Below are 144,179 nucleotides of genomic sequence, written 5' to 3' on the forward strand. Positions count from 1 at the left end.
AGCAAAGAGATGCCACTGTCAACAGGAGACACCTGTGTTGTGTTGTTTTTGGTGTTGGCAGAATCATGTGCAGCCCAGTAGCTCACGCTCATCAAGCTTGTCCCGTGTGAGACACCTAACTGTCCCAGTGACTCTGGACTCCTTTGTTAGTGACAGGACAGCACACGTCACATGAAGATCAAACTTCTCATCACAAAAAAGAAAAGCCATATTCATGGTCACACTGGTTTGGAGACACAGAAACATCGCAGAGCTACTGAAAATATCCCCTGGATTTTGTGATTGACATGTGGTCTTATAGCAATGGCTCCGTCCTCAGGGCCAGGAAAGGGAATAAATAAGAATCAAAAAGTATGGCGCAACAAACTGTTTTCATTCCTGGCATTATCAGTGGAGCATCAGCATGAAAGTTCAGATAAAGAATTTCACACACGGGGCTGGTGCTGTGGTACAGCGGGTAAAGCCGCTGTCTGCAGTGCCGGCATCCCATATGGGCGCTGGTTGGAGTCCCTGCTGCTCCACTTCCGATCCAGCTCTCTGCTGTGGCCTGGTAAAGCAGTAGAAGATGGCCCAAGTCCTTGGACCCCTGCACCTGCATGGGAGACCCGGAAGAAGCTCCTGGCTCCTGGCTTTGGATCAGTGCAGCTCCAGCTGCTGCGGCCAACTGGGGAGTGAACCAGCGGGTGGAAGACCTCTCTTTCTCTCTGCTTCTCCTTCTCTGTGTAACTCTTTCAAATAAATAAATCTTAAAAAAAAAAAAAAAAGAATTTCACATACACACACCCCCCATTTAGAACATGGTAAGACACAGCCAGGCTGGACACAGCAGGCAGGACAGCCTGCACTTGACAGGAGAATGAGCCCAGAAGAGGGACTGACCAAGGTCACCGAAGTCAGTGGGAGAAGTCTTGCCTGGTTCTCACTCCCAAGGTGCATCCTGCTGTTTCCGGGACTCGTATCCGGTTGGTGTCTGGCCTTGTTATTTCAGAGTCTGAGGTTGACAGAACTGGTGCAACAGCCTGGGCAGGTCCTGGCTGGCCTCATGAGGCAAGATGGCCACGCTGGCTGGCAGGCCGCTGGACCTGGGGTTTAAGGCTGTGTTCAAGGTGGCCGTGCTCCAGGCTGACCCTGTTGCTGGCACAGGAAACTGAGCTCTTCCAAGAGCTGGGGCTTGGACCCCTTGGTTTTGTTGCTTCCCGACTCCTCCAAGCCTCCCAGATGGCTGTCTTCTTGCACCTCTAGGCTCCGCAATTCGAGTCGACAAAACACTGCCTTGTGGGCCCCCAGTTGTCCTGAGTGGAAATGGCAGTTGGGTTTTACCACAGGGGTAACACCAGCTGCTCATACCAGCTGCGCTGAGGATTCTGCGTCTGGATCCAGCTGAAGGAGAGCCCTGTGGTTGATGTGTGCTGTCTGGCTCAGCTGCAGGTGTGGCAGGAACTACTGCAGCCAGGCGAGGTCCAAAGCAGCTGCACAAGTGGGCCAGTTCCAGCCTGGACCTCCCTTCGACACACTCATCCCTGCTATGACACAGTGGGTCCAGCTTCCCCGTGCAGCGCCAGCATCCCCTATGGACGCCGGTTCGAGTCCTGGCTGCTTCACTTCCAGTCCAGCTCCCTGCTAAAGGCCTGGGAAAGCAGTGGAAGATGGCCCAAGTACTAGGGCCCTGCACCCACCTGGGAGACCCAGCAGAACTGGCTTCAAATCAGCCCAGCTCCAGCCGTTGCAGCCATTTGGGGAGTGAGCCAGCGCATGGAAGACCTGTCTATTCCTCTGTAACTCTCCCATTCTGTAAAAAAAAATAAAAATGAACACAGCACAGCGTGCATCACGGGGACTATGTAAGTGCTCAGAGACCACATCGGTCCCCAGCTGCTGGTTAACTCCAGGAGACTAATCAGGCAGAACCTAACACCTGCCCAACTACTTCTGCCCCAGGGTCCACCCGGGTCCCAGCCTTTCCCATGTCCAGATGTGCAGTGGCCCCAGCTGCTGGTTAACTCCAGGAGACTAATCATCAGGCAGAACCTAACACTGCCCAACTACTTCTGCCTCAGGGTCCACCCGGGTCCCAGCCTCTCCCATGTCCAGATGTGGCCAATCATCTTTTCCAGAAAAAAACAGAGCCCTCCTTGCTCCACTGCACCCTCCTGACAAAAGCCGTAGACGGTCAGGTTCGAACCTGGCTTCCTTCAACCAGCAAGGGCTTTTTAGCTCCTGAACTTCGTTCCTGGGGAGCATGGCTTTGCTAGGACTTACGGACTGCTGGGAGGCTGGGGCAAAACCGCCAAGGGCCTCCCTCTGCTCCTCTTCCCCAGAGGGAATGAGGCTGGCTGGTTCATCTCATGCCACCGGACCGTGACAGCGGCACAGCAGCCTAGGCACTCCCCAGCCAAAAAACATCATTCCATACTTCATCCAAACCAACACAGCGAGGGGCTGGCATCGTGGCACAGCGGGCTAAGCTGCTGCTTCTGACATCGCAGCCCATACTGGACTGCCAGTTGAGTCTCAGCTGCTCTGTTTCCACTCCAGCTCCCTGCTGATGCGCCTGGGGAAGCAGAGGAAGATGGCTGGAGTCCTTGGGGTCCTGGCTTCAGCCAGGCCTGGTTCTGGCCATTGTGGTCATTTGGAGAGTGAACCAGTGGATAGATCTCTTGTCATTCTGCCTTTCAAATAAATCAGTCTAAAAAAAAAAACCTAGACGACACATGGAGTCACAGCCTGACCACGGTACCCTGCTCTAGGAGTGTCACTGCTGGCACTGAGCTGAGGACCAGAGAAAACCTCCGCCTTCCTTCCTGCACACACAACCGGAACCATGTTACAAGACTTCCTGAGCTTCCGCCGCAGGGGCCCAGCACTCACTGCACGCCCACACCTAGTGAGAGAAGCTCCTGGCATCCCCTGAAGGATGTCACCAGCAGCGGGCACCCTCACAAAGGACCCCTCAGGTGCCCTCTGAAACAGAAGGCTGAGGGTAAGATTACCTGTTGGTACGCAAAGCGTGGCCTGTGGCCCATCCTCCCCTCCCCTTCAAGCCCTCCTCGCACTTGTGAAGGGCGTGAAGAGCTTGCACTAGGTTTCCCCAGGACACGCTGTTGCACAATTCACCCTGTCTTCCTCGCAGCACCAGTTCAAGTGCAGACCCAGGGCAAAGAGTACCCAGGGACGGATCTAAGTGGTTCCCTGATTCCCAGGTAGGTTCCAGGCCACGGGGTGGGCTGAGTCAGCCTGCTGTTCACGGCTCGCCACCTGCATGTGACTGCCCACGAACCCTGGACGAGTTAGCTGCCACCCCCGTTTCTCTACAGCACCACGCCCCATCTGTGGGACGCACGCCCTTCCTCAGCCGTGTCTTTCGTGGCATCCCTGAAACACACACACATTAAGACACCCAAAGCAACTTTAGCTTCTGATTGGACACCTCAAGTTCTAAAATACTGGAGTAGGCGTCCCGGTCACACTGGAAATATTCCAAGTTAGAATTTTTGGGCACAAGGAGCTGTTTTTTCTTGCTAAGGGCTAACATCCACACATGTGAAAACAATAAAGATTGCCAAGGTAAATTTTACTATTTTATTTGTGAAAAAACTACAAGCAGAATTCATAAATAGACATTTCTATTTAAAGCAGGAAAATGATAAAGTGGCTTCTAATAACATGGTCGTGCACATGCCAGTAACAGGAATATATTAACATCTTTTATTTGCTAGACAAAGAGCAGTGTCCAATATAAATCTCCCCCAAACCTTTAAGACCTGTGAATTTCTGACCAGTTCACAAAACCACCAACTGACACTTTAGCATGAAGGAAAACCAAACCCAACAGACCGCCCGCTCTAAAGACGCTGCAGAGCAGAAGCTTCCAGAAGCACTATACAAGCTGTCTTTCTGGGCAAAGGAAAAATAGAGCTCGTATAATACATTGACAAAAATTCACAAGATAAGATTATGTTTTGACATACTTAACAAGCATTCTCTATTTGTCTCCAACAAACAAAGCTAAGGAAATAATGTAACCATCTTTACACAGTAAATTAAGGTTACAAGTCATACACAAGAACAGAACGGCTTGCGCATTAAAAACTGTTCAGCTCCATTGTCATACTCTAAATGTTGGCTCTTAAACCATTTCCGGTTACATACAAGCAAAGGTTATTATATACTCAGCAATTAATAAACTTTCAATAATTTAAGATATGGTAGCTTAAAAAAGTAGACTGAGAATGGTCTTGGTAAGGCAGGTGAAACATCTTAGTGGAACTAAACTCACAGAAGCTTCGCCAATGTTGTTTAAATAACCAGACTGAAACGGAAAGGTTCAGATTAACATATTTTGTGGGTGTCAAGATGTCTTTTTAAGCTGCATGACTAAAGCAGAGCAAGTCAGGTAAGCTATGTGTGTGCACATGCACGCACAAACGTGAACGATCGTGTGGTAATAAAACAACTGGGGAACTGCAAGCGTTAACACTGTGCTTTTTGTTGTGTTTTGTAACCTGCTTTCTGTGCCACTGAATACCAAGTATTTCTGGTCCTCTTTTAATGTATCTCCTCATCATCTACACTAGTGTTTTTACGCACTGCCTACTAATTGTAGGGCAAACAGCAAATGCGGGAAGTCTACAGGAATTCCATTTCCAGAATGCACGCCTGAGGGATGTCATCAATCTCAGGAATCCCAAGTCCGAGGTCCCTACCCCTCGCGATGCCAACAGGACGCACAGCAGCAGCAGAGGGGTACTCCACACTCCCCACCGAGTGCTTCTGACACCGACCACCGGCTGCCGCTCCTACCACTTGTTCTAGAGCTACTCCTCTCCCTTCACCCCGCCCCATTCTTTAATTTATCACGGAGGCAAAACTGAAGAACCAAGACATTGGCAATGAATTAATTAGCAGCCTATGAGTAGCTGGTTAATCAGCTTTTTCCACTAATCTAGGGGGTCCAATCACTTTACATGAAACTAATTTTGAAAAAGTACACAGTATTTCTGAACAAAGTGCATACCAACACTTAATTGGTTCAAAAAGCAGTGCAACCCACATATGAGTTTGGTGGTATTTAAGTTTTTTTCTTTTAAAAAGTTAATTAAAAAACTTAGCAATCCCTTACACCTCTGGAAAATAAATATGGCTGACTAATTTACCCTCCCTGAGACCCTTAATAAAAGGACTATTAAAATTTTAGAAGGAATGTCTTTGCAATATCCCACTAATATTAAAATGTGGATTTAAAATTCATAGTCAAATCACTATGTATTATATATTCTGATGCTTACGGGAAGCATCTAATTTCCTTTGGTTCATTAATAAATACTTTAAAAATGTATTTAAAAAGATAAGCATAGCTTGCATCCCAGACACAAGCGTTACTTTTAAAAAGAAGGGAACATTGTCCATGCATCTGAGAGTAGGATCACAGCAACAAATGGCACTGCTTCGTTACCTAGACCTTCCAGAACAGAATCTAAAATATGGAACATCAGTGACTGCACAATAGTTTTAATGTAAATGTGAAAGGAACCTTTCCTGTTGGCTACTCAATTCAAGCTGTTAATTTTTTTTAACTTGTTGCCTCCAGACAGAAATTAATTCTGATTAATAGCAAACCAGGCTTTTCACACCAAAACCTGGTGCTTCATTACATTACCTGCCCTCCCGTGAGCCCTTAAAGGTATGACCAAATAAAGGAAGGTGACATCAGTCCTCATGCTTGCAATGACTCGGAAGTACTACAAACTCCGTCGGTATGAATGCAAGTCAGAGAGACTCCAATCAAACAGAAGCGAAGCGAAAGAATTTGTTGTTTGAATGAGGAGAAGTGGAATCATCCTAGTGGTCTTTGATTTTTGCAAGACAGTAAAGAAAAAAAAAAAGTGAAAACCTTGAAAATTTTGCTCTAGCTATCTTTACGTCGAGGAAGAAAAAGATCACAGGCGCTCACAGTTCAGTGTGAGCTCTCCCGGCACCTCTGGCAGCCACAGCTCAAGCCATTCGCTACTTGAGTTCTTCCCACAGCAGGGAATTGAGAAATGTCTCTGAACACTGCAAAGCTCCACGTCAGGACCGGATGTGCGGTAGATAACCTTTGCTCCATAAAACCAACCACAGTAGGCTTCAAGAAAGACAGACAAAGCATTCTCACAACAGAACTGGGGAAGGTGGAAGTTTGAAAAGTGAGGGGACATGGAGGCACACACATTTCAATCAGAGCAACTGCCACTGCAATGTCATGTGCAGCGTGGGAACAAGGGGCTGCTTCCTATGGGCCAAAAACACAGCTCAGACGCTTTCAATCCTAAACTAAGAGACAATTTCTAGGTTTACCTTCAGACATGAGTAGAGGTCTGGAAAACGGATGGAATTCGAGTTACAGAATACCATATTTTCATGAGTGCTAATGTAAGACAGCAATGTTAACATGTAACCGTAATGTACACGAATACTTGGCATTCTGGAGCTAGTTTAGTTACTTTTGAGTGATCAAAGCCCTCCCCAACTAAACCACTTGTGATTTGTCAGTTATTCCATCGCAAATGCAGGCTATCTGGAGCAGTCTTTAAATTTGAGATCACATTGTTTGAAAAAATATATATTTTTATATCGTCCAGTACTCTTTAGACAGATGAGAGTCCAGTTCCCACATGGGTTGGAACACACTTCATGTAAGACTGACTTTAATTTAATTTCAGCACTTTCTGTGACTGTTCAATGCTGTATTCACTTCACAGTGTATCAAGCACCAGCGCTGCCATGGATTGGTTTCAAATAACCCTTTAGATATAATTTTATATTTATATATATATAGTTATATCAAAACTGATAGTACATAGTATAACTTGAAGAAAGAACTAAACTTAAAAGGATATGCTGAAAGGATGGAGTTTGTGAACACAATAAATAAAAGTTCCCTCCCCCTCCCAACCCTCCCTCCAACAAAACAAAAACAAAAAACCAGTTGTAATGTACATGGAAAATTGTGCACAGCAGATTTTTTTTTTTTTATAAAAAGTAGATTCAGGAGCACATCCAATTATAAATGATTGTTAGGAAAATCATATAAAACAATGGAATACATAAAAGTGTCAAGAGTAATCGTCAGGGTGCGAAATTCCTTGGTAGCCAGATGCCCATGGCAAGCAGAAATTATCCTGGCAGCATCACTAAGAGGTCGATGTCCACAGAAGATTCTCCAGGGGTGCAAGCAGCATGGGCAGGTGGAGGATTTGAATTTCATACCCTGATTCATAGTTTTCACAACTCCATGTGCAACTTCAGAAAGATTCATCATTTACTGCCGACATGTCGCCCTTTGGCGTGGAAGAACGGGAGGAGCCCTTGTCTGTGCTCTCTGAGCCCGAGCTGCTCTGGTTCTGCTGTTCTGACCCTGCACTGGAGGTCACTGTGGATGAGGATGTCGAGGAGGAGCGAGTCTTTTCCTTAAAGTCTGTGATAATGACGGTGACATTGCCCACAGTCACTGCCAACTGCTGCGCCGTGCTCCTGTCCACGTTTTTCAGCCGGGGCCTGAAAGCAACACCATGAAAGAACAGTCAATTAAGTAAGTCATGCTGGCAAAACATGAGCAACACACCTACAGTCATCACGACACCACGGCAGTGAATCCAAACTTCCTAACAACCATGGCAAAGCTGGCTGCAGAGTGTGCGCGTCAACTCTGGCGAGCACGGAAATGACTGCTGGCTTGCAGCACTTCGGATCCACTGCAAAATTCTTATTAATTTACCCCTCTCTTACTTGCACCACCCTCACGGAGAAGCAGTTTAAAGTAATAAAGAGGTCAACAAACACCTTGCCCCGCAGCCCGTATCTCTTAGCCTAGAGATCCACAAGTACAAAACCACCCTGCAGTTCCGGATGACGACGAATCCACCAGAACCACAACTTCTTCTATTAGTTTCAAAGTACCTTGAGGTGTGATTCGTTTCACTGGTCTTTGTTGTCGCGTTTGCCGACTGTATACTGTTTGCTTCACTAGGAGGGTCTTTCAGAATGTCAGACTTTGGTCTGAAAGAGAGGATACAAAAAAGCAGCATTTAAAAGATACTTGTGGTTCACCTGCCAAGTAATATACTGTACTCTGCTCCCCAGGAACTTACTTTGTTTTCTTATTGGTGTTTTTCTTGGTAACACTAGGACTAATTTCCTTGTCTTTCTCAGGTTTCTCTTTGTCTGGCTTTTCCACTTTCTCCTTCTTCTCCTTTTTAGGGGGCGGCGGGGTGGCATACTGTTGTGCCACTTGCTGTGCCACCAGCTGAGAATTGATTCGAGGTTTCCTAAAATAACCAAGAAAAGATGTATCATTATTTGCTTTATAAATAGGATCATTATTTGCTTTTAAGTATTTCTTTGAATTTTTCGTTTGATCTCCTAACTTCTGAGGTATTTCATGATTGATAGCCAGCAACAGAAAATGCATTATATGGTTTTATTTCTACATTATTATTTTGAGATAGTATGGTTTCTTTTTCAACGGAAATGAAACACTGATGTGTGCTAACACAAACACATGTAGCCCCGTACGGTAAAATAGTCTTTTGGCCAATAAGCATGACAGTGTTTCTAAGAGTGCTGAGAACACTACTTCTTTTGAGCTGTCAAGATAATACTGACTGACAGCTTTCAAATAACTCTGTTGTAGAGGGCTAATCTCATTTTATTAAATGAACACTGATAATCCCCCCGAAAAGAGAATGAAATCAGAAGTGTGACGTTCACTGCTCAATCTAATTATTCTGACTTGGTCTGCTCTCCTGCAGCTCTGTGATTGGCACAGACAACACATCCAGAGCAATAAAAGGTAACACTGGTCCACACCAGCTCCCAAAGGGCTGTGACGGTTCAAAGTCACCATGAAGAACTCTCAAGACAAACGACACATTCACTGTGGCATCAACCATCATATCGTGCCAATCTCCAACTGACACTGGCTCTCAGCACTATTGTTCACAAATGCTAAGCGGTGCCAAACACTGTTCACAGGGCCTAGCCATTCATACACCCAAAAGAGAAAAGGAGAAAAGAATACCTAGGGATTCTTTCTATATACTATAGCCCTCTCCCCTACCCCCACTAGTAGATGCCTGAAAGCCTGTGTGTGTGTGTGTGTCTGTATAAACACTATTGTTCTGACTGTTGATCTAAGAGATGGCTACTAAGTGACCAACAGCTGAGAAGCAGATACAGAGTGGACACAGAGGACAAAGAGGCAATCAGTATCCTGGTCAGGGTGGCACAGGAGGACCTGGCACTTCATTGTGATACTTAGTGCAGTGCACAATTGAAAAGGGAGTCTTAGATTGGAGGGGAGGGGCTGCCGTAATGTTAGTTTTCAGACATTCCCATCTATACAGACATCTCTACTGATACTTCCCAAACACAAAACCCAAGTGAGTCCTTAACAAGGCGAAACCACCGTCTGCCACAACATAATGGTCACCTTCAGATCCTACGGTTCTCTCCACCCCCAGAGGAAAATAATGCAGAGCAGCAGATCTAGCTCAGGCATGGCGGGGAGCCTGTGTTGGAGGATCAGAAAACACCCATCTAGGAAAACAGAGTAAGGTTGCCTTTTTACACAGTTCTGCTGTTCTAGGTACATGGCATGATTCCCTAGATGAAGCAGGGTTACTCCTGGAGCATCTCTTGGAAGGGAGTCTAAGGTGGCTGGCAACAGACACATGCTTACTCCACAACTGCATTAAAAGGTTGACCTATGTGCTGGCTGGGTGGCAGTACAGATTGCAAGGATACATATCTGAAGTTAAGTGCAATCTCAGAGCAAACTTCCTATCAGCCTCCAACAACACAGGCCTTGGTCATAGGTTAGCACACCATGAAACCACTAGCCTCAAAGCACACTTCTGCCTAGATCACAAGTGGCCTCACTCACCACTGAGCAAGAGACTCAAACACACAGGAAGTAGAAACATCCTTCCTCTGAGCCCCTGCCCCTCAAACACAGGGAGGACGCTTGTATGTAACAGATAAGTTTCCCTCTGCAGTCTCTTATATCGCTGAGAAGAAAAGTCTTCTGGCCGGCACCGTGGCTTAACAGGCTAATCCTCCGCCTTGCGGCGCCGGCACACCGGGTTCTAGTCCACGTTGGGGCACCGGATTCTATCCTGGTTGCCCCTCTTCCAGGCCAGCTCTCTGCTATGGCCCGGGAAGGCAGTGGAGGATGGCCCAAGTGCTTGGGCCCTGCACCCCATGGGAGACCAGGAGAAGCACCTGGCTCCTGGCTTCGGATCAGTGAGATGCGCTGGCTGCGGCGGCCATTGGAGTGTGAACTAACGGCAAAAAGGAAGACCTTTCTCTCTCTCACTATCCACTCTGCCTGTCCAAAAAAAAAAAAAAAAAAAAAAAAAGTCTTCTAATACTTGTAAGCACTCAGGAGAGACATAACACATCAGCTAAGGGGCTAACCAAGCCAGGTGAATTAGAGTGAAGGTGCCATACACTTATCAACACTCAGGGCTGCAAATAAAATGAAATGGGTTAATAATATGAATAAACCATCCAAAAGCTACACTCTGGAGGGAGAATTTCAATTGGGCCAGTATGTGTACTGTACTCCAGAGCAGTATGACTCAGGAACAAGGGAAGGTACCTGGATATCAATTTAAGAGGACCCTAAAAAGAGGGAGACTCAAAGCTAAGCCAGATGCCTGGCCCCAGAGAACCCGCAGCCTAATTAGCACTCACGCCGAGTCTGAAAGCTGTGTCTCACTTCAGGATACCTATGATGCTCTAGGATGTCACTTTCCACATTGCCCCATAACTGCCAATCAGCCACATACTCCTCAATGGTAAAGATCTCATTCTTCCCACCTCTGTCACCAAGATAGCCAGCTCAGGGCCAGGTCAATAAAAGTCTTCCATTGGTGGTTCACTCCCTAAATGGCCACGATGGCCAGAGCTGGGCTGATCTGAAGCCAGAAGCCTGGAGCTTCTTCCAGTTCTCCTGCAAGGGTGCAGGGGCCCAAGTGCTTGGCCACCTTCTACTGCTTTCCCAGGCCATAGCAGAGAGCTAGCTTGTAAGAGGAGCAGCTAGCACCCATATGGGATGCCGGTGCCACAGGCGGAGGATTAACCTGCTGCGCCACAGTGCCAGGCCCTCCAGGGAAGATTTCTAAAGCAAAGAGGTCTTGAATCATGCAGTACACTGAAGGAGGGAGGACTGGGTGCAAGCAAGAGAAAGGGGCAAAGGACAGAGAACCATCCAGAAAAACCGAGGAAAGGAACAGAAGCACTTTCTACTGAGGCAAGAGAGGAATGCTAAGTAAACTGTCTTCCTAAACAGGTCAATTTTGGGACCAGTGCTGTGGTGCAGCAGTTAAGCCATGGCCTATAGAGCCGGCATCCCATGTGTGCTGGTTCAAGTCCCAGCTGCTGCATTTTCATTCCAGCTCCCTAATACGCCTGGGAAAGCAGCAGAAGATGGCCCAAGTGTTTGGGCCCCTGCACCCACATAGAAGACCTGGTTGAAACTCTTGGTTCTGTTCTGGCCCAGCCCCGGCTGCTGCAACCATTTGGGGAATAAACCAGCAGATGGAAGTCTCTCTGTGACTCTGCTTTTCAAAGAAACAAACAAGTAAACAAATAAATTTAATAATAAAAAAAAGTCAACTTGGGGAGGCTGTCTCAGTTGGATACTACAGGGCTTGCTGGGAGCGAACTTGAAGATTGGATGTGTAAAACTGTAGTAGGAAAGAGAGTTAGTGATGAACAGACAGAAAAGGAAGTTACTAATACCTCATGAATTACTCTCAATGGCATGAATGTGGCATGTTTACAAGAAGTAGTTTTTGGCTACCCAGGAAGCGTGCTTATCCAGAATGGATCGTTCCCTTAAAGTTAGCTTGCCAAGGCTACTGTTCGCAACAGTATACTAGTACACAGAAGTAAGGTGTTCATCTAAATGCTTCTGCTGCTGGCAAATAAACCCTTGGAATTCTTCAGTGCCTGCAACACAGCACAGTACCTGTAGGACAAAGTCTACATGAACAATAAGCTCAACTCCAGCTCCAACTCTGGACTGGCACAAATACACACTTTCTCACTGGCTCCTAAGAAAATGTTTGACTTAAAGTAGTGAAATTAACATTCCTCCCTTTTACACAACAAAAGGCAATTTCACAAGAGAAAAGGGCCCAAGGCTATTTGGGATTAGATTACTACCAAGAAAAAGTGGGACATCTGCTAAGCCACCTGTGTCGCCTGAAAGCTACTGCTGTGTTCTAAATGCTGCACTGCACACACCCTGTTCCCCAGTGACAACCCAACGCTGAAGCCATCATTTGTCCCTTCCTCAGCAAAACCTTTTCTTCAGCAACAGGATTTATTAATCAGTAGTCATTTTCCACTACTAGTTCTTCAGCAAGTGCAACATTACTTCCAGGTTTGGGAGGAGGGATGAGGTGAGGAAATTCACCTTTGGAAGGGGAAGGGAAGGTGCCATCCTCTCCAACTGCTTCAGCAGCTCGTGCCACCTGCCTCTCAGCAATGCTCTCCTGACTGGCCAGTGTCCACAGTGGAGGCTGCACCAGGTTCTCCAGACTGGCTATTACAGATTGGGTCTGCAGCATAAAAGGCAGGGCCATTCTGTAGCCATCATGGCACAGGCACATCAGGAAGCTACAGCCCCCCAGGAGTAACTGCCATCTCCACTTCGCAAATTAAGACGACTGAGGAACCAAGGCTTGCAGTTAAGTGGCTGAACCGAGATCTGAACCTGGCTCCACTTGGACTCTCCTATGAAGGTATCTTCAAACTAATCTCCCCGCTTTGAAGAGCTCTGACTTGTTTTTTCCTGTTCGTGAGTGGGGGTGGGAGACTGTGATGTGACTTGGCACGATACCAGGGATGAGATCTCGGGTCAACTCAGGTTCCAGTTTAGCCAGGGATCTCCCCAAGAATCCACTGCCTTTATTATCACTACGCTTTGCTTTATCAAGAATAGGACTACTTGGTAGTCCTGTGGCAGACAAAAAGGGAAGGGGATCTGGAAAACCTGCTGTCTTTGTTTTCACTATCCTTGGAATACCGTGGGTAAGGAATGAACCCTTACCTTTACATTTAACACAGTTCATCAGTGAGAAATAGTGACCTTCCACAAATTTTCACTGTCAATGATACCATCTAAGTATCATATAAAATAGTGTTCACAGCTCTTGGTCAATGGGCAGAACTTTCAACAAGTGGTAGAAACTCAATCCCTCAACATGGAGCTGAACATCTCAATCTCTAGGATCATCCCAAGTTTCCCACCTAATAAACCTTAAAAAGAAGCAGTTAACAGTCTTCACCATATGCTGGACATATTAGATCAAAACATGTCCACTTGTGCTTCTGACATCTAAGCTTCAATTTGAAACCAACACCCCCCCCCCGCCCAAACACACACCTCCACAAAGGAAAACTACTTACCAGATATACAAGATAGTAAAACAGTGCTGTCTCCCTTACAAGTCTGGCAGATCTTTGTGGAAACATTTTACAGGTTTATCATTGCTATTTCAATAGCTTACAAATGAAAATGTGCTATAAAATGTCAACCATACACATCAAGAAAACGTGTCTAATTGTTTACATTTAAAAAGTTTTATTTCACACGAGCCTGAGCTATTAAAAAAATAAGTAAATCTTTATCTGGGAACATCTTTAATTTTTGCAAAGGAGAAGTGTTCACGAACATAAAAACACAAGGCAAAATCCTTTTGCTTTCATAGGCATATTCATACCACTTTGGGGTCATACAGGCGAAATCTTATCTTTTTAAGAGAGATTTCTTCCATAAACAACTTCTCTTTTCTTTTTCCTTTTGTGTACTCAAGGGAACCCGAGATCAACCTACAAAATGTCTTCATCAAATCAGCTCACACTGTCCTTCAGGGCTCACTGTGCACTTCCTTTTCTTTCTTTTTTTTTTCTTTTCTTTTTTTTTTTTTTTGACAGGCAGAGTGGATAGTGAGAGAGACAGAGAGAAAGGTCTTCCTTTTTGCCGTTGGTTCACCCTCCAATGGCCGCCGCGGCCAGTGCATCTCTCTGATCCGAAGCCAGGAGCCAGGTGCTTATCCTGGTCTCCCATGAGGGTGCAGGGCCCAAGCACTTGGGCCATCCTCCACTGCCTTCCCGGGCCATAGCAGAGAGCTGGCCTGGAAGAGGGGCAACCGGGATAGAATCCGGCGCCCCAACGTGGACTAGAACCCGGTGTGCCGGCGCCGCAAGGCGGAGGATTAGCCTGTTAAGCCACGGCACCGGCCCACTGTGCACTTCCTTTACATGCCCCTAAACCTTTCTTTGCCTTGGCAATCTGTCAGCTGAGAAGGAGCAATTTTGACAACTTAACCAATCTAAGCCAGCCTCTACTAAACACACTCTATTAGGATTCTTTATGATAGGTCTTCAACACAGTGCTGCAATTAAAAGAAACCTTGTCCACGTGACCTGCTTTTCTGTCCCGAGACTCTACACGTACAAGGTCAGTTTGGATGGATTGTACCTTCTTTCAGCAATGACTGGAGCTCTGTATCGCTCCCCAAAATGTACCTATCCCAGCTGGAACACACCAAAGTGTTCTGTGCACAGTCATTATTCAGCAGTACTTGCTGATCAAATCCAGCTTCAGGAATCTGGATAGGCCAGATGTGTGAAAATGCTCTGTGATCTGTACTTTTTTTTTCTTTGCAAAGTGTATGTTAAAGTTACACTATGGCTAAAAGAAATCTTATCTTTTGGCCCAACTGCTTGGGCCCCTGCACCCACATGGGTGACCCAGTAAAAGCTCCTGGCTTTGGATGGGCCCAGCTCCGGCCATTGAGGTCACTTGGGGAGTGAACCAGCGGATGAAAGACCCTTCGCCATCTCTCCCTCTGTCTGTAACTCTACCCCTCAAATAACTACATAAATCTTTAAAAAAAAAAAAAATCTCATCTTTGCTTAACTACTCTGTATAAGAAAATGTATTCCAAGTTATAAATACATTTTTGGATTTAGAATTCATTTTTAAAATGGGTAATGTCTGTATCAGAGTTTTCTATCTCAACAGCATGGTCCAACACTGATGGCCTCTGGCTATGATAACTAGTGTAACTTGTTTTCTGTTCACTGAACCCGGCTGCTTCTGACCCATGATGGATTTCAAATACCAAAGGACCTATATGACCTTATGATATCATTGAAACCAATCATCATTATAACATGGACAACTAAAAACTTCAACTGTTGCACATATTCACTAGGATCATAAGCTACAGGTATTATGAATCCCCATTTCCCAAACAGTATCTCTTCTTATACAGTTCTTTTCCCTCCTCAACAGTACTTTCCTCTCTCACAGAAACACTTGTCTTCACCTTCTCAAGTTGTTTGGCTCACCTTTTAGGAAAAGCCAGTGAGGGGTCTTGGTCTCAATTCTAGGACACTTTCCCACCAGTATACCTCCTTGACTCAAGAGAATCACTCTGCTGTTAGGGGGGAAAAAAAAAAAAAAAAAAAAAACCTACGATTTTCCTTCGAGTCTGATTCCAACTATTCAACTATACAACCTAGGCTCTCCCCCTTTCCCCAAACATCCTCCCTTCTCTCTTCTTCAGAGGTAATGGGGAAACAATGTAGTATAAAGGAAAGAATGTGGACTTTGGAGTTAAGAACAGGCCTTGGACTTTCTCCAGGCGCTGTTTCTGAGCTTGGGTAAATTATTTGAAATGGAATAGAGCCACACCTAATTTAACAGGGCTAAAATGAAGATGAAATGAGGTAAAGTTCACTTAGCTTCTGTCACAGCGCATGCAGATATTCTCTTCAGTGAAATAATTCTCCACAAAACCACATATACTACAAAGCAATACTTTCCTAGCTGTAGACATGACTACCACCTCAGACACTGGAGGGAAACATTTACAAGTGAAAGAGGTGGGCCAGAATGAGGAGTTGTTACAGCTATAGATTTTTCACACAGGTTAAAAATCCTAAAGGTAATAATGCTGTCTATAAGCCAAGGGAGCCTCAACAACATGGCTGCCAATTTTCCTGCACACCTTGCCCAAAGGAGAGGCCACCGGACTTTAACTGTACAATATGCATGGCAAGACGCAAATTCATCAGACAGTTTGGCAGGGACAATGGGCTCCAACAGAACCAACATGTATACTTAACCAGCAGATTATGAAATGTTCTACGAGATTCAAAACTCTTGTTCTGAATATTCAGTTGCCTTTTATGCCCTGAAAATACACTCAGGACTTAAGCATCAGCAGGTTAAAGCACTGTCACTTTTCTGCAACTCAGGAGCAAATATTCAATAAATACAAAGGGATACAAGAGGTTTAGATTCTAGGAAACAAAAGCACCTATTTCATTTTCATGAACGTATAGGGCAAAAATGGACAGATTATCTTGGCCAAGTGCTGGTCCAGAGACTCCTAGGGGTCCCCAAGGCCCTTTCAGGAGAGTCTCAGGTCAAAACTATTTCCACAGTAATTTGAAAACAGCACTTGTCTTTTCACCTTCATTTTTTACAATGGAGCTTTCAAAAAAAACTTTATGTGTTATATCATTGCTCTGACAGCCTGCATACTTACACAGGCCTTGAATACTTCTCAGTTTTAATTTCCGGTATTTAAACTACCTACAGATATAACCACAATGAAGACCAGTACCTGGGGTCTTTAACCATTAAACTAACTTTTTCTCCTGGTCCCCTGAGCGTGAAACTTCTGTGTATTGCCTGAGCCAGAAACAGGGCGACAACACCCACTTGAGAATACAACTTCTAAAATATCTCAGGCTTAAATTCTTCCTTAGCAAAACTTCAAAAGAAAACTGAAAAGGTACATCAGCTCCAATTGCAAGTTAAGAAAACACCTTGAAAATAAGAAAAACATCTGCACTTACAAAACACCAAAACAACCTTTCAAAAGTGGGCTTGAAGTATTTCAACCACAGACTATAAATCTGGCTTCCTGGGGCCTGTGCTGTGGCGCAGCGGGTTAAAGCCCTGACCTGAAGCACCAGCATCACATATGGGTGCAGGTTCTGGTTCCCGCTATTCCTCTTCTGATCCAACTCTCTATATGGCCTGGGATAGCAGTAGAAGATGCCCCAAGTCCCCGGGTCCCTGCACCCATGTGGGAGACCCAGAGAAGCTCCTGGCTTCGTCTCGAGGCAGCTACAGCCGTTGCGGCCATCTGAGGAGTGAACCATCGGATGGAAGATCTCTCTCTCTCTCTGCCTCTCCTCTGTGTAACTCTGACTTTCAATAAATAAATAAATAAATCTTAAAAAAAAAATCTGGCGTCCTTCCATTTTCACTCCCTGGGAGTAACCACAGTAACAGAATTTTCTCTGTGGTCACTTAAGTATTTTAAGTACATGTTCCCAAATAAATATGCCCTGAAGGTATAAAGATCTCCCAAAGCACTTCAGTAGCTTCAACATAAATTTTACTCTGCATTCTAACACCAGAGTGTTAGGCTCTTTTGCTGGGAAGATTGGGTCTGAAACACTTCAGTGATCACTGTCACACATGAAGCAGTGTTCAGTCCCACAGCCACTGCCAGTCTTGTAACCATAGGCATGGCACAAAATTCTTTTCTTCTGCCTTGCTCAGAAGAGGAACGCCTAGGTGAACACCCAACCCTACTCCCAGGTCAGCGCCCACTGCTTCTCAGGTGCAGTTTGGGTAAAGGGACAAAGATGACCCAGTGCCATATCTCTGCTAGCTCAGTTTCACCTTTGTATTCTGGCTTATGGTTTTCCAATTCATTAAACTAACTTTTCTCCTGGTGGCTGCTACAAGTAGGGAAAGGGGGGCTGTGTATTCTGGATGTGTGTTGGATATATCCTCATTTTCCAAGGTGTGCATTAGATTTCAATGGCCAAAACCTCTGGTGAGGGTGCTTTGTATTTTAAGGAGTTTGTCCTGTTACAGAAGCTAGGACATTGGACCTTTTTTTTTTTTTTTTTCTTTTTAAAGCTTTATTTATTTATTTGAAAGAGTTACAGAGAGGCAGAGATATCCATCCTCCATTCACTGAACCCAGTTGGCTGCAAAGGCCAGAGCTGACACGATCCAAAGCCAGGAGCTTCTTCAGGTCTCCCATATGGGTGCAGGAGCCCCAGGACTTGGACCATCCTCTGCTGCTTTTCCAGGTGCATTAGCAGGGAGCTGGATAGGAAATGGAGCAGCTGGGACACCAACCAGCACCCATCTGGGATGCCAGCCAGCACTGCAGGTGGCAGCTTTACAGGCCTCAGAACATTAGATGTTAATAGGTGAGCTGCCAAAGCTCTCCCTTCTTTGCTTTGTGTTTATTTTGGATCACTAATTCTGACTTTGGATGGTTACACAATCTTTGCAAACTTCAGTTTCCTCATTGATTAAAAAAAAAGATTAGGAGCAAGGAATCTCTTTGCTCAGACACTTGTACTCCATATTAAAAAAGACAACTATGCATTTATTTATTCTTGAGGTGCAGGCAGGCTCACCATTTATGCAGTCATCAGCTTGTTTTCAACAATCATAAATAAGCATCACATTTTACTGACATTCTACAAACTATAAACTGAAGGTTTAGTGACTTGGACCCTCTTCTTCTCCCCTAAAGACATACCAAATTACCTTACAAACCATGCTTAATGATTAACAGGAATCCCAGAAACGAGAAACTCTAAGCTCATTGTATTTTCAGATACAAATAAACTTGATAAATCAAGTCTTTCTCTAAAAAATACTAAACCATAAAAATAATCCAATCTGCCCAGCAAATTACTTATGGCTGTCAAAGATCTCATTTAACATGCAAAAAGCTGGGCGAGTGCCACGGTACAGTGGGTTAAAGCCCTGGCCTGAAGTGCGGGCATCCCACACGGGTGCTGGTTCGAGTCCCAGCTGCTCCTCTTATAATCCAGCTCTCTGCTATGGCCTGGGAAAGCAGTAAAAGATCCCCAAGTTCTCGGGCCTCTGCACCCACATGGGAGACCCGGAAGAAGCTTGTGGCTGCTGGCTTCAGATCAGTGCAGCTCTGGCCTTTCTCTATCTCCTTCTCTGTCTCTACCTCTCTCTGTAACTCTTTCAAAGAATAATAATAATAATAATAATAAAGCATAAAGCTAGCATTGTGTAATAGTGCTAAGGCTGCCTGATTGTGATGCCAGCATCCTATACAGGCACCAGTTTCTGTTCCAGCTGCTCCACTTCTGATCCAGCTCCCTGATGATGTACCTGGGAAAGCAGCAGAAGATAGACTAAGTCCTTGGGTTTCATGTGGGTACCAGGTCACTACTGCCATTTTGGGGGGTGACCCAGTGAATGGAAGATCTCTCCTCCTAACTCCAATTTTCCAAAAAACAAAACAACTCTCTTCTGTAACTCTGCCTTTCAAATTAAAAAAAAATAAATAAATGAATAAAAAAAATTTTTTTTTGCTCTTGAGCTAAGACCATACCATCTGAAGGTCTTTAAACAATTACAAAGCAAACACCTTCTGAGCAAAGGAAGGGAAACTTTAGGTTATCTTCATTATTTCAAATGGTTGAAAAATTAGATAAGAATCAAAGTGAAGACCTGTAAGTTACTAGTATCCAACAGAGACTCTGTTAAGTTTGAGAATTCCTTCAACTCAAATAAAAATGGTTTTGTTTTGCCAGGGTGGTAGAGAATAGTGTGTCAAAAGTAGATGGAAATTCATATGCCAATGCTTAAACAGTAATCCTGGAATTAAATGTTGGTCCTATTTATTACACTTGGACACAAATTGTCTCAGAACCACCAGAAAGTAATGTAAGAACAGAAACTTGACTAAAAATAAGAATTTTTTTAAGATTTATTTATTTATTTGAAAGTCAAGAGTTAACAGAGAGCAGCCAGGTCTCTAACTGCCGCCCATGTGGGATGCTGGAATCGCAGGTGGGGGCTTAACCTGCTCTGGCACAGCCACAGCACTGGCCCCCATATGCACTTCTAAAAGTGCATGAAGTCTTTATCTCTTTTTGTTCCAATATTCCTCACCAGCTGGCCTTTCCTCCATAGTGTATCCCCAGCCTGGGTTGCTCACCCATACTAGTCTAGACTTTAATGACTTTCTCAGAAGACACCTTTGAGCACTTGCTGTTTTTGCTTATCTGCTATCCCTTAGCTGAAACACCCTTCCTGATACCTTCTCTGCAAAACCCAAGTCTACTTCAAGACCCAGCTTACTTCTGTGGTGTAGCAGGTAAAGCCACTGCCTTCAGTACTGGCATCTCATATGGGCGCTGGTTCAAGTCCCGGCTGCTCCACTTCTGATCCAGCTTTCTGCTATGGCCTGGGAAAGCAGTAGAAGATGGCCCAAGTCCTTGGGCCCCTGCACCTGCGTGGGAGACCCAGAAGAAGCTCCTGGCTTCAGATTTGCCCAGCTCCAGCTGTTGCGGCCAATTGGGGAGTGAACCAGTGGATGGAAGACCTCTCTGTCTCTCTCCCTCTCTTTCATTCTGTTTAACTTTCAAATAAATAAATCCTTTTTTTTTTTTTTAAAGTATGCCACTTCTTCCCAGCATCTCCTGGCAAGTAATAATCTGTGGCCATGTTTTAGAGCTCCCAAACTACCCTAACATACACGTAATGGTCTACATCATAATTTTTTACCCATGTGTGCCACTCCCTTTATGAGCATGTCTGGGATAGTACTGACCTTCTTTTTTTTTTTTTTTTTTTTTAAATAAAGATTTTGTTTATTTATTTGAGAGGTGGAGTTACAGACAGTGAGAGGAAGAGACAGAGAGAAAGGTCTTCCTTCCATTGGTTCACTCTCCAAATGGCTTTAACAGCCGGAGCTGCGCTGATCGGAAGCCAGGAGCCAGGATCTTCTTCCGGGTCTCCCACGCGGGTGCAGGGGCCCAAGGACTTGGGCCATCTTCTACTGCTTTCCTAGGCCATAGCAGAGAGCTGGACTGGAAGAGGAGCAGCCGGGACTAGAACCCAGCACCCATATGGGATGCCAGCGCCACAGGCAGAGGATTAACTGGTGCCACGGCACCGGCCCCAGTACTGACCTTTTCTTTTTCTTTCTTTTTGGACAGGCAGAGTGGACAGTGAGAGAGACAGACAAAGAGAAAGGTCTTCCTTTACCGTTGGTTTACCCTCCAATGGCCGCTGTGGCTGGCACATCATGCTGATCCGAAGCCAGGAGCCAGGTGCTTCCTCCTGGTCTCCCATGCGGGTGCAGGGCCCAAGCACTTGGGCCACAGCAGAGAGCTGGCCTGGAAGAGGAGCAACCGGGACAGAATCTGGCGCCCCAACCGGGACTAGAACCCGGGGTGCCGGCACCACAGGCGGAGGATTAGCCTATTGAGCCGCGGCGCCGGCCCTGACCTTTTCAATGTTATGCTATGCTCTCCAAACTTGCTTTAAAATAATTGTTTCCTGACAGCTCAGTTGATGCTGGCTACAAGAATATATGATCTCTGTATAATGTGCTGCAGACAGCAGATGCTGTATCAGCATGTAGCTGAACACTGTATTATCACACTGTACTTAACTGTGCCTCAGAACAGGGCTCTTTTAGAGAAGGTGTGTGTGTGTACCCTTTATGCTGACACTCCCTAGCAGAAAAGCCTGGGACATAGTAGATTCTCAATGAATATAAATATCCACTCCCCAGAGATAAACCAGCTCCCAGTTTAAAAGAGAAAGAAGTACAAAGTTAACAGGTAATGAATGCTTCCTATGAAGAGGCACTGTGCTGAGTGTTTTACATACGTTATCTCTTACAAAACTTACAGCTTTCTAAGGCTATTAAAGAAATCAAAGGCTGAAAGTCCAACAGTAAATGTAGCACAAGTAAAGCTTAATCCAAGTTTATGTTCTTTTCACTAATGACCCTTATCTTGGGAAAAAGGAAGACAGATGAACAGAAGCCAGTGAAAGGTAGGGTGAAATAAAGGGGAACAGGATATAATTTTAAATGTAAAAAAATTTTAGTTATTTATTTGAAAGGCAGAATGACAAATTCATCTGCTGCCTCACTCCCCAAATGGCCACAGTAGCCAGCATGGACCAGGCCAAAGCCAGGCATTAGGAATTCCATCTGACACTCCAACATGTATTTACTATTTAGGCCATGGGATCCTCCCTCTTTTTTAAAAAAAAAAAAAAAATTATTTACTTATCTGAAAGGCAGAGCAACAGAGGGAGGAAGGGACAAGAGACAGAGAGGTCTTCTACTCACTGCTTCACTCTCTAAATGGTTGCACACCTGGAGTGGGCCAGGCTGAAGCCAGGAGCCTGGAACTCCAACCAGATCTCCCACTTGGGTGGCGGTGGCCCAAGCACTTGGGTCATCTTCCATCGTCTTCCCAGGTGCATTAGCAGAAAGCTAGTGCATAAGCAGAGCAGCTGTGACTGCTGGCAGTGCAAGCGTGCAGGTGGGATGAGTGATATTTAACCTGCTGTGCAACATTACTCTCAGGCAACCATTATTAGAAGGGACAGAAAAAAATTCCAGGAAAAATGGATCATAATATTACAAGTCACAGCAAATGAGAACTGAGAATATGCTTCTGAATCTAGCATAGATTCCTTCCATTTCCAGTTCCTTCACTATACCACATGTAAGTCCCTTAACTTCCTTTCCCCATATCTCAAATACCTCAAGTACTGAAACATATCCCATCTAAATTCCCAACAATACAGGTGTGTATGTCCAGGGAGTGAGGGGGGAGGGACCACACTCTCACCATGTTTTACAGTACCTGTGATTTTTAAATATCTGAGGCCAATAAACTAGGACAAAATTTTTAGGCAGTAAAGAATTCTAATGCTCTTGGTTTCTTCTGTTTCTCTACCAAAGTAAAGAGTATGGATGGTAAAAACTGAGTCCCCAAACATGGAACAATTAATAAACCTGCTTGCTTTAACTTCAGAGGAATCAATTATTTTATGAGTAAATACTATACATCAAGATCTCCAATTATAGATTTATTCAATCTTTAGCTTATCTGGATGAACTGGGATAATCTTATACAGCATACATGAAAGCATCTGCATGGGTATAATCATTTTAAGAACTTCTCAATTTGGGGTTCTACTCCAAATAGGTATTTGCCTATTCCTTGTAAAGTTTCTAACAAGGTCAGGAGTGTGCATGATCCATAAATAACTCTGGAAAATCTTTTTTTTTTTTTTTTAAAGGAATCCTCTCCTCCCTTTGAAATAAGTTGCAAGAACACTTGCTAAAGATTTACTGAAAACTTATTATTGGAAAGACAAAAATAGATTTTTTTCAAATGTAAAACAAAGTAGAAAACTTAAATGTTTTATTTTTAACTAATTTTAGACTTACAGAAAGGTTATAAAAATAATTTAGGGTTTGCACATACCCTTTACCCAAAGAGTACAATGATCAGAACCAGAACATCAATACCTGCAAAATCCTGTCAAGGACAGACCTTTTCTGAATCTCAGTGTTCCCACTATGGTTTTTTCCTGTCTCAGGATCCTACCTAGGCCTTCACATTGCATGGTGTTATTTTTCAAATCTCTTACATGAAAGCTAGCTACTAGGTCTGTCTCTTATCTTGATACTTCTTAGAGAGCTGGTCAGTTTTTCTGTTATAGACCCTCAATTTAGGACTATCTGATGTTTGCTCATTTCAAAATGAGGCCACGCTTCTTGACAATAGCAAGCAATGACGGTGCACCCTTCCGCAGTATATCCTATCAGGGGCCCATGTCTTGTTTCTCTATCTTAAAGTTAAGTATCTTTCAAGTAAGTCTCTTAGCAAAGATAATTTCAAGACTACAGAAGTAAGCTGCTTCTCCTCAAACTTTCTTTCAGCCACTAATTTTAGCATTCAAATGTAGGTTCTGCACAAATTATTCCTGAATTTAGCCCTCTCCACAGCTCTTAATAAAACTAAAGACTAGTGATATCTTCAACATTACTCTCGGCTTGTTTGTAGGTACATCCAAACACCCGTAGCCCAGAGAAAAACCACCAAAAAGTGGGCTAAGATTGATGAACAGGTGCTGCAGTTTGCTGATGTGGCTGATTTTTGCCTAGAGCAAACTATAATAAAGCACAATTCACATAAAATAAAATGCAAGCACAGTCTTAAGTGTACTTTAAGTAAGCTTTTTTTTTTAGAAGTGCTATCTATGTTTAGCAGGAAGCTGGATCAGAAGCACAGGAGCTGGGACTAGAACAAGGCACTCTGATATGGGATGTGGGCATCCCAAGCTGTGTCCTTTTTTTTTTTTTTTTGGACAGGCAGAGTTAGAGACAGAGAAAGGTCTTCCTTTCGTTGGTTCACTCCCCTAATGGCCGCCACAGCCGGCGCTGCACCGATCCAAAGCCAGGAGCCAGGTGCTTCCTCCCAGTCTCCCATGCAGGTGCAGGGACCCAAGCACCTGGGCCATCCTCCACTGCCTTCCCGGGCCATAGCAGAGAGCTGGACTGGAAGAGGAGCAGCCGGGACAGAATCCGGTGCCCCAACCGGGACTAGAACCCAGGGTGCCAGCACCACAAGCGGAGGATTAGCCAAGTGAGCCACGGCGCCGGCCCAAGCTGTGTCTTAACCACTGTGCCAAATGCCGGCCCCCACTTAAGAAATTTTGACAAATGCTCAATCCTTTGCAGACAATTCTCACTCTCAGCACTATGCAGCCACTAATATACTTTGTCACGATGGATTAGATTTGTCTTTCCTCACATTTCACAAGGATGGAATACACTCAGTATGTACTCTGGTTATTTTCAGTGATCATAATGTTTCTGAGACTCATTCATATTATGTGTGTTCTGTTATCTAGTCTCCTTTGATGGTCACTGGACTCTGCTTAGTTTCTACCACCATGAATTGAGATGAACACTCATGTACAAATCTTTGCATGAACATATGTTTTCCTTTCTCTTGGAAATGCACAGTCAACTTTATAATAAACTTCAACTCCTTTTTCAAAGTAATTATACAGGGGAGTGCATTTGGCCTAGTGGATGGGCTGCCAGTTGGGACTCCCACATCTCACAATGGAGAGCCTAGGGGTCAGTCCTTCACACTGGGAAGCAGCATGAAGCTCAAGCAATTGGATTCCCACCACCCATGTCAGAGATTTGCATTGGGTTCCTAGCTGCCAGCGGGGGCCTGGCTCACTCTCAGTTGTTGTGGGCATCTGAGTAGTGAAACAGTGGTTGGAGTTTTCTCTTACAAGCAAACAAAAAACAAGTAAGAGATGTTTAACTTCTTTTGGGGAAAAGAGGTACTTTTTTTAATGTTAACTCCAGCAGATGAGCATTCTAAGTGCTCTACATTCTCAATTACACTTGATACTGTTAAGTGTCGGAAATTTGAGCCATTCAAATACAGTACATCTCAATGTGATTTTAATTTGCAATTCCCTGATGACTAAAGATGTTCAGCCATTTTCTTTTTGGCTAGGACATACTTTTATACAAGTGCCAATGATTGCTTAACAGAAACAATATGCTTATACAATATTTACGGAGATCAGAAAGTCTGCTGATATGGCTTAAAAAAAAAAAAAGCCCAATTTGGGTGGTAGTGCTTTTTGTGTTCTGATTATATTTATTAAAACAAGTTTAAAATAATCTAGAAGACTATTGAGTTGCATGCCCAGAGAATGTCTTAACCTCTTAACTGAGGAACAAAGACTCAGAAAGAAAGGAAGTAAAAAGTCAAGTTACTTGTCTCATTTGGATAGAGTAATACTCGGAGCTAAACATTTTTGTAAGAATCTGTATCAATCACCTCTTAAAAATTAGCCAATTAACCCAGATGAGGAAGAGTGTACTTAAGATATAAAGTCTGTACAATCAGTGATCTGGATGTAGACACAGCAGACAGCTGACAAGACTGGAAAGACAGCACTATTGATGAGACAATCAAAATCCGAAGGAGTTCAATGAACTAGAATAATAGATTTGATATTGAATAGTAAGATTTCATTGGATAGCAATATTCATAGAGATAATCTGCTTGCTGGTTTTTTTTTTTTTTAAAAGATTATTTTATTTATTTGAAAGGGAGAGTTAGAGAGAGAGACCTTCCATCTGCTGGTTCACTTCCCAAATGGCTGCAACAGCTGAAGCCAGTCCAGGCTGAATGAAGCCAGGAGCATCTGCTCGGCCTCCCACATGGGTGCAGGAGCCTAAGCATCTGGGCCATCTTCTGCTCTTTCTCATGCACATTAGCAGGGAGCTGAATGGGAAGTGGAACAGCCAGGACTTGAACCTGTGCCCATATGGAATGCTGGCATCCCAGGTGGTGGCTTAACCCCTTATGCCCTAACGCCAGTCCTGCAAACAAGTTTTAAAAGCTCTGGTGAAATAGAAGAATATCAATATCAAATATATCCTGTAAGGGCTGATGCTACATAGATTTTCCAGCAGGGGGAAAAAGAAAGGTAAGCCTTAATTGCCTTACTACAGTTATTGATTGTAGTTTTTAACAAACCGTGTTCCATATTCCTTATTTTATTAAACACAACACAGAAAACATTTGTCCATCTGACTGCTTTAGGCTGCTATTACGGTGAGGCTGCCTGAAGAAGTATGCAGAGCTGCCTGACTCTGGACAACCATGTCACTGTTTTCATGGTACACAGGACAGCACCTTGCAGGGTTTGCCTTCGCCCCAGCACACTAGCAGCTATCCATGGTTCCTGTTATTCTAAGTTTTCCACATCAGCATCCAGCCCTCTTTCTGGGAAACTAGAGTGCATTTAAAAATTTTTTAAAAGATTTATTTATTTTAGTTGAAAGTCAGAGTTACAGAGAGAGAGGAGAGGCAGAGAGAGAGAGTGAGAGAGAGAGAGAGGGAGGAGAGAGAGGAGAGAGAGTCTTCCATCTGATGGTTCATTCCCTAATTGGCTGCAACGGCCGGAGCTGTGCTGATCCGAAGCCAGGAGCCAGGAGCTTCTTCCAGGTCTCCCATGTGGGTGCAGGGGCCCAAGGACCTGGGCCATCTTCTACTGCTATCCCAGGCCATAGCAGAGAGCTGGATGGGAAGTGGAACAGCCGGGTCTTGAACCAGTGCCCATATGGGATGGCGGCGCTTCAGGCCTGGGCATTAACCCGGCCCCTAGAGTGTATTTAAATTAAAATGCCAGAGTTGAGAAAACATGTTTCAGAAGCAGACCACAATTCAGAGTTCTGTTTTTGGCCACTAATTCACGTATCTTCTCCACCTGTCTTTCAAAAAGAATTATCTTCTTAAATGAGGCATTACTACATTAAAACTAGCAGTCAGGGGTCAGCAGCACCATGGCACAGAGGGTAACGCCACTACCCACAATATTGGTGTCCAGTACAGGTGCTGGTTTGAGTCCTGGCTGCTTCACTTCTGATCCAGCTTTCTGCTAATGGCTTGGGAAAAACAGCCAAACATGACCCAAATGTTTTGCCCCTTGCTGCCCATGTGGAAGACCTGGAAGAAGCTCTTGGCTCCTGGCTTCAGCCTGGCCAAGCCCTGGCTCTTGAGGCCACATAGGAGAGTGAACCAGTGGATGTAAGGTCTGTGTAACTTTGACTTTCAAATAAATAACTATTCTTCATAAACAAACTATAGGTGTGTTATTTCAATATGCCTCTACATCCCAAACTTAAAATCTATAAAGAAAAAATTCAAGAAGATTCTAACATTAATCAATTATCATTTTTAACTACTGCAAGAACATTAAATACAGTTAGCAGGCCAAAACTCCTCCCTTCAAACAAGAGCTCAGAAATATATTGTTTTTTATTGGTAGCGATATGGGTAAGGACATATCAGGGCTAGCCATTAAAATCTTAAATTGTGAAAGTGGTGTGGCCTATCTAACAAATCACCTGTTACCCTCAAAGATCAGCAAATTCAATTCCTAGTTTGTACAAAGGCGCAAAATTCAAAATAAGCCTAAACACCAAGTATCAATGTAACTTATTTGATTGCACATTAACTTCATCCAGCCTTCTCAACTACTAAATATGATATATTCTGTTAACAAGGTTTTGACCAAAAAAAAAAAAAAAAAATCAAATTGTCCCCCAGAGTTAAGAAAAATATAGACATGTTTAAAATACAAGCGATGATGAGACTAACTGAGCTGTTTGTGAGGGGAGCTTGCAGCAGATCTTCCTCTCCTGTCATTTTCTGAGTTATGATCCACAAGCTTCGGGGACTAGGGGGCTGATAGACAAACTCTTCATGTGTATCCAGCTCCTGAAAACCCCTTATCTTAATCAACTAGACCCTGATGGAAGCCCCAATTCTGCTTGTGCAAGCTGCATAGCTAAGGGAAGAAATCAAAGTGTATAGAAGACAGGGGCTGGGGTCCGATGCTTTGGCACAGCAGGTAAAGCAGCCGCCTGCATGCCAGCATCCCATCCCACTTCCGATCCAGCTCTCTGCTATGGCTTGGGAAAGCAGTGGAAGATGGGTCCTTGGGCCCCTGTACCCACATAGGAGACCTGGAAACAGCTCCTTGGCTCCAGATCAGTGCAGCTCCGGCCATTGCAGCCAACTGGGGAATGAACCATCAGATGGAAGACACTCTCTCTCAATGAACCAGCGGATGGAAGACACCTCTCTCTCTCTCTTCTCTCTCTCTCTCTCTCTCTCTCTCTCTCTCTCTGCCTGTGTAACTCTTTCAAATAAATAAGTAAATTTTTTTTTAAAAAAGCAGCAGCAGCCACCAGGGGCCATAATATGTGGTACAGTATGGTACACATAAAAACCATAAAAACAACCAAAGAGAAGGGTGCAAACATAACACAGTAAACATCAAAGACTGAAGAGTTCTATATTAATTCTGTTTTTACCCACTGAGTCTATATTTATTTGCTCACAGAACCTTCTTTGGTTTTGTTTTTTCTGCATATATGCACTGAAATTCTCCCATAAGGTTATCTTTCTTTGCTACATTAGTGGAAAAAAGTAGTAAGTGCTTTAGTGGGGGGGAGGGGGGGGACAGGAGTAGTGTTAGGAGGAGGTGGTATTCTCTTATTCTAAATGAAATTGTGGCTTATTGTTTCCCCTTTTTCTAGCAAGAAAAGTTTTCTCCATAATACCAAGTATCTTTGATAAATGTTTGGGTTAGTAACCACCAGGGTAGTGAGTTTATACACATGACACATCACAAGGCTCAGGATAATCTAACTGCAACATCATTAGAAGCAGCATTATGGAATGCTAACAATACAGAGGGGCAGGAGAATATCTGCAATGCTCTCCCTCTTTTGATTTGCCTCAAAGTAATTGTTAATGAAAAATTAACTCCTTTTTACTAATGAATGAATAACCTTAGAGACCTAGGAATTTTCTCAAGAATCGGAGTCTTAATGCCATTAACAAACATACCAAGGCTCCTAAAATCTCTTCTCCGTCTATAAGGAAGGGTTAGAGCCTAACTAATTTAGGAGTAGGTCATCTACTCTTAAGCCCCAACTGAGGTTGTATTTTTTAATTTTATCAGGTGTCAGGAATTTGCATACAAGTATTCCACATTTCTACTTAGTAATTTTAATGTGTCACAATTTCAGGAAAATGAAATGTGGAAAACCTTTGTTAGACAGCCAACGAGACAGAGTATGATCTGATTTACTCCTATGGGTCACTTAACATTTGTCTAAAGTAGCTAGCACTGCAACATACAAAGTGCTTAAACATAAACCAAATTAATTGTGAACTACTTAGTAATAGCAATTTCAGCTACCCAAAGTGAACCATGGTCCACAAATGTTACATGGAAAATCCCAGAATAAACAATTCATAACTTTTAAACACTTTTTACTATATTTTTGTTTTATTATTGCTACTAATCTTTTACTATGCCTCACTTGTTTATTAGATTTTATCAGAGGTATGGAAAAAGCACAGTAAAGATACACAGGGTTTGGTACCTACCTGTGCATCCACTGGAAGTCTTGAAAGTTGTAAGCCAGATTTAATTTTGTCCCTCAATTACATTATAATACTTAACATTTATTAATACTTAACATAAAGCTTCAGGGAGGTGGCCAAATTACCATGTCTATCAATTGTCTTTAAAAAGGACCTTCACTGCTTATAAAACAAAGCATTTTTACATGATTCAGGTCTGGGGCTGTGCTATAGTACAGTGGATTAAGCTGCCTCCTGCAACAGTGGTACTGGCTCAAGTCCCAGCTGTTCAGCTTCTAATCCAGCTTCCTGCTAATGCACCTGGGATGGCAGCAGAGGATGGCCCAAGTGTGTGGGCCCTAACACCCATGTGAGATCAGGATGGAATTCCTGGCTCATGTGGCCATTTGGGGAGTGAATCAGCAGATGGAAGATCTCTCTCTCTCTTCCTGTCACCCCACCTTATAAGCATAAACAGTGGCCGGCACTGTGGTGTGGCAAGTGAGGCCACTGCCTCCATTGCAGGCATCCCACATGGGCGCCAGTTCCAGTCCCGGCGGCTCCACTTCCAATTCAACTCTCTGCTATGGCCTGGGAAAGCAGTAGAAGATGGCCCAAGTCCTTGGGCCCCTGCACCTACATGGGAGAACTGGAAGAAGCTCCTGGCTTCGGATCAGCACAGCTCTGGCCACTGTGGTCATCTGGGGAGTGAACCAGCAGATGGAAGACCTCTCTTTCTCTCTGCCTCTCTTCTCTGTGTAACTCTTTCAAATAAATAATAAAATAAATCTTTAATAGAACAGAACTTTCCAGCTCCACTATAATTTTTTTAAAAAGATTTACTTTATTTGTTTGAAAGAGTTACAGAGAGGCCGGCGCTGTGGCTTAACAGGCTAGTCCTCCGCCTTGCGGTGCCGGCACACCAGGTTCTAGTCCCGGTTGGGGCGCCGGATTCTATCCTGGTTGCCCCTCTTCCAGGCCAGCTCTCTGCTATGGCCCGGGAAGGCAGTGGAGGATGGCCCAAGTCCTTGGGCCCTGCACCCCATGGGAGACCAGGAGAAGCACCTGGCTCCTGGCTTCGGATCAGCGAGATGCGCCAGCCGCAGCGGCCATTGGAGGGTGAACCAACGGCAAAAAGGAAGACCTTTCTCTCTGTCTCTCTCACTATCCACTCTGCCTGTCAAAAAAAAAAAAAGAAAGAAAGAAAGAAAGAAAGAAAGAAAGAAAGAAAGAAAGAGTTACATACACACAGAGAGAGAGAGAGGTCTTCCATCTATTGGTTCATTCCCCAAATGGCCACAATGGCTGGAGTTGAGCAGATCCAAAGCCAGGAGCCAGGAGCCAGGAGCTTCTTCCAGGTCTCCCATGTGGATGCAGGGGCCCAAGGACTTGGGCCATCCTTTGCTGTGCTGCTTTCCCAGGCTCATTAGCAGGGAGACGGATAGGAAGTGGAGCAGCTAGAACTCGAACAGGCACCCATACAGGATTTTGGTGCTACAGGCTGCCGCTTTAACCCGCTGCACCGCAGCACCAACCCCAACTGCATTATAATCTTTTTTTTTAATATATATATATTTTTTTGACAGACAGAGTGGACAGAGAGAGAGAGACAGAGAGAAAGGTCTTCCTTTGCCGTTGGTTCACCCTCCAATGGCCACCGTGGCCAGCGCATCTCTCTGATCCAAAGCCAGGAGCCAGGTGCTTCTCCTGGTCTCCCATGGGGTGCAGGGCCCAAGGACTTGGGCCATCCTCCACTGCCTTCCCGGGCCATAGCAGAGAGCTGGCCTGGAAGAGGGGCAACTGGGACAGAATCTGGTGCCCCGACTGGGACTAGAACCTGGTGTGCTGGCACCGCTAGGCGGAGGATTAGCCTGTTGAGGCACGGCGCCGGCCCCAACTGCATTATAATCTTATGAGACTACTGTTGTATATGTAGGTTCGTTGTTGACAGAAATATCATTATGCAATTAAGTGCATGACTGTATTAGTAACCCAGAGCTGACCTCACAATTACCTCTTCAGATATTCAAATTTTTTCAATAATATTTATTGTATTCCTTTAGGTCAGGAATCAAGTGTTTTCTATAAGGGGCTCTGTAGATAAAAAGGTAAAATCTAGAATATTATGTAGGTTCTCACAGCAACAAAACTTATGTTGACTAGCTGCTTTTCAAGTGAGAGTAAGGTTTGTCATTCTAAAGTTAACAGTATTTGATATACAGTTAACTAATAGAACTCTAGGAACACACAAGCTGGTCAAACCAGAAAAGCAAATTTGTGTCAGAACATAAGGGACAAGGGGGGACTCCACAGTTTGATTGTGCCTCCCCAAATCCATCATGCATTTTAGCATCATGATGGTGGGGGTGGGGTTTTGGGAAGGTGATTGGGTTAGGAAGGCAGAGCCCTTTTAGTAGAGGGGTGAGCGGAGAAGGGAGAGGGAGAGACCGAGAGATGCTTTTTTTCCCCTCTCTGCCACCTAAGGACACAATGAAAATGCATCATGAACAAGGAAACAGGCCTTCATCATCTGTGGCACACTCTGTGGGCACCTTGATCTTAAGCTTCCCAGTTTTCTGAACTGTTGTTTATAGGACATCCAGTCTATAGTATTTTGCTTTTGCAGCCTGAACTAAAACAGGGGTGGTTAGTGATGATGTTCCCAGCCAATCAAGCAAGGAAGTAGCAAGACTAACATATTGGTTACCCAATGCAGTGAGCAATCATACAATTTACCTTCAAATATTGCCATTATCATATCCTCTGGTATTAAAATTCCTCAAGTTAAAAGCTTTATCATTTATTTGAGTAAAGAGCACTCAGTTCGTCAATTCAACTTATTTGGACCAATGGACACCCAGAATGAGGCTAATCAGATTAAATCAACCCTCATAACAATGTGTGTCAGGTGACCTCCAACACCTAGCCCTTACACTCTGACTAGCTGTATGAAATGTGCCTGGCCATGTTTTCTCTGAGATTCAGTATTCATGGTAGGTCCATATGTTACAGCTTGGAGGACAAAAATTCATGACTTCAATATGAACAAATATGAAAATGCCTCAAAATAATCTAATTTTGTTGAGTGTTCTTATACCAAAAAGAAGAAAGAAAATGAAGAAACTAATGCCTGGAAAACATTACATTTGCTTAGGCTCTCACATTAGGAAAATTTTCCTTCCAAGAAGCTAGTGAAATGTTTTCCTAAAGGGAATGCCTGTCTGCTTGTTTAATTTGACTTAAGATAGTTTTGTCTCTGTCTCTCAAATTATAGAACCATTAATCTCAGTAGAATTCTTTTCCCCTCCAATAAAAGCTTCCCATTAAAAAGTCCTTTCTCAAATGAAAATACCACTGAAAGCACTTCATATCAGCCTGGTGGGCCAATCAATGGCCCTGAATATTTCCAGAGGAGAAAGAGCAGAATTAAGCCACATCTGCCACAAACAGAAGAGTGCTCACTGTGACATTACATGTAAAGCCTGGCATCTACTTGGCTATCCAGTTTCCTCCTTGGAGGCTGGGAAACCCCTCATTGTCCTTTTTTTTTTTTTTTAAATATTTATTTATTTATTTGAAAGAGTTACAAAGAAAGAAAGGTCTTCCATCCAATGGTTCACTCCCCAATTGGCTGCAATGGCTGGAGCTATGCCAATCCAAGAGCCAGGAGCTTCTTCCAGGTCTCCCATGTGGGTGCAGAGGCCCAAGGACTTGGGCCATAGCAGAGAGCTGGATCGAAAGTGGAGCAGCCAGGTCTCAAACCGGCGACCATATGGGATGCCAGCGCTTCAGGCCAGGGCGTTAACTTGTTGCGCCACCGTGCCGGCCCCCTCAATGTCTTATATTTGGCATCTGGTAAACAGTAAAGACCCAGCTTAATCCAAGTACAATATATAGTAAGAAAATGTTTTAAAGTCTTCATTATTTTAGACATACTTAGCATAAAGCTGTGAATATAATTAATACAAAGTCCATAATGAAATAAACTTCTTTAAAAACAAATTTTAAATACTTCAGGGGCTGGCAGCAGGTAAGCCGCCGCCTGCAATGCCAGCATCCTATATGGGCACCAGTTTGAGTCCTGACTATTCCACTTCCAATCTAGCTCTCTACTATGGCCTAAGAAAGAAACAGAAGATGGCCCAAGTCCTTGGGCCCCTGCATCTGCATGGGAGACCCAGTAGAAGACACTGATTCCTGCCTTTGGATCAGCACAGCTCTGACCGTTGCAGCCAACTGGGGAGTGAACCATTGGATAGAAGCCCCGCCCCCTCACCTCTCCTCTCTTTGTGTAACTCTTTCAAATAAATAAATAAATCTAAATCTTTTAAAAAATACTTCAAGAAAGCTCATCGTTTTAAGGAAACAATTTTCTTAAAAATCATCTTAAGAATAAAGCTAGTATTAGTCCATGGATAGTCAATCCCCTTTCAATAAATCTATTCTGTCACTTTCTTGGTTGGGGGGTGGTAAGGAAAGGGATGGGAACAGAACTGTTTCAGTGTAGAAATGAAATTAATATTTAAATGCGCTTATATGAAACTTAAAATCTAATCTAACCAGTTTTCCCCTTCTATTTTCTAAAAAAGGATGAAGCAGCTGAACAAACAAAATCACAGATTAACTGTTTTTAAAAATGGGGGGAGAAAAATTAGGACTAGGAAAAAGAACAAACATTTACTTAGCTACAGTTAGCAGAACTTGAAAATTTTGGCTCTGAGTTTCCAAGCAGCTCCAATGGAACAGCAGAGACAATGAGAGGAGGACTCAAAAGTGGGGAGCCCACAGGACACACCTGGCAAAGCAACCAAGTTCCTGATGGTAAGAAAAGATAGATCCCTGAACTTGTGAAACCCACTGGGTTTAACAACCGCTGGTTAGCTCTGCTTTCCTTAAGGATCAAGTACAAATGGACTAAGTAATTAATCTTCCATGAAAACCAATCTGTACCAAATTTAAGTGAGTAATAGAATAGAAAGCAATTAAGAGATATTTCCCAAAGGCCTAGATATTAGAAACTACACACAGGTAGGTACTGAATATGGCAAAATAAAATAAAATTCAGGCCCACCATCTCACTTCTCAGTTTTTGTTATCTGGAGAGCCCAGCTCAGCAAATATCCAAGTACTAAACTGACTCCCTAAGAAGTTCTATACCACAAACCTTACTTGTAAGGTAATTTTATATGCCAAATACTCAGAGCAGGTGCTTCCCAGGATCACAAAAAAGCCTTCAAGATACTGCAATGGATATTTTGGCTTTGACAATGCTTTCCGGGGAGATTAACCACTAAGTAGGCTTAGGCTTCCTGCAAGGGTAGTTGTTAGCAAAGTACGCTGATAAATCCCCATGCATTTTATTCTCAGGACAATTAAAACACAGGAACAACAAACAGAAAAGAAAAAAAAGACAACATAATTATCTTTCTTCTCATATTTAGGATGTGCTTTCTTTTAAGCTGTGGGGTAAATTCGACAATAAAGAATAATAAGCAACCATGTTCTGTTGGCTCTTCCTGCTTTGAATATATTTAGCTAATTCTGCTTTTACAGATGACAAAAATGAAATGCAAATACTCGGTGATTTGCCAAAAGTTTTACTGCCATTTAGTGCCTTCTAAACCCTGGGTACAGTGGTATAGCTTTTTAAATTCTATCACACTGCCTGCCTTATAAATTCATGTAACTTATCTACAAGTGATGTTCACAGATACGTAAAAAACACACTCCCAAATGATTAGATTTGTCATAAAGCTCATCTGCTGTTAACAAACCTCAAATAATTAATGAAATTAGTTTTCCAATTTAGAGCTTTAGAATGTTTGGATTAACCCCTACCTAAGAGAAGAGAAGGAAAAGAAAGAAGCAACCAAGCAACTCAGAGATATCTTAACTACCTCACTCGTGTCAATTTTGCTTCAACAACTACTAGCTATCACTTAATAACAACGCATCTAAAAACTAATCACTCTATACACACTGGCTATTTTTCTTCACAAAGTTTCTCAATGACTCCTTACCATTCATCCTGCAGTCATTCCTCCAAGTCCAGAGATGACATATATGTAGCATAAATACTCTCCCTTACAAACCAAGAGGAAACATAACAAGAGCAAAAAGAGTTCAAAATTCACAAAACTACATTCAAAAAGTTGCATATCCTATTCTTTTCCCACATCTAATATTTCCAATTCCTTCCCCTTTAAACTTGACCCTAATGTCAAATTCATCTTTCAAAATATTACACTGAATCTTCCTCTAAAACCTTCAATGTGTTTCAATCAAAGCCTAAACCCTAGGCACCATGATACTAATCTATTGACTGCCTTTTCTCAGCATGATTCCTTTATCTTCGACATGTAATGTCTGGTTGCTTGCCTCATCCTCCCAAACCTGTCAACCGTTACTCAACTCTCCCATCTTCTACCTCAGATTTAATGACTTTCAGGGCTGGGGCTGTCTACAACATTATCTCCAACCCCAGAAGCCTTTGTATTATTATTGCATATTTGCTCTCATATTTATTTGGTTCTATAGATACATATGGAATCTCTATTCAGATGCCTTACACTTTAATTACTCATTCATTCAATATATGTTGTATCTTAATTGCTATTTTGATGCTAGAAATACAAAGAGCTTGACCTAAGAGAGTCAAATAAGTAAATAATCACATAAATAAAGTTGCAACTGAGAGCAAGAAATGGGGCATATTAAACAAACTGGTCATGTTTAGGACGAGGGAGCTATTCAGAATTAGGGGATGATTGATATTGGGTATTCTGGAGCAGAAGTAAAAAATAGTACTGTGCCAGAAAGAATATCACAAATTGTTGGTTAATTCTGAAAGGCCAAGATGGCTGAATTGTAAGGACTGGGCATAAAAAGATCAGACAGCCACAATAGGCAGGCAGGCAGAGCATGACTGTTAATTAATTTATGAGCTGGGATACAGGGTGAATAGGGGAGACCTCTCATCAAACAGTTCACCCCCTTATGTCCACAACAGCTGGGGCTGGGCTGGGCTGAAGCCAGGAGCCTGGAATGCAATGTAGGTCTCCTATAATGCATGGCAGAGACCCAACTGCTTGGACTATCAGGAAGATATATCCTCAAGAGTGGAGTCAGGCAATAAACCCAGACCCTATGAGTTGGTCTGGACACAAACTTCTTAACCGCCAGGCTGAATACCTGTTCCAGAACCGTTATTTAAAGATCGTGTATTCAGTTACTATAAACCCTCATATTGTCCACTATCATACTACCTGCTTGTGAACTAAAAATTCACTTGCTAGAGAGTAAGTTAAACGTTGATATGAATGTGCTGAAACAATATATCTTTTGAAAAAAGAAAGTGAAGTGATGGACAAAATGACAAGATGAGTGACTTTCTCCCAACCACCATGATCATCACAAAAGGAAAAAGAACAGGGAAAGGGAACCCACTGCAATCATGTTTGTTGTGTTGCAGGCAAAAGGCATCTAAGAAAGTGATGAGACTTTCTCAGTGAGAGAGCGATAAAAAGTGGTAGAGATGTTGAGGTACCAAAAAATTGGAGGAGGGAGAGTACATCCAATGCTCTTGAAGTTGCAGGACTATTAGAATTACAGCACAAATGCAAATTAAGGAGCTGGTGCTGTGGCATAGTGGATAAAGCCGCCACCTGCAGTGCCGACATCCCAAATGGGCAACGGTTTGAGACCTGGCTGCTCCACTTCTGATCCAGCTCTCTGCTATGGCCTGGGAAAGCAGTAGAAGATGACCCAAGTCCTTGGGCCCCTGCACCTGCATGGGAGACCCGAAAGAAGCTCTTGGCTCCTGGCTTCAGAACGGCCCAGCTCCCAACTGTTGTGACCATTTGGGGAGTGAACCATCAGAAGAAGACCTCTCTTTCTCTGTATCTCCTTCTCTCTGTGTAACTGACTTTCAAATAAATAAGTAAATCTTTAAAAAAAATGCAAATTAAATTCTACATTAAAATTGTCTAAACTTAAGCAGAAACAATTTGGCTGTTTTATCCAGCCAATATTACTATAATATTAGGACTCTATTCTTAATATTTGTTATAAACAAGTAATGTTTATAAATCAAAACTACATGCCCATTATGCATAACTTAAGATTTCCCTGGCTGCTTTGGATTATCTGTAAATATATCTGTTCACTATCAGGTTACCGTGCATCTTTGATTACAAATGTTTAAATTAAAATATAAAGACATTTAAACCATTTAATAAGCAATTTTACATAAAAAAACCCCTTGTTTACCAAAACGTATGTGTCAATAGTAGAAGATAGAATTTTCTCCTCCATTTTAAAACTAAACCCATTCTAGTAAAAATTACAAGTACCAACCACAATGAGAAAAAATAAATTAGCTCTAACAACTTTCCATTCCAAGATGAATCCAGGCCAACTATAAATGACACCAGTCTGGCACAATTATAGAGTCACATCAATGCCAGAAGTGCCTTTCATTACTGATCTCACTTATTAATGCCCACAATCTCTCCACACCTACACCTGTATAGAGTATTCAGAGACTGATGCAAGAACTGTTTGGCTTCTTACTGTTTTCACCTACTGTCTGTTAATGGTTAAACACTTGGCATTGTGCCTAAACTGCATAACACATCTGGATCTGTCAGTCTGACAGTTGTCACATAGTTCTGAATGAATAAAAGATTGAATGAATGAAAAGAAAAACAATGTCTGCTTAGAAATGACTACATTTGCCAACTTCAAAGTTTCAAACACACACAAAACATGTTTCTTAAAAATCTATGAACAAAAACCTATCATTCCACCTTCTGATGACATCATTTAATTTCTTTCATTTTTTAAAATTTTTTTCCTCAACAGTTACATTTTAAAAAGAAGGATGACTTTAAAATGTCTTCCAATAGAAATCCTTCTTTTCACAATAGCTATACTGTTTGAAACGTGAGCTGGGCCATGATCATCATTAAGGCAATAGTATGTCTTTAAAGTATTAACTTATGAATCTTATAGGGCTGGCAGAAATAACACAATTATTTTATCATACATTGCACATCTTTTTCAAATACATTTCTCTTCAACTGGTACTTTTATTTCTACAAACACAGCAATTTAATACTCCGAAACCATTTTTTTTTTGGGGGGGGGGGGAGGAGACAGGCAGAGTGGACAGTGAGAGAGGGAGAGAAACAGAGAGAAAGGTCTTCCTTTGCCGTTGGTTCACCCTCCAATGGCCGCTGCAGCCGGTGCGCTGCAGCCGGCGCACCGCGCTGATCCGAAGGCAGGAGCCAGGTGCTTCTCCTGGTCTCCCATGGGGTGCAGGGCCCAAGCACTTGGGCCATCCTCTACTGCACTCCCGGGCCATAGCAGAGAGCTGGCCTGGAAGAGGGGCAACTGGGACAGAATCCGGTACCCCGACCGGGACTAGAACCTGGTGTGCTGGCGCCGCTAGGCGGAGGATTAGCCTGTTGAGCCACGGCACCGGCCCAAAACCATTTTCTTTTAGTATTTCATCCAACCAATATCACTTAAAACACTAAACTACTAAATAAACTGTGGGCTAAGTTCAATACTGAACAAGTTAGATAGTACAACTCCCTTTGGAGAGTATGATCTAAGCCTATTCTATAAAGAACATGATATATTCAAGGGCATACAAAGTAAAAGCAAAACAAACAAAAAATACTTAATAACATACTAAATAGTCCAGTAGTGGAATGAATAGGTGAAGGAGTTAGAGCATTATGTTGGAAAAAAATCATGACTTCCTATAAAATAACTGATTATTTCTTGGTGTAAAGAAATCTATTTGGGGGCTGGCTCTGTGGCTCACTTCCTGGTTGCTCCTCTTCCAGTCCAGCTCTCTGCTGTGGCCTGGAAGGCAGCGGAGGATGGCCCAAGTGCTTGGGCCCCTGCACCCACATGGGAGACCAGGAGGAAGCACCTGGCTCCTGGGTTCGGGTTAGTGCTGCGTGCTGGCCGTGGTGGCCATTTGGGGGGTGAACCAACAGAAGGAAGACCTTTCTCACTGTCTCTCTCTCACTGTCTAACTCTGCCTGTCAAATTAAAAAAAAAAAGAAAGAAAGAAAGAAAGAAATCTATTTGATTCAAAATGGTGAGGCAAAAGATCTGACAAGATGCTGTAAGATTATTTCAGAAATAAATACAATTGGGGCCGGCGTGGTGGTGCAGTAGGTTAAAGCCCTAACCTGAAGCACTGGCTCATGTATGGGCAGTGGTTCAAGTCCTGGCTGTTCCACTTCTGATCCAGCTCCCTGCTAATGTGCCTGGGAAGGCAACAGAAAATGGCCCAAGTCCTTGGGCCCCTGCACCTGTGTGGGAGACCCAGAAGAAGCTCCTGGCCTCAGATTGGCCCAGCTCCAGCCATTGCAACCATTTAGGGAGTGAACCAGTAGATGGAAGACTTCTCTCTCTCTAACTCCAGCTTTCAAATAAATAAAATAAATCTTTTAAAAATAAGAAATAAATACAATTAGAAAGAAGCTCGTATGCAGGAATACAGAAAAATGAAGTGAATTGCTCCACCAGTTTTCATAGAAGATAAAGTGTAACAGTAGAGAAAAAATGTTGTTTGTCTTAGAGTGAGGGCTTCAAAATGTAAAAACAGGTACAATCTATACAGTCCAATACTATTTAAATAATTTAATTTTCATGTCCTTTTGAGTGGTTAACATGGTTAATTCTTCGAAGTTAAGAGGTGAAACTACTGGATAGAGTTCTTAATTTTAATTTAAAAGCATGTAACTTTATTTCCCTCTAAAAATTCAGAGCTTTTACAATGCATTACCACGCATCCAAAGTTTTTTTTTAAAATAGGTGAAAGGCATTATATAAGTGTTATCCTTCTTCATACTAGGAACAAGGTTCAACAAATTTAAAGGCATTGGTAAGTAACCAGAGTAAAAACAAGTAAATGGTTTCCATAGGAAGCACAAGCAGTTTTGCCTCTGATCAAGTTGCCCCCACCAAGTCTGCAGAGAGCTTAAGAGCTCCAGGGTGAAGGACAATCCTTCATAACACAAACTACCACTCCATTCTCATTTTCCTTTTCATGTAACTCTTTCTTCTCACCATATCATACTCTTTTTCTAGGTATGTTCTGGATGGCTTACTTTCATGCCTTCATCTTCTGAATGAGGTATGTAATAATAAGTGTCTTCAAGGCTGCTGTAAAGATAAAACTTATCTTTAAAATGCCTTGTACTTGTACCGGGCATGGCTTATCATGACCACTCAAATGGTTATTATCTCACCTCCTGCTGTAGATCAAAGTACAGCTCACCTGAGCTTAGTTATCAAAAAAAAGAGTATCAAAGTTTATTACTCCACTCTCACTGATTATACCACTCTCTCCCTCAAACCTAAGAGTTCCTACAATGCATTATGGGCCAGATCTAAGGTCTCCAAACTTCCCAACCCATTCGCAAATATCCCTGGTGCTTCCACATCTTATCCAGAAGCATCTTTGCCTAGACTATGCTTTCTTTCTAGTTTACCTTTAGTGTCAATTCTTATTAATTATAACCTGAAGTCTCTCTCACTTCTTCTACTGACTCAGCAAATATTTACTTAACACCCACTAGACAAGGCTTTGTTAGACTCTCTCCAATCAACAAGTGATAGCTAGAAAGCTTAACAATCCAAACTTAAAATTTTGTTAAGTTTCACTACAATTCACACATCTTTTTTTGTTGTTGCTTTCTCACTTTCAAACCTCTTGCTCATATATTCAAGAAATTTTCTCCAAACAATCTGCACAAATGAGAAAATGGAATACGGGACAAAGAGATGGTAGTGACCATTTAGTATATTAGCTAGTGACTCTCAATTTTGGTCTTCTGGGTACAGATCTCCTTGGAAGCTCTTATTTATCTTTAAATTTGCTGGCTCATTTTCTACAACTTAACTGCATACCTCGATCTGCAGTATTATATGCTCTTCTATCATTCAGAACTCTTTTCTTTAAAGATTATTTTTTTTTTTTTTTTTGAAAGGCAGAGTTACAAAACAGAAGGCGAGATAAATCTTCCTTTGGCTGGTTCACTCCCCCAAATGGCCACAATGTCTAGGGCTGGGACTAGGCCAGGCAGGAGCCAGGAGCTTCACCCAGGTCTTCCACATGGGTGGCAGGAGCCCAAGCACTTGAGCCATCTACTAGCCCCCTCCTTTCCCAGGTGCATCAGCAGGGAACTGGATCAGAAGTAGAGTAGTCAGGACTCAAACCAGCACCCACATGGGATGCTGGCATTGCAGGTGGTAGCTTAACCCACTATACCACCACTGGCCCATTCAGAGTGTTTTGATGTTTTTATGCTCCTATCAGGTTGTATTTGTGAACTCTGTTGATTTCACTGTGATGTTAAAGAGACCAAGATTGTATTTCTAACTCTGTGTAGGCCAAGGTGTTCTGCTGCTCATTACCCAGATATACCTCTGCTGTGAGTAGAGCAAAACTTTACTGGAGATGCCCATCATTACTTAGTAGGAAAGAGCATATATTAGGTGTTAGCAAATATAACAGTCTCTAGGGATGAAAAGGGATAAGAGTGGTGAGACAATGCTGTAACACAGTATTCCTAAATGTACTAGGGGCACCTGAGTAGCACAGTGGGTCACAGCATGCTATGTCGCAGCTTGAGGCACCCACATTCCATATCAGAGCTCTAGATAGAGTCCCAACTATTCTACTTCTGATCCAGCTCCCTGCTAATGAGCCTGGGAAGCAGCAGATGATGGTTCAAGCCACCCATGTAGGAGACCTGGATGGTGTTCCTGGTTCCTTGTTTCAGCTTAGCTCAGCCCTGGTATTTGTAGCCATTTGAGAGTAAACCAGCAGACAGAAGATCTCTCTCCCGCCTTCTTTCTGTCTGTCAAATAAGTAGACAAAGTGGGGCCCACTGTTGGCAGCATAATTACTTGTTTCTTGCCTTTCGCATGCATCACATAAGTACACAGATCTCTATGTGCAGTGTGGATAGCCAAAGCATACTAACACGAGTGACCAAAAAAAAAAAAAAAAAAAAACTACAAATGTTCTCTGAGCATTTGGGTTACTGAAAAACAAACACACACACAAAAACACACAAAGACAGGCAGTGACGTCTCAAGCACAAAAAAACATGTTTGTAGTTGGTTTTGTTTCTGCATTTTTATGCTGGCACAAAAACTGAGTATATCACAATATATTCTTCTAGGTTCACAGCCTTTCTCAGCCTGAAGCACAGAACACCTCCCCCTCCCCCCCCCCCCCCCCAATCTCAATTCTCTCAAGGACCTAAAAGCTGGTTCTGAATAGATGGGGAAATGGTGAGTCTTGGAGCAGCAGAGTCTAATGTTCTTAGAATTAATAAAACTGTCTCTGTAGTTATCTTCACACTGAACACAGTAGGCTTATATAAATCAACTCAAGGTCTGGGTTGTCATAGGAAAGTTACTAAAAGGCAAGGAACTTTCACTTGCTGCTACATTCTCCTTTGTGTGTGGGGGAGCAGTGTGAAGGAATATTTTCCACAATCTGCAATATATTTGCAAATAACTTCACTACGAAGCATACTGGACATATACAGCAATATACAGATCCATGGGAGATTAGCTACAAGGGCCTTCCACACCCCCTGCAGATTCCAAATCTGTGGATATTCAAGCTCCTTATATAAAATGGCATAGCATTTACATAATGTACATGTAACATCTTATATACTTTAAATCACCTCTAAATGACTTTTAATCTTTTACAATGTATATGGTTTTTAAGAGAATAAGACAAAACAAAAAGTCTACATTTTCAGTACAGATGCAATTTTTCAATACAAGAGTAGTTGAATATAAGGATGCAGAAACCACAGATACAGTGGGTCAACCTTATATATTTAAATTGCACTAAATTAAATTGCACTACCAACATCTAAAAAGTTTGGGTCTTTCATTTTATAGCTTAGAAAACGCAGGAGAGGTTTACACAGTTTGACTGAAATCACACATGGTGCTCAGGAGTTTTCTAAGCATTCTCTCTGAGTTTATTTCTTGTCCTGCTTTGAATCCACAAAACCCAACTTCAAAACAAGGAGAAGACAGATGTTTTCCATGGGAAATAATTTAGTAATAGCAATAAGGGGGAAGAAAAAGCATTACTTAACAATGCTTTCCAAACTTGGCGTTTATAACCACTTGAATGCAGTGATGAAGAGCATTTTCTTTCTTTTTTTTATTTATTTGTCAGGTAGAGTTATAGACAGTAAGAGAGAGACAGAGAGAAAGGTCTTCCTTCCATTGGTTCACTCCTCAAATGGCAGCTACGGCCAGCACTACGCCGATCCGAAGCTAGAAGCCAGGTGCTTCTTCCTGGTCTCCCATGCAGGTGCAGGGTGCAAGCACTTGGGCCATCCTCCACTGCCTTCCCGGGCCATAGCAGAGAGCTGGACTGGAAGAGGAGCAATCGGGACTAGAACTCAGTGCCATATGGGATCCTGGTGCCCATATGGGATGCCGGTACCGCAGGCAGAGGATTAACCAAGGAGCCACGGTGCCGGCCCACGAAGAGCATTTTCTTATCTGCTAAGAACATCTAACATCAGACACCAATTCTGTAGCAATTTCAAACGTTAAAAATAAAAATTATTTGCAACTTTAAGAATTCTGTAAGATATTTACAAAATCCAATTCCAGTAACATCATATGTCTTATCTATGTCTTCACTTTACCAGTGAGAATAAGCAAAGTTTGAATTTACTTGGTTAGTTCAAGCAAAAAAAATAATAGTACTTTCACTATGCTATAGGTTGAAAGAATGGTTTCTACTGTTCTTTTGCTACAAGTTATTTGGGAATGACAGCATATTGTAAGCCTAAATATATTTCATATATAAGGCAAATAAGCAAACTACTTCAACCTAGAGAACAACTTCTAGGGCAGCGAACAGCAAAGATTAAGGATGATTTAGCCAATTCATAGATCTATGGCAAGAAACCACTTCAGTGTTTCTCTTTAGAAACTAATGTAAAAGAAGGACTCCCCCAACGCCCACCATGTCCCATGAAACCAATTCACAGGTAACCAGGACTGCAGATGCACCTTCACAGCATTCAAGGCTCAAATCTGTAGGGGGTTCAAGTGAGGCTGGTTAAGGCTCAGATGCAGAAGGTTCCAACCCCAAACCTGTTTCTACACTGCACTACCCGGGACTCCCACTATTTGTTAGCACATTTACCTTTCTAGGCACACCATGTTCATAAGAGATACAGCAGCCTGGAGAGAAGGCAGCAGTGCCAAGTTTCCTGGTCAAATAAAAAATGCCCCCTCTCCACACTCCCAAGAAAGACACTGACAAAGAAGCATACCAGAGGATACTATTCAAAAACAGAAAAATAAAGCTTATCATTAGCACTAAATGCTGTGCAGAAAATCCAATTTATATAGTAAAAATGTGGCTAACGCAAGCAACACCTGTCATGTTTGAGAAACGACTAAAAGAAGTTAACTCCACTCAATTGCAATACACATTTCTTCAACAATCTGCAAAACATGCTTTCTAATTTGTAATTTAGAGAAAGCACCCAAATCAGCAAAAGGGCATGGACTGGCTCATTCAGTTCATTAGACTGTGGTTGGTAAAAGGACAAAATATGCTGCTTTGCTAACTACAGCCTAACTAAAGCCTATGGGTAACTCAGCAGGCTCCAATACCTCAGAAGATCTGAAAGTTCTTAATCTGTTTCAGGCAAATTCCAGATTTTTTTTTTTTTAAAGATTATTTATTTATTTGAAAGGCAAATATAGAGACAGACATCTTCCATCCACTGGTTCACTCCTCAAAAGGCTGCAATGGTCAGGGCTAGGGCAGGCTAAAGCCAGGAACTTCTTCCAGGTCTCCCATGTGGATGGCAGGGGGACCAAAAGACTTGGGCCATCTTTTCTCTGCTTTCCCAGGAGCATTTGGGGGTGTGTGTGGCAGGGGCAGAAGGGACGGGTGGATGGTGGGCTGGATCGGAAGAGAAGCAGCCAGGACTCAAACCAGTGCCCATATGGGGCTCCAGCACTGCAGATGGCAGCTAGCTTGTTGTGCTACAGCACCAGCACTGACAATGGATATTTAAAAGGTTACAACATGCTTATTAGAATACTCTAGAGTGGCCGGCGCCGTGGCTCAATAAGCTAATCCTCCACCTGCGGCGCTGACACACCAGGTTCTAGTTCCAGTCAGGGTGCCAGATTCTGTCCCGGTTGCCCCTCTTCCAGTCCAGCTCTCTGCTGTGGCCAGGGAGTGCAGTGGAGGATGGCCCAAGTGCTTGGGCCCTGCACCCGCATGGGAGACCAGGAGAAGCACCTGGCTCCTGCCTTCGGATCAGCGCGGTGCACCAGCTGCAGCAGCCATTGTGGGGTAAACCAACGGGAAAGGAAGACCTTTCTCTCTCTCACTGTCCACTCTGTCAAAAACAAAAAACAAAAAACAAAAACAAAACAAAACAAAACAACCAAAAACAAAAAACACACAACAACCAAAACTCTAGAGTTTCGCCTCATCTACACTGGGAAGAAAAAAAAAACTTACAGGACTGAGGTTAAGCTGCTGCTTGGGAAACCTACAATCTGTGCCTGGTTTGAGTCCAGGTGACTCTGCATCTGATCCAGCCACCAGACAATCAGCATCCTGGGAGGTAGCAGATGATTGTTCAAGTACTTGTGTCCCTACCACCCACATGGGATAAAGACCCAGATGGAGTCCCAGGCTCCTGACATAGGCCTGGCCCAACTGCAGCTATCATGGGCATTTAGGGAATGAACTAGCAGACAGGAGCTCACGCTGTCAATCTACCTTTCAAATAAAATAAATAAGAAATATATCTCCTTTAAAAAACTGTGCTGTACAGGAGTCTCTGTGTACTTACTCCCCATGTAGGACCTCTGTCCTTAATGAGTTGTACTATGAGAATTAACTGTAAACTTGTTTTCAAACAGTACTTTATACTGTGTGTCTGGGTGAGTACAAATTGTGGAAATCTTTACTTAGTATAGAGTTGGTCTTCTGTATATAAAGTTAATTAAAAACGAATCTTATTGAAGAATGGGATGGGAAAGGGAGTAGGAGGTGGGGACGGGAGTAGGGGGGTATGGGGGGTAGAACTGCTATATTCCTAAAGCTATACCTATGAAAGTTGTATTCATTAAATAAAAGCTTTCTTTAAAAAAAAAAAACAACAACAACTGTGTTGTTACATGTCTGCAAGAAACTCACCCATAAATATATAATTATTAATAAAAGATTATAATTTAAACATAAAAAAGCAGCTGTTCCATTCATCAGATGGACCTCCACATAGCTGTGTGTAATGCAAAAGAGACACCTTCCCAAAAGGCACAGCTAATTCTCTGATGAGAATATCTCACCCAAGAGTTTAAAGTCTTCCTCTACCAATGTTCTAAATGCACACATACTTTCTCCATCACAAAATTCTCATTTAAGTAGATTCTCCATGAATTACAAACAGAATTCCTTTTTAACTTATCCCCATGTTACCACCAATTTCAGATGCATATTACTTAGCAAGAAAAATCTACAGTTTTTGCAGGCAAAAATATGCTCATGAATTGGGAAATTACCACGGTTTTACATGTGTGTTTCCTCTAATATTCACACTGAGTCACAACCATCAATGCAACAGCATTAAAAGGTAGAGTTTAAGGAGGCAATGAGTCCATGAGGGCTCTGCCCTATGGACGAGATCAGTGCCTCATGAGAGAGTTAAAGGGAAAAGCTTAGATTCTTTTGCCCTTCCACCTTCTGCCACGTGAGAACACAGCAACCAGGCTGGAATCAGAGTAACCCTACATCAGATATGATCTGCTGGCATCTTGATCTTTTGAGTTCCCAGACTCCAAAACTGTGAGAAAATAAAATTACACAGTCTCAGGTATTTTGTTATAAAAACACAAACTCACTAAAATAATTCCATAGTCCACATCATCACACCCTAGCTGAAGTGAGCTCAGGTCCCTGTAGCTTCTCATCTTTATTATCAGGGTCATTCACATTGCATGTGGTCCATAAGTGTTTACAGACTCCCCCAAAGCCAGGAGACTTCTATAAAGGGACACAGGCACAGATTTCTAACTTGCATCCACCTTGAAAACCAACTGAAAGACTCACTTCCAATTAAGTGTGTTACTATTGTGCTGATTTTTGCCATGTGAAGATAATGAAGAAGGGGAGCAGGAAATCCAGTAACTCCAATGCTATAATTAAGGATATATTTGTAGTCCCGCCTTTAACAGATTTTCTCTTCTTTTGCTGTATTTAAGAATATATACTCAAGGGGCTGGCACTGCAGCGTAGTAGGCTAAGCCTCCACCTGCTGCACTAGCATTCCACATGGGCACCAGTTCTTAACTCCATTTCTGATCTGGCTCTCTGCTATGGCCTGGGAAACAGAAGATGGTCCAAATGTTTGGGCCCCTGCACCCACATGGGAGACCTGGAGGAAACTCCTAGCTTCAGAACTTCCAACTCTGGCTGTCGCAGCCATTTGGAGAGTTAACCAGCGATGGAAGACCTTTCTCTCTGTCTCTCCCTCTCTCAGTCTGTAACTCTACCTCTCAAATAAATAAATATCTTTAAAAATATATATATACTCAAGATCTATCTTGTACTTAGATAACTTATTGCAAGTGAGCTAATGGCGGGGGGGGGGACCCCAAAATTTGACAACTCTCAAACCACAACTACACTGTTGTACTTGATCTCCAGAAGGCTATTCTAAGAGCTTAAACCTCTGATAATAAAGCCTGCACTAAAAAACTGCAAAAGAGGGACCAGTGCTGTGGCTTGACAGGTAAAGCCACTGCCTACAGTGCCAGCATCCCATATGGGTACCAGTTCAACTTCCAGCTGCTCCACTTCCAATCCAGCTCTCTGCTATGGCTTGGGAAAGCAGTAGAAGATGGCCCAAGTCCTTGAGCCCCTGCACCCGCACAGGAGACCTAGAGGAAGCTCCTGGCTCCTGATCAACACAGCTCCGGCCATTGTGGCCATCTGGAGAGTGAACCAGCAGATGGAAGACCTCTCTGTGTGTGTCTCCCCTTCTCTCTCTGTGTAATTCTGACTTTCAAATAAATAAATCTTCTGTTTTTTTTTTTAAAGCTGCAAAAGAAGAAATGAGTTTTCTTTTTATTTCATTTGCTGTTTCTATACACTAATAGTGTATAGTGAGGATAGACAATAGACCTCAAATACAAACACTGATCTCCCACAAGCCTGCATTTCTAACAATCAGATGGCATTAGTTGTAATACATATAAAACTATGTGTATCTCTATTAAGCTTAATTAAAGAAAATGTCCTAGGAGCAGGACTAGCAGTTAAGGCACTCACTGGAGTACCGAGGTTCAATTTACAATTCTGGGTCCTGACTCCAGACCCTGGAAAGCAGTGGGTGATGTTCAAATGATTAGGTATCTGCCACCTAGGTAGAAGACATAAATTGTGTTCCCAGTTGCCCTAACCTGGCATGGCACTGCTCCAGACATTGTGGGCATCTGGGGCATGAGCCAGCAGATGGAAGCTATGTTTCTGTCTCTGTCTACCAAATAAAAAAATAAAATGTCTTAAGTAGGACTAAACAAGTATTTATTGCTTTCTCACTACAAAGTAATACAATGAAAACCCAACTTTTCACTCAAATTTATAACACACTGAAGGTTCTAGAACACAAAGACCTATAAATTGCTCATTGTTGAGTGCAGGCATTTGGGGAGTGAACAGCAGATGGAAGTTACTGCTCTCTTCTCTTTATTTTGAAAGGCAGAGTTACAGAGAGATGGAGAGACAGAGAGAAAACTTCCATCCACTGGTTCACTCTCCAAATGGCCACAATGGCCAGGGTTGGGCCAGGCCAAAGCCAGGAGCCTGAAACTCCAACTGGGTCTTTCATGTCTCCACTGCTCCCCCACATGCATTAGCAGGGGACTGGATCAGAAGTGGAGCAGTGGGGACTCCAGAGCTTGTATGGGATGCCTGCATTTCAAGCAGCAGCTAAATTTGCTGGGCCCTCTGCCTTTCAATAAATAAAAAAAAAAATATCCAAAGGCTTTTATTTTCCTTAAAAAGGTACTCTCCTGAAGCAGGCTGTAGCAAAATATCTTCAATAGAGTACTTTATAAAACCAGAAACTTATTGCTCACAGTTCTAGAAGCTGAGCAGTCCAAGAATAAGCTATCAGTAGGACTGGTGTCTGAAGAGGGCTCATTGCTACTATGTGTCCTCACATGGGGAAAAGGGGTAAAAATACTCATTAGGGCCTTTTTATTCAAGAGTAGAGCCCTCATGACTTAACAACCTCGAGAAAGTCACACACTTCCTCATAACAGCACATGGGATTAAACTGCAACACAGGAATTTTGAAGGGACACACATTGAAACCACAGCTGGCTTAATCAAAATTAAGAACTTTTGCTTTTCAAAGGATAGCAGCAAGAACATGATGAGACACTTATATCTTATGAAGGACATATATCTAGACTATACAAAGAACTCTTTACAACTTACAACAAAAAGACAATTCAACTTCTTAAATGGTTAAAACACTGGAAGAGATAACTTGACCAAAGACCCACAAATGACTAACAAGCACAAGGGAAAGATGCCAAACATCAGTAGTCATTTGAGAATTGCAAATTAAAACCACAGTGAGGTTTCACAGTACACCAACTCAAAAGGCTGCAATAATAAAAGATATTACCAAGTGTTGATGAGGACACAGAGCAATCAGAACCCTCTTAAGTTTGTGGTAACATAAAATGGCATTAAGCCACTTTGGAAATTACAGCAGTTCCCTAAAAAATTATACAACCACTATACAACTCAGCCATCTACACCTAGGTATCTACTCAAGAGTAACTAAAACACGTGTCTACAAAACTTTTACAGAACTCTTCACAGCAGCACTGTTCCTAACAGTAAAAAAAAAAAAAAAGGGGGGGGGGAACAATCCTAAAATCCATCAACTAGCGAACCAGAAAATGTGGTTTATCAGACAACAGAATACTACACAGCCACAGAAAGGAATGAAACACGGCTAATGCAAGAAGGCAGAAAAGCCTAAGAAAACACTAAGTGAACAAGACACAAAACTATGTGTATGATCCCTGACACAAAATGTCTACAAAGCTAAAAGCAGATCAGTGATGATCTGGTAAGAGTGGAATGACTGCAAACAGCCACCATTAACTTTTTGGAAGTGATGTGTATTAATACTTGACTGTGGCACAACTGTATATATTCACAAAAAACCACTGAACTCCTGGTTGAGCTATTTGTATGGTATGTAATTATGCTACAATAAAGCTGTTAGAAATTAACAAACTAATATTCCACAAATTTTTACTATGGAGACTAGCAATTTCTCAAAGTCTCACATCTTGTCATTAATGTTTTCAAGAATAAATTTTATGCAGAATTTAAAAGAACTCAAGAAAACAGCAGTTCCCCATTTAAGACATGATGTTTAGAAATTTCTAACCAAGTACATATATGAGCCAGTCTTATCAACAGAGTTAAAAAAAAAAATGCTATGCACTGCCCAGTGATTATAGCTACAACACAGTAGTGTGAAGGACTCTTGTAATGGGACTATTCTAAATCTTGACTGTGATGGTAGTCACACAAAACACACATGGTTACATTACACAGACGTAAAAACATACATACAGTTTAGGCAAAAATGGTGGGATTTGACTAAAGTTTGGATTACATTATGTTTATTTCCTGGATGTGTTATTGTCCTATAGCTGTTGTGTATGATGTCACCACTAGGAAAAACAGGGGAAATGTTATATGAGATTTTTCTCTAGTTATTTCTTTCTTTCTTTCTTTCTTTTTTTTTTTTTTTTTTTTTTTTTTTTGACAGGCAGAGTGGACAGTGAGAGAGAGAGAGAGACAGAAAGGTCTTCCTTGTGCCGTTGGTTCACCCTCCAATGGCCGCCGCGGCCGGTGCACCGCGCTGATCCGAAGCCAGGAGCCAGGTGCTTCTCCTGGTCTCCCATGGGGTGCAGGGCCCAAGCACTTGGGCCATCCTCCTCTGCACTCCCGGGCCACAGCAGAGGGCTGGCCTGGAAGAGGGGCAACCGGGACAGAATCCGGCACCCCGACAGGGACTAGAACCTGGTGTGCCAGCGCCGCAAGGTGGAAGATTAGCCTATTGAGCCACGGCGCCAGCCTCTAGTTATTTCTTATATCTGCATGTCAATCTACAATTATTTCCACATATGGATTATTTAAAATTAAAGTATAATTCAATGCCTTGTGTTTGCAATTCTACTTCTATGGAATACCAAAACTTGACATACTCTGTTGCTGAATTATATTTAAGTCCTGAAATATGTTACTCTATTTTATGGAACAGAAACCTTTTCCGAATCGTTAGCAGAAGTAGGAAATGTTGCAATAAAAATCAACCATTGATTCCCAAAAACAAAGAGAAAAGGGAGGAGGAAAGAAATCCAGCATGTAATGATTTTTACACCATGCTGCATGACAACAATCTCATCATAGTTATTTTGTGCAGTGTGGAAGAGGGAGCCATGCCTTCAAGGCTATAACACACAACACACACACTTTTCCTTATCAAGTCATGTTCAAATCATAACTTTATTTTCTAAATAAAGAAAGGTACATATCCATGATAGAGTCATATAAGCAAGTATCAAAAACAAGAAAATATGCATAGGAATAATATCTACCTTAAATAATAGTGGCTGGGAACAGCACTAGAATAGGAAGAGTCAGAGTAGCTGTCCCTTTACATATGTACTGCTTGAAAACTAGTAATTAAAACTAAAGTAAATCTGAAAATGTCAACACTTATTAACGTTAGGCAGTGAGCATACAGTTATGCTTTTGGGCTTTTCTATTTGCAGCATTTTGCTTTTTCTCTTAAGCTTTGAGAAGGGCAATACAATAACCAAGAAAAAACAGAACACACAAATTCTCCGTATCAAGAATAAAGGCAGAGACATCACTACAAGTCTTAGAAACTTACTGAAGGGAAGATTATACACAATTCTATATTTTAAGGTTGACAATTAGATAAAATGCATCTCCCCTAAAAGAACTATAAATGCTTTTTTTTTTTCTTTTTCTTTTGACAGGCAGAGTGGACAGTGAGAGAGAGAGACAGAGAGAAAGTTCTTCCTTTACCGTTGGTTCACCCTCCAATGGCCGCTGCGGCTGGCACACCGTGCTGATCCGAAGCCAGGAGCCAGGTGCTTCTCCTGGTCTCCCATGCGGGTGCAGGGCCCAAGCACTTGGGCCATCCTCCACTGCACTCCTGGGCCACAGCAGAGAGCTGGCCTGGAAGAGGGGCAACCAGGACAGAATCCGGCGCCCTGACCGAGACTAGAACCTGGTGTGTCGGTGCCGCAGGTGGAGGATTAGCCTATTGAGCTGCGGTGCCGGCCTAAATGCTCACTTAAGAAACAGATAACATACACTCCTTCCTATAAAATCAACTGACTCACGCTTAAAAAGCTTCAACAGGGTCAGTGCTGTGGTGTTATAGGGATAAGCCACTGACTGCAGCACCGGCATCCCATCTGGGCACTGGTTTCGAGTCCTAGCTGCTCCACTTCAAATCCAGCTCCCTGCTCATGTGCCTGGGAAAGTAGTGGAAGATGACCCAAGTCAGAGACCTGGAAGAAGCTCCTGGCTTTGACATGGCTCAGCCCCAGTCCTTGTGGGAAGCTCTCTCTCTCTTTCAAATAAATAAAATACATAAATCTTAAAAAAAAAAAAAAAAAAAGTTCAACAAACAAAACAAGATGCACACAAACACCAGGCCAAGACAGTTTTTCGTTTTAAGAAAAGAATTCCAGGGCCAGCGCTGTGGCGCCCTGGGTAAAGCTGCTGCCTCCACTGCCAGCATCCCATACAGGTGCCGGTTCCAGTCCTGGCTGCTCCACTTCCCATCCAGTTCTCTGTTATGGCCTGGGAAAGTAGCAGAAGATGGCCCAAGTCCTTGGGCCCCTGCATCCATTCACATGGGAGACCTGGAAGAAGCTCCTGGCTCCTGATTGGCACAGCTCTGGCTGTTGCGGCCAACTGGGGAGTGAACCAGCAGATGAAGACTTTTCTCTCCCTCCCTCCCTCTCCCCCCACCCTCTCTACCCCTCTTTCTCTCTGTGTGTAACTCTGACTTTCAAATTAATCAATAAAGCTTTGAAAAGAAAAAAAAAAAATAATTCCACACAACCTCTAGGAGCAAGGTGGTGATGGTGAACACTCTTTAACCTCAATGATACGAACCAGCATTACCAGAATACCAAAATTAGACAATGTGAGATTACAAACCAAACAATCTCCATCCAGAAAATGAATCTAAAAATCACAGAGCGCTTCCATTATGAAAACCCCAAAATGTTCCAACATCTCAATCTTTCCGAGTGCCAATATGATATCACACGTAGAAAATTCCACATTCAACTCCATGCAATAGGTTTTACTCAAAAGGCAGGCACATACAAAAGATGAGGGCCAGTGTTGTGGTAGCAGGTAAAGCCACCACCTTCAAAGCTGGCATCCCATATGGGCGCCAAGTCAAGACCCAGCTGCTCCACTTCTGATTTAGCTCCCTGCTAATATGCCTGGGAAAGCAGCAGCAAAAGATGGCCCAAGTCCTTGGGCCCCTGAACACACATGGGAGATCTGGACGAAGCTCCAGGCTTCTTGCTTCAAGCTGGTCCGGCCCCCACCGTTGTGGCAATCTGAGGAGTGAACCAGCACATGGAAGATCCCTCTCTCTCGCTTTCTGTCTTTTCTGTTCTCTACGTTATTTCTTCCAAATAAATAAATCTTTAATACACACACACATACAAATGATAAATGATAAATGTTTAGACTTGAGTTATATCCCTAAAATATTTCAGTATATATTTTTGCAAATATTTCCAAATTCAAAATCTGGAACATTTCTGGGTTCAAAGCATTTCAGAGGGGGAGATACTCACTCAGCAATACATAAAAAAGGATTATATGTGACAATAAAGCAGAGTTTTATGATATGAATGCAAAGTTGGTTCAATTAAAAAGAATAAAATTCAACATATCAACAAACTAAAGAAAAAAATATAGGAACATGGTGACAGATGCAATAAAAGCATTAACAAAAATTCAGTGCTAGGGCTGCTGTTATGGTACAGTGTGGTTAAGCTTGATCATCCCATGAGTCTTGGTTTCTCTGCTTCTGATCCAGGTCCCTGCTAATGCAACTGGAAGAGCAGTGGAAGATGGGCCTAGTGCCTTAGCCCCAGATGGAGTTGCAGGCTTTGGGCTTCAACCTGCCCCAGCACTGGCTACTGTGCCTACTTGGGGAGTGAACAGATGAGAGATTATCTCTCTCTTTATTGCTCTCCCCCTCTCTCTATAACTCTGCCTTTTAAATAAATAAATCTTAAAACAAAGAGATTTCCAGTCAACACTGTAATATCTGTCCTAGTCTATACAATAACAGGAAAAAAAATACATAAGAAGTATAAATATTGGGAAGGAAGAAATAAACCTGTCTTTACTAGCAGTATACATAATGTCTACACAGAAAATTCCCAAAGGATCTATTTTAAAAATGTATTAGAATGACTGAAGTTGAAGTTAGTCAGGATACAAAAGTCAATATACAAAAATCAATTTTCTTTCTACAGACTAACAATGACTAACTGGAAGTTAAAATTAAGGAAGAAGGAGGGGGCCAGCGCTGTGACACAGCAGATAAAGCTGTCGCCTGCATCCCATATGGGCACTGGTTCGTGTGCTGGCTGCTCCCCTTCTGATCCTGCACCTGCATGGGAGACCTGAAGAAGCTCCTGGCTCCTGGCTTCAGTCAGCAAAGTTCCAGACGTGCGGCCAACTGGGGAGTGAACCAGTGGATGCAAGATCAATCTCTTGATCTCTCTGCCTCTCCTTCTCTCTCTGTTTAACTGTGACTTTCAAATACATAAATAAATCTTAAAAAAATTACGGAAGGAAAAAATACCACTTAGAATAGTATCTGAAAAATAGAAAATATTCAGGGATAAATCTAACAATATTTGCATGCTGCAAGAAAACAATGATGAATTAAAAACTAAAGGGGTAGCATTGTGGCACAGCAGGTAAATGCCACCGCCTACAGTGCCAGCATCCCAAATGGACACCAGTTCAAGTACAGTGGTTTGCTCCACTTCTGATCCAGCTCCCTACTAATGGCTTGGGAAAAGCAGCAGAAAATGGCCCACGTGATTGGGCCTCTGCCACTTACATGGGAGACCCAGAAGAAGCTCCTGGCTTCAGCCTAGCCTGGCCCAGCCCTGGGTGTTGCAGCACTTGGTGAGTGAACCAGTGGATGGATGGAAGATCTCTAACTTCAACTTTCAAATAAACAAATATTTTAAAAATAAATCATTGAGTAAAAACAACTAAATTTTTGATATAATACATCTGTGAGTTGGAGACTCAATATTGTTAAGAACCCAATTTGTCTCACAATGTTTTACAGTTGTACTACCCAATATAGTAACTATTAGTGACATAAGTCTGAACTTTTTAATAATTAATTTCCTCAATCTGAATAGCCAAATTTGAAGCCAACAATACTCATACAAGGCTGGTGACTACCAGACTGAACATTACAAATGCAGAATATTTTCATCATTACAAAAAGTTCTATTTGCACAGTATTGATGTATATAATTTTAATGCATTGTCAAAATCCCAGCAAGGTGCATAGAAATTGATAAACTAACTCTAAAATTTTTGAAGAATACAGAGGACCTTAACAAATTGTTAAAATAAATTTTTTAGGGGCCAGCGCTGTGGTGCAGCAGGTTAAAGTCCTGGCCTGAAGTGCTAGCACCCCATATGGGCGCCAGTTCTAGTCCTGGCTGCTCCTCTTCCAATCCAGTTCTCTGTTATGGCCTGAGAAAGCAGTAGAAGATGGCCCAAGTCCTTGGGCCCCTGAACCCATGTGGGACACCCAGAAGAAGCTCCTGGTTCCTGGCCTTGGAGCGGCGCAGTTCCGGCCATTGCGGCCATCTGGGAGTGAACCAGCAGATGGAAGATCTCTCTATCTCTACCTCTCTAACTTTTTCAAATAAATAAATAAATAAATCTTTACAAAGTAATAATTTTTTTAAAGATTTACTTATGGAGCCAGCACTGTGGCACAGTGATAAGGCCACCATTTGCAACATCGGCATCCTATTTGGGTGCAAGTTTGAATCCTGGCTGCTCCATTTCCAATTCAGCTAAATGCTCCAAGTACTGGTGTCCCTGCACCCACCTGAGAGACTTGGATGAAGCTCTTGGTTCCTGACTTCAGCCTAGCCCAGCCCAGGCCATTGAGCCATTTAGGGAGTGAACCAGCAAATGGATTATCTCCATTTCTCCACCTCTCTCTGTAACTCAAATAAAATAAACAAACTATTTTTAAAAGGGGGGGGAAGGGATTTGAGAGAAAATGAGATCTTCCATCTACTTATGACTTACTTCGATTATTTATGGTATTCAAGACACTGTGGTATTGAACACATACTACAGTGGAACAAATCAGGGCCAAAATACACACACACACACACACACACGATAACACTTCAAAAAGTTTACTTTAGGGGCTGGAGCTGTGGCACAGTGGGTAAAGCCTCAATGTGTGGCGCTAGAATCCCATATGGCAGCTGGGTCAAGTTCTCGCTGCTTCCAATCCAACTCTGCGATAGCATGGGGAAACGGTAGAAGATAGCCCAAGTACTTAGGCCCCTATACCCGTGCGGGAGACCTGGAAGAAGCTCCTGGCTTCGGATGAGCTCAGCTCCAGCAGTTGCGGCCATCTAGGGAGTGAATCAGCAGATGGAAGACCTTTCTGTCTGTAACTCTACCTCTCAAATAAATAAAAAATAAAATCTTTAAAAAAAAGTTTACTTTGGTGTAAAACATTTTGAAATCCCTACAATTTTTTCACAATATGCACTTTCCACAAAATTTTTAAGACCTCTTGTATATCATTATTGGACTGGATTTTTTTTATAAAGATGACAAACATACTGTATAGATCAGTCACTTCAGCAAATGGCACAAAAAAAAAAATCTGTATAAAAAATTAAGAACTTCAATCCATACCTTTATCTATAAGATTAGGTCACTATGGATCACAGACCTAAATGTAAACTAGCAACTTGTAAGATAGTAAGAAAAAAGCTCTGACACTGGCGTAAGCAAAGATTTGTTGACAAAACCATAAAAAGCATAAGATACTTTTCATCAGTCATCAGGGAAATTAAAATAAAAAGCTACTGAGTTACTATTACACACCTACTATGACTACTCTTTTAAAAAGTAAGTTAATGGCCAGCGCCGCGGCTCACTAGGCTAATCCTCCACCTGTGGCGCCAGCACCCTGGGTTCTAGTCCCGGTCAGGGTGCCGGATTCTGTTCCGGTTGCTCCTCTTCCAGTCCAGCTCTCTGCTCTGGCTCGGGAGGGCAGTGGAGGATGGCCCAAGTGCTTGGGCCCTGCACCCGCATGAGAGACCAGGAGAAGCACCTGGCTCCTGGCTTCGGATAGGCGCAGCGCACCAGCCGTAGCAGCCATTTGGGGGTGAACCAGTGGATGGAAGAACTTTAAAATTAAAAATTAAAAAATTAAAAAAAAAAAAAGCTGGTTAATAACAAAGATTGGGGACAATGTACAGAAACTGGAATTCAGCACTGTTGTTGAGAAGGTAAAATGGTAATATCTAGGATCACAGGAATATGTTTTCTTAATTATTGTGACAAGACTTACATTCATCAACATTCTCAGACTTGTATACCGTAAAAGGACAATCTTCACATATATTTGTATATGTAAATATGCCTCAATAAATCCGACAAGAAAAATTCTCAAATTTTCTCTTAATATTTTCTGTAAAATGCTGTAGCATTTCAATTTTCCAATGAAAACTAACCAGGTACTTTAAGTGGTCTTCAGAGAGTCTCACTTCATGAGCTTCATCAAAGAAACGCTGCACGATATGGAGACTGAATGTTCTGTATTACTAAACAATCTGTTTCTAACGTATGGGATACAACCAAGTAGATAAGCTTCAAAAGGGACAAAGACATAAAAAAAGCATTCCACCCCTGCCAAAATGGTCCAGGTGTTCCACAATTATCTACAAAGAAAGTAATCAAGAATTAATCAATATGAAAGGATTCTAAAAAGAAACCTTACAAATGCAACGTAAGTGCTATGGATATGATACAGATGGTAACTTGAAAAGAAAATCACCAATCCACACATACAGGCTTACCACTGGGAGAAATTAGGTGGGCAGAATAACAGAAACATAAGGGAAAGCAAGCTCACACCCTGAAACCCTCAAACAAAACAAAAAGATTGCCTGTTTGAGCAAGCAAAACCAAATCATACACATTTTAAAAATAACAAATAGGGGGCCAGCGCTGTGGCACAGCAGGTAAAGCCATTGCCTGTAGTGCCAACATTACATGCAGGTGCCCGCTGCTCCACTTCTGATTCAACTCCCTTCTATGGCCTGGGAAGATGGCCCAAGTGCTTGGACCCTGCACCTGCGTGGGAGACCCTGAAGAAGCTCCTGGCTTTGGATCTGCCCAGCTCCAGCCACTGCAGCCATTTGGGGAGTGAACCAGCAGATGGAAGATCTCTTTCTCTGCTTTCTGCCCCTCTGCAACTCTGCCTTTCAAATAAATAAATCTTAAAACACAAACAGGAACTAGAAGTATGAAATAGTTATCACTGCTTATGGACTATGATAGGAAATATTTCATAGAGTTTGGGAGAAATGTGAGATCTGGAAACTGAGAAGAAAACAGTTCATATTTCATTATGAAATATATATGTCGGCCGGCGCCGTGGCTCACTAGGCTAATCTTCCGCCTGAGGTGCCGGTACCCGGGGTTCTAGTCCCAGTTGGGGCACCAGTTCTGTCCCGGTTGCTCCTCTTCCAGGCCAGCTCTCTGTTCTGGCCCGGGAGTGCAATGGAGGATGGCCCAGGTGCTTGGGCCCCGCACCCGCATGGGAAGACCAGGAGGAAGCTCCTGACTTCAGATCGGTGCAGTGCGCTGGCTGGCACTGCAGCAGCAGCAGCAACTTGGAAGGTGAACCATTGGAAAAAGGAAGACCTTTCTTTCTCTCTCTCACTGTCTAACTCTGCCTGTCAAAAAAAAAATAAAAAGAAATATACATGTCTACCCTAGTTATGAAAAACAGAAAGATGAACAATGGGTGACACGAAAGGAGAAGCATACTACTTTCTAAAGTTAGAAGTAAAGGACTCCTAAAACAAGAGTATAGCAGTAGCCATACTCCACATACTCCACTGAGTTCACAGCAAAACCCTTAATGACTTTCCTAATGCTTGGTTTGTCAGAGAGACAGTACAATTTGATGGGAACAGATGAAACACAGAATAGGAGTCTAATCCAGGTTCTATCACTATTATAATCTTCTCCACGACCTTGGGCCAGTAACTTAACCTCATTGGATTTTAGCATCCTTATATATAATGATGGATAGAATTATCTTCAAGGCCTGGTTTTAAATTTTTAAAAGATTTATTCATTTGTTTGAAAGAAAGACTGACACAAAGAGAGGAAGAAACAGAGATCTTCTAGTCACTGGTTTACTCAACAAATGCCCCCAACAGCTAGGCTGGACTAGGCTTAATGCTTGTTGAAAACACCTTTTGAAACAACCGCAAGAAATTGGAGGCCTCAAACACTATTGATAGAGGTCTCAAATACTGTTGACAGGAATATAAAATGATGCAGCCACTTTGGAAAACAGTGAAGATTGTTCCTCAAAAGCCTAAACATACTTACCATTTGACCCAACCATTCCACTCCTAAATATATGCCCAAGAAATGAAAATATCTATTCACACAAAAATGGGCACATAGAGGGTGCACAGAAGCTGGTGTCCCACATCACAGTGCCTGGGAACGACTCCTACCTCTGGCTCCTGATTCCAGCCTCCTGCTAATTCAGACCCTGGAAGGCAACAGTGATGGCTCAAATAGGTGAGTTCTTGCTACTCATGTAAGAGAGTTGAACTAAACTGCCGGATCACAGGTCTGGCTCTAGCCAGCTCTAGGTCTCCCATGTAGGTGCAGAGGCCCATGGACTTGGGCCATCTGCTTTTCCAGGCCATAGCAGAGAGCTGGATCGGAAGTGGAGTAGCCAGGACTCGAACAGGCGCCCATATGGGATGCTGGCACTGGAGGCAGCAGCTTTACCCACTGCGCCACAGCGCTGCCCCTAGAATTCTTAAAAAGAAAAACTGTCTTGGCCTGGTGTTTGTGTGCGTCTTTACCCACTACACCACAGCGCCAGCCCCAACATAATCATACTTAATGGTTAAAGATCAAATGCTTTATCATTTCTAAAATTTGAAGTAATGTAAAGAAGTTCACTATCAAAAACTCCATTCAACACTGTACTGGAAGAGGTTTTGCCAGTTCAAATGCTGTATTAGCTTCTCACTGCAACTAAATACTTGAGCTACTTATGGAGAAAGGAAGTTTATTTCGGCACACAGTTTTGGAAGTTCACAGGCAAAGATCAGGCATGCCTTACTGGTTAGGCTGTCTAATAAAGCTGGAGGGTGGCAACCGCACAGCCTGCGCAGAACAATCACAGGGCAAGCCAAGAAAGAGAAAGAACAGCTAGGTCCAATTCAGTTTATATAACCAAACCTTTCATGAAAACTACCTTCTGAGGGCATGGCCCCAGTGACCCAAGGACCGCCTACCTTCTCAACACCACAAACTGAATTAGGTTTCCATTGTCAACTTTAATACATGAGCCTTTAGGGAACACCCACATTAATATCCGTAACACAGCAACAAGCAAGTTAAAGAATTAAAAGGCATCCAAACTGGAAAGCAAGAAGAAAAACTGTCTAGATTCACAGAGATGGTAGTCTACATAGAAAATTCTATGGAATCTTTACAGGCAGAGTGGATAGTGAGAGAGAGAGAGACAGAGACAGGTCTTCCTTTTTGCCGCTGGTTCACCCTCCAATGGCCACTGCAGCCGGTGTATCTCGCTGATCCGAAGCCAGGTGCTTCTCCTGGTCTCCCATGCAGGTGCAGGGCCCAAGGACTTGGGCCATCCTCCACTGCCTTCCCGGGCCATAGCAGAGAGCTGGCCTGGAAGAGGGGCAACCGGGATAGAATCCGGCGCCCCGACCGGGACTAGAACCCGGTGTGCCCAAGGCGGAGGATTAGCCTGGTTAAGCCACGGCGCCGGCCTAGAATCTGTTTTTTAAAAGCTAGCAGAATAATGGCCGGCGCCGCGGCTCACTAGGCTAATGCTCCGCCTTGCGGCGCCGGCACACCAGGTTCTAGTCCCGGTCGGGGCACCGATCCTGTCCCGGTTACCCCTCTTCCAGGCCAGCACTCTGCTATGGCTCGGGAGGGCAGTGGAGGATGGCCCAAGTGCTTGGGCCCTGCACCCCATGGGAGACCAGGAGAAGCACCTGGCTCCTGCCATTGGATCAACGCGGTGCGCCGGCCACAGCGCACTACCGCGGCGGCCATTGGCGGGTGAACCAACAGCAAAAAGGAAGACCTTTCTCTCTGTCTCTCTCTCACTGTCCACTCTGCCTGTCAAAAATTTAAAAAAAAAAAAAAAAGCTAGCAGAATACGTAAGTTTAGCAAAGTTACAACTTACATAAAATAATTTGTGTTTCTATGAACTAGCCACATGCAACCACAAACTGAAATTGTGAAAGTAGGGATATTTATATAGCATCAAAAATATCAAATACTTAATGAAAACTTAACAAAAGAAATGTAAAAACATTTAAGACTGAAAATGATTAAACACTGCTGAGAGAAGACCTAAGCAAGTGGAGAGATATACCACATTCATGGATTCGAAAACTGAATACAATGCTTCCAGCTATGTTTTCTCCAAATTTATCCAATAGATTCAATGCATCCCAATGAAAATCCCGAAATGCATCCCACAGGGAAACTGAAAAACTGATTCTAAAGTTTTTATAGATATGCAAATGACCTAGAACACCCAAAATCGCTGCAAAAGAATACTGACATTTCTGATATTGATATTACCAATATTTCTGCAGTTTACTGTAAGCTACATCAAGATCGTAGTGTTAGTAAGTACTGACATAAAGAAAAATAGATTAATGGAACAAAGCTGAAATCCAGAACCAGATTCATAGATACACTCATTTAGCCTAACTGAAATGAGTATAAAGAGTATAAAGTTAAAGGCCGGCGCCGTGGCTCAATAGGCTAATCCTCCGCCTTGTGGCACTGGCACACCGGGTTCTAGTCCCGGTCGGGGCACCGATCCTATCCCGGTTGCCCCTCTTCCAGGCCAGCTCTCTGCTGTGGCCAGGGAGTGCAGTGGAGGATGGCCCAAGTCCTTGGGCCCTGCACCCCATGGGAGACCAGGAGAAGCACCTGGCTCCTGCCATCGGATCAGCGCGGTGCGCCGGCCGCGGTGCGCCTACCGCAGCGGCCATTGGAGGGTGAACCAACGGCAAAGGAAGACCTTTCTCTCTCTCTCTCTCTCACTGTCCACTCTGCCTGTCAAAAATAAAAAAAAAAAAAAAAAAAAAGAGTATAAATATAAAGTTAAAACTACAGAGCTGGGGCCGGCGCTGTGGTGCAGCGGGTTAAAGCCTTGGCCTGAAGCACCAGCATTTCATATGGGCGCCAGTTCTAATCCCAGCTTTTCCTCTTCCAATCCAACTCTCTGCTATGGCCTGGGAAAGCAGTGGAAGATGGCCCAAGCCCTTGGGCCCCTGCACCCCCATGGGAGACTTGGAAGAAGCTCCTGGCTCCTGGTTTTGGTCAGCAAAGCTCCAGCTGTTGTGGCTAACTGGTGAGTGAACTAGCAAATGGAAGACCTTTTTCTCTCTGTCTCTATCTCCCTCTGCAACTCTTTCAAATAAATAAAATAAATATAGAAAAAAAAAAAACTACAGAACTTAAAAATGTAAATTTATGTGAAAATCTTAAAAATCCTGGATGTGGCAAAGATTTCTTAGATATGATACAAATCACAAAGTTACAAATATATTAATTGGATATTATCAAAACTATTAAGGTCATTCAAAAGTTTTTTTTTTTTTTCAAGAATTATTTTATTTATTTTGAAAGACAGAGGAGTTACAGAGAGAAGTAGAGCCAGAGAGAGAGGACTTCCATTCCACTGGTTCACTCCCCAAATGACCTCAACTGCCAGAGCTGAGCTGATCCGAAGCCAGGAGCCAGGAGCTTCTTCCAGGTCTCCCACACGGGTGCAAGGGCCCAAGGATTTGGGCCATCTTCTACTGCTTTCCCAGGCCATAGCAGAGAGCTGGATAGGAAGAGGAGCAGCCAGGACTTGAACCAGCACCCATATGGGATGTTGTCACTGCAGGTTGGGGCCTTAACCCACTGAGCCACACAGTGCCAGCCGTCAAAAGTTTTGTTTGTTTTGCCAGGCAGAGTTAGACAATGAGAGAGAGAGAGAGAGAGAGAGAGAGAGAGAGAGAGAGAGAGAGAGTTATAAACAGTGTGAGAGAGAGACAGGGAGAAACGTCTTCCTTCCGTCGGTTCACCTCACTATAGGCCGCTAAGGCCAGCACGCTGCGCTGATCCGAAGCCAGGAGCCAGGTGCTTCCTCCTGGTCTCCCATGCGGGTGCAGGAGCCCAAACACTTGGGCCATCCTCCACTGCCTTCCCGGGCCACAGCAGAGAGCTGGACTGGAAGAGGAGCAACTGGGACTAGTACCTGGCACCCCAACCGCAGGCGGAGGATTAGCCAAGTGAGCCACGGCGCCGGCCAAAAGTTACTCTTAAAACATACCTCCAAATCTCAAAAAGAAGAACTCTCACAATTCATTTAAATCAATCAAATCTAAAATCAAGGAAAGGAGATGAACAAACAATATGTAGATGGAAAATTAAGTACATGAAAACATGCTGCACACCATTAGTTATCAAGCAATTATAACCATAAAGAGATGCCACTAGATTATCTGCTTAGAAAGAATAATACATGAAATACCAAAAAATGCAAACCAACCTACGGTGACTGAAACCAGACAGTGGCTGTTCAAGAACAGAAAGAAGCAGAAAAGGAAAATGTTTTATACAGATAAAGGGAAACTTTTTTTTATAACAGATAAATGTAATCATTTTCTTCACTCTGTGGTGGTTTCCCAGCATATATATATATATATATATATATATATATATGTATTTTTTAGAAAGATTTAATTATTCATTTGAAAGTCGGAATTACACAGAAAGAGGAGGGGCAGAGAGAGAGAGTCTTCCATCCACAGGTTCACTCCCCAATTGGTCACCAACGGCTAAAGCTGTGTCAATCTGAAGCCAGGAGCTTCTTCCAGGTCTCCCACATGGGTACAGGAGCCCAAAGACTTGGGCCATCTTCTACCCAGGCCACGACAGAAAGCAGGATTGGAAGTGGAGCAGCCAGGACTCGAACTGGCACCCACATGGGATGCCAGCACTGCAGGCAGTGGCTTTACCCGCTATGCCACAGCACCAGCACCCAGGATATATTAAACATGAAGTTTCTTACATGCCAATTATAATAAAAGTAAAGAAAATTAAAGAGAAAATATTAGGCTTTTCCTCCAATTGCAGTATATTTTGTGTTTTCTTAAATCTGTATAGAGACTAGTATAGAAATTATACATTAATCTACAAATTTAGACAATTTTATTGTTTACCATCTTTTTATATCGAGATAAAAGTATAGTTGGTGCTATTTGAAGATATAATCTAGAAATACTGTCAATAAATCAATTTTTTATTCAGCAAAGATTTTTCCCAACAGTTTCAAGGTTTTTCAAAATATTCTTAGGGGCTGGTACCGTGGCACAGTAGTAAAGCCGCCAGCTGTGATGCTATCATCCCAGATGAGTGCCAGTTCAAGTCCCAGCTGCTCCACTTCGGATCCAGCTCCCTGCTAATGCACCTGGGCAAAGTGGCAGAAGAGGGCCCAAGTGCTTGGGCCTTTGCACCCATATAGGAGACCAGGAGAAAGCGCCTGGCTTCCGCCTGGTCCAGCCCTAGTTGTTTTAGCCATCTTATCCATACTCTGCTTGCATTGAAATAAATCTTTCATGGATTCTATCACTGTGTTATTTCCAAAGTTCTCAACAGTAGAGTAAGCCAACGCTTCTCTACCTCCACCCCAGTATGTAACCCAAATGTTTTCTATCTAGCACAAGAAAAGAAAAGCAGAGGCTGGCACTGTGGCTCAGCGGGTTAACGCCCTGGCCTGAAGTGCCAGCATCCCATATGGGCACCGGTTCTAGTCCTGCCTGCTCCTCTTCCAATTCAGCTCTCTGCTGTGGCCTGGGAAAGCAGTGGAAGATGGCCCAAGTCCTTGGGCCCCTGTACACACATGGGAGACCTGGAAGAATCTCCTGGATCCTGCCTTCAGATCGGCACAGATCCGGCCATTGCAGCCATCTGGGGAGTGAACCAGCATAAGGAAGATCGATCTCTCTCTACCTCTCCTCTCTCTGTGTAACTCTTTCAAATAAATTAATAAACCTTTAAAGAAAAGAAAAGAAAAGCAGCCAGCCTGACTTTATTTAAAACTCAATTATCTAAATATTCTTTTCTTGCTTCACATCACCTGACAGTTATGTAGGCAATAGAAGGATAACTTCTTTCACTACTTTTGAGTCTTGAAAGGACAGAGAGAAGGAAAGAAAAGTCAAAATTTTTTTCTTCAACAAGTTTAATTCTAGGGGTGAGATTTTGGGTTTATTGGGGCGGGGGGGTCAGGGGCAGGATGGAGGCGGTGTAAAAGTTAAACCTAATGATTAAAGCAAATTTTGAATTTAAATGAGGAAATTCCAAATCCTGTAAGACAGTGAAATTGGCTGCTAACTGTTCTGCATTCACCTTTCTTAAATTGCTTTCTGCAGAAAAAACAGAATGAAGCAAAGTGAGCAGCAGGCCTTGGTTTCTTTGGTTCTTTTCATTTGTAAAAAAGATTTAACTTTCTTTGATTCTAATCACAGTTCAGGGCAAGAAATAAAAATATGTTTATTCATATGCAATAGTTCATCAGAAAGTTCACGGAAGGAAAAGGTGTTGTGGCACAGCTAGTTGACACTTGGGACACTCATATCCTGGTATCAGAGCGCCTAGGATTAAGTCCTAGCTTTGCTTCTAATTCAGATTCCTGCTAATAGGCTTGGGAAGCAGCAGATGATGGTGCAAGTGCTTGGGTTCCTGCCACTCAATTGGGAGACACAGATGGAGTTCCTGGCTGTTGCAGGCATTTGGAGAGTGAAACAGTGAATGGAAGATCCCTCTCCCCCTGTCACAGGTCTCTCTCTCTCTCTGTAACTCTTCACCCCATCACTCTTTCAGATAAATATATAAACTTTTGAAAAGTTCATGAAAAATGTGGTTTGTGAAAACACTGTGCAAAATTTTTGCGCCAAAATAAGTTTATCTTTTTCATTTTCAATTATCTTTATATTCAGAAGATCGATTCAGTATATATTAAGTAAAGATTTCATCAGTTTGCACCCACACAGAAACACAAAGTGTAAAAATACTGTTTCAGTACTAGTTATAGCATTACTTCACATTGGACAACACATTAAGGACAGATCCCACGAGACGTAAATACACAGTGACTCCTGTTGTTGACTTAACAATTTAACACTCTTGTTTATGGCGTCAGTAATCTCCCTAGGCTCCAGTCATGAGTTGCCAAGGCTATGGAAGCCTTTTGGGTCCGCCGACTTCGATCTTATTCCGACAGTCATAGTCAAAGTGGAAGTTCTCTCCTCCCTTCAGAGAAAGGTACCTCCTTCTTTGATGGCCCTGTTCTTTCCACTGAGATCTCACTCATAGAGATCTTTCATTTAGGTCTTCTTCCCTCCCCCCTCAAGAGTGTTTTGGCTTTCCATGCCTAAAATAGTCTCATGGGCTAATCAGCCAGATCCCAATGCCTTAAGGGCTGATTCTGAGGCCAGAGTGCTATTTAGGACATCTGCCATTCTATGAGTCTGCTGTGTATCCTGCTTCCCATGTTGGATCGTTCTCTCCCTTTTTGATTCTATCAGTTAGTATTAGCAGACACTAGTCTTGTTTGTGTGATCCCTTTGACTCTTAGACCTATCAGTGTGATCAATTGTGAACTGAAGTTGATCACTTGGACTAGTGAGATGGCATTAGTACATGCCACCTTGATGGGATTGTATTGGAATCCCCTGGCACGTTTCTAACTCCACCATTTGGGGCAAGTCCGAAGTTTATCTTTTAATTACACTTTCCCAAAAATGTTTAAAGTTCCCTTTCACAATGAATGATATGAACTGAATGCAAATATTCTGCTAATAAACTGAAGGTCAAATTCAAAACTATAGACAAAAAACAAACACAAAACTATAGAACAATTTTGATTTGTTTACACTATTAATACCCCAGTTCTAAAGAACAACTGGTCAGTCCAAGGCCTATTCTTGAAAGCAAAATATGATCATGTTTTTGTAAAGCAAAAAACAATGATGTTACTTTCTTAAAAACAAAATCTATGATCCAGGTAAGCTTACTTAGTTTATAAGCCAGTTAGAAGAGTTTTAATATGAAAGACTGAGTAATAGATACTAACACAAACTCTAGTTATGAGTGATTAGCAAGAGAATGTAAAAAAGTTAAAATGACAACTACACACAAAAAAATTCAAGATATATTCATCATAATTTTAAGAGTCTGAAGAGATCTTCCACCTCACCACACTGCTTACTACAATGAAGTCAAATAATAAATTACTATAGATTTGAGTTTCACTTTACAGACAACTGAACAAGGTAAAAATTACAATAAAAATCTTTGTTTAAAGATTTATTTATTTGAAAGTCAGAGTTACAGAGAAAGAGAGGCAGAGGGGAGAGAGAGAGAGAGAGAGGTCCTCCATCCGCTGGCTCACTCCCCCAATTGGCCACAAGAGCTGGAGCTATGCCAATCCAAAGCTAGGCGCCTCTTCTCCAGGTCTCCCATGTAGGTGCAGGAGCCCAAGGATTTGGGCCATCTTCCACACCCTCCCAGGCCACAAGAGAGATCTAGATCCCAAGTGTAGCAGCCAAGACTTGACACAGCGCCCACATGGGATGCTGGCACTGCAGGCACTGGCCCCAAAAATCTTATTTGTAATGTATTATTTCACATAAAACTATATAGCCTGGATAAATGATAAGGGAACAGGAATATACAATTAGGATCTACTTACTTGACATGATCATTAAACTGAAAATAAATAGTTCCAGTGATAATCTAAAGTAAAAAGTGCACTTTAAAAGACTATATTGGTGAGACCGGGACTGTGGCATATGGGTTAAGCCTCCACTTGCAGTGCCATCATCCCATATGGGCACTGGTTTGAGTCCCATCTGCTCCACTTTCGATCCAGCTCCCTGCTAATGTACCTGGAAAAAGCAGTAGAAGATGGTCCAAGTGCTTGGGCCCCTGCACCCACATGGGAGACCGGGAAGAAGCTCTTGGCTCCAGCCCCAACTGTTGCAGCCATTCGGGAATGAACCAGCAGATGCCAGATTCCTCTCTTTCTCTCTCTCCTCTGTATGTCTGCCTTTCAAATATATATATATATATTTTAAGGGCTGGCGCTGGGGCGCAGAGGGTTAACCTGGCCTGCAGTGCCAGAATCCCATATGGGCGCCGGTTCTAGTCCCAGCTGCTCCTCTTCCAATCCAGCTCTCTGCTATGGCCTGGGAAAAAAGCAGAAGATGGCCCAACTCCTTGGGCACCTGCACCCACATGGGAGACTTGGAAGAAGCTCCTGGCTCCTGACTCCTGGCTTCAGATTGGTGCAGTTCCAGCCGTTACATACATCTGGGGAATGAACCAGCAGATGGAAGACCTCTCTATCTCTACCTCTGTCTGAAAACTCTATCTTTCAAAAAAAAAAAAAAAGTAAAATATATTTTTAAGAAGTTTTTAAGAGAAATATATTGATCACCAAGAAAACCAAAGCGGCATCTTTATGACAACATGCCGTAAGCAGTGTTATTTATGAGTAATAAAATTAATTTTGAAATATATCTTTGAAAAACCACAAAAGAATCAGAATGATTCATGGAGTTATCATTAGTCAAGTTAACTACAAGAAAAACTTTCCCCATCTAGGGATTGATCTCATCACTATGTAAGAAATTTACCAAGTGTTGTAAAGAACATTTCCTGTTTACAAATATTTTTTAAACTATGTATTGAGAGTACAAGTTTCTATGTAACATCTATTGAGAAACCAATTCTGCAGTTCAGCATTAAGTCTGAAAATACTAACAAACAATTCAGAGGCTTTACTTATAAACAGTACCAGCTGAAAGGGAAAGATCTAGGACTTTACCCTTGAAGAATAAATTCCAGTGTCTAAATTACTTAGTAGTTCAAAAAATTGTCTAGACCACCTCTTGAAAATCATTTACTAAGAGATGTCTAACCATTGTGAGCCATACTGAGCTACAAAACAGAGACTTCCCGATCTTGTAGACCCTGGCCCACCTTTGCTTCCTTGAGCCATGTTCTGAATCTACAGTACTCCAGTCACTGTGCTGCTAAAACCTCCAGCCAGCAAGCACAGAATGCAACAGAACTTCAGAGGAGAGAGTTCCTTGGGAGCTTTCCTACTAAGAGTCTTCACTTTTTAACAACAATCACTGCTTCACAACAATCTTACTTTGTAATTAATCGTTGTCTCAGTTGTGAGCAAAAGAGCATATAAGAATTATGTAGCCAGCACTGTGGTATAGCAGGTAAAGCCACCCTCTGCAGTGCTGCCATCCCATATGGACGGTGGTTCGAGTCCCAGCTGCTCCACTTCCGATCTAGCTCTCTGCTATGGCCTGGGAAAGCAGTGGAAGATGGCCCAAGTCCTTGGACCCCTGCACCCGCTTGGGAGACCTGGAAAAAGCTCCTGGCCATTGCAGGAGTGAACCAGTGGTCAGAAGACCTCTCTCTTTCTGTCTCTGTGTAACTCTCTCAAATAAACACATCTTTAAAATATATATATATATGTATATGTATATATAAGAATCTGAAAGGAAGATAATCAAGGAAATTTTCTTAAAAGTAACAGAGCCTATACAAATAAAATTAGAAACTAAAGTGAGGAAGGAAACTAATGTGGAAGTATTTCTGAGGTATTTACTACTAAGTGTTCTTATTTTTTTTTAAATATACCCACTTGCAAAGAGGATTAACTAACACAGAACACATTTATATTAAAAAGAAAACATCTTGGCTGGCGCCGCAGCTCACTTGGCTAATCCTCCGCCTGCGGCACTGGCACCCCGGGTTCTAGTCCCGGTTAGGGTGCCAGATTCTGTCCCGGTTGCCCCTCTTCCAGGCCAGTCTCTGCTGTGGCCCGGGAGTGCAGTGGAGGATGGCCCAAGTGCTTGGGTCCTGCACCCCATGGGAGACCAGGAGAAGCACCTGGCTCCTGGCTTCGGATCAGCGCAGCGCGCCAGCCGCAACACACCAGCCATAGTGGCCATTTGGGGGGTGAACCAATGGAAGGAAGACCTTCCTCTCTGTCTCTCTCTCTCACTGTCTAACTCTGCCTGTCCAAAAAAAAAAAAAAAAAACAAAAAAAAAAACCTTAAACAAGAGATCAGGAGAATAGATTGATTGCACTATAAAAAGGTACAATGAGGACACAGTAAAACGCTGCCTCTGAAGCTTAACAGTAGGTCACTGCCTCTGCTCCTGAGAGCTTCAAATATAAATATGGAGCAACAAATAAGCAAGAAATTCCAGTACAAAATAATTCTCTGCTGGAGATATAGCATAAAGGGCATCAAAAAAGAATCAAGGAAGGTTTCCCCAAAAGTTAACATGAGCTGGGTCTTGAAGTGGAAGCTGGCAGTTAGCAGGCAGCAATAAGAGATAAAGTCTTCAGGCACTTTTAGAAGTGCATATGAGGGATGTGGTGTAACAGGTTAAGCCCCCAACTGCGATGCCGGCATCCCACATGGTCAGCAGTTAGAGACCTGGCTGCTCCACTTCTGATCCAGCTCTCTGCTATGGCATGGGAAAGCAGCAGAAGATGGCCCAAGTCCTTGGGCCCCTGCACCCATATTGGAGACCCGGAAGAAGCTCCTGGCTTTGGATCAGCACAGCTCTGGATGTGGTGGCCAATTGGGGAGTGAACCAGCAAATGGAAGACCTCTCTCTCTCTGCCTCTCCTCCTCTCTATGTAACTCTGACTTTCAAATAAATAAATAAACCTTTAAAAAAATGCATATGGCAGACTGCATAGTGGCATAAGAGCACAGGTTCAAGAAACACTGAACAAGATGACAAGAAAGCACATCCTAAGAAAGGAAAGACCTCCTTGAACAATAAGGCAGCACACAAAGTTTTTAAGCAGAATAGCTACAACGTGATCTGTGTTTCTCGAAGTGTCTTTAAGAAACACCGACTAGACTTGGTAGACCAGTTTCAAGGCCACTGGGACAGCACAGAAACTGGTGACAAGTATGAACTTGTAATTAAGTTCATACTGATTAAAAAAAAAAAAAAGGAAATGAGAACCTAAATTAAGGTAGTAGTAGCTAAGAATACCAGAGGAATAAAATCAGTACAATTTGTTACAGCTCTGAACCTATGGACAAGCATCTAAAGTAATGTCTATATACTGTATGGCTGTACAGAAGGTAATGTCATTATCAGAGAAAAAACACTAAATAGAATAAGCAATCCTGTGAAGTTAAATGTAACTTGCTAATATAAATTTGGGATATCTGTAAAATAGGAATACACCTATTTATACATCAGTCTTCTAAGTATTTTAGTAGACAATGGATGAAATGGGATTAACATAGTGCCTATGATTGTTAAATGCTCAATAACTGTTGGTCTCTATCAGTATGGTAAGCTAGGGCTAGGACCTAAGAACTCTGATGAACTGTGTCCCACTGTTTGTTTTTTTTTTTTTTTGAAGATTTATTATATTTATTTGAAAGAGTTACAGAGAGAGAGAGAGCGAAAGAGAGAGGTCTTTCATCTGCTGGTTCATTCCCCAAATGAACACAATGGCCAGATCTGAGCTGATCTGAAGCTAGGATCCAGGAGCTTCTTCCGGGTCTCCAATGTGGGTGCAGGGGCCCAAGGACTTAGGCCATCTTCTACTGCTTTCCCAGGCCGTAGTAAAGAGCTGGATCGGAAGAGGAGCAGCCAGGATTCTAACCAGTGTCCATATGGTATGCTGGCACTGCAGACCATGGCTTTAACCCGCTGTGCCACAGCACCGGCCCTGTCCCACTGCTCTAAACAATCAAGTTTCCCTGGAGTCTGTGTTACACTTACAGCATGCAGCATACTCACTCACTAGACAACTGATGTTCAATAAATGCTAAACAAAGAAAACATCCGATGTGTACCTGTTCCATCATAACCAAGGTTTGCCTTGAGGCATGATTCAATATTAATATTTTAAGAATAAAAATTTTTTTTTAATATTTATTTATTTGAAAGAGAGAGTTACAGAGAAGTAGAGACCGAGAGAAATCTTTCCATCTGCTGGTTCACTCCCCAGATGGCCATAATGGCCGGAGCTGCGCCAATCCAAAGCCAGGAACCAGGAGCTTCTTCCGGGTGTCCCATGCGGGTGCAGGGGCCCAAGGACTAGGGCCATCTTCTACTGCTTTCCCAGACCACAGCAGAGAGCTGGATCAGAAGAGGAGCAGCTGGGACTAGAACCGGCACCCATATGAGATGCTGGCACTTCAGGCCAGGGCTTTAAACCACTGCACCACAGCGCCAGCCCCGGGAATAAAAATGTTTTAAAGGGATACATTTGGTAGGCTCCTTGGGATGGCCATATCCCAAGTCATGACTCTGCTTCCAATTCCAGCTTCCCACTAATGCACATCCTCCTGGGAGGCAGCAGGTGAAGGCTCAAGTAATTGGTTCCCTGATCCCCATGGCAGAAACCTGGATTTGGGCTCCTGGCTTCAACCTGGCCCAGCACTGGATGTTACAGGCATTTGAGGAATAAACCTCAATGGGTATATCTATCTCTTTATGTCTGTCTCTAGCCCTCTCTTTTTGTGTGTCTTTTAAATAAAATAAAATTTTAAATACTTTAAAAAGAGTAACTGTTATTTTAAATTAAATAATAGATAACAAAGGATTAAGTAAGAATAGCCACAGGGCTGTAGTGTGCCCCCACTTTAAAAACACACTTTTATTCTGTACCAGGTGTTCTGAAGGGAAGCCCTAATCTAAGAAATTCTAAATAGGAGATTAGCTGAATCTAGCTATTTGCCAATCTGTATTGAGTTTAATTTCTGAGGATGGGAAGATCATGGGAAAATACTTATTAATTTATAAATTCAGAATTCCAAACTAAAAACTAAAAACTATAAAACTATAACTTACATGAGAAAATTGCCCAGTTACACATAAATTCAACCTTACCCAAAAAATTTTTTTGAGAGGAATGTTTTCCAGAGATCCCCAAACATATACATTCCTATTTATATATCACTGGGGAAGAATACATCACAAATAAATTATTTTTCCATATATATTTCTTTTTTTTTTTAAGATTTATTTATCTATTTGAAAGTCAGAGTTACACAGAGAGAGCAGAGGCAGAGAGAAACAGAGAGATCTTCCATCCTCTGGTTCACTCCCCAACTGGCCGCAATGGCCTGAGCTGCACCAACCCGAAGCCAGGAGCAGGAGCTTCTTCCGGGTGTCCCATGTGGGTGGAGGGGCCCTAGGACTTGGGCCATCTTCTACTGCTTCCCCAGGCCATAGCAGTGAGCTGGATCAGAAGTGGAGCAGTTGGGGCATGAACCGGCGCCCATATGGGAATGCCGGCACTGCAGGTAGCAGCTCCTCCATATACATTTCTAAACAAGTAATTGACATCACACAAGTAACTGACATCATGATGTGTAAGAATTATTATATAGTGGCCAGCATAGTGGCATAACAAGTAAAGCCACAGCCAGCGACTCCAGCAGCCCATACGGGAGCCAAGGTTTGAGTTCTAGTTGCTCCATTCCTGATCCAGCTCCCTGCCAATGGCCTAGGAGAAGCAGTGGAAGATGACTCAAATGCATTGGGCCCTTGCACCCACATAGGAGACCTGGAAGAAATTCCTGGCTCTAGGCTTCAGCTAGCCCAGCCCTGGCTGTTTCCGGCCAACTGTTGAGTGAACTAGCAGATGGAAGATCTGTCTCCCTCTCTTGTCTCTAATTCTTTCAAATAAATAAATCAATCTTAAATAAAAGAATTATAAATTACCAGAATGGACATAAATCACAGTATTTTAAACTAGAAGAGATCCTTTGGGGCCAGCGCTGCAGCATAGTGGGTAAAGCCGCTGCCTACAGTGCCAGCATCCCATATGAGTGCCAGTTCAAGTCCCGGCTGCTCCACTTCTGATGCAGCGCTCTCCTATAACCTCGAAAATAAGTGGAAAATGGCCCAAGCGCTTAGGAGACCTGGAAGAAGCTCCTGGCTTCAATCAGATCAGATCAGCTCTGCTCTGGCCATTGCAGCCATTCGGGGAGTGAACCAGCAGGTGGAAGACCTTTCTCTTCTGTCTCTCCCTCTCTGTAGCTCTGCCTCTCAAACCAATAAATGCCATTTAGGGGGTGGGGGGAGAGAGGGTGAACCAAGAATAGAAAACTTCTGTGTCATGCTTTCAAATGAATAAAAATAAACGATAAAAACTTTTACTTTATTTGGTGCAAAATTTTTTGAGATTATGCAGTTTTTCAAAATATACATTTTCCATGAATGTTCTGAAAACCTCATATGCAGTTTTAAAAACTTTTTGCAGCAAAATAAATCCTTTAAATTCCGTTTTTCCTAAACTTTTTGATGCATCCTCATATTTCAAATATGTACACCAAAAATATTCTCCCCAAGAGGAGCTGATAGCTCACATCATACATTTTGTCCCTTAGGACTCAGAAATAAGACATGGTCAGTATTTTAACTAGAGGAGGAGCTGTACATAAAGCTAGCAATGCATACTACGGAAGCAGAACCTACCTATCCAGAACCCAGAGCCTGAGTAACTAATGATATATGTAGGGTTCCATCTGATTCCACCCAGTAGACAGTGCCTTCCATTGCACCACCGCTTTGGAAGAGTCAGTCGTTCACAAACTCACCGCCTCTCACCAGTGATTTTCGTGGCATGCACTGTTCTTTCAAAGAACTGTGCAACTTTCTGAGTAAATCAAGCAGCAAACAGCACTTCAAGGACTGACTGTAAGGCAGTCGCATAATACTGCTTATTCTCAGCCCATCTTTATGGCTATGTTTATCCAAGAGATAGATGAGAAACACTCAACTTTATTAAGCAAAACATCACAACAAGAAAAATAAACCATCTAGTCCAAACAAGCTCATGGTCACTTTCTGTATCATAGGTGATCTGATCAGGTTAATCTCAGGCTGACTCTGAGCAAGTAACTATTCACTTGCATTATTTTGTTGTCCTCCTCTAATCTGAATGGCCTGGAGAGGCTGATGGGTTCTCCCTGGAGAAGGCAAGATGGAAGGGGGGAGGGGTGTGTGAGGGTGTGCGTGTGTGCAGAATGCAGTTACAATGCTCTGGTGCCACGTTAATTTGTACTTTTTTAATCACCTTTCTTCTATTCCGCTAGCTATAAAAACAGCTAAGCTACTTTTCTGAGCCTCAGCTTCTTCAACAGTGAAAGAATTACAAATACCACCTCTCAGTTAAGTTTCTGTGAACTATACTAAGACTTACTCTTCCTAACCATATTTTGGTATCCATCATCCACCACTCTATTCTCTCATGCCGTTCTATATTTGCATGTTTACTAAATCCCACCACAGTCAACACACAACTCGAGTCAACAGCGACTTGAACACAACAAGAATTTCCCACACCCCTTTACATTTTTTAATAGCTGAAAAATAACTCCCTCATGGTTATTTCAAACTCTTAATAATTCTCTATTAATCCTTAAATTTAGGTAATGTCCTTTTTATTATAATAATGATGTGATTAGTACACCTAACACAAAATTTGTACATGCAGGACAAACAAATTTGTGTAAGTTATGTTACTGGGTTACAGGATACAAATATTTCTTTTTTAAAGATTTATTTATTGATTTGAAAGAATTACAGATAGACAGAGATCTTACATCCACTGGTCCACTTCCCAAATGGCTGCAAGAGCCAGAGCTGGAACAGACCGAAGCTAGGAGCCAGGAGCTTCATCCGGGTCTCCCAGGTAGGTGCAGGGGCCTAAAGATTTGGGCCATCTTCTACTGTTTTCCCAGGCACATCAGTAGGGAACTGGATCAGAGGTGAAGCAGCTGGGACTCGAACAGGTGCCCATGTGGGATCCCAGCACTGCAGTGGTTTAAACCTGCTGTGCCACAGCACCAGCCCCCAGGGTACAAATACTTCAAAAGTTACCTGTTATCAATTGCTATATTGGTCCTCCATAAAACTTAAATCAATTTAGACGTACCTACTAAGGGTATGTTCCTCAGCCTCACTAAAATTTTTTTTAATCTTTAAATTTGCAAAAAAAAGTTCGGCCGGCGCTGCGACCAATAGGTTAATCCTCCACCTGCGGCGCCGGCACACCAGGTTCTAGTCCCGGTAGGGGCGCCGGATTCTGTCCCGGTTGCCCCTCTTCCAGGCCAGCTCTCTGCTGTGGCCCGGGAAGGCAGTGGAGGATGGCCCAGGTTCTCGGACCCTGCACTCGCATTGGAGACCAGGAGAAGCACCTGGCTCCTGGCTTCGGATCAGCATGGTGCACCGGCCACAGCACACCGGCAGTGGCGGCCATTGCGGGGTGAACCAACGGCAAAGGAAGACCTTTCTCTCTCTCTGTCTCTCTCTCACTGTCCACTCTGCCTGTCAAAAAAATAAATACAAAAAATTTTTAAAAGTTCTCTTATTTTGTAACTCTGAATCATGGGAAGACTGCATGTTCTCACCATTACTTACTTTGTAGTTCTTTTCACTGAAATATTGGTTTACCAATTATAAGACTTGGTTTCCACCTAAAGACATAGGATTTTTATAAACATTTCACTTGAATCTGAAATCCAACCCAACTGTTGGCTGTTCTTCTCCCAATCCAGCTTCTTGCTAATGCCCCTGGCCGGCAGCAGCTGATGACCCAAATTCTTGGGCCCCTGCCACTCATGTGGGAGACCCACCCAGATAGTTTCTGGCTCCTGGCTTCAGCCTGGCCAGCCCTGACTGTTGTGGTCATTTGGGGAGTGAACCAGCGGATGGAAGATATGTCTGTCTGTCTCTCTCTGCCTTTCAATAAATCAATAAATATACAGATATCCCTATTCTATGTACAATGTATTAATTAAGGAACCCTCTCCAATGCCAAATCTAGATTAAAAACATAGTTCCTTGAATGCTGTCTTCTTAATAAGTTCCTCTCTTAAGTTCACTTGGAAATGCCAACATATAATTTTTCTGTAATATCAAAATCCTCACCTTAATTATCAGGAAAGCTGGCCAGCTTCATGTGTAGAAAAATTTTAAGGTCATCAAAACCAGCAGTTCTCAAAGTTGTGCTGTACAGAACTAGTTGCATCAATATTACCTGGAAACTTCTTAGAAAAGCAAAGTCTCAGCTCCTACACTAGTATCACTTAATCAGAAACCCTGAAGGAAAGATCCAGAAACACGTTTAAACAAGCCTTCTAGATGACTGACATACACAAAAAGTTGAGAGCCATCATTCTAAACAAATGCAGAATAAAAACATTAAAAGTGGATCCCCTGTACTTGTACACATAATTGATCTTTAACAGAGGACTTGGGTAAAGTTAATTATGCTACAGATTTCAACATCTTTTTTTTTTTTTTTTTTTGACAGGCAGAGTGGATAGTGAGAGAGAGAGAGACAGAGAGAAAGGTCTTCCTTTTTGCCGTTGGTTCACCCTCCAATGGCCGCTGCAGCCAGCGTATCTCGCTGATCCGAAGCCAGGAGCCAGGTGCTTCTCCTGGTCTCCCATACGGGTGCAGGACCTAAGGACCTGGGCCATCCTCCACTGCCTTCCCAGGCCATAGCAGAGAGCTGGCCTGGAAGAGGGGCAACCGGGACAGAATTCGGCACCCCGACCGGGACTAGAACCCGGTGTACCAGCACCGCAAGGCGGAGGATTAGCCTGTTGAGCCACAGCGCCGGCCTACAGATTTCAACATCTTGATCCTTTCCAAATGAAAAAAAAATCAGAACAGTACTTTAGCTTGCATGGAACTACTACCCAAATCATTTTGAAAATTTAATGAAATAGCATATTAAAACACAACACCTGGAAACCTGTAGTAACTCAAATATTTGTGGATCCAAGGAATAAATACATTGCTCAATGAATAAAACAATTCTAAGTGGCAAGATTGCAAAAAACTTTTGTGCTTTTTTGTTGTTTTATCCCAAATTTTCTGTAAGTATATATTACCTTCATAACTAAAGTGCAAAAGACCAATGACCAAAAAAGGCTATATAAGAAAATAACCTATAAGATTAGAATGCCTGTCATACAAAAATAACAAATGCTGTCAAGGATGTGGAGAAAAAAGTATCCCAAGGGGCCGGCACTGTGGCGCAGTGGGTTCACTCCTCAGTTGGCCCAACAGCCAGTGCTGGGCCAATCCAAAGCCAAGAACCAAGAGCTTCTTCCGGGTCTCCCATGCAGGTACAGGGGCCCAAGGACTTGGGCCATCTACTGCTTTCCCAGGCCATAGCAGAGAGCTGGATCAGAAGTGGAGCAGCCGGGACTGGAACAGGCACCCATATTGGATGCCGGCACTGCAGGTGGCAGCTTTAGCCACTTGTTACGGCATGGGACCCAATGCTTTGTTCTTAATTTGGGTGCTGGCTATGAGTTGTGACCAAGTACAAAAAGACCCTACATTTATATATACACTTATGTGTGTATCTTAGTATGTGTACTGTATTTCAGTAAAATATGTAAAGAAAAATAATCAGCCGGCACCGCAGCTCAATAGGCTAATCCTCCGCCTGCAGCGCCGGCACACCGTTTGCTCCTCTTCCTGTCCAGCTCTCTGCTGTGGCCCGGGAAGGCAGTGGAGGATGGCCCAAGTCCTTGGGCCCTGCACCAGGAGAAGAAGCACCTGGCTCCTGCCTTTGGATCAGCGCGGTGCGCCAGGCACAGCGCACCGGCCGCAGCGGCCATTGGGGAGTGAACCAACGGAAAAGGAAGACCTTTCTCTGTCTCTCTCACTGTCCACTCTGCCTGTCAAATAAAAAAAAAATTTTTTTTTAAATAATCTTCAAAGCATCAGTATCTTTAGATTTTACCAATCTCCAATGATATTCTTTCTCTCCTTTACCCACACAACAAACATCTTTTTAAGTAATTTACAAGATTCTGGGGTGGCATCAGACAGAAATACAGCTCCCCTACCTTCAACAATTATAGTTCAAATGTATTTTCTTTCTTTAATGTGAAAGGCAGACACACAAAGGGACACAGTATCCATCTGCTAGTTCTCCCTAAATGCCCACAGCAGTCAGGGCTGAACCACATCAAACTTGAGACCCAGAGACTCAATCAGGGTATCCCATGTCAGTGGCAAGGACCCAAAGAACTTGAGCCTTCACTGTTGCCCCCCCCCCCCCCGGATGCTCACTAACAGGAAACTGGACTAGAAGTGGAGGAACCAGGATGTGGACCAAGCACTCTGTTATGGGATGCAGGTGTCCCAAGTGATGAGTTAACCACTGTGCCAAATGCCCATCATTGTAGTTCAAAGTCAGAACTGATCATGCATATTATCCTGGTAACAAAAATGGTGTATTAAACTATGATAGCAAATTTCTGTCCACCTAATAAGTGTCCCATCTCCCTATTTGAAAGGCAGAGTTTTGGGGGTGAGGAGTAGATTTTCCATCCACTGGTTCACTCCCTAAATGGCCACAAAGGCCAGGCCAAAACCAGGATCTTCCGGGTCTCCCTAGTGGGTGCAAGCACTTCTGCTACTTTCTCAGGCACCCCAGCAGGGAGCTGGATCAGGAGCATAGTAGTCAGGTCTCCAAGTGGTGCCCATGTAGGGATGCCAGTGTTGCAAGCAGCCGCTTAACGTGCTATGCCACAACACAGTCCCATCTACCCATCTCCTTCTTCAAGTAACAAATTCTAGTGAACTAGATTTCACCAATCATGGTAGCCCAACTTCTAAGAAAGCGAGAATGAGTCAGAGATTAGGCAAGAAAACAGGAGTTCTGATTCTTGCAGTTCTTACTTTGATTCCAAATTCAGAATGGTATGCTTATCATTATACTGGCTATGTAGACCAGAAAATTTTGTTTTGTTTCTTTGGCTTAAAGTAGCTCAAGTTGTATCCCTATTCTCATAACCTTATCTCATACTACTTATGGCAGTAAACGTTTAATTTTTTTAAAAAAAAATTAAAGAGAACAGTTAATAAAACTTATAATATACATAAGAAATCTGGCCTGCTTTTAGAGAGCAGGCACCAGATTTAACTTTTCCCTCCTACTAACCACCATGCATTGAGTAAGACTCAATACACCACTCTTTAGTTTCTTGTCCTACCCAAAATTTCATCTCAAGTAGTACTGCTAATGCTCTAAATGCTCTAAAGTTGTAGAAACACATATTGAGCAAGGTTTAAGTAAGACTGTTTTTTACACATCCCTTCCACTAGGTTTCTTTTCATAACCACAGGATATTAAGCAGATTTTTCTAGACTGGCAGAGGGAGAGAAGTCATAGCTAATACACTTAAAATGTTCATCTATTTACCTTGTGATTACAACTAGCCATGATTTTTAAAAATATATTTATGTATTTGATAGGAGGAATGAAAAGAGAAAAAGAGAGAGATCTTCCATCCACTGGTTCACTCCCCAAATGGCCACAACAGCCAATTCTGGACCAGGCTGAAACAAGCAGCCAAGAACTGCATCAGGGACGTTCCCAAGCACATAAGCAGGAAGCTAGACCACAAGCAGAACAGTGAGGTCTCAAAGACCCTGGTACGCAAAGTGGGAATCCCAAGCAGTAGGTTAAACCACTACACCACAACGCAAGCCCCTATTGATGATTTCTGAGTAACACAGTACTGGTATTTGCTTTGCTTTTACTGAGAATTCATTCTTGGCACCTCTATCAATCACTATCAATCACTGCATGGAGCTAAAAATACAACTAAATAAATGAATGAAGTGAATGAGTCAAGATTTAACAGAAGTAACCAATCCAAACCATTGAACAGAATAGTAGTGTACCCAACGTACGACTATTAAGTATAACAAGGTACAACTATCAATTTTTGAGTATACTAACACGGAAACACAATGGACAGCACTAGCATTCCCAGCAATACTCAATGTTCTGTAACCATTAATATCTCACCTCAGGTGTCAGCTTACAAACACACCAATCTAGTTCCTTATCCTACTTTACTTGAGACTTCTCCAAATTGGCTGTGTATGTCACTGATCCCCTGTTTTATTTCCAGACTTTGACTTCTGGTTACTGAAATTACCAAATGGGCAACCAAACAGGAATAGAGAACTGTCACAGTCAATGTCATTTAGGTAAGTCTGCCAAAGCTCTGAGGCTCAAAACCACTCCAAAAGTACTTTAAATTCATTGCTTACAGGCTGCAAAGCTTTGGATCTGTTTTTAAGTTCGAACTAATATTTGTTTAGAAAGCAAAACCAGGGGGCTGGCATTGTGGTGCAGCAGGTAAAGCTGCAGCATGCTATGCTGGCATCCCATATGGGTGCCAGTTCCAGTCCCGGCTGCTCCACTTCCAATCCAGCTCGCTGCTAATGGCCTGGGAAAAGCAGAGGAAAACAGCCCAAGCGTTTGGGACCCTGCCACCCACGTGGGAACCTCAGATGGAGCTCCTAGCTTCTGCCTGGCCCAGCACTGGCCATTGCTTCCATGTAGGGAGTGAACCAACAGATGGAATCTCTGTTCTTCTCCCTGTAATTCTGACTTTCAAAATCAATAAATCTTTAAAAACAAAAATCAGAAAAGCAAGAATACTACTTTTAAGGGCACACTTTACAAAGAAAACTTTCCTCTAATCCATAAACATTGAACACACAAGACAAATGCACTAATACGAAAGAACCATTATTACAACTGTTAAACACAACTCCTTTCCCCAGTATTCATTTATTCTATACACTCTGAAACCCTACCAAGTGCCAGCCACTGTAACAGACATAAGAAAATAAAGCTAAAACAAAGTCCCTGCCCTCCAAAGAGATGCCAACCTAACAAAGGCAGGTTGGAAATCAAATAATAATAAGGTTAAGTATTGTTAACAGGGGTTTGCATGATTCAAGGGAGATGGATTTCCTGAGCCATCTAGAAGGAGAAATAAAAGTCAGCCAGGACTCAAAACCAAGGAAAAGCATTTCAGAATACAAAAAAAAAGGATGTGAAGAAGGTATGAAAGTGACACATCCGAGACATCCTGGTACACACTCTGAAAACACTAAGCGGTTTGATACAAAACACACACATGCTGTATGGGGCTGTTATAGGCCACTTGCAGAAATTCTAGAGGAAGATACAATAAAGAACCAAATCACAAGCCCACTCTGACACTCACAATTTTGGTTTTATCCTAAAGGCAGTAACAAGCAGGAGATAATTAAGCAGGAATGGGACGGGATCTGTTTGGCATTTTAGAAGCACTAAGATAGAGGAACTATTTTTCAATCTGTGAAATTCAAATTGTCTTTAGGTTTTCCATGTAGAGAGAAGCCTAGGAAAGCAGGTGGGCTGGTCTGTTCCATGGATGCATGCATGGAGGTAGTGGATGGATGGTTAAGAAACATATCAGGAAATCACTTGTCTATGGGACAAGTGAAAAGGTGTAGATAACATCATCCAAATAGAGTGAACAGTTTAAAATGAGGTCAAGGGGGAACAAAGAACTAACTTGGAATCAGCCTGGACAATAAGTTCTACATCAAAGAATCATGAAGGCCTCGATTAAATCCTAGAGAGGTTTTCCTGGGTAAAGGTCCAGCCTGTCTGTCTCTAACCTCCTCTAAGGCTCTCCCTGTCTCACTCATTCCATCCCTCCCAGGATGTTCACATCCCTGGATGCTTTATTACACTGGCTATCTTTTCAACAAGTAGGTTAAGTTCCTTGAAAGCAAGAATTTTCCATGTGTTTAACCAATGCCTTGAAACAGAAATGACAGATGAACAATCCCACTTATAAGAAGCAAAAATTGACTCCTGGTATGACTTCTACAAAGTTGTACACAGCAGGTTTCATTCCATTCACATAAAGATGTATGGACTCATGCTCTGAGGAAGGAGACAACTGTTGAACACAGAGTGAAGAGGGATCTTTTCTCCAGAATCTAGTATAAGGATCTGAATGCAAAGCACAAAACAACACAACAGCATGATGAATCCTGCAAATACAATGAGTGAAAGAAGCCAGACCCAGAAATGTACATACAGTATGACTCACAAAGTTCAAAAACAAATGAAACTAATCTCAAGTGTTAGAAATCAGATAGCAGGAGGTGGAGATAGTGTACTGGGGCTTCTGGTTCTCTTTAAGAACCTGTGTGTCAGTTACCAAAATGTGCTTACTTCCTCTAAGTCCATCAAACCTTTACGCTTACATGTAAGCTGTACAGAGGCTCTAACTCTAAAGGTCCGAACCAAATGAGCTTTATAAATGGCACAGGTAAGTCTATGCCAAGAACTATCCTCCGGCTCCAAAAGAAAGTAGCATTGCTGCTTACCAAAAAAGCCAAATGTCTATCTCAACATTGTCTTTTAAGTGGTCACTCCACCAGCTCACATCACTCTACAGCACCTTACCCTGCTCTCATTTCTTCACAGCACTTGTCACTACTTGAAATTATTTCTGTTTGCTTGTTAATTTTCTCTGTCTCTCCATGGTATTTTAAGCTGCATGAGAACAGGGACCTGTCTTTACCCTATATCCACAGCCTAGATGGCAGTATGCTCAATAAAAACTTGTCAAATGACCACAACTACCCAGGTAATTTACTTTAGGGTCACCAAGTACACATAAGATCAAGTCAGTACCAATAAATCAGTAAGTCCAATGCAACAGCAAATACAAAATAAATTATTACTTCACTTCTGGATAAGAGTAATCTTTAAAACTGTACCAGCTTTTGTACCAGCTTTGAGGGTGACAGGTTTGATAAGCTTTGATGCGTTGGAAGACAGAAGTAATTTTTCGATGTATTTTACAGAGAACTGTTATGAAAGACAAACACTACAATAAAACCAGCGGGACCTGGGGAGCAGAACCACTGTTAAGGAATACCAGGAAATGCAGGTTAACGGGCCTGGCTCTGCTCCCAGGGTAGTTACCTCCTTTTCTCTTAGCAAATTTTCCCATTTGAAAAGTATCACAGAATGAAGTGTTTTTGTAATTTCCAGCAAAGATCATAACCATGATCATAACCATGATTCTGAATTTGAGGAGGGAGGAAAAAATCAAACATTAAAATTTCCAAGAATCATGGAGTTATTGAATAAACACAAAACTACTGTTTCTTTAACCCTTCCAATTCATATCCTGAGTACCAACTTTTAAAAAGACTGCTACTTTAATTATGACACTGGAAAGAGATAGTATTTCTTACCCACTCACCTGCCATCTTACACACATACCCTATCTTCTACCTTGAGAACCTTGGAATATATATAGCGGCATGGTGGGGAAGCAACCTTCCAATCTCCTATCACTCCCCTCCATGATCAAAGGCTAAAAATCATAACCAGCAAGGGTTAGAAAATGAGACTATATAGCTGAAAAACTAAATGTATCAATGACCCAAATAAAATTGATAATAGATCTAAAATATAGATCTCTACTACCCACTGAGCCTCAAAGTAGTCTGTTAAGTGTCCCTTCCTTCAATGTATTTCTTAGGACCTTCTAACTTTCATTTCACCCTGCTTTAAGTCGTTCCAAAGAGAAAACTCATCTCATTCTAAATTTCCTTCACAATTCCACCTGCACAATTAACACATCTGATGCTGAGGCAGGTGTTCAGCCTGGAGGTTAAGCCACGGGATTGGGATGCTCACATCCCAGAGTGCCTGGGCTCAAGTCCCAGCTCCTGATAAAGTGCACCCTGGGAAGCAGCAGATGATGGCTCAAGTACTTGAGTCCTAGCCACCCACGTGGGAGACCCAGATGGAGTTTCCAGCTTCTGGCTTTGGGCCAGCCCAACCCATCACTGTGGGCATTTGGAGAGTGATCTAGGAGATGGGAACAAGTGTGTACATGCTCTCTGTGTAAATAAATTCAACAAATAATTATATATCTGATGCACATGGCAACAGTGATGAAAAGCTGGCAGGTGACTTTGTAGAAACCAACTGTCATTGTCCATAAGAAATAGGAGGGAGGGGACCCTTCTAACCGGCCAAGCCAAACTGTTCCAAACTTCTATAGCATCTATCTATAGCTCCAGTAGCATGTCTGTAATTGAATTAATGATCATTTGGGTACATGTCCCACCAACCTTTTGACACTCCCTCATTCTCAATGTCTTCAGTACTATCTCTCACGTCCTAGGAACTTAATAAATGTTGTTTGAATGAATGGCAGTCTTTTTCTCATCACATTGAGGAATATCAACTTTATCTTCAAAGGGCAAATACAGTTCTGTGTCCTACTGGACTACCACTAATTCAGTGCAGGTCTCCTTGGTTGACTGGTAGACGATGAGACAACAGTAACAAAAATGGCCACAAGTTCCTAAATAACCACCAACTAGCCAAGGCGACCAGAAATATAAAAACAAGCAAAAAACAGCAATAAAACCAATTTCTGTGCCAGTCAACACATTATTCTAAAATCACAAATTTTGCCCATTACCCAATATCCCAAACCCAGTATATCATGTCTTTTACTGACATCAATAAAGTCTGATCACTACTACCCAAAACAGAAAATGTTCATACCAAAAAAAAAAAAAAAGAAGAAAGAAAGAAAGAAAGAAAGAAAATTACAAGACAAAGGCCCAAGCAGAAAACATAGCAATAAGCAGTACCAGAGTACTTAGCCAACAACACACTGGATAGGACAGAATGAAAACCTGTTAAATGAACTTCTCCACATAAAGTCCATTTATAACATAAGAAAGCCAAAATGTTACTTGCGTTCTGGTCACTAATAACTTCTACATAGAACTGAAAACAGCAAAATATATGTACTGGCAGTAACCAAAATGAAACCAATTTGGTCAGGTAAGAGTATTATAAACACTTAAGTCCTCAGATCTGTGTTCAAATCCTACCCAGTAACAGACATCAAAGTTACACAACAACTCTTGAAGATAAGAAGTTAGGTGGATTATCCTATTCGTGAGCCCTCCAAAATATTCTTCTTAAAAATCTAATGGTTTAATAATGTCAATTACTGTCATCTGTGGCTCCGAAAGAAGTTTAAGCATATATGTTATTTTTAAAGTCAAAGTCTTCCCCATGTTTCCAAAAAGTTGATGAGTCAGGTTTTTAAAAAATACATGTAGAAACTGAAACGCATTTCATTACAATTATTCCCAGCATTAAATCAGATATGAACTCTTGGAATTCGGTTTAAGTTTCTCTTCATCAGTAAGGTTTTCAAGTTCCTCTGAGTTTCCTAGTCATTTACTTGAACATCATCTACAGTAAAACTCAAAGCAAAACCACAATAAAGAGGTTTGGCCTCTGAGGGATTCTACATGTAAAAAAAAAAAAAAACATTACTCATAGATGCTACACAATCATCATTGCTTTAAATAACAAATACATTTCTAAACTTTCATGCCACTCGATGGAATTCCCACTTTTGAAGACAGCAAAACAAAATCTACAAAGCCACGAACACAAGAATTTGACGTGCGTTTACTTTAAAAACTACTTATGGGGGAAATATTTGTAGTTCTTGGGTATTTTTATTCAAAGGTCCCATTATTTAGAGTTAGTGGAATTCACAGAACTCTTCACCAGTAATGAGAGCAATTAATCTCAGAGTTACATTCCTTCAGGTTGCCCAATATCCTATTTAATACCAGATATAAATGAAGCAACGAAACCTTAACAGGATACATTCATTTCGCCAAGAGAACAATGTTCAGCTGGACTTGCAGGGTACTACTGCACAGTCACAGTGGAACGCCACCAATTAAGCCCAGAAGACCTGTGGAAGGAGACTCAAGGCAATCAATTCTTAGTCCCCAAGAACTTCTGCTCACTAAGCGCTCACTCACTCTCATGTCAATCCATCAAATGGGACCAACAGTTTACCTTCCACTCTAACACTACTGAAACAAATTCCAGATAGAAGTTAAAAGATGACCAACAGACCACAAAGCCAGTCTTGACATTCTCTCCAAGTGTATCTAAATGTCCAATCTAAAGCTGCTGAACTCGTTTTGATAACACCTGCAGTTTACCACCTCATCGAAATGGAAAGGAATTCTTTCAACATTCTTTATTATAACGAAGGTTTAAACAGACTTCAACAGTCACTCTTCACCATTCTGCAAAATCGGTGTAAGCTCATCAAAAACAAACAGAAAGCCTCAAAACAACAACCACCACGGGGGGGGGGGGGGGGGGGACTGAACAGCTCAGCCCAAAAAAAAGAAAAAAAAAATACACTTTCCTTATCAAACCCCAACAGTCATTTTCAAGTGCAAGAAAGTAACAGACATTTGCAGCTCCCTACCAGAAAAGCTCAACCAGCCTTATTGTACTACCACCACCACCAAACTGCTCAGAGAGAAAAATAACTCAGGGCAAGCAAAGCAAAGCCACTCCGCACATGGCAAAAATAAATACAAAGGTTCCTGTCCCAAATCCGCAGCCATGGTGCCGCTCCCTCCTCTCCTTCCGAGCCAACGGACACAAGTGTCAGATGCAGCCTGTGTGAAGTTAAGCTGGGAAAAACTCCCTCCCACAAATCATTCGGGCAACACGAGGCAATGCACCCACACGAAATACAAGGAACCCACACCACCGCATCAGCCACCCCCAAAGGCAGCCAAGGCCGCAATCAACAAGTTGGAAAGCGGGCCGGAAAGTCCGGCTCAGGACCCTGTCCCCGCAGCGCGGGCCGAGTCCGTCCACAAAGGTAGCACGGAGCGCCAGGTACCTGGTGGAGGTGCCTTTCCTCACGTCGCAGATGCTGCATTTGAAGGCTTCGGCGCTGTTTCGGAAGGTGCAGACGCTACAATCCCAAAAGCCCTCATCGGCGGCAGGTTTCGCTTGTCTTTTCGGCCTTCGGAGGAGTCGGGAGCCGGGGGAAGGGGAGGGAAGAGACCGAGAGCAGGGGAAAAGAGGGAGAGACAGCAGAAACACAGGCGCTGTGAGCCGCCGTAATTTTGCAGGAATCCGGCGCTGGAAACTTCGCCCGCGCGACCACCCACCCACCCCCCTTCCCGGGAACTGGAAGGGCGAGCGGGCGAGCGGGCGAGCGAGCGAGCGAGCAGGCGGGCGGGCGGGCACGGGAACCAGGCGGGCACGGGAACCGGGCGCCCCCGCCGGCCGCGGCGGCCGCGGGCCGGGCCGGATCGCCTAGCGCTCGCCAGGCGGCGGCGGCGCCCCGGGAAGGGCCGCGGCGGGCGCAGGAAGCGGGCGGACTTGTGGACCCGAGCGCGGGGCTGGGGGGGCCGCGAGGGGAGCCGCGGGCCGGATCTGGAGGGGGCGCGCAGGGGCAGCCCGAGGCCGGCGGCGGGGAGTGGGCCGGCTCCTTCCCGCTCCCCTCCCCTGCTCGCGCCCTCCCTCCCTCCCCACCTGGTTAAATCTCCCTTTGTCTGGGAGGAGCGGCGGCGGCGGCGGCGGCGGCGGCGGCGGCTGAGGAGGGCGGCTGAGGAGGAGCCGCCATGGCTGCGGCGCGCACGGCCGCCGGCCCCGGGCAGGAGCGACACCGCCTCCCGCCGCCGCCGCCGCCCGCCGCCGCCGCCTCCCCGCCCCCGGATCTCCATCTTAGCAGCGCCTCCCCCCGCCCGGTGGCTCCGGGGCCTAGTCGTCGCCGGCCCCCGCCCGCCCCCAGCCCGCCCTCCCCTTCCGCCCCTCGGCTCCGAGCAGGTACCTGGTCGGGCTCTTCTTGTCGCCCATGGTCATGGATGGGCTGTACCCCCGCCCCCCCCAAGCCGAAACCCGCGCCGCTCGGAGGAGAAACGCCGTCCGGGGAGTCGTCGCGGAACGGCCCCCCTCCCTCCCCCGCGCCCACCCTCCCTCAGCCGCTGGGGCTCGAGCTCCGGCCGCTGCCGCCGCCGCCGCCGCCGCCGCCAGTCTCCGGACGAGACTAGTCCCCGCCAGCGCCGCCTCCGCCGAGTGACTGACGAGGGGCGGGGCCGGGCGCCGCGCGTCACGCGCCTGGCGGCCAATGGCAGGGCGGCGGCCGGGGCCGCGAGGGCGGGGGCGGGGCGCGGGGGAGGGCGGGGCGTGGCGGACGTGGGCCGGGCCGTCGGTGTGCGTGCCCGGGAGTGTGTGCGCGCTGGGGGCGCGCGTGCCTGCCGCTGGCCCCGCGGCCCGGCGCGGCGGAGCGTGCGAGCTCGGCGGGGCGCACGTGGCCGCGCCCGGGCGCCGGCAACGGGCTTCGGGGCCCCGCGCGGCCGCCCGGTGCGGCTGTCGCGCGGCCCTGGGCCCCGCAGCCGCTCCGGGGAAGTAGTTCCAGGCAGTTTGCGCGCGCCGTGGGGGTTGGCCACAGCCGCGCCGCCCGCAGCGCCTCGAGGCTTGCTGCGCCCCGGGAGACCGCGGGGCTTCTCAGAGCCCGCGGGCCCCCCCCTGCGCCCTTGTGTTCCTCTGCCACGCGGAGCTTTGTAGCTGCCTCTCCTGGAGCCCCCGCCCCCCCAGCCGAGACGCTAGCCCGCAGCCCTCGGGGGCCCCCCGCTGCGGGAGGGAACTCTGCAGAAAGGGTGTGGCGTAATTCACAGCCCGGGGCTGGCCGCGGACTTCTCGGACCCCCGGGCGCCTAAATAAGGCGTTTCCCTAGGGAAGTTGCTATTGAAATCGTGGCGACCTCAAGCCAGCCTTCTAACCTTGTGTCTCCAAAATGAGGCTAATAACCCTCCTCCTTAGAGACAGATGCGTGGAAAGCGCGCAGTGAGTCCCTGGCACTTGGGGAGGCACTGGGTAGGGAGCGGGTATGGCTAGGCCTGGGCTGTGCTTCCCCGCGCTGGGAGATGTTTGAAGAACAGGTAGGACCCATCAGTTTCTGCCCCACTTCCAAGAACCCTTGCCAAACTGACTTGAACGGGAGTCACGTCACGGGTCCTCTTACCCCTCGGGCCCTGGGGGAGGCATGGCAGGGGGAGGACCCTGGCTGATAAGAAAAGAGGCACAGATGGGGGATGGGACAGGTCTATAGCGTGATGCCAGACCTAGGGAGATGGGAATGGGGTGTGGAGGAAGATAAGACAGGTCAGCTGTCCTCAGCACTGGCCCTGGAAGGGAAGCAGGGGCACAGGGGACAGGAGAGCCCGCAGGGAGCAGAAAGTCCCTGGAGAGCTCAAAGGCTCCCAACAGAGAGAATAAAGGAGGGAGGGACTGTGTCCACGATAAGCTCAATCAGCACATCACGTTCTCTCCAGGCCGGCACACCCTGGAGGGCCCAAGGAGCAACAGTTTAGCAAGGGGCAGCAGCAGCAGCCTCCAGGGCTGGCCTTAGGAGGGGAGGGAGGGCAGGAGGAAGAAGAGAGAGCCGAGAAGTGAAGGGCCAAGCTCGATAGCCATGGCCTCCCGTGCCTGCCTGGCATGCTTCCAGGACTCTGCCCATGGCATGAAGGTTACGCATGGAAAGGGACATTAAGAAATGCCAGCTGGAAGAGTGACCTCAGGGGAGGGAACCTGGGTAGCAGGGAGCCACAGGTAGTGGCCAGCAGGCTGAGTTTACCAGTACCATCTATGTAGAGGGAAATACACAGATTGTCATTTGCAGCTCCGTGCCTGGATCCACCATCCAGACCAAAGCCGAGCATTTTCATCTTGTAAGGCCGCCGCAAAACACTCCAAGCACCGGAGTAAGGGAAGGGGTTTGTTGGGGGAACCCAACAGGGATGAGGCGAAGAAGGAAAGAGAGAGAGAGGAGAGTGTGTGAGAGAGAGAGAGAGAGAGAGAGAGAGAGAGAGAGAGAGAGACACGGGTTCTGCGAAGTAGCAGCAAGGAATCCCATTAGAGTGGGGGTGGAGCTGACACCGGTGCTTGGGCCACGTGGCCACCTGGCTTCCAGCAATGGCAGTGGCAGGGGCTAGAGCCTAGGATCATGTCCAGGGCGTAGATCGCACCACAGATAAGATGAGCCATTTCACTACCACATCTCCCAGTGAATCACCAGTCCCCCTACTCCCTACTCACTGTTCCAGCTTCTGTCCTCAACATTCAGTTTTGCCTGTTCATAAATGTCATATGCAGGGGTCCCCAGGGATGCACTCGTGTGTCGGGATGGCACCTTTTGCTCAACACAGTATCTGGAGTCTTCATCCACCTACATCAGTTTTTGTTCGTTTAAGCATGTAGAATTGCACTGCATATAACAGCCTATTTATCCATAGGAAATGGACTTCTTTGACTATGTCTTTTTGTATCTTTGCATAGTGTTGCCTATTCCAAAAAAAGAAATCATTTTAAAAATTATTTTAAGAAAAAAGAAGTTCCGGAATGGAGAAGTAATTTCTAGGAACTTCTCAGAACCACAGCTTACCAGGTGTGTGTGGCCATGGGTGCTCGCATAGTGTTCAGATGTACGAGGTTAGCATCCGCTGGAAGTCTAGGAAGTTACAGGAACCAGGTGGGACCACTTCTGGAGCAGCGAGCTCTAGAAGGGAACGGCTCAGACACCATGATCTGGAGTGGGTAGGTGGCAGCCTGAGCCAAGTGGGGAGCAGACCATCCCTCAGGTGTTGGCCTTGGTCCCCGTGGGGCGTGAGGGAACAGGTGACAGCTGGCAACCCCTTGCTGCTCCTCAGTTTCCTGTCTTGAACTTAGACTGCACGTTTCATTTGAAGGAAGGAAGCACTACTTGAAACCCGTGGTTTTGAGTGTAGAGGCTGCTAAGAAACCCTCCCCCCAAAATGCCTGCTGTAAATGATTCCACAGGTAGATAGGACCTATGAAAAGACTGTGTGTGGAGTCTGCTTGCCACATTGAGTTCCCTGCCGCTGCCCCCTTCCCCCCCCACGCCCCCCCCCTGCTGTCCCTGGAGCAGTTTGCTATCTTCAGGCCTCAGGGCCTTTGCATTTGCTCTTCCCTCGGCCTGGAAGGCTCTCCCCAGATATGCGTACTGCCAGCTGCCTGGTTTCCTTCATGAGCTTCCTAGAAGTCGCAGTCTAAGCATTTCACATGCCAGCCCACGCTGTCCTTATGTCTCCTGCTGTGCCGAGCACAGATCACCATCTCCATAGCTCGCAGTTCACTCACCATGAGCTCCGTAATGTAAGGATTTATTTTTCTGTGACCCCCGTTAGGCATCCAGTGCCCAGAACAGTGCTGGCATCCATGTGTTGAAGATACTGATTTTTCCGTTTAACAGTAATGTCTTAAGGTGCCGTGCCCATGCCAGAGACTGGAAGACCGGCTACACAAAAGGGGCTTCATGCCTGGCCTTTTGGAGTTTACATTCTAGGTGAAAAACCAGACACTGTGCAAGTAATTAATTACCATGTGCCAATCGCTATAAAGGCGCCATATAAGAAGCAAGGTGAGCAGGTATTAAAGCAGGGAGCAGGTTCCTGCAGCTGGTGGAGGAGGGACTTCCCTAAAAAAGTGAGGGTTTCCTGGGATAAAACAAGGCAAGAGCATCCCAGGCGCTGGGGAGGCAGAAGGCAGGCAGCCATGGCTGGAGTCCCCCAGAGAGGAACTGTGAGGCTGGAAAGGCAGCCACTGGCCGGATCCCATAGGGCAAGGTAGGCAGGCTTGGGAGTGAGGTCTCATCCTGAATACCGTGGAAGCCACTGACGGATTTACTGAGAATATTGGTCTGCCTGGGGTATCTGAATGTATGGGGTGCTGGGGGAGAGGCCCGCTCCAGGGGGAGGGGAGGCACTGCAAGAACAGTTAAAGTGACCTGTGAGCTGCTCCAGGAAGGCAGGTTGGGTGAGCAGCCCTCCTTTCTTTAGCTCAAGAAAGAAGGGAAAGCCATTAGCGTGTGCCAGAGAAAAAGGCTGGAAAGTTACCAACTCAGCTTCCTCCTACCTTTAAATACACAGGTGCTCCTCCCAGCCAGGAAACCCAAGCACTCCCTAAGCCTAGGACTTTGAACCTCAGAAATACCCATGGAAGTGTGGTGAACCACGTGGGAGGGAAAAGCATTTCTCCCTACACTTCTGGGCTCACCCCGCCCCACCCGTGATGCCTTATGTCCGGAGTCCCAGCTGTGGGCTAGGGTGAGGCTTTCCCCAGTCTGCGAGGAAATGAGTAAAATAATGGGTCAAGTCCAAGTAAATCAATCACTCAAGGTCGGTTCTTGGGAAGAACACTTTTTTCCCCCTGAGATTCTCTCCTTCCAATTTTTTCTTTTCTTGGAGGACTGGGTAATTTAAATGTCCCTTCTCTAATGAACAGATCACAGCTGGAAATGGCATTTGAGCTTCCTAATGTGTCTTCTATTGGCCAAATCACCAGTGGGCAGTTCCAGGTTGCTTCTGCAACCCTCTCTCCTCCCTAGCTTTATCCCTGAAGTTTTCAGGGCAGCAAGATGTAAATAATCTTAATGAAATGTTCCAGCCAGTGCGAGTGAGGGCAAGTGGAAGAAGACAGGATCCCTGGGTGACTGAAGCTGGGAAGGTTAAGGTTCCATTCCTAATTGCTTAAGAATTCTTGCTCTGCTTTGCAGGGAATATTCCGTAGGTGGCTTCAGAGAGAAAATGCGTATCCTGGCGTATCTTAGGAACCAGGAAGAACCTAGAGCATGCCCCTTAAAGACTCAGCGCTCCAGCCGGTTATCACCGGAGACACCTAGAGAGTGATGCCCATGGGGAGACTAACATTTGGGGGCAGATGTTTGCAGTCCTGAAGCTGCCACTTGGAATGCTTGCATCTCCTATCAGAGTACCTGGATTGAGTCCCAGCTTCTCTGCTTCCAAGAGAGCTTTCTGCTAATGTGCACCTGGGAGGCAGCAGATAATGGCTCAAGTGGTTCCAGTCACCCTTACCCCCCCCCCCCAAGACCGCCTCCACCCACTTCCCCATCGTGGGAAACCTAGATTGAGTTCTTAGCTCCTGGCTTCAGCCTGGCCCAACCCTGGCTGTTGCAGGCGTTTGAGGGGGTACATCAAGATGGAAGAGTTCTCTGTCTCTTGAATAAAATGAAAATACATGTTTAAATGATTAACTTCTAAAGGAGCGACCCTGATTCAGAGAGGTGGGGCTTCCCTGGCCATCTGTGTTGAACCTTAACCAGATTTTGCAATCAGTTACAATGTCACTGGGGCACGTGCTTATCAGAAATGTGAAGTTGCATTGATCTGCATATTCCACAGTAGGAATTATCACAAGTCAAAATTGTCCTGGCTTATACCTCAAGTCATTTTTAAAAATTAACTCTGGGGGCCGGCACTTTGGTGTAGCAGGTTAAGGCCCTGATCTGCAGCGCCAGCATCCCTTGTGGGCGCTGGCTCGAGTTTCATCTGCTCCACTTCTGGTCCAGATCTCTGCTGTGGCCTGGGAAAGCAGTAGAAGATGGCCCGAGTCCTTGGTCCCCTGCACACGCATGGGAGACCTGAAGGAAGCTCCTGGCTCCTGACTTCGTATTGGCTTAGCTTTGGCTGTTGCAGCCATCTGGAGAGTGAGCCAGCGGATAGAAGCACATTTGTGTGTGTGTGTGTCTCTATCTCTCTCTCTCTCTGCATCTCTGTAACTCTGCCTTTCAAATAAATAAATAAATCTTTTTAAAAAATTAACTCAGGGGCCGGTGCTGTTGCGTAGCAGGTTAAACTGCTGCTTGCAGTCCCCTATGAGTGCCTGTTCAAGTCCTGGCTGCTCCACTTCCAGTCCAGCTCTCTGCTATGGCCTGGGAAAGCAGCAGAAGATGGTCCAAGTCCTTGGGCCCTTGCACCCACGTGGGAGACCCAGAGGAAGCTCCTGGCTCCTGGCTTCAGACTGGTGCAACTGCAGCTGTTGGGGTCAACTGGGGAGTGAACCAGTGGTTGGAAGACCTCTCTCCCTCTGCCTCTCCTTCTCTCTCTGTGTAACTCTGACTTTCAAATAAATAAATAAATCTTAAAAAAAAAAAAACAAAAACAAAAAACTAGATCACAGACCTTAATGTAAAACCTAAAATTTCCAGAAAAGATTTCATAAATATGATACAAAAGCACATGAGCTTTAAAAGAAAAACTTGGTTGTTTGGATCTTATCAAAATTAAAAAAAAAAAAAAAAGACACTGTTAAGAAAATGCAAAAGACAAGTGTCAAAGACTGGGAGAAAAATTGGAACATACTTATTTTTATATTTTTATCGTATTTATTTCATTTATTTGAAAGTCAGAGAGAGAGAGAGAGAGAGAGAGAATTCCTATCTGTTCATTTCCTTCCCCAAATGCCCCCCCACAGCAGCCAGGTCTGGGCCAGGCCGAAGCCAAGAGCCCAGAATTGAATGCTGACCTCCTCTGTGGGTGGCAGGGACCCAACTACTTGAGGCATCACTGCTGCCTCCCAGGGTGTTCACTAGCAGGAACCTGGAGTCAGGGGTGGAGCCCAGCCAGACACCTGCCCCTGCACAAACGCTTCTTTGATACAGAACTTGTTTCTGGGAGTGAACACTTGGAATAATGGTTAAGACACTTCTTGGGACACTTGCATTCCATATCAGAGTGCCTGGGTTCAAGTCCCAGGCCACTCTTACGGGAGATCCAGATTGAATTCCTGGTTCATGGCTCAGGCTTGGTCCAGCCCCAGCTGTTGTAGGCATTTGCAGACTAGCCTAACAGATAGGAGATCTCTCCCTCTCTCTCTCTCTGCCTTTTTTTTTTTTTTTTTTTTTTTTTTTTTTGACAGGCAGAGTGGATAGTGAGAGAGAGAGAGAGAGAGAAAGATCTTCCTTTTTCCAATGGTTCACCCTCCAATGGCCGCTGCGACTGGTGCATCGTGCTGATCCAAAGCCAGGAGCCAGGTGCTTCTCCTGGTCTCCCATGCAGGTGCAGGGCCCAAGCACTTGGGCCATCCTCCACTGCACTCCCGGGCCATTGCAGAGAGCTGGCCTGGAAGAGGGGCAACCGGGATAGAATCCAGCACCCCCACCGGGACTAGAACCCGGTGTGCCAGCGCCGCAAGGCGGAGGATTAGCCTGTTAAGCCATGGCACCGGCTTTTTTTTTTTTTTTTTATTAAGATTTATTGATTTATTTGATATAGTTAAAGAGAGAGAAGGAGCAATAAGAGAGAAAAAGAGAGCTTCCATTTGCTGGTTCACTCCCCAGATGGCTGCAATGGCCAGAGCTGGGCCAAGCCAAAGCCAGGAACCTATAACTCAAACCAGGTCTCCCATGTGCATGGCAAGGACCCAAACACTTGGGCCATCTTCTGCTGCTTTGCCCAGGCCATTAGCAGGGAGCTGGATTGAAAGTAGACCAGCAGGGACACAAACCAGAGTCCATATGGGGTGCCAGTGTCGCAAGCAATTGGATTATCCTCTAGACCACAATGCTGGCTCGTCTCTCTGCCTTTTAAATAAGTAAAAATTAAAACTTAAGATAGCTAACACCAACTAAATTTTTTTTTTAAAAAAAAGAGCTTGTTTCTGGAATATTTGAAGACCTTTTACTTTATGACAGGATGAGCAACCTGATGAAAACGTGAGTAGAAGATATAAATGGACATTTCACCCCACAGAAGATACATGACTATCCAGTGGGCACATGAAAAGAGGTTTAACATCATTATTCATGAGGGAAATGCCAAGGAAAACCACAATGAAGTACTACTGTGCTTTAGAATGGTTTAAATTAAAGAAAAAACAACTGACAATCCCAAGTGCTAGGGAAGATGTGGAACGACCCTCCTACCTTACTAGTGGGAGTGCAATATGGTGCAATTCCTCTGGAAAGACAGCTTGGCAGTGTCTTATCAAGTTAAACACACACTTACCATACGAGCCAGCCATCCCACTCCTAGGGATTTACCAGGAGAAATGAAGACATATGTTCTCACAAAAAAAACTACTCGGGGGGGGGAAGGGGGCAGCGCTCTGGCGCAGCAGGTTAGAGCCCTGGCCTGAAGCGCCGGCATCCCATATGGGCACTGGTTCTAGATCTCTTCTATGGCCTGGGAAAGCAGTGGAAGATGGCCCAAAGTCCTTGGGCCCCTGCACCCACGTGAGAGACCCGGAAGAAGCTCCTGGCTCCTGGCTTGGATTGGCTCAGCTCCGGCCGTTGCAGCCATCTGGGGAGTGAACCAGCAAATGTAAGACCTCTCTCTTTGTTTCTACCTCTCTCTGTAACTCTGTCTTTCAAATAAATAAAATAAATCTTTAAAAAGAAAAAAAAAACTACTCAGTACTGGGTTGAGCCCCAGCTACTCTGCTTCCAATCTGCTTTCAGTGCACCTGAGAATTCAGCGGAAGATGGCCCAAGTGTTTGGGCCCCTGCATCCATGTGAGAGAGCAGAATAGAGTTCCTGGCTCCTGGCTTCAGTCTGGCCCAACCCTGGCTTTTGTAGCCATTTGAGGGGTGAACCAGCAGATGAAAGCTCATGTGCTCTCTCTCTCACTCTCTTCTCTCTCTCTCTCTCTCTCGCTCTGTCACTCTGCCTTTCAAATAAATTAATCCTTTACATAAAAAGAACTGTATTCAGACATACGTAGCAGCTTTATTCATGATGACCAGAATTGGGGAACATCACAAATGCCCTTGAGCAGGTGCATTACCCTAATAAGCAGCCAGTCTCAAAAGGCCATGTACTGTTTGATTCCACATCTGTGGCCTTTTTCTGGAAAAGGCAAAACTGTAGGGATGGACAATAGATCGGTGGTTGCCAGGGATTGGGGTAGAGGGAGGATTTGACTTCGAAGGGAAGGGCAGCAAGGGAATGGGGCAGGAGGAGGGGCAGTGTTATGACCTAGTGGGTAAAGCCCTCGCCTGCGACACCAGCATCCCATATGGGCACTGGATTGTGGCTGATCCAGCTCCCTGCTAATAACCTGGGAAAGCAGCGGAAGATGGCCCAAGTGTTTAGGCCCCTGCACCCACGTGAGAAAATTTGAATTCAAACTCAGCCTTACTCATCAGCTCCATGTCTTGATCTCTCTCTTTATTCTGCTGCTTCTAAAGCATTGAAAAACAGCCAGGTCACTTGGAGGGTGCCCTGGGAAGCCAGGCTGAGGTGGACATTCAAGTGGTCATGTCCCAAAGAGGATCCCAGGGGGCTTCCTAAAGGCAGGCAGCTTTTGGTCCTGGCCAGCCTTGTTTATGAGCTCATCTTACCGTGAGTTTTTGCTGCAGGTGCCAGTATCCAGGAAACGGATGGCACACTTCAGTACTGCCCGCTTTGGGCCTAGTGAACACACAGGTGGCTGGTCCCCTAGAAAAGTATAATTTCTCTCATTTATTCAACAGGTTCATTGAAGCCTGGGGCCCATAAATCACTTCCTCAGAAGCTTGTTTGGTTGTTTTGTTTTGTTTTTTAAGATTTTATTTATTTATTTGAGAGGTAAAGTTACAGAGAGAGAGAGAGAGAGAGAGAGATCTTCCATCCACTGGTTCACTCCCCGGATGGTCACAACAGCTGGAACTGGGCTGATCTGAAGCCAGAAGCCAGGAGCCAGGAGCCAGGAGCTTTTTCCAGGTCTCCCATGTGGGTGCTGGGGCCCAAGGAATTGAGCTATCCTCTGCTGTTTTCCCAGGCCATAACAGAAAGCTGGATTGGAAGTGGAGCAGCCAGTTCATTCCATATGGGTTGCTGGTGCCACAGGTGGAGGCTTAGCCTACTACACCACAGTTCAAGCCCCAAGTCTTTTTTTTTTTTTCTTTTTTAAGATTTATTCATTTATTTGTGAGACAGCATGAAACTGGACAGATTTTTTCATCTACTGGTGTACTCCCTAAATGGCCACAATAGCCAGGGCCGAGCCAGGCCAAAGCTAGGAGCCTGGGATTCCATCTGGGTTTTCCACATGGGTGACAGGGACCCAAGTACTTAGACCATCTTCCAAGGCTTTCCCAGGCATATTAGCAGGAAGCTGGATTGGAAGCTGGTAGCTGGGGCTAGAACTAGCTCCCCAATATGAGACGCCTGCATTGCAAGTGGTGGCCTCACCTCCTGCGCCACAAGGCCAACCCCTGGAGGATTTTTAAAGAGGTATTGAAGTTAAAATGAGGCACTAGGGGTGAGCCCTGTCCTCCCTGTAAGAACAGAGAATTTGGACTTGCAGAGACTACAGACACAGAGGAAAGACCAGAGCAGAAAGCAGCCACCAGCGAGCCAAGGAGAGACACCTCAGAGGAAACCAAGCTTGCCAACACCCTAATCTTGGGCCCTCGGCTCCAGAATTGTGAGAAAGCAGTTTTCTATCATCCAAGCTGCCCTGCCTATGGAACTTTGTGGAACAGCAGCCTGCGTTCACCCATCTACGTGGGATTGCTAAGCAGTGGGCAGCCCACAGGATAGTAATAACCCCTGCAGGGCTGACCCAGGCAACTGCTAAGCACTTGAGGCATTTTAACAAAGTGAAGACTGAAAACCACCTTGCGAGGTAGTGTCCATGATGGTACGGAGCCCTTGTCATGAATGAGGAAAAGTGAAGCCACATGTTTGGAAAGTGGCCAGGGTGGGATTTGAACCTAGGCAGCCTGGGCTCAGGACTCCACATGCTGAAGGAGCTAGGACGTTAGTTATCATCATTCCCGCCTTCTACGCAAGGAGGCTTAAGGCTCAGGCACTTGTTCAACATCCCACAGCTAAGGTGCAGCGGATCTAGAATTGCGAGTTCGGGTACTTCACAAACCAAATCCCTGGCACTCAAGAATCCTGAGAGCTGTTAACCGGAGAGAGGGAAGGGACCCATCCAGAGAGAGGGGGGCCAACATCTGCTTGTACAGGGGATGGTTCACCTGTGGGAGGTCGGGGGAGGGGAGGTTCTGACATCAAGCCCAGGCAATTGAAGGATGAGAGAGAGGAGACGACAAAACTGAGCCAGAGTCTAAGAGGGGGAAAGTACAAGCCACAGGGCATGGAAGAGCACCCTGTCCCTCACCTCCTTTTCACATTCTGTCCTCGCTCCACCTGCCAGGAGACAGCCAGATGATGTGTCCTACCCAAGGTCATGCAGCCAGGGAGGCAGTTGGCTGGCTCCATCCCGGTCTCCTGATGCCAAAGTCCGTTCTCTCCTTAATTCCACTTTCAGTTTGGACACGGGAAACCTACCTGTGCCACGTATGAAGGACCGACAACGTTGGGATAAAGGGCCAGGCAGGCTAGGGCCCCTGGACCTGCAGCCTGGAGAACTCTACACCTGAGCCCATCCTGAGAAGGGGCGGTGGAGGGTGACGGGTCATCAGTACTCATTGTCAGGGCTCCCAGTGATGTCCCCTTTCCCAGGAAGACTGGTGGGCAGGTGTGCTATTTGGGGAATGAATGTGACAGAAGAGAAGCCAGGAAGGTTCTCTGTTCTCTGCCTCTTGTGTTCCATAGTCCTCACCTCTCAAGGTTCCCAACCAGAGAACAGGGCAGGGTGGGAGTAGACAAATGTCCTGAAGAAGCAAAGGGAGGGGAGAGCTTGTTTCAGACAAGGAGAGAGGAATTCATGAGACAGGGAGCACAGCGGGCCAGGGAGTGGCCTAGTCCGCCCACAGGCTAGGCCCTGGGAAGGTGCCAAGACCCCAGAGCTGGAGTGAGGGCGGTCACGTCCACACAGACAAAGCCGTCATCCACCATGCAGGGTATGGCCAAGGGTACTCCTGGACTCAAAGGGGCCACAAGGAGGGGCCAGTGGTGTGACATAGTAGGTTAAGCCTCCACCTGTGGCACCAGCATCCCATATGGGTGCCAGTTCAAGGCCTGGTTACTCCACTTCCAGTCCAGCTCCCTGCTAGTGGCCTGGGAAAGCAGCAGAAGATGGCCCAAGTGCCTGGGCCCCTAAATACACGTGGGGGACCTAGAAGAAGCTCCTGGCTCCTGGCTTCAGATCAGCCCAGCTCCAGCCGTTGTGGCCATCTGGGGAAGTGAACCAGCAGATGGAAGATCTCTCTCTCTCTCTCTCTCTCTCTCTCTCCCTTTCTCTAACTCTGCCTCTCAAGTAGATAAATATATATTTTTTTTAATTTTAGATTTATTTATTTGAACGTCAGAGTTACAGAGAGAGAGAAGGAGAATCAGAGAGAGAAAGAGAAGTCTTCCATCTGCTTGTTCACTCCCCAATTGGCCACAATGGCTGGAGCTGTGCCAACAAAAGCCAGGAGCCAGGAGAGCTTCTTCTGGGTCTCCCACACGAGTGCAGGGGCCCAAGGACTTGGGCCATCTTCTACTGCTTTCCCAGGCCATAGCAGAGAGCTGGATGGGAAGTGGAGCAGCCGGGACTCGAACTGGCGTTACCCGCTTTGCCATAGCACCGGCTCCCAATAAATAAATCGTAAAATCAAGGACGTCTCTGCGGGCAACCTGTGATGAATAGATGCTCTGAGACCAGGTACACCACCACCACCACCACCACCACCACCACCCCCCCCCCCCCAGTGAGACCCTAGGTAGAATCCACGGGTGAGAATTGACTTAAGGAAAGACACTGCTGGCATGCACTTGAAATGCACACTTGCTATGAGTTAGGAGAGGAAACTAGGTGGGGAGAACAAGCGGGCCAGGGAGATAGGTGCGGAGGGCGTCCTGGGTCCGGGCACAGCACATGCAGAGGGATGGCTGTGGGCTGCTGTGGCTTGGGTGGAGGGCGGGTGAGAATGCAGAGGTGGCTCCTGGCTTGCCGTGTCCGACAAACCATGTTGACTGGTCTGACTTCGTCCCAAAGCCGATGGAAGGGCTATCCACAGATTATAATCAGAGAGATCAAGACACACCGAATTTTAAAAATCTCTTTGGGGTTGTGGGCGCTGTGGTGCGGTGGGTTAAAGCCCTGGCCTGCAGCACCAGCATCCCATATGGATACCGGTTCAAATCCCAGCTGTTCTACTTCAGATCCAGCTCCCTGCTGGTGCACCTGGGAAAGCAGTGAAGGATGGCTCAAGTCCTTGAGTCCTTGCACCCACGTGGGAGACCCAGAAGAAACTCCTGTTTCCTGGCTTCAAATTGGCTCAGCTCTGGCCATTGCAGCTATTTGGGGAATGAACTAGCAGATGGAAGGACACCCACCCCCCCGCCCCGCTGTAGCTGTCTTTCAAGTAAATAAAATAAATCTTCATATATATATATATATATATATATCTTTGGGAGCAACGCAAATGGTGGTGGCTTGCCCTTGGCAAGTAAGGAAGGGGACCGAAGAACAGAAGGATTTCAGTGACAGAATCTCCTAGACTGAATTTAAGATTGGCCTTTAGGGGAGAGGCGGAGGGAAGAGCCAAGGATGAAACCCAGGTTCCCAACTGAGGCGACTGATGAGTCATGGTGGTGTCAACAGAGATAGCGTCACAGGAGGAGAGTTTGGAGGAGATACCAAGTGGCATCGGGGATATGGTAACTCTAATGTGTCACTTAGGATGCTTGTGGCTGTAAGTGATGAAAATGAAATGAAACGAAACATGAAACCTATACAAACAACAAGGAAATGCATTATTTATCACAGTTGGACGCTCCGGCACCAGATGAGGTGCAATTAGCTGGTCGTTAAGGACCCAAGTTCCAGGATGCACATTTGGTGTAGCAGTTAAGATGCCGGCATCCCAGATCCCAGTGCCTGGGTTCACGTCCCAGCGCTGCTCCCGTTTCCAGCTTCCTGTATGGGCATCCTGGGAGGCAGACGGGCTGGTTCAAGTAGTTGGGTCCCTGCGCCTGTGTTGGCCTGGCCCCAGCCCTGGCTACTGTGGATATTTGAGGAGTAAACCAGCAGGTGGGAGAGCTCTCTGTCTTTCAATCAAATCTTTGTAAACAACTCAAGTTCTGTTCTTGTCGGTGTCTTGTGATGGTGGTGGATTGTTGTCACTGCTCCAGAAATAGCAGCCACAGCATCTACAGGGGAAAAGGGACCATTTTCACACATCTTTTTAGAAGGGAGAACGACTTTTCCTAGATGTCCCCAGAAATCTTCCCCTTTCTTCCTCTGTCTTACTGGCAGAGTTGGGTGACAGGCCCTTCCGGTAAGCAATCTCTGGCTCTGGCCAATCACCAGGAGTGGAATGAGGATTGGGGAGACCCCATGCCTACTTCTGCAAGGTGAGGTGACCCATGGAAGTGGAGATGCCTTAAAGACAGGTGGAAACCAGGACAGGCTTTAGCTAAGGCATTGTCCGGGAGTTAGCCAAGGGCAAGCTCTGTGAATGAGCCCTGTAGGGACAGGAGCAGAGAGCAGAAAAAGGAGCCAAACCCAGAACACCTCTGGGTCAGGGAGGGCCCAGCTGAGAAAGAGAAACTGCAGTTTCATAACAGGCCTGCAACTCATGGGCTACGTGCCCTTGGGTGAGGATCCCTTTATCACTTGGTGCTTGTTTCCTTATCTGTAGAACGGAACCGATAAGCCCTCCCTCCCTTGGTTGGCATGACGAGTTGATCGAACATGCACGCAGGGGCCAACGTTGTGGCACAGCAGGTTAAGCCATCACCTGTGACACCAACATCCCATATCAGAGTACCAGTCCCAGTCCCAGCTGCTCCACTTCTTTTTTTTTTTTTTTTTGACAGGCAGAGTGGGCAGTGAAAGAGAGACAGAGAGAAAGGTCTTCCTTTGCCGTTGGTTCACCCTCCAATGGCTGCCGCGGTAGCGCGCCGCGGCCGGCGCACCATGCTGATCCGATGGCAGGAGCCAGGTGCTTCTCCTGGTCTCCCATCCACTGCACTCCCTGGCCACAGCAGAGAGCTGGCCTGGAAGAGGGGCAACCGGGACAGGATCGGTGCCCCGACCGGGACTATTACCCGGTGTGCCGGCGCCGCAAGGCGGAGGATTAGCCTAGTGAGCCGTGGGGCCGGCCCTGGCTGCTCCACTTCTAATCCTGCTTCCAGCTAAGGCACTTTAGAAAGCAGCAGAAGATAGCTCCAGTGTTTAGTCTCCTGCCAGCCACACGGGAGACCCAGAGAGAGTTCTGGGTTCCTGGTTTTGGCTGGGGCTGGCCATTGTGGCCATTTGGGGAGTGAACTATCAGATGGAGGATCTGTCTGTCTCTCCCCCACCCCCGCCTTTCAAATAAAGAAAGAAATACCTTTAACAACAACATAAATGCATGCAAAGTGTCCACACCTGCTTCAGATACACGCCGCAGCTTCTCACGGCCATTGAGAAGAAAGAAGACAGCCTTAAGAGCGTCTTCAAAGAGGCGATGGCAAAGCAGGGGACTGACCGGGGAGGGAGGTGTCGCGGGGTGAGAGGATTTCAAGGAGGAGAGAGTGGGCAATTATGTCCTCTGCTGAAGAGAGGTCAGGCCAGAGGGGGACTGGAAAATGCCCTTTGGACTTAGCAATTAGCAGGCCGTGGTCCCCTCGACGAGAGCCCTTGGAGCGGAGTGCTGGGGCGGCGAGCCAGGAAGCAGGGGTCAGCAGGCCAGCCCAGGCTCCCCGTCCGCTGGCTGTCACATCAGCGGTCTTTGCCCAAGGCCAGGAGCTGCTTTCCTAGACGACTCACATACTCGTTTGGAGAGCAGTAAACAGCAGGAGTCCACCGTCTGCGGGCCAAATGGCCCTCCCCATCCTTTTTTCTTTTTAAATTTTTTTGTGGATAAAACGAAGGTGGTGGTTGCCTTTCTTTAGAAATATGTCCCATCCTTTTGGAGGGATCGTGTTTACACTGCTGTTTTATTACTGTGTGGTTCTTTTTTATGTAGCATATTTTTGCAAAAATAAAAAAAACTCAAACATATGTGCTTTGCATTAAACCCAGAAAGTTCAAACCCCTCACTCTGCGTGCATTGCTTGAAGCAAAGTGTAGACGTAGAAAATTCTAGAAGAACCATGCAATTTGGTAAATCCTCCTTTAATAAATGAGAGCAGTTGGTTTTGAGATTGATTTGGTCTTGTTTGGCAGGGCTGTCATTAGAGGCCTAATATTTTTCCCGTTGCACAATGTCTCTGAGTAATCCAAACGTGGGCAGCAGCTAAGCACGGTCAATTTCATGACCTCCTTCCTGCTACCCACCTCCCCGTCCTGGCTATCTCTACTCCCAAGTGGATGATTCTTCTTCCCTAGCAACAACTGCAGCTGCTACTGTTTCCCGACTCTGGCGGGGAAATTGGGCTTGGGGCCAGGTCTTCTGTCCAGGGCTCCCCATGGAAGATGCTGGAAAAGAGTAGCACACACTCTCTCACCGTCAGTGACCCGAGCTCATCACCTTTGCTGAACAGCTGGATTGCAACATGCAGGGTTCAAAGGTCCCGAGTGTGTGTGCCTGCACCTGGGCTAGCTATTTAAATGGAACTGACCTCAGATCAAACACTGGGCCTCTGTGCTATTATTTATGCAGAGAGTTGGATGCCAAATATATAAATATTAACTTCAGCATCTTCTCCCCACAGGCGTTTGTGACTAAAGGATGTGTATTAGCCACCTATGGTGCACAAAAAGCTACCCAACTCTTTTTTGAGTATGAAACTCTTCTCCCAAGCAATTGAGTTCCCTTTCTAACAACCCTTTCAATGTTTACTTTAATAAGTTTGTGGAGGGGTCATCGTTGTGGCTCAGTGGGTTACACCTCTGCCTGCGTTGCCAGCATCCCATATGGGCACCGGTTCGAGTCCTGGCTGCTCTACTTCTGCAGAGTGTACCTGCTAGTGTGCCTGGGAAAGCAGCGTCAGGATGTTCCAAGTCTTTGGGCCCTTGCACCCATGTGAGAGACCCAGATGGAGTCCCAGGCTCCTGATTTCCATCTGGCCCAGCCCCAGCTATTGTAGCCACTTGGGGAATGAACCAGTGAATGAAAGATCATTTTCTCTCTGTGTCTCTCTCAAATCAATAAGTAAATCTTTAAAAAAAAAAAAAACTGTAATAAATAAACAAGCTCACAGTTCTCTTGTGTCCTGGAGTCCACGGGAGCCTCCGGCTTTCTGAGCCATCAGGTGGAAAACATGCGGCAGCGTGTCCTCAGGACACCTGCAAGTGAGCATCAGGCTGTTAACACCTCCCAGGATCCAGTGCGGCAGAGTCAGGGAAGAGCACGTGCACACAGCACCTTGGAGCGGGAGTGAGCTCTCCATTCTCAGTAGCTCTAAGTGATTCTTCCTCTTTGGGAGCAGCAGATGATGGGCCAAGAACTTGGGCCCCTGCCATCCATGAAGGAGAACTGCTGGAGTCCTGTGCTCCTGGCTTTGTCCCTGCCAAATCCTGGCCATTGCAGCCATTTGACAGTGAACCAAATGGAAGATCTATCTCTCTCTCTCCCCCTTTTTCTCTCTGTGCTCCATCTTTCAAATAAATAAATCTTTTGTTGTTGTTGTTGACAGGCAGAGTGGACAGTGAGAGAGAGAGACAGAGAGAAAGGTCTTCCTTTGCCACTGGTTCACCCCACAATGGCCGCTGTGGCCGGTGCGCTACGGCCGGCGCACTGCGCTGATCCAAAGCCAGGAGCCAGGTGCTTCTCCTGGTCTCCCATGTGGGTGCAGGGCCCAAGCACTTGGGCCATCCTCCACTGCACTCCCGGGCCAGAGCAGAGAGCTGGCCTGGAAGAGGGGCAACCGGGACAGAATCCGGCGCCCCAACCGGGACTAGAACCCGGTGTGCCGGCGCTGCAGGTGGAGGATTAGCAAATAAATAAATCTTTAAGAAAAGAAAAGATGGTGTTGAGAGTCCTATAAGGACATCCAGGAGGACATGTTCCATAGAAACATGGACTTGCTCATGAACAAAGATTTGCCCTGGAAATACAGGGGGTGGGGGGAATCAAAGACTTGCAGGTGAGGGTAGCGTTGAGAAAGGCACCTCGTGAGAGAAGGAGGAGAGAGCCGAGTGCCAGGGTTTGTACTGCATTAAGGGACAGAAGGAGACAGGACACAGAGGGAGGACCAGAGAGGCAGAAAGAAAGACCAGTGTGGGCTCCCAAGGGAGTGGTTCACGTGAAGAACAAGAGCCTGGTCAAGCTGCCCCCTGCACCAAAGGTTAGGCAGGATGGGAAATTGGATGAAGCTGTTGGACATGTCAATCAAGAGGTCACCGGTGACCTTTTCAAGAGCAGTTTCACTACCATGTTGCGGGTGGAATGCATTTAAAGACACTTGATGACCCAATTGTAGAGGAAGAGCGCGGACAGGGAATGTCTTTATACGGAGGCAGAATCTGAATAGCAGTCATTTTCCAGCTTTGGCAAACAAAGGGAGTATGCTGATTAAGAGGCAGAAAAGCAGATTAACAGGAGCCCAGATCAGAGTGGTTATCATAGATTTAAAAAGAAGTCTGCAGACATGCAGCCTCAGAGTTGATTTGGAGGCTTAGCGATGTCATTAAGAATCTAGACTTTCCACTTTTCCGCTCCGTCACTGGACACGTGACGGCTTCCGTCCCCTTGCTCACATCCTCACGGCCACAAAATCCCAGCAGCAGCCCCAAGCCTCCTATCCTCACGTGACACTCCCGAAAGCAGGGAGGACGAGGCCAGGGACAAACGAGTCTCTCCTCACATGCCTCTCTCCTGTATCACGATGCCTTCCCTTGGGGCTCGTTGCCTAGAATGCTTTCTCACGCCCTGACCTGTATCACTCCCAGCAAAGGCAGGTGAGATAGCCATACGTAGCTTGCACCACTGTGGTTCCTCCCACAGCCTAGGCACCTGGCTGCCTGAACTAAATGGGTGCTCTCTTTGCAAGGAAGAAGGCGCATTGGCCACGCCCAGGGCAGGGAGGCAGCGTGGCCAACGAGGCCAGAAGGGAGGCGAGCCACAATGAGACTGAGCCCTTGGAGAACAGTGACAAGGACAATCAGTGTTAACGATCTTCACACCAGCGGCATCAGAAGATCCACCCCAGCGCCCGGCAGCAGGCTGGTTCCTTGGCAGATCCACATTCCATAACACCAAGTAGGAGACAACTGTGCTGCTAATACAGGAGATCGGATATGATTATTGCGAGCTTACCACCTCCCAGGCACCTTACACCCATGGTCCTGATTACTGCCCGGAACCCCAGTGAGATAGGTGCTAATCATAGTCCCATTTTAGAGAGGAGAAGATTGAGGTATAGAGAGGTTCAATAACCTGCCCAAGGTCTTTCACTGGAACATTTTCTTATACTCTGGAGGTAAGAATGATTGTACGTAAGAAGGAAATGTTGGCTGCTGTGAGCAGGCTCCCTTTAACAGTGTCCTGAGCTTTCAGTGTTTGCTTGTCCACACACCTGTGCGACAACAGCGAAGCCACCGTTCCAGCAGCTTGGCACCCTTGTTTACAAGCTCGCTCGCCATGCAGTGCGCCCCTGGGACCTGGAGAATGAGATAGCGAGGCATGCTCACAGCATAAGTGCACGCCATGGTAACCAGAAGTTCTCCCAGGTCGGAGCAGCCACTTGGACGAGATGCAGGGAACGGTGAACACACGCAGAGGTAATCCAGTCGGAGGAAAAGGGGGGAAGAGCTCCAGCCAAAGACGGCAAAGGTGGTCTCAGATACTCAACAAGCTCCCAAGTGGCACTCGGGGCCCCACCCTGAGATGTAGCGAGAGCTGGCCTTCCCTGGTGCTCACCAGATTCTCAACTCTGTGCTGAATATTCTGCATGCATCAAGCTCACTGAACCTCCTAATGAAGTTAGGAGAAGAAACTTCTATTATCTCCCTCTGCCTCACAGATGAGGAAAATGAGGCTTGGAGTGTTTAAGCAATTTGCTGAAGACGTCACAGCTAGTGGATGGCAGAGAGGAAATGAGAACCCACTCAAATCTGTCCCTCCAGTCTGATCAAGTTTAACTCCTGCGCTTTACTGACTAGGCATTCCCTGGGTGCTGTGGTACAGAAACATCTCCAGATATTTGCCATCTAAAATGCCTCGGCTGGGGCCGGCGTTGTGGCACAGCAGGTGAAGCCTCTGCCTACCATGCTGACATCCTATGGGCATGCCGGTTCGAGTCCTGGATGCTCCACTTCCCATCCAGCTCTCTGCTAATGCCCTTGGGAAGGCAGTGGTTGATCACCCAAGTACTTCGTCCTCTTGCTACCCACACGGGAGACCTGGATGAAGCTCCTGGCTTCCAGAGAATGGAAGATTCTCTTCTCTCTCTCTCTCTCTCTCTCCCCCCTTCTCTTGCTCTCTCTCTGTAACTCTGCCTTTCAAAGAAATAAAACCAATCTTTAAACGCATTGGCTTTTGTCCTCTTGCTTACGTCCTCATGGTCACAAGGTAGCAGCAGCAGCTCCAAGCATCCCATCATCACGTGATAGAACCGGAAGCAGGGAGGAAGAGGGCAGGGACAAATAGGAGTCTCGTCTCACGCTCCCCTCTCCTTGTACCAGGATGCCTCCCCCTGGGGCTTCCCTGGGCATTCACCCCACACCTGGAGATAGGGCCAGAGGAAGGAGATGCAGAGACTCACATTTCTTCCATCTCTTTAAAATCCCAGTTCCGTTCCAAGGCATATATTTATCCCACATGCACTTCAGGACAAATACCCACACATAAAGCGGCATGTTGGAAAGGCGTTTTAGCAGTACCTACAGACAGAAGGTATCTATTTCTGCCCTCTACCAGCGCCGTGCCCAGCCCAGAGTGCTCTGTGGGTGGGGCGGGTGACTCCTTCCCCTAGGCTGCCCAGCCTTGTGGCAGCCCAGCCTAGGTGACTTGGTGAGGGCAGGCCGGACTGGATCTCACCGCCCACAGTACAAGGCACGCTAGAGAATGGAGGCCCTGACCAGGTCTGGACCCTGATAACCAGGATGCTTTCCTGCGGTGAGAAGCAGAAAGCTGGGGGCCACATTCGCACCCAGCTGAAGGGGAAAGGAGGGAACTTCTTTGAGAATTCTTCGGTTGTCGAATCGCTTAAGTCCCGCAGCTCAGCCTGGAAAGACTCCATTAAGATGAGTTGTAGGAAAACCTCAGGACCATGCAAGGCCCAAGGCCATATTCAAAAGGCTTTCGAAAACTGTTAGCTTGGAACAATTTTGTTTAGTTCCACAAAATTGGCATTGAGCCAGCCAATATGTCTCCTCTCAGCCTCATTCACAACTCCTCTGAGCACTGGAGGGAGGGCTGGCGTAGGATGTAGGTTCAGAAGTAGCCACAGTTCTTTGGAGCTGTGTGTCCTTTGGCACGTTGCTTTACTTCTCTGAGCTCCAGTTTCCTCACAGGAGTATTGTAGGGAATAAATGAGATATTAATGTAGAAAGCACTTTACACAATGCTTTTCCCCTCTGGAAAATGGACAATAAGGAATAGCTATCCTGGGCTGGTGTTGTGGTGCAGCTGGTTAAGCCATAGCTGGTGACCGATGTATCTCAAACAGGAGTGTGATTAGAGTTCTTGCTTCTCTGCTTCCAGTCCAGCTCCCTGCCAATGTGCCTAGGAAGGTGGCAGAAGATGGCCCAAGCACTTGGAGCCCTGCCACCCACGTGGGAGACCAGGATGGAATTCCTGTCTCCTGGCTTCAGCCTGGCCCAGACCTGGCTGTTGCAGCCATTTGGGGAGTGAATCAGGGGATGGAGACTTCTGTGTTCCTCTCTCTGTCTTCCTCTCTCTGTTGCTCTGCCTTCCAAGTAAATCAATCATTCAATCTTTTTTACAGCAGCTATCCTTGAGCCAAGCAGAGCTAGGAGAAAGAACTCAGGGAGGCTCGGCCTAGCTGACTCCCCTTTTCTTCTCACTTCAGCACTGAGATGAGTTGTGCTCAGCACCATTCAAAGTTTGCGTAGGGGCCAGCATCGTGGCACAGCCTGTGACGGTGCCGGCATTCCATCTCTTTAAAATCCCAATTCCATCCCAAGGCATATATTTATCCCACATGCACTTCGGGACAAATACCCACACATAAAGCGGCATGTTGGAAAGGCGTTTTAGCAGTACCTACAGACAGAAGGTATCTATTTCTGCCCTCCACCAGCGCCGTGCCCAGCCCAGAGTGCTCTGTGGGTGGGGCGGGTGACTCCTTCCCCTAGGCTGCCCAGCCTTGTGCCAGCTGGTTTGAGCCCTGGCTGCTCTGTTTCAGATTCATCTCCTTGCTAATGCACCTGGGAAAGCAACAGAAGATGGCCCAAGTGCCTGGGGCCCTACCACCCATGTGTGAGACCTGTGTGGAGTTCCTGGCTCCTGGCTGCCACCTGACCCAACTCTGATGGTTACAGCTATTTGGGTAGTGAACCAAAGAATGAAAGGTCTCTCTCTCTCTCTCTCTCTCTCTCTCTCTCTCTCTCTCATTCTGCCTTTCAAATAAATAAATAAATCTTAAAAAAATAAAAATAAAAAGGATGCATGGTTGGAAATAGGCCTGACCTATTTAAATGTATGGGCATCTTCTTTGGATGAGGTATTGAGCTAAGGAGGGTGGTGAAGGTGAAGATTAAAAAAATGTCCTGTACCTTCGAGTTCGCAGGTATGAAAAGAAGTCGTAAAGTTGCACCTGTATTGTCAGTTCAGGAAATACTCTGGACGCATCGATCACGTCTTCCCTGTCCACCACCCTCCGGGAAGTCAGCTCCCCACGTCCTGTGACCCCTGATTCATCCTGGATGCAGCTGATTGGACAGAGCTAGACACATGCCCCCGCCAAACCAATCAAATTTTCTCCTGGGAATTTAAAAGCGAGTGAACACGAATTCAAGCTCAGGATGAAGTTGGTGTGCAGAGCCAGTTCCGCAGAGCTGGATGGAATGTTCTGCCTGGGGCATGCCAATTAGGAAGCAGAGAATTGCAGAGGAGAGCAACACTGGGAGGTCAAGTAGCTCCTGAGAGAGATGAGACAATGTGGGAGGAGCAGCCCTCTGCGCCTCCTAATAGCCGCCCAGCTCCTTGGGGCTGGACTATCCCGTCTTTCCTTGGGGGGGCAGGGAGGGGTTTAATGCACCTTCTCTTCTGGAAACCCCTTTCTCCCCGAGGCATCAAGGGCTCGCTCCAGGTTCTGCAAAAGGCTGGGTGTGTGGAGCCCCTCTGATCAGACATAAGCAGCTGCCGAGGTCATTGGGTATGATCCTTTTAAGCCAAATAACTGCCTCTTAAAAACCTGATCAACCATTTGGTTTTAATATGGATAGCTGTTTGGCAATGGATCCCATGTGAACAAATCCAGGAAACGGGAGTATCATCGCCTTTTATTGGGAATACCACAATTCTTATCTGATAATAGACCATTATGAAGGGTTCCCTGAAAGATAAGTACCTCCCAGGAAATAAAATCCCTAAAGTTGTAGATAAAAAAAAAAATGCAATGGAAGTTCTTTTAGACCTGCTTTCTGATTTCCAGGGGTGGGAGTGGGGGTAGGGGAGAGGCAACCTGGTAGCTTTCAGGTGCTGGGCCCGTAGGCAGGTACTTAGTTGGCTTACAAAGCACCCCATGCCAGCACCAACTGGCTGAGCAGAAGACAGGGCCATGTAGTCAACGTTCCCAGCACAGTACCCAGCCAAAAGATCTTTCTAAAAAAATCATAAACACAATTGGTTTAATCCAAGCACCCTTTCTAAGTATCCTGGCCTCACAGTACATTAGCAGCGTTATTTCGCAATCGCCAAAGCCTCTAAAATTTAATTCAGGGAAGTCTATGAAAGTGGTATTGCGTTCATGGAATATGTATATTGCCTGTACGTCAATTGGCATCTTGGGACTGCTCCAGGGCACGGAGGTCAAAGTTTAGTGATGCATGGAGTTGTCGTCCTAATGGTAAGTATCGATCAGCAGCCTTGGAAACAATGCGCAGGCACTCAGTTTTCTCCAGTCAGACGCCAGGCTCCCACACAAGGAGTGTCTTTCCCAGAGAGCCTTGAGAGCGATGCATGGAGAGCCACTAAGAGAGTGAGTGATGGCTTCAGCAGGGTAAGTGGAAAATGATGAATGGCGCTGCCCGGCATCTGCATAGCAATGATACCTGGTGCAAACAGACGCAAGACCAATAAATAGCATATGCATGGGTGTATATATTAGTTTTCTGTTGCTGCCATAACAAATTACCCCAGACTGAGCGACTGGAAAAAACACATTTATTCATTGCTCACCTCCGCAAGGTCTGGAAATCCCAGTTGGCTCAACTGGTTTTTCTGCTCCAGGTTTCACAAGGCCAACATCAAGGTGTCAGCAGGGCTGAGATTCTTTCTAGAGACTTCTGGGATGAATCACTTCCCAGCCGTTTCGGGTTGTTGGCTGGATCCAGTTCCCTGGGCTGTAGGGACCAGGACCCCACTTCCTTGCTGGCTACCCGTGAGGACTGCTCCTTGCTCTGGGAGGCTGCCTGTGTTCATTCTCACATTTTACATGGTGCCCCCTCCAGCCGTAAAGAGGCTCCTCTCACCCCTCACACCTCCGCAGCTACCACGCTGCTGAGCCTCTCCTGTCTCCAGCCAAGGTTCTGCTTGTCAAAGCCTTGCGTGGTTAGTGGGGTCCGCTCAGACCCGAAGATACTGTGTTTTAAAGTTTGTAACCTTGATTGCACCTGCAAAGTCCCTTTTGGCATGTGACGTGATAAGGATTAGGACGTGGAGATTTCGGGGGGGCCCACTGTTTGGCCTATCACAATGCAAGGGTACCTCAAAAGTTCATGGAGAGGTCGGTATTGTGGCTCAGTGGGTTAAGCAGAGTGCCAGTTTAGGTCCTAACTACTTCACTTCCTATTCAAGCTCCCTGCTAATGCACCCAGGAAAGCAGAGAATGATGGCCTGAGTACTTGGATCCTTGCCACCCATGTGGGAACCCTTCATGAATTTCCTGGTTCCTGGCTTTAGGCTGGGACAGCCCTGGCTCATGTGGGTTTTTTTTTTTTTTTTTTTTTTTTTTTTTTTTTTTTTGACAGGCAGAGTTAGACAGTGAGAGAGAGAGAAAGACAGAGAGGAAGGTCTTCCTTCCATTGGGTCAACCCCAAATGGCCACTATGGCCAGCACGCTGCGCCGATCCGAAGCCAAGAGCCAGGCACCTCCTCCTGGTCTCCCATGCAGGTGCAGGGCCCAAGCACTTGGGCCATCCTCCACTGCCTTCCCGGGCCACAGCAGAGAGCTGGACTGGAAGAGAAGCAACCGGGACAGAATCCAGCGCCCCAACCGGGACTAGAACCCGGGGTGCCAGCGCCGCAGGTGGAGGATTAGCCAAATGAGCCGTGGCGCCGGCCCTGTTGTGGTCATTTGAGGAATAAACCAGTGGATGGAAGATCTCTGTCTCTGTCTCTCTATGTTGCTTTGCCTTTTTTTTTTTTTTAAAGATTTATTTATTTGAAAAGCAGAGTTGCAGAGAGAGAGAGAGAGAGAGAGAGAGAGAGAGAGATCTTTGATTCACTGGTTCACTCCCCAAATGTACACAACGGCTAGAGCTGGACCAGGCTGAAGCCAGGAGCCAGGAGTTTCTTTCAGCTCTCCTACAGGGGTGCAGGGACCCAAAGACTGGGGCTATCATCTGCAGCTTTCCTAGGTGCATGAGCAAGGAACTGGATCAGAAGTGGAAAAACAGGGACTCCAACCAGTGCCCCTATAGGATGTTGGCACTGCAGGCTGTGGCTTTAACCAGCTGTGCCACAGCACCAGCCCCTACTTTGCCTTTCAAATAGATAAATATTTTTTAAGTTGATGGAAAATAGAACTAAACTTGTCTACTTGGATGCAAGAAATTTTTAAATGTGTGCATTCTTTTTTTTTAAAGATTAATTTATTTTACTTGAAAGAGTTACACAGAGAAGGAGAATCAGAGAGAGAGAGTAAGAGAGAGAGTAAGAGAGAGAGAGGTCTTCCATCCGCTGGTTCACTCTTCAACTGGCTGCAATGGCCAGAGCTGTGCCAATCCGAAGCCAGGAGCCAGGAGCTTCCTCTGGGTCTCCCACGCAAGTGCAGGGGCCCAAGGACCTGGGCCATCTTCCACTGCTTTCCTAGGCCACAGCAGAGAGCTGGATCAGAGTGGAGCAGCGGGGACTTGAACCGGTGCCCATATGGGATGCCGGTGCTGCAGGTGGCGGCTTTACCTGCTACGCCACAGCACCGGCCCCCATGTGTGCATTCTTAATAATATACCTTCATGTATTGGAAAGAAGTGGGAGAGTCTGCATCATATTCTGCCCGAGCCAGACCCATCGACAGTGTGTTAGGTGTCTATCACTGCAGACATCAGTCAGCTTTCCATTGTGATAACAAATACCTGAGAGAAGTTGCTTATGATAGAAAGCCGTTTATCTGGCTCTCGGTTTTGGAGAGTCACAGTCCAGGATCGGACAGACCCCATGGGTTTGGCTGTCTAGGGAGGCTGGAGGACAGCCATGGAGGAATGCATGCAGGGGAGCAATCACGGGGTGAGCCAGGAAGCAGAGGGACAGGAGCCTGCTTGTCATCTACACCCATAGGTCCCTCCTTATAAAGTCACCATGACTTGGTCACGGACCCTCCACCCTAGCCACCTAATCCATTCCAACTGCTCCCCAAAGGCCCCACCTTCAGATAACACAACTGATTGGAATGTCCATCCTCTAACTGTTAATATGAGACTTTGGGGTCAAGCCTTTAACACATGGACCATGCATGGGTCACACTGTGATTCAGTGGCATCACAATGAAGTCGGCATCCCATGTTGGAGTGCCAGTTTCAATCCTGGGTGCTCCTCTTCCAATCCAGCCCCCTGCTAATGCACCTGAGAAGGCAGCAGAAGCTGGCCCAAGTACTTATGCCCCTGCCACCCCTGTAGGAGGTACACTAGGGTGGAGTTTCTGGGTCCTGGCTTCAGGCTCGCTCAGCTCCAGTCATTGTGACCATTTGGGGGATGAACCAGCAAATGGAAGATCTTTCTCTCTATCACTTTGTCTTTCAAATAAGTAAAAAGAAATCTTAAAAAATGCACCTGAATTGATAACCAAACAATAGTGCTGCATAACAAATTATTCCAAAATGCAAGTCATCATTATAGCCCAAGTTCTGGGATAGTAGTCTGGTGCAGTTCAGCCTGGTACTCCCAGTCCAAGGTAGTCAAGCTGTTCGCCAGGGCTACAGTTTCATCTGACGGCTCAACGTGGCCACTGGAGATCCACACTGAGACCCAGACTTTGAGCAGAAGTGAGGAGGTGAGGTGGGTAGCAGGGAAAATGATTCTTCCCTCTAGGAATTTTATTGCCAGGGGCACATTTAGAGACCTATTAAAGGTAATGCGATGTGATGGAGTTCAGTATTTAGCAATATGACTATGGTGAGAAGAACAGAACAGGAGCTGCACGAATGCGAAACCCTGAGACACGCGGAGGAGTAGTCGAAGACGATGCTTTTGAGCTTTCTTCTGTTAAATGCTTTAATCTCTTGGTATAGGCCCTGCCCCCAGATCAATCTCTTTCTGATAAAAAATTATTTTTAATTTTTTAATTTATTTCAGGGGGGCAGGGAGACTGACAGAGTTCCCATCCACTGGTTCACTCAAATGCCCCCTAGCACTGGGGCTGGCATGGGCCTGAGTCAGGAGCTGGGAGCTCAACCTAGGTCTCTCACGTGAGTGGCAGGGATCCAGTTACTGGAGCCATTGTCTGCTGCCTCCCAGAGTCTGCATTAGAAATCTGAAGTCAGAAGCCAAGGCAGGCATTGAACCCAGGCACTCTGATATAAGGTGTGGCCATCTTAACTTCTAATTCAGATGCTCACCCTCAATGTAAGAATTTAACTAAGTAGAGCTGACGTCATAGATTTTTTTTTAAAAAAAGATTTATTTATTTACTTGAAAGTCAGAATTACACACAGAGAGAAGGAGAGGCAGAGAGCGAGAGAGAGGTCTTCCATCTGCTAGTTTACTCCTCAAATGGCTGCGATGGCTGGAGCTGTGCCGATCTGAAGCCAGGAGCCAGAAGCTTCTTCTGGGTCTCCCACAAGTGTGCATGGGCCCAAGGACTTGGGCCATCTTCTACTGCTTTTCCAGGCCACAGCAGAGAGCTGTATCAGAAGAGGAGCAGCCAGGACTCGAACCGGTGCCCATATGGGATGCCGGCACTGCAGGCAGCAGCTTTACCCACTATGCCACAGTGCCGGCCCCAACATCACAAATTCTTAGAGCAGAAAAGGACTTGGGAGCTTATCCTGTCTAGTGGCTCCTAAATACAGCTAGCCCTCCAAGGGCTCCTCTGAAAATCCAGATTTTCAACATTGCCCCCTTCCTCTCAAATTCTGAGACCTTGAAATTCTGAGATCTGTGGTTTGGGAAAGTTCTCTGGGTGAGTCTGTCAGCCAGATTCAAGAGCCACTGCTCTAACACCCATATTTTTCAAAGCCGGAAATTGGCCCATGATCAGACACCTCAAGGAAAGAACATTGCCTAAAACTCGAGGCTCCAAAAGCCTCATCCATACTTTTCCAAACCTGTGCAGTCAAACAGTTCTAATCCTTGGGGTAAATGCCGAATGGCCTTGGAGGGTTCAGTTGTTGACAGCAGGGCCCCAGCCTGTGCACACAGACCTGTCAGCAGGTAGGGCAGTCTTCCTCATCATGGGACGTTAGCTGGCCGAAGTTAAATTGCAGAAGGACGAACAACGAACAAAACTGTCACTGCCAAGGTTATACACTTGCAATCGGCAGCCATTAGTGTTCGCTTCAGATGATGCATCCTGGTGGCTAGAATATGGTTAAGATTCAGAAATTAGAAAGTTTGGACCATTTCATTCATAAAAATGGACAAAATCCTCACTCACATGTATTTACCCAGAAAAATAGCAACCTCCCAGCTCAGTGGTTATCCAAGCTCATACTGTATTAGAATCACCTGGGAGTGTTAAAAGCACGCCCTTGGGCAACCCTGACCCCTAAGATCTCCAGAAATACAATCCAGGGGGCTGGCATTGTGATGCAGTGGGCACCCCGCCACTGCATCCTTTATTGGGGCGAGTTCCGGCTGCTCTGCTTTCGATCCAGCTCCCTGCTAATGTGCCTGGAAAAGCAGCAAAGGATGGCCCAAGTGCTTGGGCCCCTGCACCCACGTGGGAGATCCAGAAGAAGCTCCTGGCTCCAGGCTGAAGCCTGGCCCAGCTCCAGTTGTTGAGATCATCTGGGGAGTGAACCACGAACGGAAGATCTCTGGCACTCTGCCTTTCAAATAAATAAAACAAATCCTTAAAAAGAAAAAAAAGAAAAAAGAAAAGAAAAAAGAACCAAGGGCCAGAGCCCAGGTTCATGTTGTTTTAAAAGCAAGTTCCCTAAATTATTCTGATGCATAGTGCTTGGTGAGCACTATCCTAGCTCCTTGCATGTCTAATAAAATGCGAACAATTAGAAAACATTAAATTTCACATCATAGTCCTCAGACACATTTTCACAGGGACTGGGCTCAAGAAGGAAAGCGGTGTGATCCTACAGCCTAGGAATTATAATAAAGCAACATTTGCGCACCGCTTTGTAATTTCCTAAGCGCTTCCTCATACATCTCGCCACCCGTTAGGATTATTTATTAAGTTTCTATCGTACCTTTTCTGCTAGAAGTTCAAGGTGCTATATTCTCCTGCTCATTCTGAAAATGATTCCATTAACGAAGCTTTTCCTTTTAGAATGTTAACTAAGGAAAAGGAAAACAATGTCAGCAAACAGGGTAGGACCATTTTCTCCTAGAAAATTACACTGCACCTAATGACGCTGGAACTTCTGGAACAGGATCTGTTGAAATGGAGCCAAATTCAGCCTGGGAGGTTCAAAGATCCTTGGGGTTGAAGCAGCTACCAGAAAGGAACCGGGAGACACAGAGGTTCTAGACGAGCGGTTTTCAGATTCTGAAATGCATGGGAATCTTGTTAAAACGCTGATTCTGTTTCCAGGGGCCTGGGGTTGGACTTAAGGCTCTGCATTTCTAACAAGTTTCCTGGGAGACTCTGAGATGCTGCTGGTCTGTAGATCACATTTTGTGTGGACAGGGTGGAGCGTAGGGAGACAGCAAGGAGGAAAGGGGGTAGGAAATGCCCCCACTGGTTCTGCTCCACCTCCACCATGGCTTTGCAGAAGTCACCTCCCCCCCTCACTCGGGCTGGGGATTGATGGAGAGCAGAGGTGATTAACACCCAGCTCTTGAGCCGATGCTGTGCAAAGACAGGAGACCCTGAAGGCAGGATGGGCTGATTTCCTGTCCTGTAGCCCAGGCAATGCAGGCAGTATTTTCAGAAAGCACCCTTGTTGATTGTGAGCTGTCACCTGTGAGTAGCGCCACCTGTGACCCAGGAACTCTCCGCGTGGATTGCTTGTCAAAGCAGCCAGGCTTTGAGAGTAGGCTGGACTTCTGGGAGTGCTCATGGAGTCAGAGAGACAGCACTCCCATCTACTGAATCATTCCCCAAATGCCAACAACACTTGGGGCTAGGCTGGGTCTAAAGCCGGGAGCCAAGAATTCAGTCCAGGTTTTCCTCTTGCGTGGCAGGAGCCCACCTACCTGAGCATCACCTGGTACCTCCCTGGGGCTGCAGAAGCAGGAGCCAGAGCCAGGACTCCAACCCAGGTGCTCCAGTGCAGGATGTGAGTGTCGTAACCACTAGTCCCAGTGCCTGCCCCACTAGGAGATAAGTTTTGATGGGGAAAGTGAGGGAGCCGGAAGCACTGAGAACCCTTTGGACAAAGGAGGCAAGGAGTCCAGTAGGAGATTAGAAGAGGAGCCACGGGGGATAAACCTAGCCCACTTCTAACGTCCTGGTCCTTAGATTACGATTACCTTGGTCCTCTGTAACGTCAGCCCTTAAAACCTGGACCCCTATCAGAGAAGGACCCAAGAAAGGAGAGCAGGAGGCCCCTGCAGGCAGTGTCTGGAGCTGTCCCCCACCCCCACCTGCTTCCCGGGGGACCCCTCTGTCCTTTCCAGGTCTGGCTGGCGCTGGGCATGTGCTCCTGGGACTCTCCATTGCCTGGAGCTATGCTCCAGCATCTCCTAATCTCCAGGGGTTTGGTCCAGTGTCGCTAAATAGAGAGGCCATTCAGTGCGAGGCCATTCACCGGCAGAATGTACCGAGGCTGCTCTTGTGCAGAAGCTCCGGGGGTCATGTGGCTGGCACTGCTTTCAGATTTTCAAGGTTAAAGGAGCTATTCCCAGAAGGAAAAAAAAATAGATATTTTTAGGTGTATTGTATTAGTCACTCCCCAAGTGGCTGTAATATCCAGGGCTGAGCCAAGCTGGAGCCAGGAGCTTCATCCAAGTCTCCCACTTGGGTAGCAGGGACCCAGGCACTTGGGCCATCTTCCTTTGCTTTTCCCGGGCTGTCAGCAGGGAGCTGGATTGGAAGCAGAGCAGCCGGGACAGCAAGCAGTGCTCATATAGGATGCTACTGTCACAGGCGGCTGCTTTACCTGCTAGGCTACAACACCGGCCCCTTTTCTCTCATATAAGCACCATGATGCTGCAAACATTTAATGTTATTATTCCCGTTTTATGATTGAGAAACTTGGGCTCAGAGAGATCGATAAACTTCCCTCAGCTCACACAGCTGGAGTGTTGGGTAACTTAGCATTTGATTCCTAGTTCTTCCAACTCTAAGTCCAATGCTCATATCACTGCTTCACTGCCTCCATGCCACTGTACTTTGCACTCCGAAGGAATCTTTAGAAACTGAAATTGAGTGAGATTGATGAAGCAGGGTGAATTTCATTCTCGCTCCAGTTCATGACAAAAACAGGTGTCCAGCACATGGGAATAATCTTTGAAGTTCTTTAAAAAAAAAAAAAAGATTTATTTATTTACTTGAAAGTCAGAGTTACACAGAGAGAGGAGAGGTGGAGAGAGAGAGAGAGAGAGAGAGGTCTTCCATCTGCTGGTTCACTCCCCAATTGGTCACAAAGGCCGGAGCTCCGCGGATCTGAAGCCAGGAGCCAGGAGCTTCTTCCTGGTCCCCCACAGTGGGTGCAGGGGCCCAAGGACTTGGGCCATCTTCTGCTTTCCCAGGCCACAGCAAAGAGCTGGATTGTAAAAGGAGCAGCCGGAACTCGAACCAGCGCCCATACTGGATGCCGGCATTGCAGGCAGGGCTTCACCCGCTATAGCACAGTGCCGGCCCCACTTTGCAGAAAAAAATGGTGGACTCAACTCTTCTGTCTCCAGGTGGTAGCAACCTGGGGCTCCTGGATTACAAAGAGAGGATGCCTGGGGCTCCAACTACCCACCTTGAGTGGCAGATGGTTCCTTCTAGATACAAATCACAGATGTCCTTAACCACTGTCTTGTACACGCCCTCCCAAACCATGCAGCTAACTCAAGTCAACATGCCAGACACTGAGGCAGGTGCTGAGATGCAGATACAGGTGAGCAAGGGAGATGAGGCCCCTCTCCTGGGCTGATCCTGATTTGGGGAGGGGTATGGGGGTGGGGCATGGGGTAGGGTCACCAACAAGGCATTTCATGCACATGGAATAGGATGAAAGGGAGCCTTGCAGGGCCCTGGAGTCCACAGGGACCCAGCCTCAGTGGGCAGCTTAGAAGGCCAAGCAGATTGAATTAAACTTAATCATCCCCAATCCCCCCTCCCCCCGCGCCTAGAGGAACTTGAACCCCATCAGCAGGTGAATCATTTCTGCCACCTGGAGCCAGAGCTACTGACCCTACCTCTCATTTCAAGAAAGACTTCTCTATTAAAGTGGTAATAAATTCCCCCACCAACTTGGCTGACTGCTGGTGTGCTGAGCCTGTCTCCGACTGGGCAGAGGAGCACCTGGCACGAACACATGTGTGCATAGGTGCACATATGCACACACACACCCCCACCCAGCCCTATGCACTCCCAAGGTCGTATTTCACATCCGTCCTCTGTGCAGGTGAAGCCGAGTGGATGGGGTTTCCTTGCGAGCTCACCCTGGAGATGCTGTGAACGTGATGTATTTTAAAACCACTTCCTTTGTTCTTAGGAGAATGGTGGAAGAAATCTAGAGAAATATCTTTTTTTCTTCTTGATTATTTTATAGCTTTTCCAAAATAAGCATGCATCATCTGTGTAATTAAAAAAAATAACGAAACATGAGATTTCCCTTGCTATATCACAGCTGCTTCTCAATTCCAGTTTGCCCTGGAAGATCAGGAGGTATGCACAGGGTGTTTTTGAGGCCCAGTGGCCACTGCGTGGTACGCAGGAAAGGGCCACATCACATGGGTTCAGTTCCCAGCCCTGCAGAGCTTTCTAACTTTGAGACACTGGGCAAGTCATTTCTGCAAACCTTTATTTTCTCATCTATAGAATGGGACAGTCATAGCTCCCAGCCGATCACATTGGGGTTGCCATTATAATTACTCATGTCACTGAAAATCAGCCACTGTCACACACACGTCGACGGACGAAACAGCACTCCTTCTGAGAAATGGAGAATGGCCCGTTTTCCAGTCTGGCGCTGGGGGAGGGTGCCAGCCTCAAATGGCACCACATGTTTCTCTCCTCTTGGAATTCACGCCCTTGGACAGGCCCCTTGCACGGTGGCAGGGCTGACCTGTGTAACCCACAGGAGATTGCAGGAATAACAGCAGCCCATTCACAATGCATCGGGACTCTGCCTCACCCTCTTGGACCTGGGAGAAGCCAGCTGCCACGTTGTGAGGACACTCAAGTGGCCCTTGGGAGAGAGATCACGGGCTTTCTGCCAACAGCCGCTGTGAGCCACCCATCTTGAAAGCAGCTTCTCCAGGCACAGCCCTCAGGGGATTGCATCCCCAGGTGACACCTTGGCTCTGACCTCAGGGCAACGTCAAGCCACAGCCCCCTCGCTGCAGCCACTTCACGACCCACAGAAACTGCGAGAAACAGTGCTTGCTTATTGTGACCCTAGGCTGTTAAATCTGGGGATGATCTATCTCTTGTGCAGCAGTCACAAACCCTTCAGCCCTGCAGCCATCTAAGAAGGCTTAGTGGCCAGTGTGACTTTGGGTGGAGTTCATTCTAAGCCGGATTAATTTCTCCTCATGATGGAGTGGCTGGGCATGTGGATAAGGGAGCAGTGCCCCACCCCCTCTTCGAGAGGGCTTTTAATTTGATACCACACGCCACTCTCACCAGTACTCGTGGAGGCGGCGTCTGAGCTGTGGTGCATTGATTTGCTCGTAGGAGAATGGATGTAGGAGCTAATCCAGGACTTGAGAGGGGGAGAAATACGGATGCTGCTATGTTCTGAATGCAACCCCCCATGCAAGCAGATTGGGAGGTAGGGCCTTCGACGCCATTACAAAGGTTTGACACAGGGAGTTCCGTCCCTTTCTGTCCTTCCACCAAGGACACAGCGTGCAGGACTCCATCTTGGGAGTAGAGAGCAAGCTTTCACCAGACAGGAAACCCATGGGCATCTGGATGTTGGAATTTCCACATGTCAAAACCATGAGAAGGAAGTTTCTGTTATCGACAAATGGCCCAATCTGGGTTGTTTTGCTACAGCATCACAATGACTAAGACAGATACCAAGGCAATGCCAATACTAAGAGTAGTACTCTCCATTGATAACATTAGCACCACTAATACTCCTCCTGTCGACACCTCCCCCTCGGAGAGTCCCAAGTTCTTCAGAATTCAGTTCTCAATTTTTCTTCAATAAACAAGGAAAATGGTCAGAGCCCCTAGTGCTTAGCCCCTTGGCTAAGCCTCCTTGAAAACCCCACAGGCTTCCAGAAAGGTGCACCTGCTCCAGATTTGGGGGGGGGGGGTGCTGAAGCTTCGATCTTGGCGATCTGGCCCTCAGCCTCCCTCTGCTCTCATATCCTCCATGTCCCAAAGCATGTTAAGCACAGGGCTGTTTGCTGCTGAAGCCTTCTGTGGGCAACGGGCATTTACCATCGTCCAGCAGGCAAAATTCAAGCAGGAAGTAGCGCGCTGCTGCTTACGCTGCGGCAGCCCTTGAGGATCGTAGTTCTCCTGTGCTGTCTCCCTTTGGCTCTGAGCTCTCTCTCCTCTCATTTCCTTCCTGCTTCCCATCCCAGGGCGCTCACTTCCTGCTCCCAATTCCAGCCACTTTGTTCAGTCTGTGCATGTCTCCCCCCGCCCGCCGCCCCCATGTGGTTAAGCATGTGGGCTCACATGTTGGAAGGCTCCCTTTCAACTCCTGATGCCACATTTTCTCTTCCTATCCCTGTCGCATAGCTAACAAAACCAGCTTCCTGGTGCATTTGGTTTTGTCCAGGGACACAGAGTGAGCACGAAAAAGATCTGGGACAACTCCCAAGCGTCTTGCAGGCAGAAGGAGGACTAGGTTGGAGATTGCTCGGTGAGGGCACCTGCAGAAGCTAAATCAAGCCTGCCTGAAGCTGAGGAGGAAGGAAATGTGTGTAGGTTTAGTTCCTAGAGGGCGTATAAATAGGACCTTGGCTCATCTGTCCTGAAAAGTCACAGGGCAGCCTTCCCGAGGTAAGGGGAGGAGGCAAGGTCGCATGTCTGAGGTCATTTCTGACTTGATGAGTCACAAGACAAAATCCCGGCAGGGGTTCCCCGCCCCCCCCCCCAGTGTACTTTCATTTTGCATTATGATTGGAGCTGATGCGAACCCAGATTGATGTCATTTCCCTCGCAACAAGCTCTTGACCAGAAAACATCTTTCTCCATCTTACTGGGATTTTTTTTCCCACTCAATTCCTACAAAATCATGTTGCCATTTGCCTTGCTATTTTTCTTCTCTTTTCAAGATAGCATTTGTCAGAGCTTATATTCTGGTCATAGAAGTAATATACATGCTCACTGAAAGAGAACCTGGGAAATGTACGTCATGTCACGTTGGCACACAAACACTAAAGATCATTTGCTGTGCATTTTCTGTCTTTTCCTTCCATGTGTGTGTGTATCCATAAAAATGATCAGAATTAGATCAAATGCTTGCTTAAAATCTTCTGGTTAGACATGAGAGGGAGGGAATGCATTTCCGGGGCTTCAGAACGTGAGTTTTACTAACTGCTTACACGTGCTGAGTACTGAGAATGTTTAGGCATGTCACTGAGCTGTGTCGTGGTGGCAAGTTAGCCATGTCTATGCATCGCTTCGCTGGATCTGCGCAACAGCCCACTGAGGACACCACTCAGCGCCATGTGCATCTTGAAGTTGAGGAAACACAGGCTCTGAGAAGTAGCATGCCCATTCAAGGAGCAGCTGGGATGGACTTGAACTACAGGTTTTTTCTTTTTTTTTTTTTTAAGATTTATTTTGAAAGGTGAGTGACAGACTAATCCAGAGAGAGAGAGAGAGAGAGAGAATCTTGCATCTGCAGGTTCACTCCTTAAGTAACCACGACGGCCAGGGCCTGGCCAGCCTGAAGCCAGAAGCCCAGAATTCCACCCAGGTCTATTACATGGAATGCAGAGTCCCAGGTACTTTGATCATCCTTGGCTGTCTTTCCAGGCATATTAGCAGGGAATTGGATCAGAAGTGGAGCAGCAAGGACTCAAACTGATGCTCTGATTTGGCTCTGATGCTGGTGTTGCAAACATCAGCTTATTCCACTCGGCCACCATGCCAGCCCCTACCCTCTTTTTGGCATATACAGAGCTTGCCTCTTCTCTGTAAGCGCCATGGCTGGGAGTATCACAGTGAAAGTATTGGCATGCTTCCAGTGCAACTGAGAATATTGTAATGCAGCCACAATCTTCTCACGGAGCAGAGGTCACACTCCATTCTGACCTTCTGCAACTCTTTGCTTTTAAAAAGCATAGGGGGAGAAAAGCAACCAGAGGAAAAAGTGGAAAGCATATTAGCCAGTGCTACTACAAGCCTGTCGATACTTTCACATAGCCCTTGCTATTTCAGTGTGTGAAGGCCATCTAACATGTCCTTGGGCACAGGGGCAGCTGGCAGGTGTCAAGGGCCAGCCCAGCTGCTGTGACTGCTCATTCTTTCCATGGTCATTCGCTGCACCTTTCCCCCAGGTGCAGTACAGCAGAGACTCCAAATACAACCCGTATCATGCCGGCACCCATGAGGGCAGCTTCAAAGTGATGAAGATGGGGCCGGGGTTGTACCGCAGCAGGTTCAGCTGTCGCCTGTGACGCTAGCATCCCATATCAGACCGGGAGCCCCAGCTGCTCCACTTCTGATCCATCTTCTGCTAAGGCATCCACAAAAGCAGCCAAGGCTAGCCCAAGTGCTTGGACCCCTGCCACCCACATTGTAGACCCAGATGAAGTTCTGAGAGCCTGGCTTTGGCCTGGCCCATCCCCAGCATTGCTGTTACTTGAGGAGTGATCTAGCACGTGCAAGATCTCTTTCTGTATTTTCTTCTCTATCAACTCTGCCTTTCAAATAAATCTTTTTTAAAAAAGATTAATTTATCTATTTGAAAGTCAGAGTTACACAGAGAGAGAAGGAGAGGCAGAGAGAGAGAGGTCCTCCATCCACTGGTTTTCTCCCCAATTGGCTGCAATGGCCGGAGCTGTGCCGATCCAGAGCCAGGAGCTTCCTCCAGGTCTCCCACATGGGTACAGTGGCTCAAGGACTGGGGCCATCCTCAATTGCTTTCCCAGACCATAGCAGAGAGCTGGATCGGAAGTGGAGCAGCCGGGCCTCGAACCGGTGCCCATATGGGATACCGACACTGCAGGCCACTTTTAGCTTTACCCACTAATCCACAGTGCTGGCCTCTCAGATAAATCTTTTAAAGAAAAAGTGGTGAAGTGGTGTCATAGTTCTCCCTCTCTCTCTCTTGCTCTCATACACACACACACATACACACACACCTGGGAATGAAGCATTATTTCAAAATAGCTTAAAATATTATACTGGCTTTATCTGTTAGGATGTGTTGATTGCAAGCAACAGAAATGGACTCTGGCTAATCGAGGCAAAAAGGAAATTCTTGGAAGGATGGCGGAGAGAATACTAGAGCAAGAGAAAGACTAAATAGTCAGGCTGGGAGCCAGCAGGCACCCGGCACCTCCAGAAGGCTCCTGGCAGCCAAAAAACACTCCCCAGTCTCCCCAGCCGTGGCTGGAATGAGACTCCTCCAACTGATTTCTGTTTTGGGCCTAAATCCATGATTGTGATCTCAGGGAGGGAGCCCCCACTGGCTTTGCTGGCAGCCACCTGCTGGGGGGAGGAATAACCTGGCCAGCGCTTGCCCCGGACAAGACTGGAGAGCAATTAGCAGAAGGTGGACTTGCGTCTGGACGGCTGACAGCCGCGAAGGTCCGTGCATTTCCTGAGAAGGACGAGAGCCAAACGCCGAGGCCAAGACAACTCTTACAAAGCAAGCCCTTCTCCTCTCTCCAGTTCTCTCACGTGTGGAAGCTGCCGCACAAAATTTCTCTCTGCAAATCGCCCAGACACGCAGTCCTTGGGACACTCGCTCTGCAAAATGTACTCCCAGGCCGGCAGCACGGGCCTCACAGGGAGCTCGTTGGAAATGCAGGCTCAGGAGCCACCCCAGGCCGACCACACACAATCTGCATCTTAACCAGGCCCCGGGTGGTTCCGGTGCACGGGAAGTTTAAGGATCACTCACGGATACACTTGGCTCTCTCCTCCCCCTCTCCTCTTCTTTGTTTCACAGATCAGCCCAGCCTCCCACCTGCCTAAACCAATCCCTCCAGTTCAGCGGGGGTGGGGGGGGGAGGGCTGGCTGGCTGGTTGTTGCAGGGGCACGTCTGGTGGGTGGGAGACCAGGCAGGTGAAGGTATGTAGGCTAAGGATCTCTGTTCTGTACCAAGATGGAGCCGATACAGTTGGTGGCCCAGGGGAGTCCTCGTTCCAGGGGGAGGAGCTGGTGAGACAGTCCAAGCTGAGAATGACACGTTCTCAAGGCCATGGCGCAACTCTTGGGGCTGAACTTGGCGTTCTCGCATGCCTCGCCCTGGTGCAGATCCCAGGGGCAATCAGGTCGTCCTGAGCCTCAGGGATGACGCTGGAGGAGCAGAGTACTTTGAGCGCCCTCCCACATGCCATCCTGCGATGGAACAATGCCAGAGTGCGCAGGGCTGGCCCATGGGAGCCAGCCCCAGAGACTCCCACAGAGGCCGCGCAGGGGCCTCTGCCATGCACACGTCGGAGTCCAGGTGCCAATCTGTTCGAGTCTTTGTGACATCCAAGCAAAGCGAGCAGGAGATTTCTGCCAAAGTTAGCAGTCTCCTGTGAGTCATTTCTCAGGAACTTGGTGGCAGCCACTTGGCTGGAGGCAGCTGTGAGAAGGAATGTCCTAGAAGGGTAGCCGCAGCCAGGGGTGTGGCTGTGTTATACGGCCCGAATGCGAGGTACTGACTCGGGGCTTCGCTCCGCGGGCGTGGTGGCTGCAGCCGGGGGCGTGGCTGTGGGTGGGGCCGCTGCGGTGGGCGTGGCCGTCGTGCTCACTGCTCGGGTGGTTCCTGGAGGAGGAGCTGCTGGGCGGGGCTCCCCTCTCGGGCCACCTGGCAGGACTGAGAATGGTGCTACCGGTCTCCCAGTGCAACTGGAACTTGAGGCAGCGTCGGGGGAGAAATTGGAACAAAGGTGGACACCGGTTGTACCTGCTGGGGCCATGAGCCCCGAGGGGCCTGGGAAAAGACCAGGAAAAGGTTTTCGGTCACACACCTTGGTGCTTTCTGGCGCTGCAGGTGGCAGTGGGGTCCGGCATCCCGGTGACAGGAAGCAGGACTCCCCTCCTGCTCCAGTCTAAGAGCAGCCTCTCTGTGCAAGGCGCCGGCCCCTCCTTCAAGGCCGCATCTCACCCTGTGTCACCTCACCCTCAGAGGTCGTCCTGAGCCTCTGTCTTCCCCCAGGGCCTCGCTGTTCAGGGAATCATCTGTCAGCCAGAAAAAACGGAAGGCCCACGCGGAGCAACCCTGCGATGGCCCCAGCAGGACGCTGGGAATCCCACAGCTCTTGGTCCCAGGGCTAAGGAGTTAATTGTCACAAAAGCCTGGAGAAAAAGATGCCCTTGTTGGAGGACCTTCTTTGACATTCTCCAGTTTTCAAAAGCCGCTTGCAAATGCCAGCCCCTGATCCTGTACCTACAGAGAAGGCCATGGCTCAGGAAGACGCTTTTAAAACCCTGGCAGTTCAAGAAAGGGGAATGTAAGACAGACACACGCACACAAAGACACGCATACAACAGTAGCAAGGAAATACATGCACAAATGGGCCAAAGAAGCCTGCACCACCCCAGGAGGGCCTGGGAACCCTTCGTGGCTGAGCTGATTGGTCACTGATCTGGCGTTAGGCTCTTCCAGCACCTTCCATGGGTTACATCCTGTGGTGCCTACTGTGATTCCACAACAGAGATTTCCAATCGGAGGTTACGTTGCCGCTTACCCAGGACTCTTTTGGCAGTATATGGAGATACTCTTGTTTGGTTCCCCTGGGAGGGAACCTTCCAGGAGGCTCTGCTGCACTGGGCAGCCCAACACCAACTGTTCAGCCCTGATTGTTAGCTGTGTCCGGGGTATGAAGCTCTGCTCTCAAAGAAAGAGATTTTTAAACAAATTATTTGTTTGAAAGAGTGACAGAAAGAGACAGGCAGAGAGAGAAAGAGACCTTCCATCAGCTGGCTCACTCCCAAAATGGCTGCGACAGCTGGCTCTGAGCCAGGCTGAAGCCAGGAGCCTGGAACTCCAGCTGGGTGTTCTACATAGGTAGTAGGGGTCCAAAAACTTGAGCCATTCTCTACTGCTTTCCCAGACACACTAGCAGGGAGCTGGATCAGAAGTGGAGCAGCTGGATAGAAGATCTCTTTGTCTGTCTCTCCCTATCACTTTGCCTTTCAAATAAAAACAAAATAAATCTGTAAGCAGCCAGGAGTCAAACCAGTGCTCCAATATGGGATGGCAGCATTGCAAGCCATGTCTTAACCCCCTGTGCCACAATGCTGGCCCCGGGGGAAAGCGACTGTTATTCTCCCCATTTTACAGGTACAGAAACACAATTCCGGAGAGGTCCGTTGAGATATGTGGATTTCTTTGAGATTTGTTTGTTTGAAAGGCAGAGTTACTGAGAGATGGAGATTTTTCCATATGTTGGATCACTCCCCAAATGGCTGCTATGGCTGGGGTGCGGCCAGGGCAAAGCCAGGAGCCAGGAGCTTCCTCCAGGTCTCCTGCAGGGGTAGCGGGGGACCCAAGGACTTGGGCCATCCTCCGCTGCTTTCCCAGGCACATTAGCGGGAGCTGGATGGGAATTGGAGCAGCCCGGACCTATTGCAGGCGACAACTTACCCACAGAGCTGACCTGGAGCTAAGAAGATTTCTGGTCAAAGCATCAGCAGAAAATGAGTGTGAGCGACAGGCTGAGAGAAGTTTGCCAACCTTTGAAATGAACTAAGAGCAGGTGGGAGAAGCGATCCATCAGCGTGGGCGCTCCTGTGATTTTCTGGGATAGGATTACAGTAATCTGTGGGTCCCACTGGCCTGCCACATTTGCAGAGCTCCCTGGCAGGGTGAGAGTTTCAGTGGCTGTCCTGACACTGTTTCTGAGCCATTACTTGCTTCCCTCTTCCCATCACTCTGTTTTCCAATTTCACAGCTGCCCTTCTCACTCCCTTCTCAATTTGCAGCCTGTCCTTCCACCTTGTTAGGTCCATTTGTGCCAGTTCAGTGGGTGATGGAGGGAGGCCTGCACCCTCCCGACCCGCTGCTGTCTCATGGTAGACAGCCTGCTTGTGCCTGAACCTGTGGCATGTGGGATAGGTGGGTGGCCAGCCGTCTTCAGCACTCGCCGGGCTACAACCTCAGAATCATCGCGGACAGCCTGGACAAGGAACAAGGCCAGAGGGAATTAAAAACAGTATAAGATTCCTTCCATATGGACCATGATGAGAAATGCCCATGGTATTTTGAGTGCAAAAGCCAAGTACCAAATTGAAAGTACATTGAGGATGACTTAAAAACAAAAAACAAAACTTTGAGCTTTTGTATGTCCCACTTTTACAGTGAAATCTCTACAGCTCTTATCAGAAATAAACAATAATTATTTTTAGCCAGAATGTTTTTTCTTAAAAACAAAAACCCACACCAATAAGAGAAATGAGTGATGTCGCCAAAAAGGCACAGCAATGCTCCAAGCAGCCGTTTTTTGTGTGCGATCACTCAAATGGAAAGGATCCAAAGGAAGTGGAGGAGGGCAAATAAATCAAGGGTATTTTGCCATAACAGAATGCTACATGGTGATGAAAAAGAACACACTGCTGCTGCTCCAGCAATGGGGAGGCGTGAGCAAAGTACTGAGCAAAGAAGCACACGCTGTTTTACTGTATTTATATGAAGTTCAAGTTCAGCACAGGCGGCATGAACCCCTGTGCTGGTGAGCGGTACTGACTGGGAAACGTGCAGGAAAACCTTCTGGGGCGGCTGGAAAGAAAGGAGCCACAGCACCCTCTCCCCTCCAGGACCAGAGCCACTGCCCTGGCCCCACATTTGCATAAGCCACTCAGTAAAACAAAAGCTGGGGAGGTAATAGGACCCTCCCTTTCTAGAGGACAGTTTAGCCACAATGTATCCGTACTAGAGCAGGCTGCTGCCTTAGAGTCTCACCCTCGCCCCCCAGAGCTAGAAGCAAGCACTCCCCCCTCTCCCGCCCCCGCTGCCGCCCCCAGTGGGAGTCTCCTCTTTATCCCGTGTGGGATCTCCTTTCACCAGTGACACGCCTGCGGGCTTCAGCTGCCCACAGTAAACTGTGCTTGCTTGTGGCTTCCCAGCCGTAGGAGCGAGCCAGGAGGCTTATTGCCCCAGGGAGGGAGAATAAAGAGCCCGTTGATCCGCGCTGGAGTCTCCAGGCTGCGGCTCTCGACCTCAGCGGAGGGCCCAGGGCCGTGAAAGCCAGGCTTTATAGGGGGAGGGGGGGCGGTAATGGGGGAGGGGGAAGGCGTTTGTCAGCTACTCCGGACCTTGCTAGCCAGGTCAAGTTGAAAGTGCTAAGGAGGCTGTCCTCCCAGAGATGCATTGTCCCGTGAGACAATGGGCTCCCTCTGCCTGCCCTGTGACCTGGTGGGTGGTAGCTTTGGGATACACAGGGAAGGAAGGTCTATACTTCCGGGAATGGAGAAGTCCCTACCTGTACTTGTGGGGAAGAAAAGTCCCTGTCAAGGCCCCTGCAGGTGCCTAAAGGTCAACCAATGAGGATCAGACCCGCCTCAACCTTTAACCCCCATGCCCTGAATCTATAAAAGGAGCCCTCCCAATCTCTGACGCACGACTTCTCGGCCCCCCCCCCCCCCCCCCCCCCGCTCTGTTGCTCTGTTGGGACCGATGAACCTCGCCCGGGAGCGGAACCCAATACAAGCCTGTGAATTAATTGATTCGTCTGCCTGGGAAGGTTTGTTACACACCGGACACCTTGCAGTGGGGACTGAGTGACTGATGTAGACCCCTCTGGGGCTCCAGGTGCCCTCCGAGCCAGCCAGCTCACCGCACACTGATGATTCTCCCTGTGTGCTGTCCCAAGGGACAGGGACAAGAGCAACTCTCCAGGGCCTTGGGTTTTGCAGGGACGTCTCCTGAATGCTTGTGCTGCCCCGGGGAGGGCCGTGGGAAGAGGAAGAAAGAGCCCAAGGCCACCGGCAAGAAGAAATGTCTCCAGGGAGGACAGGAGTCATTCAGGAAATGAAAGGGAAGTGGCTCACGTCCCTGGCACATCCCAGAGGACACGTGCCAGGGCCCTGGCTGAGTGCCACATCTTCCTGGGGTCAGCAGCTATGGCAGGGGTGGCAGAGGGGCCTGAGGATGTGGCCATGGCTGTCCTTGGGCTGGACACAGCGTGCAAGGGACGCGGGATTTCCGTGGGCTGCGCCAGAACAGCTCTGGACTGCCGTGGGGACCAACAGGTTGCCATGTCCAAGGAAGGCCAGGCCAGCAGCAAATCAGCTGGAATCTGGGTGCTGGCCAGGGCTTGCACCAGCCCAGGGGATACCTGTGTACCAATTAGGAAAGGGCTTGCTTTTCTGAGTCACACAGCCGTGAACTGGCGAAGCCCTGGCTCCATTCCAGCCCCTCAGCGGGCACTCTGCACAAGGCATCACCCCCACACCTGTTCCTGACAATCCCAGTTGCAGAGCGTTGCTACCAAAAGCCAAGTGAACCAACAGTCCTCCAGGGTCCCGGGAGCAGCCCAGACCTGTCATTCCTCAGAGGAATCCTTAGGAGCTTGTTGCTTTCTCCAGGAACTGATTCAGCTCCTCCCTGCTGCTGCACCCGCCCCTCCCCCGCCTCCCACGTGCCCTGCCAACATTTAAGGGGAAGGGGATGGAGGCGGGGAGAGTAGACAGGAGGGTGCAGAAACCTGCCAGGGCCTTTGCCCCCTACTCGGCCACGCAATGCCTGAACCATCTCAGAGGCTGCTGAAGTTAGCCGGGTGACATCTCCCTAGCAAAGTAGAGGCAGGTAAGGGAAAAGACCCGTCCAAAGAAAATGCTGCATTTTTCTCTGCAAACCCAAGCACGTGGCAAATAAAGCCGCCACCCTGCTTTATCTTCTCCCCCTTGCTGCCCCTTAGGGATTGGATGTCTGGATGCCACGGTTTGCTCTGGAACTGGGCGCTGGGTTTACCAACTTCCGAGATCATTACCAACAGCACCCCCTTGCACTCTCAGAAATGTCTCAGAATGGATGATAAATTATATATGGTCACCTATTAATAGAGACACAACAGCTGTCGGCCCTGGCTGAGCTCCTGTTAACGCAAGGCAGGAAGGCAGGCATGGTGATGGGGCCAGATGGGAGGAGGGAGCCTTCCTTCTGGGCCGGGGAACACCAGCGCAGGACGATTTGGACTTGAGCCTTGAAGGAGGGCGAATCTGGAGAGGAAAAGAATGCATTTCCAGACAGAGCGGTGTGTGTATTCGTTACCTGTTGTCATGTAGCAAATGACCGCAACTCTCAGCAGCTTCAAACCAAGCTAAATGATTCAGTGGGTAAGAGTTTGACAGCGGTGTGGCGGAGCATCAGGGTCCCTCCTGAGCTTGTGGGCTGTGCTCATCCGGGAGCTTGACTGGGGCTGACCCTGATTTCACGAGGCGGCTGCTGGTCCCCCTCAGAGCGAGTGATCCGAGAGAGAGGAGGGTAGGTGCTGCAAAGGCTATGACTTGGCCACCATTGCTATGATAGCCTATTCACCACAGAAGTCGGCAGAGAGAAGGGTGCTGGCGGACCACCTGAGAGGCTTCTGCACCCCCTGTGCCCAAAGGCAGAGAAGCAAAAAAGCAAGGTTTGTGTTCCAAAAGCCAGCAGCAGAGCCGTTTGGAATGTTCACAGCCTTCCCTCTCCCCAGTCCCGACAGTCTCCTGGAGCCAGAGTCCGGCCGTCCTGTCCTTGGGGAGTCGTGGCTCTTTGATCAGGCTGCAAGAAATGGATATCGTAAGCTCCAGTGCGTTGCTAAACTCTACAGCAAAGCTCCAAGGAAAGTTTTGATTTTTGCTAGCAGGAGAAATGTGGTGCCCATAAAGTACCTTGTTGCCTCATATAGGAATTAAAAACTCTGCCACTTTTTAAAAGTCCATTCCAGAAAAGAAAAACGTCATTAAAAAATTCTTTAAAAGAATTATTTATTTGAAAAACAATGACAGAGAGGGAGAGAGGTCTTCCGTTTGCTGATTCACTCCCCAAATGCCCACAACAGCTGGGGCTGGGCCAGGCCAAAGCCAGGGGCCAAGAACTCCATCCGGGTCTCCCACGTGGGTGGCAGGGACCACCAGGCTCATTAGCCGGAGCTGGATCGGAAGCAGATTAGCTGGGACTTAAACCAGGCACTCCAATATGGAATGCAAGCATCCCAACCGGCTTAACCTGCTGTCGCACAACACCAACTCCTAAAAAAAAAAAAAAATCAATTTTTTAAAAATTCATTTTTCTAGGGCAGACATTTAGCCTGGTGGTTAAGATGCCTGTGTTTCACTTCAGTGTATCTGGATTCTATTTCTGATTCTGGCTCCCAATTCCAGTTTCCAACTAGTGCAGAACCTGGGAGGCAGCAGGCGATGGCTGGAGTAATTGGGTCCCAGCCACTCACAGATTGAGCTCCCAGCTCCCAGCTTCAGCCCGGCTCAACCTTGGCCATCGTGGGGTTCTGAGGAGTGAATCGGCAAACAGGAGCACACACACGCACTCCCCCCCACTCCCTTCTCTCTGCCTCTTAAATAAATAAATAAATAAAGCCCGGCACTCAGCCAATGGGTTACCCTTCCTGGGAAGTTATTAAACATTCATTTTTCTTTTTACTTTTAGGCACTTTTCTCATTTAAAAATGATGTATGGCTTGTGTAATTTTTAAAAGATTAAAAAGCATTAAAACACACACTGCCCCAGTCGCTGTCATTCTCTTCCCACACTGCCTCTTCTGAAACCCAAGAGAAAGTCCTGAGAGGCTGCACCCCTGGGGGTGGGGGTGGGGGTGGGGGCGGGGCCCCCTGCCATCCGGGCTGTCTGGCTCCCAGGCCAGTGTTTTAAGCAGTTTGGAGTAAGACCTGGGGCATTCGGATTGTGAAGTCACGGTTGATCTTTGCTTTGCTCTGTGATCCTGGGAATCACTACAATTTTCTAGATTTTTTTCCATCCTTAGCTAATGTGTTTGCAATGCCTCATACCCTTGTTTTCCACGCTAGTGTCATTGCTTGAAACCGGCTTAGAAGTGCTTCTAGGGCACAGCTCCTCTGCACCTGACATTTATTTATGTACCCATTATCCTCCCCCACCCCCGCCCAACATATAGACCTTCCATTGCGGCGGCCAAGGAAGGACTACTGACTTGAACTCTCATGTATAGAGTGTCCACACCAAGACAAAAGCCTATTCCCTCCAAGCCTCCCAAGTGGCTTTAGAGCTAACTAGAAGGAAGACTGGGTCCAGATACTGGATTAACAGATACACACCACATAAATGTGCCAACTAGCCCAAGAGTGTCCAGAACCATTTACACCTTATATACACCCTATGGTTCCCCTCTCTTTTGCTCTTTTTTTTTTTTTGGACAGGCAGAGTTAGATAGTGAGAGAGACAGAGAGAAAGGTCTTCCTTTTTCCGTTGGTTCACCACCACCCCCTCCCCCCACCAAATGGCTGCTATGGCCGGGGCGCTGCGGCCATCGTGCTGTGCAGATCTGAAGCCAGGAGCCAGGTGCTTCTCCTGGTCTCCCATGGGGTGCAGGGCCCAAGCACTTGGGCCATCCTCCACTGCCTTCCCGGGCCACAGCAGAGAGCTGTGTGGAAGAGGAGCAACCGGGACAGAATCCGGCACCGCAACCGGGACTAGAACACAGAGTGCCGGTGCCACAGGCGGAGGATTAGCCTAGTAAGCCGTGGCGCCGGCCAAGGAATATATATTTTTCCATGTTAAACAAACTCATATAATGAGTGCTCATTGTGTACTGGGCCCAGGGCTGATGGCATCGCTTAGAGGCTGTGGTTGGTCCTCTTTTTATCCCCATTTCACAGATGAGGAAACTGTAGCTTCCAAACGTTGATGCAGGTATTCACAGGTCAACACAATAGGTTCAAGGTCACCAACTTCGGAAAGGGCAGAGCTGGGATTCAAGAGTCTGAAACTCTGAACCCCCACGGTCTCGGCGCCAGCTACAGCTTTTGCCTTTTGCTTGCCTGGGGAGTCTATTTTGACATTAGCCAGAACTGAAATTTAGCTGGAGCTCCTATGAACTGAAACGGCAAACGGAAAAGAGGAAAGGGAACAGCTTGAAACCTGGTTCAGACCCTGCACGAGGCGAAGAACAAGTCAGCGGAAATCAGCAGCCAGCTGGATTCAGCAAGTGCTCAAGGAAGGGGGGGCAATGGGAACCAACTTAATTGGATGATTATCTCAATTATCTAATTAAGAAAGATTACAGCTGAACAAAGGCAGAGAGGGCCTCCAAGGTGATTTGGAAAAATAAAATAAAAAGTTGATTAGCTGGGTTGGCCCTTGGCGGAATTGGGAGGTGGAAGGGACTCCCCATTGGAAGTCCCAGCCCTGGGGCTGATTAGCCACCAAGGGACACGCCGCCCCCACCCCCACGGAAAGCTATCTTCTGTCTCACAGCTGAGACTCAAATGGTACAGTCACCTCTTTCCTCCCTCCCTCTCTCCCCCCTTCCCTCCTGTCCTTCCTTCTCTTCCCTCCCTCCCTGCCCATTTATTGGCCTCTAGCTTAGCCAACAAACAAGCGAAAAAACAGTCTGGGTTTAGGACAGAGACTATAATCTGGTGCTGTCCCCATTCCAATCCTCATGTCTAGCCCATATACACGACTACTTCAAAAACTTCACGGAAAATGGAATTCAAAGATAAATCTGGGGGCCAGCGCTGTGGCATAGTGAGCTAAGCCTTTGCCTGCAGTGCCGGCATCCTGTATATGGGCGCCAGTTTGAGACCCAGTTGCTCCACTTCCTATCCAACTCTCTGCTATGGCCTGGGAAAGCGGTAGAAGATGGCCCAAGTCCTTGGGCCCCTGCACCTGCGTGGGAGACCTGGAAGAAGCTCCTGGCTCCTGGCTTCAGATTGGCCCAGCTCAGGCTGTTGCAGCCATTTGGGGAATGAACCAGCCTCTCTATAACTGCCTTTCAAATAAATAAATCTTTAAAGAAAAGAAAAGAGATAAAGTTATTTTGGTGGAATATTTTTGCAATCCATGCATAGGTTTTTCATAATATGCATCTTCTATGAACTTTTTGAAACTCCCTCATACTTTTTAAGAAACATAAATGCTTTGCCAATATTTAAAAGTCAAGAATTTCAAAACGGAGCCTGGTTATGGTTTAGTGGATTAAGGCACCGCCTGTAATACCAGCATCCATATTGGAGCACATGTTCAGGTCCTGGCTGCTCTGCTTCTGATCTACCTCCCTGTTAATGCACCTGGGAAAGCAGTGGAATTTGGACCAAGTGTTTGGGTTCTTGTCACCCACACAGGAGACCCAGATGAAGTTCCGGGTCCAGCTCCAGCTGTTGTAGCCTTTTGAGGAGAAAACCAGTGGAGATCGAAGACTGCTTTCTCCTTGTCTCTTCCTCTCTCTGTTCTGCCTTTCAAACAAATACAATGTCTTAAAAAAAAAAAAAAGCAAGAATTTCACATTGAACATCAGGTTGGCTTTATTTGAAAAGTAGGATCTGACAACATGGAGTCAACTTTCCCAGGAGTCAGATTCAAAATCTTTCCCACTCTGGGCTGGAGCTGTCCTATCAGAGCAGACACCGGGCGTGAGCCACCTGGGTGGACGTAGCCACATGTCCTGGCTGCAGGCTGGCCCCTCCACCCCTCCAGATGGGCTGTGTGCTGTGCAGGTCCTCCTGTCTCCTTGACACCAGGGTGAAGGTGACCTGCACTGGTCGTCACACACGCTCGGCCAGCTTACAGAGAAGAGGAAAGAGATTGCTTCCTCAACTTGGCCTTTGACTCAGTGACGTCATCCAGCTGGCCTGATTTGGCTTTGAACTTACGACCCTTGGCTTCAGAAGTTCCTTATGCACATTTAACAAATTCCGGTTGAAAATTGTCATCGTGCAACACGCTGCAGCCGATCGTTAGGGACTCGGCTGTGGAGGCAACAGTGCTGGCTCCAAGGCCCGACTGTATCAGGACGGGACCCTGCTCGATGTCTTGATATCTCAGTGAGGAATCACCATACTTGCTTCCCTTAGAACATGGCTGGGAGGATTCAATGAAAAAACAGGGTAAAGTTCCTTGCCCAGGGCTTGGTACCTGGTTAGCAGTCAACACGTGGCAAGCAGTCTACGGAACTGGTACCAGTATCATCCTTGTGTAGCGACAGGTGACAGGCGGTGAGCTACACCCACGTGTGTGTTATCGCCCTCGATCCTCATGAAATTCCTGGACGTTGCCTTAGATCGCCGGGTGCTGCCACAACAGAATACTTGAGACTGGACGACTTAGAAAGGTCAGGAATTTGTTTCCCACAGCTCTGGAAGTTGACAAGATCCAGGTACTGTCTGGTGAGGACCAGGACCCCATCTTCAGGAGGATGTCTGAACGCTGCCTCCACCGCAGGGGAGAGCACTGTTCTCACGCAGAAGAGCAGGAAAGGGAGAATCCACTCCCACGGGCTCTTCCACGGGGGCGTGGGCACCTCCCGGTGCTTTGTCAAGCCCTGGGCATGTCATTCCAGATCTCTGAGACTGGGCTGGCTTCCTCACACGCTCAATGAAGAGGTTTGGATTGACCCACTTAGCCTTAAAACCCTGCAGGTGTTAGTGCCATGGACGCGGAAGGCCATATACACCAGTGTCCCTGGAGCAGCCTAATTCTCTCTGCCCTTTTCTATCTTCTGAAAAACGACTCCTACAGGAGGAACAAAGATGTTTTTCATCTGTGACTACAACTTGTGGCATACTGAACCCCACCCCCACCCCAACCCTCATCAAGCAGGATTTGATTCAACTAGCCCCTCATTAAACAAATCCTGACTACGTATGAGTCCAGAGGAACACGTGTGTGTTGACCAGCGCCATTTGGGAATAATTACCCTACACTGTTGCTCAGTGAGGCCAGACTTCAGATGGCGGCGATTTGGAGCAGGGGTGGAGGGTGAACAGACACATGACAGCCTAGCTGGTGAAATCTTGGGAGCAAAGGTTGCTCTTCACACTCTTGTTAATAATAATGACAGGGGCCTGCACTGTGGCGTAGCAGGTAAAGCCGCCGCCTGCCATGCCAGCATCCCATATGGGCATTTGTTCGAGTCCCGGCTGCTCCTCTTCCGATCCAGCTCTCTGCCATGGCCTGGGAAAGCAGTAGAGGATGGCCCAAGTCCTTGGGCTCCTGCACCTGCATAGGAAACCCAGAAGAAGCTCCTGGCTCCTGGCTTTGGATTGGTGCAGCTCTGGCCATTGCAGCCAATTGAGGAGTGAATCAGTGGATGGAAGACTTCTCTCTCTCTTTCTGTCTCTCTCTCTCTGCCTCTCCTCTCTCGGTGTAACTTTTCCAAGTAAATCAATCAATCAATCAATCTTTAAAACAAATACTAGTACTAATAATAACAGTGTAACAGTGGCTTTGCATGCTCATGATTTGCAGGCGCTGTCTTTTATCTCTTCTTCCCCTGTAACAGCGCCATGAAGCAGGTACCGTTGGCACCATCTGATAGATGAGGAAATGGAGGTTACGATGACTTGGATGAACTAGACAAGTTCATGTAGCTAATAAGGAGAAGGCATGGGATTCAGTCTGGGTTCACTGGATTTGTAGGATAGTGATTTCTTTTTCTTTTTTTTTTAAATTTATTTGACAGATAGTGTTAGACAGAGAGAAAGGTTTTCCTTCCGTTGGCTCACCCCCTAAATGGCCACCATGGCCGGAGCTACGCTGATCCAAAGCCAGGAGCCAGGTGCTTCTTCCTAGTCTTCGACGCGGGTACAGGCTCCCAAGCACTTGGGCCATCCTCCACTGCCCTCCCAGGCTACAGCAGAGAGCTGGACTGGAAGAGGAGCAACCGGGACTAGAACCTGGCACCCATATGGGATGCTGGCGCCGCAGGCGGAGGATTAACCAAGTGAACCACGGCGCCGGCCCCTAGGATAGTTGATTTCTAGTGCTGCACTGAACTGCCTACTTCCTGTAGGTGGCCAAACAGTCTTCCAAAATCAAAATGAAAATCTTAAGAATAGGTCTAATTTCATTGCTATTTTCAATCCTTTTTGTAAAATCAGGAACTTTGGTCTTCCTCTACACTTTAAAAAAGAATTATACTTTAAGAATTACTCATCATCATAACATATTCACGAAGTCTCCCACAGTGTGATCCTATATTCGACAAAGATAATGAAACAGATTCAGCCTCAAACCCGTCTGCTTCACACGCTCATCCAAGGGCAGCCCGAGATGGCTCTATGACACCAAGGCCCTTGATGGCTCTAGAAGAGGCAAGGGCAGATGGGTAGCCACGAAGCTTGTAGGGAGGGAAGACAGAGGAGGAGACAATGTTGACAAATATTGTAAGGTCCCAAATGGAGGCTTAGCCAGAGAGTCAAGAGCTGAGTGGGTGGCTGGCACCCTAGACCAGCACCCAGCTGTTGGCACCAGCAACCCGGCAGAAGCCAGGGTGAAAATCAGCACCAAGACCCAGGACGAGCAGAAATCAGGCTGGTGGCTAGAGACCAGGACATCCAGATAAGGAGGGGGGACTCAGGAGCCACAGGAACATCGGCTACAGACCCAAGCAAATGGTGAGGCCCCCAAAGACACCAGCGAGGCCACAGCAGAGAGCTCAGCGACAGGACGGAGAAACACTTGGGTTTCCGCTGATGGTGGGTTAGGTTCTTTGCACCATCCCTCCTTCAGGAAGCAACGGAACATGCTGGATGAGTTGAACATCTTAAAAGCACTGAAGAGTTAGTTATACAGCCAGACAGCACCAGGCCAAAATTGAAGGGAAAACAGGAACCCGGACAGATAAGCAGAGCGCTCAAGTCACTTTGGAACTGAGGGCACTAGCTGATTCCAGCGATTTTAACTGTTGTTTTGACGGCCTTGTGGGATCCTGGAAACAGGAATCAATGGGCCGTCTAATTGGAGACCCACTCGTAATAACAGGGAGCCCAAAGCCCGACACCCTTAGGGACAAAGTAAACTGTGCCTCGTGGGTTGGATTAACGTGTGGTGTGGTCCCAGGCAACTTCAGACCCTGAAGCTGGGCACCGCCGTCCCGAGACACTAGGTAGATGCAGACACGAGTTCTCTCTGAAGGAAAGTGCTTTTACCCCAGACCTCAAATTACCTCTACAAATTATTTTTTTTTAGGTAAAATGAGCAGACAACCAAAGGTAACCAAGAACGAAAAGAAACAAGGTGCCATAAGTAAGAACTAGCAAGAAACAGCAATCAACAAGCATAGTTCTGCTAAGACTTCCTACATGGAAATGATCGGGCAGAGACTGTCAACTAACTGTGTTTAATATGCTTACAGAATTAAAAGGCAAGGTCAAGGATACGTTCATGGAATAGGAAGCACTCAAAAGTTACCCAGTCAGACTTCCAGAAATTAAACAAATACAAGCCAAAACCAAAGGAAAACTTTAGCATGGAAATAAAATTCTATCTCATCAAGGACAGCTCTTGGAAATAAGTTCAAGGCACAATATTCTGGCTACAAGAAGAGAGCGACCTACTGGATGTGGCTCATCTACTGTCTCCCATAACGAGATAGCTGGCAGTGAAGACGGTCTTGGGTTATTTCTGGGGCGAATGGTATCATCCAAAACGCTGCCTCTTGGCATCTTGCCACACCGTAACCATCAGTGTGTTGCCTTTTCTATTAGACTTATTCCCTCATAGCAGCCACGTGGCTGTGAGGGCTCCAGCCATCATGTCTTTCTATTGCTACATCCAAAGGTAGAAATACAAGAGGCTGTCCCTTGAGCCTTTCTCTTTTATGGAGCAGGAAACCCTCTCCCGGAAGCAACCTGACCGGATTTCCCTTCGAGTCTGGCAGGCTGGAAAGCGAGTTGTCAGCAATGCCAGCCTCCGAAGCGGGAGGTGGAACTGCAGGTAGGGAGAGCGTGGCTGCTGGCTCAGGATGCTGACTGCGCGTACGAACACTTAGAAGGGGAATCTAAGGAGAGGCGGCGGGGAAGAGAGATGGGGGAAGAATCTAAAATCGGAGCAGTTTGAATTCCCTTTCTGTACCACTCCCTCTCGTTCAGAACCACCGCTCAGCCCTCCCTCTCCAGTATAGTCTCCCGAGATACCTGGAGCCATGAATCTCTCCCTTTGAGAGGAGAGAAGATCTTAAAAGCAATTGATCCAATCGTTTAAATTAGTTGTCTGTATTACCATTCCCTTAAGAAGTATAAAGAGAACCCAAAGGAATCAATATGGTGGTGTTCCCACGCTGGTGGTCTGATGAGTGACAGGGGTCAAGGCAAGGGGAATCCAGAAGCAGGGAGTGTGGAGAGCTGCTGTGCCTGCCACCTGCCCGCAGTCACCCGCTGGGCGAGGCTCAGGCGCCCTGGTGGCAGTTGGGACAGCCGCTCCCCCGAGTCGGAGGCCTTGGCTGCCTGTCCTGATTTAGAGCCCAGGTGGCTTTGGGCAGTGCACTGTTTCTCCAGATCCTTTTGTGTTCATCTGGAAAGCAATGCAAGTTGACTCCATTGCCTGTCTAAAGCCCAGCCTTGGTCTAAAACAACAGCAAAGGCAAAATGAAAAAGCACGAATAATGACAAAAGAGATCCAAGGAAACACACTCGGTGCTGTTGGGACACCCCGTCCCTCTCTC

General features: G+C 46.2%; 1 protein-coding gene across 1 annotated transcript; it reads right to left on the reverse strand.

The window, feature by feature from the left end:
- Window positions 1-4,491: 4,491 nt before the first annotated feature.
- RYBP (RING1 and YY1 binding protein) lies at window positions 4,492-90,167 on the reverse strand. Its single transcript, XM_062201269.1, has 5 exons — window positions 90,059-90,167; window positions 89,120-89,245; window positions 8,127-8,303; window positions 7,936-8,034; window positions 4,492-7,533 (listed from the first exon to the last, which is right to left on the reverse strand). The coding sequence occupies exons 1-5, from the start codon at window positions 90,088-90,090 to the stop codon at window positions 7,281-7,283; spliced, it is 687 nt and encodes a 228-aa protein (XP_062057253.1). The 5' UTR covers window positions 90,091-90,167; the 3' UTR covers window positions 4,492-7,280.
- Window positions 90,168-144,179: the final 54,012 nt, after the last annotated feature.

This window comes from Lepus europaeus, chromosome 9 (assembly GCF_033115175.1).
Source record: "Lepus europaeus isolate LE1 chromosome 9, mLepTim1.pri, whole genome shotgun sequence".
Lineage (NCBI taxonomy): Eukaryota > Metazoa > Chordata > Mammalia > Lagomorpha > Leporidae > Lepus > Lepus europaeus.

What these genes read in the sequence shown, in the direction of transcription:
- RYBP (XM_062201269.1), bottom strand. Translation starts at nt 90,090, where the DNA reads ATGACCATGGGCGACAAGAAGAGCCCGACCAG. An exon ending in AACACCAATAAGAAAACAAA is followed by an intron (nt 8,035 to 8,126) that starts GTAAGTTCCTGG and finishes CCTCTCTTTCAG; the next exon opens with ACCAAAGTCTGACATTCTGA. An exon ending in GAAACGAATCACACCTCAAG is followed by an intron (nt 7,534 to 7,935) that starts GTACTTTGAAAC and finishes TGTTGCTTTCAG; the next exon opens with GCCCCGGCTGAAAAACGTGG.